Below are 144,179 nucleotides of genomic sequence, written 5' to 3' on the forward strand. Positions count from 1 at the left end.
GCCCTCCTTTAAGCCTTAAACTAGCCTAGACTAAGAAATCCACTGTTTAAACTTCGAAAACCAGAAGAAAACCACTATCTCTTGTTGTGAGGATAAATCACAGGCACCAACTTCATAAACGAGCATATTACTTAAATTGGTACTTAGGTACTGAGTCAATTAAATTCACAGGTGGTAAAATCTGGTACTGTAGACAGAGCAATTTATCTCTAGATGTTCACGTTTTGCCAAAAATAGAATATAGCATCTTCTACTGACGCTCTTCCTGTGTTAGTTCTTATTTTTCTAAAGATTAATTGTTTCATCTAGTAGACATTCATTATCCTTCTCCCCCATCCAGATAAGAAGGACTTTTGAGGGGAGAGCAAGCAGTTCACTTGGATCTCCAGGGGCAGCTGGGGAACTGAATGAGAGACACAGCCGTCCGCCTAAAGTTGACATATCCAGCCAGCATCTCAACTGCCACCATTGTTTCTTTTGCTCATTGTAGATGAATGGGCCTTTCTCCAGGGTCCATAATGAACTCTGGGCAGGTGGAGGTAGAATAAGCCCTGGATGGAACCCATTGCTGCCAAACTCACAGAGGCTTGTATGTGCCAATTGGGATGATACCCATCATAAATTGGAATTGCCCATTATGATGGTCCACCCTTGCCAAAGGAAACTGGCCACAAATCAGCAGCTCCTGGCACCGATGACTTCGGAAAAACTGACCTAGGATCCAAACTTGGATTGCAAAAATGCTCATAATCTTTGACCTAGTAATTCTGCTGCCACACAATATTCCAAGAAAATGGTCTATTTATCTACACACCAAAACCTATACTAATGTAAAGATAAACAAAGATAAGATTGCTCATTAAGGGCTATTTTATACTAACTAAAAATTGGGAAACCCTAAGTGTCATATAATGGAGCATTAATAACATTAATTTTGGGATATCTATAAGAATAATAATTTGCTCAGTCCCCAGAAATCATGTTTCTTATATATAATTAATATACAGTAAATGCTCAAGATAGAAACTAAGTGGAAGAAGGTGGGCATATAATTGTACTTTTAATAGGATGCTAACGTACTTTGTTTATGTGGTTGTGTATTTCTCAGCCAGCTGCCAGAAATATTTAAAGCTGGTAGGATTATAAAAATTCTGTCAAAATGTTCTTCTCTATATTCTTCTGTATTTTTCCATTTTTACAATGAGCATATACTACAGGTAGAAAATAAATATGTCTTTAGAAAAGATTTGTTTTATAGATGAAGACTTGCTTTTATCACTTGGCATCCCTTGAAGACATTCACTCAACTCCTAATTGTATTATTTATTTTAAAAAGTGCAAGCCTCAATGGTAGCAAACTAGCCTTTTGTGAGTCTATCATAAAGATACTTCAAGTTCTATGGAATTTTAAGTTTTACTTTATTAATCCCATAATACTACCTTTAAAACATTTAGCAGTTTCAAATATCCCTCTACCTAGAAGGTCAGCAAATGAAAACAATCTGGTTCTCTCAAGTTCAGAAAGTAAAAGTAGCAGTCTCAATGAGTCAGAGTTCTCAAGTGTTTTACTTATGTCCACTTATCTGTATTCTTCATAAAAATACCTGCAAAGAGAACAAAAGAACATCTTAAAACAGGAGGAGTTGCTTTAAAGTTACACAAAATTGGGAGAAATTCATCTGCAGACTTTTGCAAACATATCCATGGGCCATTGACTATATTTGCAATGATTAGCTGCTGTTCAATTTAATAAATTAATGCATATTTTAAAACTGCCTCTGTGATGTACAACATTAATTAGTTAACTAATAATATGTAAATTGCAGGACAACCCAGTTAGAAAATGGTTAAAAAAAAAAAAAAAACTGTCATTTCTGAAGGAAAAGGCAGTTACCAAATTTATTACCCAAATGTTCTCTGTTTTGGGGTATTTTTTTGTTTTTTTCCCCTTTTCTTGTTTTTACCTCTCAAATATCAGTGTTAAGTTCAATAGTGGATCCAGGAGAAAGTATTCCCTTGGTTAGGAACAAAGCTGCCCTCAACAGAATGGGGAAAGGCCAAACACTTAACCTTCAGAGTTCCGGGTTCTACACCTCCTTCCCTCCCATTAGTCCCTCTGGCCCTGCTTCATTCAAGCTTCTAGCTTTTACCGTTTCTTCCCTCAAAACGGTATCAAACTCTGTTTTCAAAGAAACAAAAGCAAACAAACAAAACCCTGAAACAAATTCACTGTGAGTACAATGGAGGGACAGTTAAATTCAAGAATCAACCAATGAGTAGGAGACAGTTTTGGGGGGTGAGAGAAAGATAGGGGAGTTCGGAGAGAAGGGTAGGCAATGGGGCTGTCTTAACACCTCACTATCTCATGGGGGTAGCCCCCAGGTGATGCCAGCAGAGGCATGATGAGGCGGGGGTGCTTGGGCTCCCATGCCCAGAGCCCTGGTTTGACCCTTCGGGGACTTTGAATAAATTAAACAATTTGAGCCTCTGTTTCCTCATCTGTAAAATGGGAAGATGAAGCAGAATTCTGTACCAAAGGCCCTTGCCCAGGGCCTGGCATGTAAATAAGTGCTCAGAATGGCTAGTGTCACGATGATGCTAATTAGGGTTATTTCATACTTGCAATTACAAAGGGACAAAAGGAATTTTCTCTATTCCTACAGAGAAAGTGGATTCTAAACCCCAGGCCACTACTTTGAAAGTTATGAGAAAATCAAATATTTTTATGTTTGCAAATAAACCTTTCTTGCTACAAGAAAACTTTATTAATAAAATAAAAAGTATTCATATCCATTACCTTCTAAGGGAAAGGCCTACACAAAAGAATGAAAATGAAAACAGGATCATTCCCAAGAAAAGTACTGTGATTCTTCTTTTTTCTTTTGCCCAGTATCTGCCACTGCTAACTAATCTTAGGTTGTTGTGCACCTGGAGCCACTGCCTAATTTTCTGTCATCATATTTTTTAAATTCCACAGAATGTGGCCTTGATCTCTTCCGAACACCCACAGCTTTGTCTTCGTGCATAATTTACGACAATTACCACATTCTGCCTGGACCTGGGGTTGTCGTCTTATGGCTCCGCTCCCAGCCCCTGACCAGGCCACCCTGCCGCCCCGCCTCATGGGCCATAGTCCGAACCAGACTTTGGTCCCCTGAGAATCTTCCATACCTAGACGGGACTTTGGTCCACAAGGTAAGCAGATAAGAAGGTGGTAAGAAGAAGTGATGAAAAGAAAGAACGTAAAGAACAGTTATTTGACATCTAACTTTCCATTTATAGATCTAAAAATCAGCTTTCTGGCTGGTTAGAGCCTACAAAGAGGACACAGTTCCAGACGAACCTGAATTTTATTTGCACTGTAGGTGACACCAGGACTCTACTCATTTCATTCCATTCCCTTCTTTCCTCAGACCCTTTGGAAGCAAAGGAGTGAGGCCTGAAGAGAACACACTGAGAGGACAGGGTCTCTCACTGTCTTTGATACAAGCTGGGAACTCCTCAGCTCAGACACTGCCCAAAGCCCACGACTGATGAGTTCAGGTCCGACAAGCAGTTTACTCTGGGGTTAATACAGCATTTGTAGTGACTCTGAACATTTACAACAGGCTGGAGGCCTTCATATAAAGCACCTTGTCATTTTTATTGCCTCTCTTTAAAAAAATATTTGCACAACAATTTTTATTTTATAAATAGATATATTTTGCTTGTAGCAAGAAATGATTATTTGCAGACACTAAAGTATTTATTTTTCCCATAACCTTCAAAGTGTTGGCCTCGGGTTTGGAATTCACTTTCCCTATCAGGAAAGTGGGATAGAGAAAATTCCTCAGGCTCCACCCGTGAAGATAAACAGGCCAGGTTGGGAGCTTGCTTTTAGCACCACCAGTCATGGTCACGTCCCTGGCTTGCCAGAGTGGAAAGGGCACATTCTTCCTTCTGTACATTACCCTCTCTCATCACCATGCTTCCTTTTTGAAGGAGCCCAGGATGCCCACATACACTGAGAGTCAGAAAAGAATCAGAAAAGGCTAGCTGAAAAATTCTCCTAAGTTGATGAACAAAGATAAGGCAAATCAAAAGGAATCAAAAAGCCAAGCATGCTCCTGTTAAATTAGACTTTTAAATATGCTATTGATATCAGAGGGGTTTTATTGCAATTGTCTCCTTAAACTTGGCAGAGAAAGCATTAATCATTTAATGTTAAATTTATACAGATTGTTGAGTAAATGAGCGACATGAGACCCCCATGGTGGTAAATCAAAAAGGAAAAAGAGAGAGAGAATTGAGGCAAAGGAAAGAGAAGAAAAGGAGAAAAGTCCTCCTCGGAGGCCACTCAAAAAGCAGATCCAGTAGTCCTGGCTATTTCAAGCCTCAATCTTGGGACTCTTGCCTACCTAAACGGCAAGTAGTTTTAAGAGCTTAAAAAAGCTTGTCAGGCCCAAAGATAGAACTTACTCTGGTATCAAGCAGCTTTTAATAGATGTCAACTCAGGGGAGATTGTGAGCGTTGCATAACGTCAGGACTCCCGGTATCCACATGGTTGTCATTTGATGAGCTGCCGCCTTCCCTGTCATCACTGGGCCACAGCGAGCACCGTCCAGATGCGGAATGGCGTGGTTGTGCTTTAATGGGGTTTCATGAGTGCCACTTTACAATTTTCGCCCCATGTGGTTCCCAGGTGAAGTGGTTTCTCTCTGGCCTCCTAACACAGCCATACCAACCCAGCTTCAGAGACACCATGCTCTGCTTTCTCTTGCTGTTAGCCTGAACAGTGGAGTGAGGGAAAGCCAGCCACCCATAGTATAAATACAGACAGGCAGATCGAGTAAGCCAGAGAGAGAGAAGTCTATTGGAGAAAAATATTCCTTGGAACAGGCTGTTTTGCCTATCTTCTAGCATCTGGCCATCTTACAGAGTTAACATTGTCACTTGTCTAAATCTTTTAGAGCAAAATCCTGAACCAGCCATCCTGGGCCGCTTTGCCTTATGATTATATTGTTCAAAGGTTCCCCTGCCCCTCCGTCAATTGCCCACCAAATTTTTTATTGAACATCCATGCACTCAGGTCAAAACACTGTAAAGAATACTAGAGGGCGCACAAGGATGGACGACATATGGTCCCTGCCATCACGGACCATGTCCTTACCAAGCTTACTGTTCATTCTCCAGCAGGAATCCCTAAATCCTCTCTCCCTCCAGCTGAAGACCACCTGCGTTATTTTCTTAGGCATCTGAGACTCTTGCAGGCATCTTACTTGGCATATTAAGCCATCACCAACCTTCTTTATCCCCCCACCACCCCCTAGAGGGGTTTTCCTTCCAGATCTCCAGGCCATCACTCCCAGCCCACACACTCACTGCTTCAATGACAATGGCCTCCTCACCTGTCTCAGGACCTCAGAATCCACCTATCATCCTGCCTCGCCCTAGCAGCTTCATTGTGCAAAAACCCCAGTTCCATCATATCACCCTCCCGAAGGACTCACCAAAGTTCTCCATTGCCTACAAGATCAAATCTATATTCCTCCGTGGACGCTCAGAAGAGAACCCCATCATGGCACTGATGTAAAATTAAGAGATGTGGCGTAACTAAAATAATTTAGCCAGCAGAATTCCCAGCCAGGTCTGAATGTGTTAAGTGAGAATCACATCTGAACTGGCCTCACCTGCGGTATTTGGGGCTGCATTAATTTTTGTGAGTGGCAGCCCACCTTTGTGCATATAAATTGGGTAATTACACTAGTAAATTGGAAGTTTTGCATTTGGAATCAGCACCTGTAAATAACAGAAGGATGGAAAAAGAAGGCCAATTGAATCTTTGGCCCTTAATATTTGAAAACAGCACTTTGTAGACAGCTTCTAGACTGAGAGGTTTGAAGGGACCTCACAGGAAAAGAGGGGGGGAGAAAAGAGAACCTAACCATTTTGTTTGTACATTATTTTCTATTTAAAGATAATAATGTGGTACAGAAAAGTTGAAACAGGAAAATTATATATTTGGTTGTCTCATCTCAACTTCCAGCAGAGTAACAATTGTCACAAAATTACCATACTTGTGTTGGACATAATTTGTTAGAAGTTGACAACCTGAAAGCTCACTTCTACCCCGGGACCCGAGAAGAACGGGAGAATGCATCGTAGAGCAAACCAAGCTTTCTTTCTCTCTGGAAGGAGCATGGATGGCAAATGGACTTTGTTGAGAATCAACTTTGTCAATGAGCCATAATTTGTAAAATGCCGTCAACTGATATATAGAAATATCTTTGTGTTGATCTGGAGTTAATTGCTTAGCCTCCCAGAAACTCCTCCCTGCCATGAAGAAACTGACTATGTGGGTGATGAACTGACAAGGCCAGAGTGTGCCTACCCTGCACCAGCGATTTCCATCACTGGCGTCATCTTGGCCTGATGACATTGCAGGCTAGATATTATTATCCCTGGGCACCTGGGTGGCTCAGTTGGTAAAGTGTCGGCCTTCGGCTCAGGTCATGATCCCAGGGTCCTGGGATCGAGCCCCGCATCGGGCTCCCTGCTCAGTAGGGAGCCGGCTTCTCCCTCTCCCTCTGCCTGCCTGCCTGCCTGTCTGCCTGTCTGCTTACTTGTGATCTCTCTCTCTGTCAAATAAATAAATAAAAACCTTATAAATAAATAAATAGATAGATAGATAGATAGATAGATAGATAGATAGATAGATAGATATTATTATCCCTGTTTCACAGATTCAGGAGCCTAAGAGAGATTAAATTACCTATCCAAACTCCCGCAGCTGGTGAGTGGCTTAACTGGGGCTCAAAGCCAGTTGGTCTAGGTAAATGATCCTTAACCAGAGATGGAGAGCTAGAAGGAGGCCTAGGATGTCTTCAGACTACTTCCCTGGGCTGGATGCCTGGGGGGAGGGGAGGAGGGGGACAGGACAGCACCGCCACCATTGCTTCGAGGAACATTCCTCAGTGATGTCACCATACAAAGAAGACAGGGAGCCCTTCAAATTTCTGACACTATGTGTCTCCCCACCATCTTTGAGGTCTCTTCCAACAATAAATCGTTTTAATCAATAGTCATGAAGCTTAGGTCATTCAGGACCTCTGGACGTGGGCCATGCACCATTGGATCTCTCACAGCAGTATCCCCGGACTGAGAGACAGGAGAAACAACTTCTTGAACAAGTTTCCCCTAGTCGTCTGGACACTGTGCCGCTCCCCATGATTCTCTTTTTGGGATTCAGGCATCACTGACATTTGCTAAAATGTAAATTCAATCTGGGAGCTTAACGAGTTCAACCATTCACATCTTCTGCGACCTCCATGCTTGTGCTTCTACATACACACACACACACAAACAACACATGCACACACACACAATGCATGGCAACTAGATTTAGTTGATTGGATTATTTTTAATGCATGCAGAGTTGTAAGGGGGCAGGCAAGAAAGCAAGTTGGTTTTGATGGAAAATCAGATGAGAAGAGAAGCAGCACCCTGGGCCCTTCCTATGGTGCCATCCGGGTGAGGGCCACCGAGCAGCCGAGAATGGGGGGAGCTGGAGCCAGGAGTCCTGAGGGAGAGAGCAAATCCTCCCGCTTCTCAACCCTCCCCAGAGCTGCCTCTGAGGAAGCTCTGGTCACCTACGTTGTGACCTGACAGACTGAGCTTTCAGGAGTTGGGTTTTTATAATCCATCTTCTCGACAGCTGGTTCTTTGCCCAGAAAGAAGGAATGTGGTCACCATCTCACCTCTGTGAGGCGCAGGTGCACTCTTGGTGGCTTGTGATCCAATTGCTTGAGAGAGTTTACTTAGACACTCTTCCAGCTCTTAGAAGCCATCACCCACATGGGAGTGGGGCTGAGTGTGTTTACACAAATATCCAACTCTGCCTTAGCCATGTTTTATCAGTGAAACTCTTAGTAATGATATTGAAGAGCCAAATTTGGCCCTGGCAGGGGAATTTGACCAACTAGTCATTGGAATAGTGAATGCTACAAATGAACGGCTGTTTGTAGTATCTTGAGGTATCTTTAATTTCAATAGCCACACTTATATTCTTCACGACACACACTCTTAAGGAAAATAAAGCAAGCCATAGGCCAAAAAGCTACTCCAGAGCTCCAGAAAATTACTGGAATAGATGCTGTCAATATAAATTGGTAGTTAAGTGAGACATTAATGATATTTAAAATTATGACAGAGATTGCAGTGAACTCCGCCAAGCGAGTGCCATGCACTTGCTAACTCGTTCAACTCTCCCAACAACCAAAGGGGAGAGGCACCAATATTATCCCTGTCGTATGGCTGAAGACACTGCGGTACAGCAAGAGTAAGTCAGACGTCCACACTCACACAGTGAGTCAGAGGTGGAACCGAAATTCAGACCCAGGCAGCTGGTCTTTACCTTCTTGAGGTCCAAGTGACACATGGCCATTCTGGGCTAAATCATCTCTTTGGGGTCTTGCAGCTCTGAGATTCCACAGGAGAACATCTATTCCAGCGGGGCTGGGGATAGAGGTATAAAATTAGAAGATAACGCAAATGGCCTGAATCTGTGTTATTACACGTCAAATAACGATGTTGAAAACTTCTGGAAGATTTTTCACTTTTCTTCCACTTGTTTGGCATTTTATAGGAAAGGGCTCTCAATAGTGGCTTATAGATAATTGAAGCCCTTTTGTCAAAAAGAGCCTACAGTGCAACAAAAAGGGACAAAAACATAAAGATGAAAACTAATGAATGGTTTTAAGGTTTATCTCTAGGAATGGAATTTTAATATATGCAAGATTTCTGTTATCTCTGGCATATTTTTACAACAACAAGAGATCTTCGTTCTTCTCCCCGGAGATCAGATGAGTACTGGGAGGACCAGCTGTCTTGGGAGAGGTTCAGTTTTACTAAGGATCTGCATTCCTATAAAAGTGAGTTACTGTCACTTTTAAGAACTAGTATTGACCCTGAATGTCCATGACAGGCTTTCGGAGATGGGTCAAGCAGGTAGTCACTTAATACAGACCTCAAGATATGTTATTCATATAGAATTGTAGATAGGGTATGAGTTGGGAAAGAGGAGGAGCCTAAACTGTATCTGAAGACTAATTTAAAATAATAAAAATGCTATCTTCTTTTCTAATCGGGCAGTACTATTTTCTAAAGAGGTTTTGGAATAATGATCTTGTCTTTGATTCTATGTAAAGTTTGTGCTCAAAAATGACCATAACATTTAATTACTGTGTTACTGCTAAACTGAACCCAATTTTGACAATAACACTCACTGGCATAGTGGCCTTTCCATAAACCATTAATGCTGCCCCAGGTTTCCATGGACTAAAAGGCATCATTTGTTCTTTTAAGTACTGGCACTTTGCCATATTTTCTCTCTCAAAGTCCACGTTCACATGCCTGTCTGGTGACGGGCCTTCCTGTTTTCTTCTCCTTGCTTCACACTGATGTGCCTTGTCCTATGGCAAGCTTTTTTTAATTGACTCTCAAATGATCTTTAAGGTAGCTTATAAAATGAGATCCCGGGGCTCTACATGTGACCTCCATCTCTTACAGCTGTGTATGGATTTTTAAACAGCTTTGGAAAAGATGTGTGTAGGGACGTGCGCGTGCGTGCATGTGTGTGTGTGTGTGTGTATAAGCTAATTCAAACATCACCCAGAGACCTTGTATTCCCCAGGCCTCCAGTAGCCTCAAGGTGTGTTTCCTATTAAGGATTTATTTTCCTCTAAGAAGTGATCTTTCTGGCCCCCAAAAGAGGTTTTATTCCCATCAATGCCTGTTAGAAGCTCTCTAAGACTGGGTTGAGCAGGTGGTCTCAGAATACAGGTTTCAGTGCACATTATTCATACTGAAAACAAGATCAGGGCTGAGAAAATCCAGTTTTTAAGATAGGTAAGAAGAAGTCTAGTTGTCATTCTGGTTTGATCTTCGACAATTCACTTACCCTATGTCTTCACCCCTCAAGATAATATAGGGAAATAGTTCCTGACCCCTTCCTACCTCATCAGAACATTGTGTAGGCTTTTGGAGCTTTTCTGTACACTTGCCTTGGAAATGTAAGAATTACTGGTATTATCATGATGCAACATTTACCAGTGGCCCTGTGTGAGATGGGCATTCTCTGGCTCACATGCAAATAATAATGGGTCCAATTTGTTCCACATGCACCAAGTCGCAGCCTGCTGATAAATAGAAATCCAGGAGTCACACACAAGCTAGTCTCAGGTAAACCATGGTTTGAACTCTATTTTCAGCAAATGGAACTCCGCTGAAATATGTCATTGAGTGCAAATCTCTTACAGACTTTCTCACCCGTGGCTCAGTCTTGATCACACACAGTGGGTCACATTGAGCCATGTTGAGTCATAAAAGAAAACTCGAGCCCACGTGCCAATGGCCATACAAATCCAAAAAAGTCATTGTGCCTTTCTGGGCAGTAATCTATCCAACTGTCTCCCGGGCCTTCTCACCAGGAGGCCTCACCAGCTGCCCAAAGCTAACACAGGGAAGCCAGAGCTCATGCTTCTTTCTGCTAAGAACCTCACTTTCCCCACACAGGCACACACTCAATCTGAGGTAATTATTGGCAATTCCACTTTCCTCAGCAAATTGTCTCAATTTGGTTGTTTCATGTTTCCTGCCACAGCCAAGCTCCTGCCTATTGATTCTGATGTGTCTTTCACAGAGCCTCATTTTCATCCCTGCCACTAGAGTCCAAATCCAACAGCCAGATTCCTCTCACGGTGGTGAAGACAGTGTCTCTTCAGCAGTCTCGTCAGGTCTCAATCTCCTGAGAAAACAGCCCCCTCTCTCCAGATTGCATGCTAAGATCACGACCATCCCCTTTGAATCCCTCCACGAGCTCATCCTGTACATCTTTCATATGAGGTCTGAAAGGGCATCTTTCACCTGTTGCCTGCCTGTGTGTCTCTGGGCAGCCTCTCCGTCAGTCGGACAAAGCCTTCTGCCCCTGCAAGCTGTCGCCAAGCTTAATTTTAGTGCTTCACAAATTACAGTAAGTCCCGCAAAACATATCAAAGCGTTCATCCCTGCATGCTGGCCAGACTTGGGATGATTCTTCTTGACATAGCAAAGAACCTCAAAAATTTCTTATGAGTCAGCTAAGGAGCACTCAGGCATGCAAAATCATAGGGCAAGTTCACACATCCAAACATAATGACTTGGGAGGATCATTTAACATGGAAGTCATGCTCATACTTTTGCTGTCACCTCGGGCAGGGCTGAAGGACAGACTTCTGCAGAAATGCCTTTTCAGAGAGTCTCATATTTAGGACATCCCTAAACATTTTCAATTGGGCAAATGTGGCCTTTGTCATGTTAGTAAATTTGATGTCCTTTTGATAAAGAAGCCCAGCTTCTCCAAAGCCCAGAATGCCTGGTCAGTCCCTGTCACCTGTTACTACAGGAATTTCTTTCTCAAGCTCTTGGATTGAAAAACAATCAATTGAATTTTTCTGTAAATATTATAATTTTATTCATGCCCACCAAACTCTTTAGCAAGGAAGTGATTTCTTTGGATCACCTTGTTATTGGCCTATTTTGCTATTTAAAAATGGTTGAGAAGTCTTCTTGCCTCTGCCCAATAGCATTTGGGAAAGTAACGTGAACACACAGTCCACTCCTGGCTCTTCTCTTAGAGTATCTCTGGTATCCCAAGAATTTAAATGTTAGGGATGTTGACAAGAGGGCTGACATTTCCCATCTGAAGTCTGGAAGGAGATCAGTCCTGTGAAATAGACAGGCTGATCTTGAAATAAAGTTCACTGGAGTATGATTAAGGGAAAGACTCAGAAGCCAAGTATTATCAGGTAATAGAGGTGACCCCAAGGCCCACTGTGAGCAGTGAAAAAAATCAGAGAAGTTGGTTTTTGTTCCTTTTTCCACATTCCCTTCCTTCATGTGGAAATGTGATCATTTGCTTTTGCTCCTTCCACTCTATCTTCTACATATTTTATTTATTATCTTCTTATATATTAACTTTATTACAGAAATACTTTAAAGCTCCAAATTAATTAAAATTGGATTAAAGTCATATGAATGATGAAATACACAAGACTATAAGTTCTGAGAAGGCAAAGACCACCGCGTTCCAGCACTTTGCACATTGCTCGGTATGTAGTCACTAAATATTTGTGTAATAAATGAATAAACAAAGGAATGGAAGAAATCCACTTCATAAGCTTGGGGTAAGTATTAAATGGGATGACTGTTCCCAGCACAGAGTAAGTATTCAATATTTTCTCCCTTTTTCTCCACCAAACAGCTGGAGACAATTCTCTCTATTCCATACCACCAAGAAGTTTTGATAGATAGCAGGTCAAAATGTTCAATTCATTACTCTACTGGTCCACCAAAAATATCCGGGTCAGCAAGCAACACCCAAAATGCCCCCGAGGAGAGTCTGAACTCAGATTACAAAAATCAGATAGTGCTCCATCCTTAGCTCTGGAAGCCCCCTGAGAGGTCTTAGCAAATACCTCCCTGTAGGAAGGATGTGTTCAAGAGAGGCCTCCCTCCCTGAAGTGAAGGCACACAGCTCAGCCCTACTCCGTGTCACTGCCCGTGGCTTCTCTTGTCCTCACGGCTTCATGCTCCAGGGGAAACTCTGAGGAAAGAATGCAGTTCTGGTTTACTTGGTCTGCAACAGAAGCTGAGCCACACAAGGATATGGGAGAACTCCAGACTTCACTGTACTTTTTATGTGAACTATAAACTGACATTATTTCTCAGATGGTTTGAGTATAATCCCTTTCAAAGATATAGCAACAAACTTCAGACCTTTTGAGTTCTTTTCATCCCTAGAAATCTTCTAACAACTTTTTTAAATGCTCACGTATTGACCTAAGCGGGGGCGGGGGGTTGGGGAAATGTGTAGAAGGGCCTACTTCATTCCACTGGAAAGCTTTCTCATTTGGTAGGACCCAGATTGTTATCTAGCATGCATGAATACAGTTTGGGCCAAAGGAAACCATTGTTAAACAAACTTTTCCATCGAACTCCTTAAAATAATTCCTACCAACCACTCATCATTTTCCTCAAATAAAATGCCAAGACCAACTGTAAGTTTTACTTAAGTAAATGGCAATTCGTTAAAAAGTAAACATGGAAGATTCAATATTTATACTCTAACCTTGGATCAGTATTTGCACCCAGGAACTAAAAAGAAATGAAACTATTATGTAACAACTTAATTTTTTCCATTTAACATTTCACTGATGGATTATATTTGAGCACACACATATATATAATTCATATCTGTATATATAATACACACAATTCATTTTATATGTACAAATGTGAACATTCATAATTGAAACTTTGTTATGAGATTAAACTTTCATTATAAACTATATGTCACATCTTTCTATGAGTCTATTCTGATACCGATTGCTATATTACAATGCAATTCTGGCACTAACCACCTGGACTTAAAGGGCAAAATACACAAGATTTCCCTCACTTCAGATACCAGCTACAAGTGGTATCCCTGGGCCACCTGCTCTTTTGTCCAACTGACTACAAATCCGGGGAGGGGGGTGTCCTATGACTCCCTCAGGTATGATAAGTTACCAGAACAATTCATAGAACTCAGAAAAGCACAGCATTTACAATTAACAGTTTTATTATAAAGGACACAAATTAGGACCAGCCAGATGAAGAATCACACAGGGAAAGGTCTGAGAGAGTCTTAAATGCAGAACTGCTATGTCCTTTCCCTGTGGAATTTGGGAGTGTTACCAATCTAGCACATTAATGTATTCACCACCCAGGAAGCTCTACTGAGCTTCAGTGTCCAAAGTTTGTACTTAAGGTTTTATTACATAGGTATGATTGAGAACCCGATCTCCTGTCTCTCTTCCTTCCCTGGAGGTCAGGCTGCCTCAAAGCCCCAACCATCTAATCACATGGTTGGTCTTGCTGGTGACAAGCCCTCATCCTGAGCTATCTCATTAGCATAAATTCAGGTGTGATCCAAGGGAGTCATGAATAACAAAGATACTCCTATCTAATGGGAAATTCCAAGAGTTTTAGATGCTCTGTGTCATGATCCATGGACAAAGACCAAACAAATATTTTATCATACAATGCACAAACCAAACACAGTCAAGTAAAGCAATACTTTAAAAAATATATATATATATTATTTATCTATTTGGGGGGAAGGGCAGACAGAGGGAGAAGGAGAGAGAGTCCCAAGCAGACTGTGCTGAGCACAGAGCCCAATGCAAGGCTCAATCCCATGACCCTGAGACCATGACCCGAGCTAAAACAAAGAGTTGGACACTTAACTGACTGCGCCACCCAGGTGCCCCTCAGCTAAAGCAATTCTATACATAGCCAGCCTATCTTGGTCCAGGTACATGATTTTCTTATGGTCTGGCTGGAGAAGTGTCAATTTGAGAGCATCTACAAGGGTGAAATGACTTACTTATCTTTTAAGCTGTCCTTCATAATTATTGACTCCCTCAGCTATATCTTTAAAATTTACATGATCTAATTAAGACCCCTAAAAAGTTACATGTGAAGAGAAACCTGGCCGGCATCAGCAGAACCAAGTCATCCAAGTTACCATCACTACCACTGGGACAACAGACATCATGTGCCTCCTTATACAATGCACTAAGAAGGATATGACATCACTTCTATAGTATTACCACCCAAAATTCATAACTTGAATCTATTCACGAGGAAACAGATAAACATACACTGAGGGATGTTTTACAAAATAACTAGCCTGTACTCCTCAATAATGTCAAGGTCGTGAAAACCAGACAAAAAAAAAAAGACAGGCTGAGGAATGCTTCCAGAAAAAGGAGAGTAGAGAGATAAGACAACTAAAGAAAAAGTTGTCCTGCGACATTATCAGGTCAATTGATACAATTTGTATATGGACTGTGAATCAAATATTATTATGCCGGTGTTGTATTTCCTGGTTTTGATCATTGTATTGTACATTGAGATGTATACACATAAGAGAATTTCCTTGTTCTTATGAAACATACACCGACATATTGAGGAGTTACCATGATACATCTGTACCTCACTCTGAAATGATTCTCCTTGAGAAATAGAAGGGGGGTATGGTGAATGATAAGGCAAAAGGGGTAAAATGTAAGCAATAGTGATATTCTTGGTGTAGGTCATACAGAAGTTCTTTGGATCATATTTATAACATTTTATTAAGCTTAAAATTATATTAAAGTAAAAAGCTAAAAAAATAAAAAGCCATGTATGAAAAGGGAAGAAATATGTAATGTTGCAGAGAAAATACATAACTGGCCTAAAAGAAGTACAGACAGAAATGCTGTGATTTTGGTAACTGCTCTTTATTTTAACTTTGGAGATCTTGATAAAAAGATGTTCTCAGATACTATCTTAATTCTTAAGATTTTTTTGAAACTTTTCTCAACTTGAATCTCTGTTTCCCCCATTCTCACTGAATGGGGAATTTTTTTTTTCTTCTTTATTTTTTCTTTTTTGTTGGTTTGTATTTAGAATCCTGTACTTTGCACTGCAGGAAACACAGCATTGAATAAAGTATGTTTCCTACTCAATGAGCTTATAATTTTATAAAGCAGATAAGCCCTCTCATATTGGGTTGTTTACATGTGGTAAGAATTGAAAAACTAATAGTGATACAAAAGTGCTATAAGAGCACATGAGTCTGAGGTCCTGCTGAGTTTTGAGATGAAAGGAATTGATAAGGGAAGAAGAAGATGGAAAGCCATCCCAAGACATCTGGTCTTCCCCAGCTCTGAGAAGCCCTAACAAACCCTATCACTACCTTTTACTACAAAAGAATGTTTATGTCATTTCCTCCATATTTCTTTCCGAATCAGTTGTTGATGACTTAAAGTTGAAAGAAAGTTTCATAATAATTTCCTCTTCTATTTTCCCTCTTATGCTCTTCTTTCTTCTCTGTCCCCCAGTGCCTTGGCAGAGTAAACTCATGCCTAATTATTCATTCATCAATCAGTGGGCAAGAATTGGAATTTAGCTTTGACCTCCTACGAGCCTGGGCAGTACAATCTAGGCTTCGGTTCGGCTAGAATCATAAGCAAAGATAAGTGAATCCTGACTCAGGTAAGAATGAAATTTGGTTAATGACCTTTTGATGGAATCAAGAGAAGGAGATTCTTGACTGGTTTGGTTGCAGAAATTTTCACACACTAAAAGTGAACACCATCTGCTATCTTTTCTTATATCAAAGCAGAGATACTGGAAATGAACTGAGAAGTCAGAGATGGTCAGAATAATTCTTGACATACATGTTTTAATGCTACTAAAATCTGACCCATTGAAAAATGTTACATTAGTTATATCAAGTTTAAATAGGAGACACCAAATGGATTCCCATAATATATAGTTTACAAATCCACCCTAATCCTCACCCTTCCTGTCTTTGAGAAACTACAGAGAAGCAATAAATGACTGTGACATATCAAAAGAGTCCTTGTTCATCCTATTAGAAGAGCTTGAGCATCCACATTTTTTTCAATAGTAGGTGTGATCTCTAGAAATCATGGCGCCTCTCTATGATTTTTCCACACCCATTGAGATAGCTTTGACCAACTGAAATAGATGACTTCAAAATATATAAAAGAAGTAGAAGTAGTACCTTTATTTTGTCAAGATGGATGAAATCAAACTCCTGATATTTGGTACTATCATGACACAAAAGGAACAATTTCAGCTTCACTATACTGCAGATTTATATCTGGAAAGCATTCTTCCTTCCCTGGGGCAAGAACACTTGGCATTATTAACAACAATGCTGTGACTATTTCTTGGCCAGAAGTTTTTATAACACTATTGGTCTGGTTCAATTGACTAGGTGAAAAAAAAATCACTTTGGTTTAATGATAGATGGATAGATAATAGAGAGATCAATAGATATACAGATACAGATACCAAGGTACTGAGGGAGGGAAGAAGAGAGAGACACATGGATTGGAAGATCAAATATTGTGAAAATGTCTATGCTACCTAGAGCAATCTACACATTTAATGCAATCCCTATCAAAATACCATCGACTTTTTTCAAAGAAATGGAACAAATAATCCTAAATTTTGTATGGAACCAAAAAAGACTGCAAATAGCCAAAGGAATGTTGAAAAAGAAAAGCAAAGCTGGTGGCATCACAATTCCAGACTTCCAGCTCTATTACAAAGCTGTCATCATCAAGACAGTATGGTACTGGCACAAAAACAGACACATAGATCAATGGAACAGAATAGAGAGCCCAGAAATGGACCCTCAACTCTATGGTCAACTAATCTTCAACAAAGTAGGAAAGAATGTCCAATGGAAAAAAGACAGTCTCTTCAACAAATGGTGCTGGGAAAATTGGACAGCCACATGCAGAAGAATGAAACTGGACCATTTCCTTACACCACACACAAAAATAGACTCAAAATGGATGAAAGACCACAATGTGAGACAGGAATCCATCAAAACCCTTGAGGAGAACAGAGGCAGCAACCTCTTTGACCTCAGCTGCAGCAACTTCTTCTAGAAACATCGCCAAAGGCAAGGGAAGTAAGGGCAAAAATGAACTATTGGGACTTCATCAAGATAAAAAGCTTTTGCACAGCAAAGGAAATGGTCAACAAAACCAAAAGACAATCAACAGAATGGGAGAAGATATTTGCAAATGACATATCAGATAAAGGGCTAGTATCCAAAATCTATAAAGAACCTATCAAATTCAACACCCAAAGAACAAATGATCCAATCAAGAAATGGGCAGAAGACATGAACAGACATTTCTGCAAAGAAGACATCCAAATGGCCAACAGACACATGAAAAAGTGCTCAACATCACTTGGCATCAGGGAAATACATATCAAAACCTCAATGAGATACCACCTCACACCAGTCAGAATGGCTAAAATTAACAAGTCAGGAAACGACAGATGTTGGCGGGGATGCGGAGAAAGGGGAACCCTCCTACACTGTTGGTGGGAAGGCAAGCTGGTGCAGCCACTCTGGAAAACAGTATGGAGGTTCCTCAAAAAGTTGAAAATAGAGCTACCCTACGACCCAGCAATTGCACTACTGGGTATTTACCCCAAAGATACAAAAGTAGGGATCCGAAGGGGTACGTGCACCCCGGTGTTTATAGCAGCAATGTCCACAATAGCCAAACTGTGGAAAGAGCCAAGATGTCCATCGACAGATGAATGGATAAAGAAGATGTGGTATATATATACAATGGAATATTATGCAGCCATCAAAAAAATGAAATCTAGCCATTTGCAACGACATGAATGGAACTAGAGGGTATTATGCTAAGTGAAATAAGTCAATCAGAGAAAGACAATTATATGATCTCACTGATATGAGGAATTTGAGAAACAAGACAGGATCATAGGGGAAGGGAGGGAAAAATGAAACAAGACGAAACTGGAGGGGGAGACAAACCATAAGAGACTCTTAATCTCAGGAAACAAACTGAGGGTTGCTGGAGAGGAGGGGGGTGGGAGGGATGGGGTGGCTGGGTGATGGACACTGGGGAGGGTATGTGCTATGGTGAGCGCTGTGAATTGTGTAAGACTGATGAATCACAGACCTATACCCCTGAAACAAATAATACATTAGGTTAAAAATAAATAAATAAATAAATAAATAAATAAATAAATAAATAAATAAAAAGAAGAGAGAGAGACAGAGACAGAGAAGAAGGGAGAGTTTTATAATTTAACCCCAAAAGGGCTTTACATGCACAGTATTGTGCATTTTGTCATTATATAAATTGGACTAAATAAGAACTTGTGCTTCTGGGCTTACATCTTCACCTAAGGAATGCCCATGTAGATCATCAACATCCTGTTGCCTCTTATCTGATTCAAGTGTTCTCTCTATCCCTTTTTTTGTTTTGTTTTTCTTACCTCTTAATGTTTGACTTTTTCAAACCCTTTTTTTAAAAAAATATTTTATTTATTTATTTGACAGAGAGAGTGAGAGAGCACAAGCAGGGGGAGTGGCAGAGGGAGAGGGAGAAGCAAACTCCCCACTGAGCAGGGAGCCCGATGTGGGGCTCGATCCCAGGACCCTGGGACCATGACCTGAGCCGAAGGCAGACGCTGAACTGACTGAGCCACCCAGACGCCCTGTATGAAAAGACATATCTGTATGTTATATGTCTTATATACTGTATTTTTACAATAAAGTAAGACAAAAGAAAATGTTATTAAGAAAATCATAAGGAAAAGAAAACATATTTACAGTACCATACTGTATTTATCAAAAAAGAAAAAAGAAAATCTGGGTCTAACTGAGCCCGCACAGTTCAAACCCACATTATTTTAGGGTCATCTGTACTTGAACCTTCTTAGTTTATTCCCCTGAAAGCCTCACAGTGCTTTTCTTGCCTTTTTGGTTTTGCTTCAACTATCGTTACTTAGCATGTCAGTATTGTCCTCCTCTTATACTATTTTCCATTTCCCTTTTTCTCATCTGCTCTGACTTTTAACTCTGTAACTATATTGCAAACCATGATGCATTTGGATGCAGGTTGTATGAAGAGAGCTGCATAAAAGAAATTGCTTTGGTCAGGGGTTTGGCCTCCATGTTTACTCTTCCCAATGGGCTGGCTTGAAAGAGGTATCTCCTTATTCTACCATTCCCCTCACTTGCTTAGTTTATTCTGAACCCAAAACCACAAAGTTGATCAGACACACTCTGGAGAGAAATTTTATAAATTATTACAATTTTAGAAACCCAAAGTTTCATGTTTGTTTTTTACAGGACAGTGAAAGATAATAAACTTTAAATTAAAGATCATTAAAAAATGATTTCTCTAATTAGGCAAGTTGTGGCTATTCCTGTTAAATACTCTTTGGGTCCCAACTTTAGCAGTATTACATGAGACAGCAAAATGAACGGCTTTTCCACCCGCTTAAGCTGAGAGCAGGAAAAATGCATTTTGTTCGTAGAACTTGCTGTAACTCACTGCGAAAGGGAAAAACTTTGTGGAAGTTTGTCATGGCAAATCAATGTATTTGTCATGGGTTAAATAATGGCAGAAGATACATGAAAACCTGATGCTGATCGCTGAGTTACAAATGACTTGCAGATGTTAAAATGTGTTTCCCAGTAAAAAATAAGACAAAACGCCAGGCTGCCCGGCAAGAAGGGGCCAGACACCTGCCTGAAAACAATGAGAATCAAAATAAGCAGCAACAAGCGAGATATTCCTGAAACTTCCTTCCTAAAAGCTAACAATAGCCCCTTCCATATTCTTTTTTCACATGAACTACAAATTCCTAGACTGAATGAACATAAAGTATGTAATTGTAGTTTCTTTCTCAGCACATAGGAGATGTACTTGTTTGCGCAACTTTTATGACATTGTGATTTATAAGGGGCCTGATTCTAATTCTCTCCTGTCTATACCAGTGGCAAGCCTTCCTTCAGAGCAGCCTTGAAGGGCCTAGCATCAGGCTCCATATGACTAGCGGCTGCCTGTTGGCTCTTCAAGATCATCGTAGAGATTCAGGAGTATTTCTGTAACGTGACAAATGGTATTGTGATTGACCCTCTGGTTCTCTTCCAGTCTGAGATACAGATCAACTTTTAAATGGATTCATTTCTCAAAAACAGGCCAAGCAAATTCTTAGGAGGCATCTAGCTTGAGATTAAGGAGGTACAGGTCATCCACTGCAAAAATTAAGTTTATTTCTCAGGTCAAGAGGCAAATACCAATTACCTTCCAGAATAATCAGACCTCTCTGAGACCCAAGTTTCATACTTAGAAGCAAGCCTAATGAATAGATTAGTAAAAGGATTTGCAGACTCCAGGAGCACACACAGGAGAGAAAATGGATTATGAAAATCCACAAGGATTAATCAAACATTCTGAACTTCTTATTTTACTGGGAATGTTGTAAAGACATCACTATGACATGGTTCAAGATACGTTGTAGTTAGGCTATGTGAATATGTAATTTTGATTCAGAGACCAAAACAAAGAATCTTTTTAAAAATCCTTTTAAAATAAATGTAGGAAAATATCAATGTCAGTCAACTATCCAGAGGAGATTATAGCTAAGAATTACTGTTAAAACAAATAGCCCCTCTCCCCCCCAACACACACAAATAATGGGAAGTGTTGTTTCTTTATTCATATGCTTATACCATATTTGTGTTTTGAGAGGATTTCAATTTCCAGTAGCAATTGGTGGGGGATATCTGTAGTTTGGGCTAATGTTTATTCTTCAAAGATTTATTTTGGTTAAATGTGAGTTAACTGTATTTAAACCTACTTAAAATGTATAATTAAAATAGTTAGGATGTTGAGGCCAAACATTTTTAGAGTCTATTGTTTTGGCCGTTTAATTTTATGCAAAAAACCTCACAAGAAAACAAAAAACAAAAATGAAGCCCACTTAAATAAACACCTGCTCAAAGAATAGCCTTGTTGAAAAGATCATATCTGAAATCAAGTATAAGTTTAAAAAAAACTACATGATAAAATGATACATCATTACTCTTGATATGCCTATAATGAAATAATGAATATTTATACAATACAATGATGAAACAGAATATAGACAACCACGTGGTCATTTTTACTTCCAGTCTCAATTAATCACAATCTTTCTTAGTAAAGCAATTTTCAGGTGAAAATATAAACAGATATAAAAACCATTCAAATGAAGATATTCATAAATTTATTCATATTCTCATATGGTTCACAATGCATAATAAAAGTGCACATGCAAAAATCAAACCAGCAACTGAAAATTTTCTAGAGAACTGCCTTATTGAAATACTCTTCATTTACCACATTTTCAAAGTTCAGTTAAAGGGTAGGCTGTTTATTTTTTATATATCATTTCTAAGGAATTCTGTAAATGTCATTTGCTTTTATCAACTTAAAAAATAAGAAAAGCTATGGCTCATCTGGGATATTAGTTAGACACATTTCCTCAAATCCCATTCTCTAATAGCTATTCAAAACATTTTCATTTTAAGATTATCTATTTTACATTATTTTTGCATAACGTAAGGCTACAAATTATATTTAAGACACTAAGGTAAGAAAAGATTTTACCTTCTCCTTATGTATAATGATTGGACCATACCTGAGACATTTCTCAAAATAGAACCAAAATGTTTTGGACAGAATCCATGCATGAAAATTGGTATTTATTTCATTACAGCAATGTTTTATCTGATGTAGACATGTAAGCAAAATCACTGTTGTATGGCACTTGACTCTATTTTGTTTTTAACTCTTAGCAGAAGATTCCTGAGTTGGCATCCGAGTTAGCAAACACATCACATGAAAACTGTAGAAGCATTCTGACCAACATTTTCAGGAGTCCTATCAACTATGATTTCTACAGAGCGATGTTATTGGGAAATGTGCTCTTGGAACATGCTTATAGTCTTAAAGAGCTGGCATGGCTCCTGAGGTGGCTTCCAGAGTTTATGGCCCAATCTTACAGAAGAGGAAGTCTTGATAAGATTTTGGTATTAGAGGAATAAAGAGCAAAACAGGCTTTTCCTGTGATTAGTCCAATGGAAACATAGGACTATTTTTATTTATTCCATGTTATTAACAAAGACTTTAAAAGGCTTTGTGTACTCGAATTCCCTAGAAACACGGTGAGATTGATAAGAATTTCCATTAGGTTTTATAAATACCGAAACGGAAGTGGAATGTCTGGCCTAGGGGGTCCACTCACATTTAAAGGATCCTCATGAACTAGAACGGCCCCGGAGACACGTGCTAACCCAATGGCCACATTCTCACAGGAACACACTGAACAGAAGGAAGGGCAGCTTGAGAGCCGGAGGCAGCGGCTTCTCCTGCAATCCGTGCAATTCCTTGCTGCTGGAAGGAGGCAAATTTGCCCAGAGAAGGAACTGGCTCCTGAAAAGTTGAAGAAATTGAGAGGGGAAATCCATCATCAGAAAACAGAAGTGCTCCTAGTCCCCACAGCTGGTTAGTTACTAACGACTAATCCTGACCAAGGTGTTAATCAAGGCTCAAACACTGACCTCTCTTAAACCTTTTAATATGACCTTTGTGGGACAAATGGTCTTCAAAGCTCAAGGCAATAAATTAATAACAACAATAACAATACGTGTTGAGCGGCCACCATAGGTCAGAAACTCCACATACTGTCTCCCTTAAATTTCATAATAACCCTACTGTCAGGGAGGAAGACCTTCCTCTGTCCATTCGCCCTTCTAGCTGGACTTAGAATCAAATTGATATGAGACAGATTAATAGGAGAAAATCACATTTAATAGGCAGATGTAGATATGGGGAGTCCACACAGACAAGATTCCAAAGACAATGAGGCCCAGGAGCTAAGGAGAGTGGTAGCGTCTGAGGATACACAGGGGAGGAAGGCCATTAGCAGGAAGGTGAAAGGAGATGTTTGAAAAACAGAGCCTGCCCTATTATGCAGACAGGTTTCTTAGGTACAGGGGAGTCTCTGTTAATAGCTCTTTTCCTGGTACAGGCTCTCCTTTCCAAAGTAAATTTAGGCAGTTGAGGGTTAAGCAGAGAGCTTTTCCTGCATCCACTGGTTTTGGGTTACTTTTAGCTCAAAATAATCTTTATGCCAAAGTGGCCCATCTTGGGACAGCCTGCCCTGGGCTCCTACACTACTAACTAGGAATTATTCACAAATGTTCCAGGTTAAGGTTTAGAGAGGTAAGGAATTTGTCCAAGGTCACACAGCTCATAAGTGGCAAATCTGGGATTTGGATTTAGGTCTGATGCCAAATCCAATGTTCATTCGACTTCACTACACTATTCCATGATGAACTTTCAGAATATATATGACAGAAGATGGGGGAGACATTTTTTATAAAGGGATCCTCTTAGTACCCCTTTGTTCCCCTCATGTAAATGAGAGCCTACCTACACAGTCATGGGGCCCAATTTCTTACAAGTGTTAGTCTATTTTCATATTGCTTTACCAAATCCAAGTACAAGCGGTTAAACCATATGTGACCTGGATCATATCCTTGGATAAAAATGACTTTATAAATCACCACTAGAATAGGGTGAGAGTTTATGTTACTCAAGTTGCCCCAAACAGGGAATTTATTTCATTTTGGGGATCAATTTGGTAATGCAGGGATTTGCTGCACTACAATAGCTTTGTAATTCCTCTGACCTGGATTGGCTATGATCAGAAAGCCATTTATGGCTTTTCCCCTCACAGTAGAGTGTATGAGAGACTTCCCATAGGAGATGAGCTTTGTCTCATTTACTGCATTGTATGAGCTTCTGTTCCCTTGATTGTCTATTCTGCTCCACTATCCCCACAATCTTCTTGTGTACTTGCTGGGTCTGTAATACTCTTGTGTGTCCATTAATTCATCCAATGAATATTTATTTTCTAATAAGTACTTGACACCAGGGATACAGGCAATGATGAAGACTTGGTTCTGCCCTGAGTTTTTATCTTATTCCTGACCAACTTGGATGGTCAAAATCTGACATAGAGCCTGTTACACATAACTAGCTTTAGAGGTCCCCACGAGTCATAGGCTTGGATGTGGGTTTAGATGTGTGAATTGATTAAGGGTTAGTGGTCATTTCCAAAGCTGTAAAGTGCTGTAGGGAAAAACGGTCTTCTTATTGCAAGAAAGGCCAGTCTCTCTTGAAGGTGGTTTCTTCTAAACATCTGGGTTTAGATGATTAAAGAACTTCCCTAATCTTGATAAATTGTTGCTTGGTCCTGGATATTCTGCACATGGGTTTCATAACATCTTTTTATCTGACAGTAGAAGGGCTTCTGATCCAGAATGGCTTCGATTCACATGGTGGATGATTTTCTCTGGAAAATGAAGAAAGGTGGTCTGCTTGGTTTCCTTTGATGCTTTTGGACAAGACAGATGATTATCCTGGGTCCAGTGATTCACATGTGTGAGAGGCTTTCCTCTGTAGTGAGGAGTTTCTTCCAATGTCTTCCCTGAATGAAGTTTTATCTTGTAGTTCCATCTCTAATTTGAAATTCCTTGTGAATGAAGTGAATAAACCCATGGCTCCTGAACTGTATGATCTTCCTGGCTACTTCGATATTGAAATTAATTCTTGAGTAAGATCTCTCAGATGACAATTTGCATTAATTATGATCATATCTGAAATTCTTGTCTTGACCATTCAGTAAAGTCTAATTATTCCCATTTTTGTATTGAACTTAAAACAGAAGGAAATGAGATCGTAGATATAAAGATTTGCATAGTATTTGGACCAGATAAGTGATTTTTGAAATGATGTTCTTTTTTTTTAGCAGTACAATTCTTTCTTCCAATAATATTAAAAATCGGTATATAAAACACATAATAGAAATGTTTTTATTGAAATGGAGAACAGAGGGGTGCCTGGGTGGCTCAGTCAGTTAACGTCTGCCTTTGGCTCAGGTCATGATCCTGGGGTCCTGGGATGGAGCCCCATGTCAGGTTCCCTGCTCAGAGGGAAGCCTGCTTCTCCCTCTCCCTCTGCCCCTTCCCCCTGCTCATGCTCTCTCTCTCTCAAATAAATAAATAAAATCTTTAAAAGAAAAGAAATGGAGCACAGATCTTTCTTCCATTGTCCCTGCTTTCTTTCCCTCATCTGTCTCCTCCCTCATCATGTGAGACACCTAGCAGGGCATGTATAGACATCCACAAGTAGAGTTTGAAAATCACAGCACTAGCCTATCTACCTCTATAACTGGTTTTAGTTCTAACATTAATGCATTGATTCCTAGGTCTGCCACAGCCTTTTTACAATCATGTCTTTCCAATTCTGCTATTTCAAGATATTTGGAATGTGGATTTTTGTACAGATTATAATTACCATTCCCTACACAATGTTAGTTGTTCTTTCGTGGTACCATGTTATATGTCCTGTCCGCTGACCTGTCCCAATAAGATTTTATCTTTCATAGAACCAAGCATAGAATTAGATACATCATATATTTTTTTCAGCTTGATACTTGGACCCCTACAGTTGAAATGCTTGTGAAGTCTATGAAGGCAAAAACCATGTCTGTCTCCCTCACCTTTGGAGTCCCAATGGCATAGTAGGTGCTCAATAAATGTTCATTAAAAGAATAAAATTAGTTTACATTAATGTACCAAAAATGTTCATTGTACCTAGTTATTTCTCTAATATATGTCACTTTACGCTTTGCTATTTTCATCTGCAAAACAGTGTCTAGTCCACGAGTTTACTGGAGGAGATTAAATGTGAGTAATGCATAGCATTTGGCACAAAGTAGGCATTTAGTCAATATTTGTCAATAAGTGAAGAAAGTTAGCTTTAACATAGGCTAAGTGTTTGAATTTACTGATTTAGTCATTTGCTTTGTTATCTTAATGTGGTAGAGTTGTTCTGTTTTGTTTTACCTAGAAACCAAAATAATCAGAAAATAGTAAGAAATTTGCCTTTTACATGATTTTAAGGGTTATGAGGGTTTCTTGGGATAACTTTTATTTGTTGAGCTTTGCAGAGATTATATAATAAAGTATTTTACAATGGAAATAGCCTTTTTGATTTAATTCACCAATAACTCAGAAGCAGCTGCAGGCAATCTTCTTATGTTCCAAAAAGAAAAAAAAAAAAAAATTGGCCTCAAAAGAAGCAAGGAAAATTTTAACCCCAAAGGATAATGTTTTGAAAAGTTTCAATGGAGTGAGACTTGGGGTTACAATAGAAATTCCATAGAAACCTAACTACAGCTTACATTAAAGTGAATAACATAATGCATACCGTGGTACCCAACTTAATTTACTCTGTAATTGTACGAAACAGCGAACAGGATACAAACAAAAAGAACAGTGATGCCTTTTTAAAATGAATAGCTGGTAAGAGAATATTGACAAAGGGTATTTGTCAGCAAAAACTAGAAGTAGGACCTATATGTATCTAGTTCTTTCCTCTTTTCCTTTACAAGGTATTCATTTAAAAGGAATTTGCTATTCTCTCATGTAGTTGACTTGTCAGATGGTACAATTACAGTTATTTCGCAGAGTCGATTTTCTGTTACATAATCACATAGATTTGTGTCTAATGCAACAGAAAATTGCCTGTGTGGAATAACTTTCAGGTGTTGGTTGACTCCAGGGGTTTTGAGTTTGCTTTTCGGTCACAAAGTTTTACTTTGGTTCAAATCTGAACCAGAAGTCTTCGTCCCAGCACCACTCAGGAGAAGCAGTCTACACAGCTGTTCAGAGAGTCGACATTACGGTCAATTATAAAGCTGGGGTGGCATTCCCATTCTGCCACTTACCCGTCATTTATTTGTGGGCACATCTCCAGCTGCTAATGCACGTCGTGAAGAGACAAAGCTGAGTTCATTGTTTATTGAGGTAAGGAAGAACGCCACCTTCGAAGGGCTCTATCTGATAGGGTTTGGGAAGGAAAAGGGCAAGGTTGGATGTTACTGAGAATCTGAAGTTTCGTTTAGGATGCTCTTTTCAAAGCTGGTCCTTGAGAAAAAGCGGGAAAGACCACAACACAACAGTCCAGAATTAGTGAAAACCATGAAATGAACATTTCAAGATCAAGGACTCAAAGGATCTTATGGCACAAACTGTCGATACTTTCCATTGAAGGGGTACTAGATCTTGTTGGTAAATTCCTGAAATGAGCCACCCAACCCCTTACCTGACAGGAGACGCCTGGAAGAGTCAAGTAGTGCTCATTCTACCCTGTTGATAAACTTCTTGAAAATAGGCATCATGCTTCTATAGTGGTGTGTGCCACCGAACCAAACACACGGTGTGAACTCAAGGAGGAGCTGTTGAACAGAAGGGGCTCCCCTCCCTTCCCCCTCCCCCGCTTTATTCGCAGACAGAGGGTAGAGCGGCAGCTTAGAAGATGCCGTGTTTCCAAGGACACGCTGGAGCTGTATCTGCTTGACATTTAAACAATTTAGTCAAATTCAATCTAAAATCGAATCAGTCCAGATGTCTTTAATTGGGGAGACAATGCCTAAGCCTTCTAACAATATGGCTTTGGGAAACATGCCTTCAAGACTTGTTTTCCTTCTCTCAGTCGACTAAAATAGCTGGGAGTTGGGGGAGGGGCGTTAAAGTTAACGCCGAATACGGAAGACTCAGGTTGTCCTGCCCAGAAACGGGCCTCATAGTGGGATCTTGGGAATTTCAGCAAGAGTCGAATTGACTGCCCACTAGACTTATTTTCAAAAGATGTCCTGTCATTGCACATTCTCCTTGAAAGTCACATCCTTGACTGGGCCATGGTGTGAGCAGGATTGAGTTGTTCCCCTCATTAGAATCTCAAATGTCCTGGGAGAAGAAAAGAGCCATTGTGTCCAGCACACCTTGGAGCTATCTGGTCTCTGTTCATGTCTGCCTATTTATTTCTCATGCTTTCTCTTCCTTTTTTTGAGGTTCCTTGGTATTATTCCAGCTCTTAATAGGCTACCTTTTGATGTTTTCCCAAACAAAGCATCCTTTATGGTCAACTGTCAAATACTTACATTTGACTTTGCTTTTTGGACAAATATGAAGAGGCTGTTTGAAATTTTTTTTCATTCTTTTCATTATTTTAAAACAGCAATTAAGACACCAACCAGAACTCTCTCGTGCTTTATTGGAAACAAACCCATCATATTCAGCCTTCCCTATAATTGAATTATTGAAGCTTGATGTCATTTTGGTTTCCATGCAAGTACAACCCCTTAAGAGCAATTTCATCATTTTGTAGGCCTGATAACCAGTTCTAGTGCCAATTCTCCAAGGTACCTGAGATCAAATCTTACAAGGCCTTAATTTCATTTTCCTTATCTGTATTATATCATTTCTTGCCACACAACTGCTCTTAGCATTGTTTGTATTGTCTTTATTATATCTGTGAGTGAAGTTAATAAAACTTATGCATTTAAAATTCTTGGAAGATTTCAAAATCATTTTTATAAAATAATTTTAGCACGCCTGGTGGAGTTGACCTGGCTCTTCCAAATGATACTGTAATCATGCCATTCCAAAGCATAACATTAATTCTTTACATGTTTCTTATTAATTAGTTTGTCTTGTGATCTAATGTGTTCCTTGCTCTATACATTTCTGTACATCTAAGACTACCAACAACCATGTTCTTAACATATTTTCTATATGAACCCTTTGAAAGAGTCCTCAGGGTTGAAAAATCAGTCTGTTTTCTTCTAGATAACCAATTTTCATTATAATGGAAAAATACCAATTATTTTAATTGTACTATTCCTCTGATGGAATCACCAATCAGTGGCTCTGGAAGTGGTCTGACCTTCTTGGCTGCCTGTTGAAATAACAGTCCTATTATTACAGAGAAGAACAGAATCTGGGCTATCATTTTAACTCAATCTAAAAGGCAGAAAAAGGTTCTACAAATTATTGTCACAGAATGGAAGAAGATTGTACTGCCTTGTGACTAGTTTCCAGGAAACCAAGATGCACATCTGTTCCTGAAGACTTGCCCTTTAACTTTCGCTGAGCGCTCAGGAGCCCCTTGGAAGGGACAGGGGCAGGAGCCTCGCATTATGCGCAAGCTGCCTCTGTAATCTGTCACTGTATTAGCATTCAGGGGAGCCAATTAAGTGACGGTTGAGCTATGGCAAATTGTTGAATGAACTCTGCTATAGCCACAAGTGTTTTATGAATTCAATTCAGGCAATATGTTGTGATCTGAGTTTGTGAGGGATGAGCTACACTCCGTCTTCAAACTAATTGTTTAAGTGCAGAATTAATAACTTGTGGGACATTCAGTGCCTTGCAAATCAAATCACGGCATTCCGTCTCTATTTGGGATTTAATGAAAAATTCTATCCCTTTCTGCCAATGCACTCAACTTCCAACAGTTTTCACATATCACAAATTAACCTTTTTTATTTCTGGAACAAATCTGTTTCAAATATTTTTCAGACTTGTCTTCTGACAAAAAGACATTTTTCTGTGATTTTCAGTGGAAGAGTAATATTCCAACTGAGTAGAAGTCATTCTATTATATAAGAAGAGGTCTCTCACCACTTTTTGAAATGCAGAGTCAAGTGCTAGTTCTCCAAATATCACCAATACCATGTTAAAAGGGCAAAGCTGAGTTTGTTGCTGGGGAGAGAGAACACCACCTCCACAGATCTTCGATAGCATCTTGGAGTGGGAGAGACAAGGTTGGATTTTACTCAGATTTTTGAGTTTGGTTTTGTCAGGGAGGAAAAACTTCTCTATGTTCTTCAGTTTAGAAATGGAGGTATGCAAATTAAACTGATAAAAGATAGATTAGCGAGTAAAAAGACAGATTTTTATTCACATAAGTATGTAGGAGTTCAAAAAAATTTGGACCTCAAAAGGTGGTTAGAATTTGGGGCTTATATACCATCTTAATAGGGGACAAGGAAGGAGAGAAAAGGCACTTACAGGAAAACAAATATCTATTAGGAGAGAAAAATGAGCCCTTAGGAGAGTAAATGTGAGATATGATAGTTTTGTGACTGTCTATCTAGGTGATTTCTTATACTACCACTGATTTCTGATTTCTTGTGTCCAGTGATAAGAGTCAATCTCTTAGTTGCAAAACTCCCAGGGAAGGGATTTATGACAGTTGAATTATTTGGGGAAGCTCTGCTTTTAGACAGATAAGGAGAGTTCAGGAAAAACAAAACAAAACTCTCTACAGTGGTATATTCTGGATCCCATCAGGCTTAAGGTAGGTCTTTCTTGGAGGGAGCTGCAAAAGGAGATGCAGGATGATGATTGCCTAAAGCTCGCGATATTTTAGGGTTAGTGGGTAACACAAGGAGAGGAGTTTTAGGCAAAAGGCTTAAACTTGGTGTGAAAACTATACCTTCTGTAGAAGAACTGCCAAGTCCCCTAAATTGTTCCTATAGCAGACAAATGTATTATGTGTCTGGGAAAGGGTCTCCCAGAATAGTGAAGTTATGCTAACGAATACAATGAAATATCAAACTGAGGCTAACGTGGACTGTAGGTTGCAACGGAGTAGGTGGCTTCAGTTCTCACCAGCGGGCACACTGGACTCCTGCTATTTCTTTGGCTTACAAAACAGCTGGTGTAGCCTTTTTGTCTGCCTGCCTTTGGCAAGACCCTTTCAATCGGTATTAGTTGCTTTTGATAATAATTCCATTTATACTTTGAAAAGGTTGACCTTTCGTCTCTTTATCCTGCTTTGGAAATGTTCTGACATCCAGACCACTGAAGCTACTTTTTACACCAAACCTTAATGATTCTATCAAGATGCAGCACATAAAATATAAAAACACCTCAACGTGTGCCATCTCACTGATCTGGGACTCTGTCACTTTCAGCTATGTCACTTGGTGGGTATCCCAGAAATATTTGAATAATTTCCATTTTGTGTATTTCTAAAGCCCAAGAGCCTTTCCCTTTCCAGTTTATAAAACTTCTAACCATATCAACATTCCATCAGAAGAACTCTAATGAGGTACAGCCCTCTGGAAAGAGTAGAGAAGAACAGGCTGGACATGGCTGGCTCACAGGACCCAGGCCAAATTCTGAAAGAAGGAAGTCTGATTCTAGCAAACTAAAGTATGTCCTTCTCCCTCTGACTTCTCCCATCTGCTAGCTTGATCCGTGTTATCCTTCGTCTCCTTAAGCTCTTTCAACCTGAGGCCAGATTCAGATCTGCACTTCTCAGCTTGATTTTACCTCCTTCAGAAGCAAAATTAACTTGTCCCCAACTTCCATAATTCAGGATTTTGCTCGAGGATAACAGTTACTAGTAAATTAGTGGGCTGTCCCTCCAAGAGAACACATTCATACTGTGTTGGGGAGAAAAAAGCCCATTTTCCCTCCTGTGTTTCTCCTTTACTCTCACACGACTACCATACACTTAGAGCGCCTTGACACCATGTCTGGGGCACGTCGCCAAGCAACTCTGTGCCACCAGGGTGTCCTACAGTTTAACTCAGTTCTGACACTAAATGCCTTGAGATAGTATCAGATCCCACAGGTTAAGGGCTCAGGCCCACTTCAGGTGCCAATCGCAAATAGTAGGTCCCCAGATTCCCTGCAACTCTGTCCACTTGGCTACAAATCAGAGATTCCCACAACCCCCGCCTTGAGTTCCAGTAATTTACTAGAGCACCTGACAGAACTCAGGGAACACTCACTTAAGTTTACCAGTTTATTAAAAGGCATGCTAAAGGTTACAGATGAGCAGCCAGATGAAGAGAAACGTAGGGCAGGGTCTGCCGGGCAGGCAAAATGCAGGAGTTTCTGTCCCTGTGGAGTTGGGGTACACCATCCTCCTGGTACATGGATGTATTCACCAACCTGGAAACTCCTAAAACCCCATACCATTCAGATTTCATGGAGGCTTGGTATGATCAATGACTAACTCCTTTCTCCCCTCTCTGGAGAATGGGTAGGGCTGAAAATTCCAAGCTTCTAATCATGGCTTGGCCTCTCTGGTGACCTGCCCCCACCCAGGAGCCATCCAGGATCCCACCCAGAGTTGCCTCATTAGAACAAAAGACAGTCCTATCCCCCAGAGAATGCTGAGGGATTTAGGGGCTCTGTGTCAGGAATTAGCGTCAAAGAGCAAAGAACAGAAGGTGTGCCTAGTGCTCTTATCACTTAGGAAATAGCAGAGGTTTTAGAGCTCTGTGCCAGGAAGCGGGGGCAGAGGTCAATATATATATTTTCTATTATCTCACATATATGAAAACAAACACCCTCAATAACCTCATCCTAAGGGACAGAAGCTCTCAGAGCCCTGAGCTGGAGCTAAGGTAAGTGCAAGCAGGACCGCTGTATACAGGTGTAGACATTCTTCACTGCACAACATAAACTGAGTGGTACCCCACAAGAGTTGCACAGAGACTCTGTCCCAAGCAACCTTTTGGTGGTCCCTCAAATGACATGGTATAGATTCTACCATGTAGCCTTGAATTCACCATAAAAAGAACACATGCTTTGCTTTTCTGCTAGTGATGCTGGATGCAAATCTACTGATTTCCACTCCCTTTGTCACTTTGAAAGATAACTGGCTGGGTTTTAGGGCTCCGAACCAAAATCTTCTGTATGCAATGCTCATATGAGGGAGAAGGAACTTTTCATCTCATATTATCTGTTATCTTCCATTATCAATAATATACTTTATATGTCGCAATTAATATGAATTGTGAGTAGGCAAGAGAGGCTTATCAAAATTCTGTGTAGAATGGGAAATTATGTGTGATTTCAAAAAGCTATAAAATATATAGCTTTTTATATTTGGGGAAAGTTATTTTTGGCAACATAATGTGAAGAGAGCAAAGGTTGACAAAATCTTCCCCGAGGGTGATGGATAGAGGTGATTCTCAGGCAGGTGGGATGTTACTCCTTCGGGGAACATATTGGAAACCCTCACAGGAGAAAAAGACAGCACTTTTTTTTTTTTTTAAACAAAATGGCTTACAGAAGAAACACTCTGTAAACTCTCATGGGTAAATAACCTCCAGTAGGACTAAATCTCATATTTGCAAACATGTCAAGAATCTATCAGAGCATAGTAATAAATAATAGGAAAGAAAGCAGACTTGGAATCAGACAGACGTTTGACCCTACCATTCTTCAGCTGTGTGATCTTGGACAAATAATTTAACCTTTCTGAGACTCAGTTTTATCATATTAAACTGGGATTAATTAGTCTTCATTATCTCAGAGGGAAAATGCTAGAAAACACGATACATGGAAAAAGCAAATCCCAGAAAGCACTCACTAGATGGTAGCTATTATTGTGACAGCCATCCTTTTGATTTCATAACTGTTACCCAAACTGTTCCCATTCTAAAAGAAATCAGAGATGCTGAATCTGTCTTATGTGTTTAAGTATTTTAATTTGAGATGCAAGGGACATTTGCCTATATCCATGGTGAGAGAAAAATGACCAGGGGTTTAGCCTTCCACCAACCCAGCCAAAAGAGACAAGTAAGAATCTCTGGGCCTCCAGGACCCCCTCACGGTCTTTGTAGGCCAGAGAACGAATTTCTGGAAAGAGAAATTACTGCAAACCTTGCAGTAGAGAAAAATCACTGGGCAGAAGAACCAACAGGGTGCAGTTAAGTCCATATTCAAGGTGCTGCTTGCAGAACACAGCTCTGGATTCTTTTCCAAATCCAGATAAAAGGGAGAGATACTAAGCCAGCTCAGGCTCTATCTAGTTGACTCTCAACGCCCACCCATATTCAAAGACAGCCAAAAATCTGGGTATTTTGGCACCATAGAAATAAAATACTCATTTTTAAGTTGAGTATTTCACATTTCTATTTGGATGTGTGACAGCATGTGCTTATTTATTTTTGTATGCCCTACCTAATTCCCCAAAGGGTTTGAGATGGCAGCATCATAAAGACAGCCTTAGGTTATAATTTGCTCTAAAAAACCTCCAGCACAAGCCTTACAAAAACAGGGTTTGGAGAGGAGGAGTTGTGGGCTTATGTAAACATAATGGCATTAATTTAAGTAGTAAACTAAAATAATAAACAATATAGTAGGCATAAAATTGAATCTGCAATTGTATCTTAAAGTACCAGCATAAAAACAATAATTTTAACCAGATGAGAACACTCTTCATTATAATAAAATTAATCTGCAAGCCTATTTGCATGATTCTCCATGTTTGACACCAACACAATTTCCAAAGTGAGCTTCCTAAAAACTGAGGTTATTGCCACACTACTCGGGTCAAATTTGGTCAGAACAAAAACTCAGCGGGTCCTTAGTAGGAAGAGAAAGAACACATTTTATGCCACGATAGGACTAAGGCTTCACTCATTCATACAGGCAGCCATAAAAGGAAATCACTGACTAAGAGACAGCAGCTGCAACAGCAACAGCAACCATGTCCTGCCTGGTCCCCACAGGCCAGGAGCTTTAAATACACGGACTACGGGGGGGCACCTGGGTGGCTCAGTCCATGAAGCGTCTGCCTTCTGTGGAAGCCCTGATCTCAGGGTCCTGGGATTGAATCCCATGTCCGGCTCCCTACTCCGTGGGAAGTCTGCTTCTCCCTCTGCCCTCCCCTCTGTGCTCTCTCTCACTCTGTCTCTCTCTAATAAATAAGTAAAATCTTCTAAAAAAATTAAAATTAAATAAATAAATAGAGACACAGACTACGGGGGCACCAAACGAGGGTCTGCCCCTGAGTTTGGGTCTGGGACTTAGTATCGCCAGATTTTCATGGTCGTTATTATCTTTTATTAATAATAAATTAAAAACAAGGGGGTGGGTGAGGTTGCAAATTACACGAGCATTAAATCCCAGTTGGCAGTGTAAGCAGCACTTTGCCAAGAAGGCATTTTCTGAGGCTGATAGACATAACCCTTCGTCTGAGTGCGTGTGTGTGCGCACGGGGCCAGCCGCCTGGCCGCCATTCCAGCACTCTCCCCACTCACGTATCTCTAGCTGCCTTTCTAGAACGCTTCTCGGGACACACCAGGCACAGGAGGAGCTCTTCTGGTCTTTACCACAAGCCTATGAGGGAGACATTAGTGAGTGTGCTTGCCTTGAAGGGGAAGAAGCTGGGGCTCCGAGAGGAGAGCCAAGTTCTGTCTGCTGGTCCCCAGAGGCCATGCTCATAATCACCCCACTGTCCCACCCTGTCATAACACTCTTATCCTTTCATTCTTATTATCCCTTCACGTGGCTTCTTATTCCCAATACCAAGAGTATATAATGAAGTAAAACTCACTTATCATTTGTCTTATAAGTAAAATGAAAACACTAAAATCTTGGGCCTGATGTTCAGCTCTCTAGTATGCACGCCTGTGGGTCTGACCACACTCAAGAAGGCCAATCCAGTGACTACCAAAATGACTCAGGGAAATCATCTGACACTTGCCATGTCAGTTTTTGGTGACCAGAAGGTGAAACCCCCTTTCCATTCACAGGTAGGTGCCATTATGCTTCTGAGAGATTATCAGTTAATGGAGAATAAAGTCAATATCTTACACTATAATTCTTCCAACAGATGCTAAAACACGCAGCATATCCCTGTGCTTTGATATAGGGGGTTGTATATTATTATGTGGTATGTTTAATAAATATAAGCTGAACTGACTCTATCCTGATTGCATCAAGTCTGTGAGAATCTCGTTCACAGCCTCCCTCTTCATCGCAAGCCAGCTCAGTGCCTCATGAAATGGGGAGTGAATGACAACAGATATAAGCTCCAGAGTCACTTGAATTTAACCTCTATTATACTTCAGAAGCCCATTCTCATCACCACACTCAGTCTTTTTTAATAATCACACAGAACTGCTTCAGTGTTAAACCACCTCCTGATCTTCCCGCTATCTCTCCAAATTCCTCTGTATTAATGCAGTCAATCATTCAGCAGAACTTTAAGGAGCTGCAAATGCTGGGCCACGTGGTAGGGAGAGAGGATATGGACATGAAAAAAGACTGTGCCCACCTTCAGGGGCCACACCATCTGGTGGGGAGAAAGGTGAGAAAAACATCCATCATGATCTGATAAGGAATGAACCAGGTGCTGCGGGGACCACAGTGAGGGGGGCCTTTCTGAGAAAGTCAGCATGGCCCCTCTCCAACCCACCAACAACCTGAGCCAACCCAGCCATCCTGTGTGCCAGCAGCAGCCCCGAGGGGACTGGCGCCCCCACATCAGAGCATCTACGTCCCTGTCTGTCCCCTCACACTTGGCACTTGGCTGAGCCCCCTCAATGCCAGGAAAGAGAGGCCACAAGACACAGATCCCTACACGTCTTACACCTTGCAAATACATTTGTCACAGTGTGTACTCTTCCTCCATGGAGCTCTGGGTGGGCCCACTCTCCTGCCTCCTCAGGGTACTCTCTGCATTCACGATACCCCATCCCAGCCACCCAAGCCAGAAACCAGGCCCTCAAGGCCCTCGCTTTCACAACCTCCCATTGAATCAACTATAGTATTTGGTCAAATTCATCTCTTTCCAGAGATTTTTCTTGAATACCTCTTGAAACTGCCCCCCTTCATCTTCAAAGAAATAACAACATGAAGTCAAATCATGTGACTCTTCTTAACATATTTCAGTGATCCCCATTGTTTTTGCACTGGCATTCAAGGCGTTATATCCCTTAAGTCCTGCCTATTTCCAAGGCTTCAAGGCTACCTAACTTTCATTCAAGGTCTTTCGTTTGACCTGGCCTTCTTTCTCACCACTTCCCTTTCTAAAAGCTATGTTCCAGAAACCCCAAAACTATACTGGTCTCCTCTTATCCGTAGTTTCACATTCCACAGTTTCGGTTACTGTGGCCAACCCTGACAGGAAGCAGAAGATCTTCCTTCTGACGAATCAGGTCAGTAGCCTAATGCTATGTCACTCACCTCACTTCACCTCTTCGTGGGGGCATGTGGTCATCTCACCTTATTGCAAGAAGAAGGATAAGAATAATAAGATATTTTGAGAGAGATAAGAGACCATATTCACATAGCTTTTCTTACAGTATATGGTTATAATTGTTCCATTGTATTAATAGTTGCTGTTAATCTCTTCTCACTGTGCCTAATTTATAAATTAAGCTTTATCATAGGTATGCATGTTAGGGGAAAAACCTAGCATATACAGGGTTCGGTACTGCCTGAGATTTCAGGCACCCATTGGGGGTCTTGGAAGGATCACCCGTGAATAAAAGGGGACCACTGTACTTACAATTCCTTAGATACATCATGCTTTTCCACATCCTTGAATCGTTGTTTGAGATTTTTGTCTGAATTCCCCTTGTCTCCTTCACTTTCATGACCCCTTGGTCACCACATCCTGCTAATTCCATCTCTTAAGTAGTTCCAACCAAGTCCTGTTTGCCTGCAAAATTTCCATTGAAGTACCCACTTGTGTGGGAACCCTTCCCTGGAAGCCATCTTACAAAGGCTGCCTTAGGTGGCTCTCCTTGGTCCTTATTTCACAAAGGATGACCTCAGCCTGGTTAAATCAGGTGGTGGTGGATCTTTTGAAGAAGTGGTGGCCTTTCTGATCTGCAATCTCAGTGTCTACTGTGCTGTCTGGGACATAGTTAACCTTCAGATTGTTGCAGAGTGGCTGGGCGAGGTAGAATAAGGAGAAAGAATGGAATAAAATGAGGGAAATTTGGTTCTGCTGGCTTTCTGTCCACTGCCAGCTAACTTTTGGGGTTTTAGCTTCTGTTCTCGGGCAAGAAACGTAAAAGGCCCACATTCACCCAGGATCTCATCCAATCTTTCCTTGCCTTCTTTAGTAGTTTGTTGTGTGTTGCACACTGACCACAGAAAAACTACTAAACTCAAAAATATTAGATGGGGGGAGGCAGAAAAACCATATATGGTTGAGAGAAACCAACACGGTTTCATGTATTCAGTGTGATAATTTCAGGTTTGAAGTAAGCCAGTTACCTCCTGATGCTGGTTGCCTCTCCTTCCCCTAAGTTCTGGAGGTGTCTGGGCTACTGACAAAATCTCTCCATAGTCTTGTCCATCCTGCAAGCGTGGTTCCTCAGCTTCTCTCCTTTCACTCTGCTCTCCTTCTGGAACTTCTCCACCTCATACCACATCTGTACCTTGCTTGCAACTTTGTAATTCTTTTAATACTGATGCCTTTCTATCATTTTCCCTCCCAGGCCCTGGATATCAAATCATATTCCTGTGCATCATCTCTTCTAGGTCTTCAAAATGCATGTCTCCTTTTAAAACATGACTCACAGCGATATTGTCTATTTCCTTTAAAAAGTTCATGCTCTCCTATTTACATTTTATTTAAGATAATTATGTGTAAGGATGGAGGAGACCACTTCTAAATTCAATCTCCTTTTAAGGAAATGGTTTGAATCATCTCTTCACTCCATTGGTGAGGGTGGGGTTCTCACCCAGGGTCATGGGGATGACCAAGCCCACAACACCTGACACGGGACAGATGCGATCAATAGCAACTTATTGGTTACATATCCTCACATCCCAGAGGAAGAGAACACTGCACGGCACCCGGGAACACACAGGGCTTGTGCTTGGGAACCCAGTGAACCACCAGGGGGCTGTGGGAGATAGGCCTTGAAATATCAAGAGGGTGAAGTGAGCCCTGGTTCCTACAAGAGGATGTGATTGGCTGGCTAGAATATTTCCTCAGGCCACCGGGGAACTGAAACTCACTATTCAGGGATAAGCAGGACCTTGCCTGACCCCATGATGAGGAGAATTATTTGGCTAGGAGACCTTAGTCCCAGGAGCAGAGTGAGGAAAGGACTCTGACATTAGGCAATTTGATGCCCTCTGGGTTTCCCCAGATGACAAGGTAACATAATATCGGGCCTTCATTTTAGGCCTTACACACAGGAATGGACATGCTACCTAAAGAGAAGAGGAAGTTCTCTTTTCTCGCATACCCAATAGAATATAATCACGTATTAAGTGTGAAAAGCTACTCGAGAGCATTGTTTATAACGAGTGGGGGGCAGAGGACCCCTGTGGGGCCTGGAAAGCTGAATCCAAGTGTGTGAAGACAGGGGCTCATCTCCTGGAGTCTCTTAAAGACTGGTGCTATCAGGATCCAGTATCCGCAGAGCTGGCGATAGGAGGGATGCCGACCGTCCCCCGAGAGAGATGGGACCGCATGCAGCCAGGCGCCTTGCCCTCCCCGTCTCCTTTATCTCCAGAAGTGCTGTGAGAACATGATATGGGGGATTCTCTGTGGTGAAGGTGATGTGTCTAATTGTAGCTAGGCACCAATTATTCTGCTCTGTTTGTATGAGAACAGCCAGGGAGGCATTTTTACCACAAGAACCAGACAGAAATGGCAAGTCGGTAATATCTCACTCTCCATGGCCCATGTGTTTTCTCAAACTACTCCAGAATTTATTGTTCAGATATTTCTACTGCCTGGAAGACACAGGTCTTTCATATCGACAGTGAGCGTCCTCATGGCTTTTCTTCCTTCTTTCTCTCCTCCTCGATGTGCTGGCCTTGCCTTTGCCAGCAGCGGGTGAATGTGAGCCAGGGGCTACTATGTGAATTGAGGAGGGAACAGTGGGTTCCACTCAACCGGGCTGATTTGTGTTATCATGTATGGTGGTGTGCATTCCTTTTCCGTTCAAAGAATATCGACTTTTTTAAGCATGAATCTTTTTCCATGGATTTTTCTTTGAGAATCTCGAAGAGACAATGAAAAGCCGCTGCTAGGACACCTGGGTGGCTCATTTGGTTAAGCGACTGCCTTCGGCTCAGGTCATGACCTTGGAGTCCCGGGATCGAGTCCCGCATCGGGCTCCCTGCTCGGCAGGGAGTCTGCTTCTCCCTCTGACCCTCCTCCCTCTTGTGCTCTCTGTCTCTCATTCTCTCTCTCTCAAATAAATAAATAAAATCTTTAAAAAAAAGAAGAGAGAAGAAAAGCCACTGCTAAACTGTGGGAACAGGTAGGTTATCCCATACGAACATGTGCTGTTTCCTTCCTGCCATTCTCCCCTCTTCTAAAGAATAGCAGGTTTTCCCATTGTTATTTTTGAACATGGTTGAAAGGGTTATCTTGAAGTGCCATTTGTGGTGGCCTCCGAGCCGAAGGCTTATAGTAACCACTATTCTTACAGACCATATCCTGTCATTGATTTTTACATAGAACTCCCCATTGATTTCAATAGGGAGTTTTTCCCTGAGATCGATGGCAGGATATAGCTAGTAACATTAAGCATAGATAAAAGACCTTGAGTTAACTGTCAACAGAGTTAAAATTTAGATGTAAACTCATTTAACAAAAACTGGCTTTCAAAGATTCATCAGAAAAGAAAGCGTTTCAAAATGTCTTTTTTTCCCTCCTTGGGCATTGTAAATAAGATTTCTTATTTCCAAATCATTCCATCCTTAGATTTGTGTTTTTGCTTTTCATATTTATCAAAAGCACATTCTCATTAGTACCTGTAATTGATTTAAAAAAATTTTTTTAAGAAATGTTTTGCCTCAAACAATATAAGATGTAGTAAGGAGGAAAGATGGGTATACATATAGCTCTAATACAAAGTGGGAGGAAAAACAAATACAGAGAAGGGAGAGAGTGTTTCAAACCCCAGGCTGTTAAGAACAATTTTATTATGGATACACATTCTCAAATAATGGAAGTTAAAAATTAAAAATTTGACCATCCAAATTTTCTGAAAGTATGTGATACTATCCATTTCTTAGCCCTATTGGTATTACCTATATTGCAAGCCAAAAGTAGGAAATCACCTGAGGCAGAATGGGCCATTAGTAGGGTAACCCTACTCACCCAGAATTCCTGGGACAGCATAGTTGCACCTGAGGTCCCATAGTAATTATCAAGGGCACCGCCTTACACTCTCGGAAGTGACCCTGTTTAGCTGATGAACTCCACGACCACACTCTAAGCAATGCTGATGTCAAGAATTGATCTTAGGGGGCGCCTGGGTGGCTCAGTCATTAAGCATCTGCCCTTGGCTCGGGTCATGATCGCAGGGTCCTGGGATCGAGCCCCGCATCGGGCTCCCCGCTCAGCGAGAAGCCTGCTTCTCCCTCTCTCACTCCCCCATGCTTGTGTTCTCTCTCTCACTATCTCTCTCTCTGTCAAATAAATAAATAAAATCTTAAAAAAAAAAAAGAATCCATGTTAGTTGTGGCAAGTCAACGAATGAGAAGGGAAAAGGGCACTGATGTGCCCATCTTGGGTTCAGAGCCGCAGGGGTGTGAGCAGAGTCCAGGGTTAGGCTGGGCAGGCGGTGCCTGGCAGTGCGACGCCCAATGCCATGGGAGACTGCACACGGGCACTCCGCTGGGCTCCACGATCCTGGGTTCTTTCCATTCCTTTCTCTCCCTTTCTTTCTTTCTTCTTTTATTTTGTCTGTCACGGTCTCTTTCCCCCCATTCTGTTTTTCCTTCTGTCCTAGAGTCATCAGCTGCTGGATGGTTATTCCTTAAGACATCTGCTCTGCTGCCCTGAGGCCCAGGAGCATTCAGAATCTCTTCCTGATTGTTGGAAAGCCTCCTTTCAGATCTGCTAGCTAGTCAGTCAACCCATTTTTACCCAACAACTGTTCTGCGCCAGACAGAGGGCTAAGTACTAGGGTGATAATGGTAAAAAGGTCAACCAGAGCTGTGACCATTTACAGACTGGGATTTTTACATGGGTCACCATGCAGGACAGATACCACATAAATGCGATTTCAAATGCACTGACAAACATCTCATTTTTAGTCCGGCAGGTAACAAGTTTGAGAGTGGCCACTCCAGCCCCGCAACAACTAAAAAGCCGAAGTGAAAAATCAACAGCTCTTCTTAGATCCCTTAGAGGAGTGAGGCCCCGGGACAGAGCCCTGCCCCCCGAGACTGGAGGTACTGACAGGCAAATACAGTGAAGCCCAAGGCCCGGGCGCAGAAAGCCACAATGAGCCAGCCCCGAGGGAACCAGCACCTGCTTAGGAAAACCTGAACTGCAGTTGACTGGCGCTGAACTGAATTGCTGGAGGCTCAGTGTGGACAAGTCTGAATCACGAACTCCAGGGAGGCCCGGCCAGAGAGGGGCCTCCACACTTTTGTGAGTTTTACCTCCTGGAGCTCTCACAGGTTCTCACACTGAAAGGCAGAGTAAAGTCTCCTTGTGCTTCCGCCACGGAGAGGGGGTAAAAGAAAAGAACCGTTTTTGAAATATGCCAGAGCACTCTGTTCTAGTGACAAGCCCTGCCCTCTGGAGAGCCTACCTGCCGGGGCTTTAGCCAAGCCAAACCAACCCCACCCCCACCCCCAGCCTATCCCATCTAAGGGGCGGGTGTGGAGAGTGAGAGGCACCTGTGAAGGTCACAGTCCGGACGCAAAGGTTCACTACAAGACAAGACCTAATCATAGCTTCTAGGACTGCTTCCCCTCCCCACACCTCCCCACCACATGACTAAAGGCCGACTTAGAGCAGTTCCTTCTACTTAGTACCTCCACCTGTCAAGCAACACAGTACACATTTGCTGACAGATTTCTGAAGGTAACCATATAAAATTGTCTTGAAGTCTTCATCAGTCTGAACAACCCAGGTTGTAGCCAACAACTCTGAAACATTTTTCTAATTAGTGGGGGATCATATCAGGTTGACTCATGCATATTTGAAGTTGACATTAATCTCATTCAAACATATTTAATGAACAATCATTAAAATTTGATATAAGTAGACTTCACACATCTATTTCATTTTTTAGAAAGGAATTGTGTGGCTAAAATGTAACTCAATAGAGTAGCTTTGCTCTTTGGACCTAACAACATCTGATTGACAGATTAAAAAGATTCTATCAGCCTGATGTTTAGAATTTTTTTTTTTTTTTTTTTTTTTTTTAGTTTTAGGTTGTTTCTTTATTTTCCCTATGTTCATACATCCGAGTAATGAATCTCAGATTTTACACAAGATAAGCTGCTTATGTTGATACTGTGGAAGTGCAATCTTAAGTTTAAGGAAATGACTATGAACACAGGCAAACTTCTACTTAATATATTTCAGACATTTGGCTTCCAGAAACTTCAGCTAGTAAAGGGAAGTGTATATAGCTTTTGAAGTTATCTGACAAGAAACCGAATTGTATAGCTCTTCCATCTCATTATACTCACCAAGTCTGCCCACTCTTTCGCGCATCCAGCAATTAAGCATCCAGCAATTACGAATGGGCCTGGATCTGGACATTCAGATGCAAGTGTGGCATTTGGATTTAGCCTTATTTGTAAACAGCATGATCCACAAAAACCCATGTGAATAACAAAAGGAAGCAGACAGAGCTGTGTGAAGCTTTAATTAATGTGAAGCTAACCCAAGGATGTGCAAACTGTCAATTTCTTCCCGGCTACATGGGAAGCAGTGGCTGATGTGTCAGCCCTGATTCAAGAACAGTTTGCAATCTCAATAAAGCAATAATCATGCGTAAGATTGGTAGATCTGAGAAGAGGTATCACAAATGATCACTCTCTTCTTAAGGATTACCCTCTGGGTGAAAAGTGAAGAAAACACGCTCATTTCCCCCAATTCCTTCTGTGCCAGATAAAATCATTAGACAAGATTAAAAACCCAGAGGGTGGGAATTGCTTCCCTACAAGAAAAGTCTTTCCATTTCTCTCCAAGCCGCGGTGCTTCCTGCTGGTGTCCTGAGCAGACAGCCGCCTTCCTGCCTCCTGAATAAGACAGTTCGATTCCTCTCTCCTTCTTTCTGGCTCAGAAATCTCTTCAGTCATATCCAATAGCCGCCCCAGCTTGTTTTCAGCCCAGCAGACAGGGGTTCATAGAACATGAATTAAACAATTCTATTACAAGTAAGCCTCTGGATGCATAAGGGCTTTATTTGGGTGCTGGGATGGCGAGGGTATAGGTTCTTACCTTTCCTTAGCGTCGTCTATATTCAGCCTTAGCACCTCACTTTCACATGCACACACACAACACACAAGAAATTAGAAAAGGCTATCTGGAATTTTGTCGTCCCCTCAACTGGTTGCTTATATGCATTACTTCCATCTGTGAAAGTCCTAGGTGCTCCCTAGCGGATCTTCTGGCTTTTCCTCAGAGCGTAAGGTAGGACTGCAATTCCTTGCCCTCCCAGCCAGGTGTGGCCCTGTGATTTGCTGTGGCCGGTTAAGAGAACAGGAGTGCTCTGCATCCCTTCCCGAGAGGAGCTTTAAAAGCCAGTGTGTGAACTGCCATTCTCTCTTTGTTTTTAGCCTGTGCCACACTGACCAGCAATGTTTTAGCTGGTGGTTCTTCTATCAGACAGGGTTCCTGGAGATAGGGCAATGCAGAAGGGAAAATGGACAAGCGCATGGACAGGAAATACACCTTGTTTCTCTAAACTAGTGAGATTTAGGGGTCACTTGTCACCATAGTTTAACCTCACCTCTATGGCTGACAGACAAACCTCAAAAATCCCATGGACTTCTAAGAAAATCTCATGTTTACACAGCCTATCTTGGAACAGACTCCCAGAGACCAACACTTTATCTGTGTTCCCTCTTTGAACGGGATCGATGGAAGTATCCTGTCATGCAAAAGCCAGCACACACTCCCGCTGGTTCCCACACCAGTGAACTGCTTTGCAAAACCTGCCCAAAACTTTTGACATAAGATCTAGGCTGCACCCTCTGCAAAGAAAACAGGTCACTTTAAAAGGCCATGCCTTTTGGTTTTTTTTGAAACCAGCTCTTGGTGTTTACCCTTTTCCTACCTGAACTTATTCCCTCATAAATTCAAACGAGATAACTAGCCCAGCAGACATTAATAAAGATGTAAGGTGGCCTATCCATTTTAGGAAATACCCACTTAGTCATCCATTTCTTCACCTAACTATTCATCTGCCCCCACTTCCAGGAATTATTTCTGTTGAGAACAGCAATTATTCATTCTCCATCTCCCGATCTTCCTTCGCTGAGCCATCTCCCAGCTCATAATAGGGCGACTTGAAACACAAACCCTCTCAGGAAGTGGACGGGCTCGGAGCAGGTGCATGGCTGCTTGGTTTCGGCCACGTGCCCCTCTGCTGGGGCATCAGCTGCTGGCTTAGGATTCTCGCCTTCCATCAGCTCACAAATAATAAGGATAGCATCTCCAAATGCAGCTTCCTGCAAACTTTAGATTTATTAGCTCAAAGTTTAAAAAAAAAAAAAATCCAATTGATGATATCAGAACCTACCCTCTCCCACAGGCTAAAAGAAAAGAAACTTCAGGGTAAAAAAATATAGTGACATGGAAATATTTAAATATGGGATTTGCATGATAATGGGGGAATAGATTACATTTTTCACCATTCTACCTGCAAATGATTACAGAGCAGGATAATCGTTTGCACAGCAAAAGCGAATCATATTTAGATTAAATCCGGAGGTTCAAAAGATTGATGGAAATCTTTTGCTCGTTTCCAAAACAAAGGCAACAAAAGATACCAGAACACGCCCTTAATAACTGGTGTACATTTCCAACCTAAATACCTGAGCTTTTCATCTCATGTCAGGGCCCTCTCTGCTGAAACAATCTGTAAAACAGATTTATGCCACCTTGTTCTGAAGACATTTCTGTTCAGGAAAAGTCACACCTCCCTTCTGGTTAGGCGCCCCTTCTTTAAGCTTCTTTATGCTTTGTAGTAAGTAAAATACTCACTACATGCATCCGTCTCTTGTATGCTGCTCACGCAGCATGGGGCCCGTCTGACACCCTTATCAGACCGCACATTCCTTAAGGGAGGGGGCCACAGAAGATTTCACTGCTGTGTCCTTGGCAGTGAACATCATGCCTGACACAGAGCGGATACTCAATGAATACTGAATGTTTAGGGCTTCTTCATGATCCCCCTTTTGAGCATCTCAGGCTCTCCTGCTATAGGACAAGAATCTGGGGAGGCCCAGAGTCCCCTCACTGAGCTCTCCTCCTGAAAGGAACATGTCAGGAATGGGGAAGAAACCTGCCCCTTGGCTCAGGCTTCTCACCACCATTTAGGGGAAATTCAAGAGAATCCTAGTAATGCCAAAACCACCAGATGATAGTGTATTTGTTCTATATGATACCAAATGTCCAATTGTCATGCGTTTGTTGTTGCTGTTTTTCCATGGAACTCATAGTCTGACCTGGTGTCGTGCAGAGTATATGAGAAATTAAGGTCGTCGCCATGCCTTCTGGCCGTCCCAGGATGGCAGGATGACTGGGATCATCTTTAGTGCAAGCAGACTTTGAGGTTCTCCCTTGATCCTGCTGAGGATGGCAGAAGGCTCACTTTTTCCCCTCCCTGCTCTGACTGCCATGGAAGGGTCATGTGACCAGCACCACGAAGACTGTTCAATTATCAGGGGAGTCGTGGATCTGCTGGAAAATCAAATTCAGCAGAGGGTGTAAAGTCTGTGATTATTAAATGTGAATGTGTTCCATTCCTAAGCAAACTAGCAGCTTGATTTGAGGCTCATGAGAAGTAACTGAGAGGGGACATGCCATCTATCTCTAAGATTCTGTAACTGGAAGACCTTAGGAAGAGAAATGCATTTCATTTGGTTCAAACGTGCATTCTCCAACAATAAAGTGTGCTTCCACATAAGGTAATGGGTGCCTAATCTTTTAAAATATACGAACAGCAACTATCTAGGATACTATAAAATGAATTCCCGTAAAATTGTGGGAGACAATCTCTCATGCTCCTTCCAACTCTAAAAACTGTGTAATGTTGAAGATTTATTTCAGTCCCAGAAGATTTCAGATACACAGATATTTCAAGTTCATTGAAAGAGAGATCAGAAAAGAATAACATTATAAATGATACGGAGGGAATTTAATCATGGATAGAGCACACAAAATGAGCAGCTGATTCTCTGAAGCAAGGGTCTGAGGGAAGAAGGAGTGGTTGTCTTCACCTTCAGAGGCCGATCTGTCCAAGCAGATCAATTTCAGAGGGTTGCCATAGGGTGGTGTATCAGAGAAAGCAAGACATACTTGCCCTCTAAAAGAGCCATAGAAGCTGTCCTTTCTTCAAGAGTTTATATATTATAGCCCTGGTTCTAAAATTGAGGAAGAGGGTGTCAGAATGGGATGGAAAGAGCAAACTGGATTTAACTCAGGAGTCTTTTCAGATGACATGTGCCCATCCCATGGAAGAGGAGGCCAGGATGCAGCTGGTAGGAAGTGGTGATGGGGCAGGAGCGTGTTTGAAAAGGCTCCTCAGGTGACTCTAATTATCTTACCTGGTTCAGAATCATGTCATATGAACTAGAGTAAAAATAATTCTCATTCTTTTCCATCTACTTTGTGAATGATTTTTCCTCCAAATTTGGCTTTACTTTTTATATGGCCTGACTTTTCTTCTGTGTGGTAGGCTATTATGGAAATCACAGCAACAATTTACTCAGTAAAACTGTCTTAGCCAAGTAAAAAGGGTTTTTTTCCCCCCTCAATTTCAAAAACTCTACTAATTTGTGGTGATAACAATCTTTCACATCTTGAGAGTTTGGAGAAGAAATGCAAAAATACATGATTGCCAAAAAACATGGTAAATTCCCTTTTGTGTTGCTGCACAAGTATGAATTTATCCCAACCAGACCTCCCATGTTTAGGGACTTTCCTCAAACCCCTTGACTTTTTAAGATTATGAAATGTGCTCTGGGTACAACTCCCATAAGTATCCACACCCTCCCACTCCATGAAAGAGACAGAACATCTGCTCCTCAGCTCTCTGGGAAAGTATATTTAATTATTGGATACTTTTCTTTTCAAAATGGGGCTTTTTCTTTCTTTCTTTCTTTCTTTCTTTCTTTCTTTCTTTCTTTCTTTCTTCTGGGCAAAAGCAAAATAAAATCAGCCCTTTGATGTTTAAATCAGATAATAGCATCTGTATCAACACAAATAACAGCTAATAGCATAAAAGTATGTCTTCTATACTTGCTGAGAAGGAGAAGTCAGTATCAGGTATTGGTTTTCTCAATATCCATGCAATGACACTACCTTAAGAGACTTGTAGAAGCAAGGGATGCTGAAAATGGGACAGTGGGGGAGCAAAGGAAGATTATGAAATTTTGCAGACTTGATTATGGAAACTTGCAGAATCTTACCCATAATGATCAGCTTTTGTTTCTCAATCCTAGCGGAATCTATCAGAAAATGTGTGTGTGTGTGTGTGTGTGAGAGAGAGAGAGAGAGAGAGAGAGAGGAGACATGATATTGAGGGAGTCAGGGATAGAAAGTAAGCATGTGAGTCTTCTTCCTGAAAAAACTTAATGCCTTCCACATCACGCTGTAAAAGACTGATAAAATGAGAAGCAGAGATTTCACTGGAGTAAATCTTTACCAAAAAAGAAAAAAAAAAAAAAAAAGCCAAGCAAGTGTGGGTCTGGCATCATTCACACTTAAACAACCAAGGAACAATATTACCAGATTTTTGTAAGAAAAAAAATTTTTTTTTTGCAGTTTTGTATTTTCCTAGTGTCTTATTTGTTTTAAATCTTCCTTCTTCAAAAACAAACAAAAACGAGGCAAAAAGTAGTTTGCTTTTGTTTTAGCAGGAGCAGAAGAGGACAAAGGTTTCAACTGAGTTCAATCAAATGAGTATCTTGTGAACCACTTCAAAGCCCGACAGAGTTCCTGCCCTCACGAAGTGGACGTTTCCTGGGGAGACGTACAGTTAAAGACATTGCACTTCAGCTGTCACCGGAACGACTCAGAATCGGAGCGGCAGGTCAGGGAGGCACCCCCGAGAAGGGATGCTCATGCGGGGTTCCCAAACTCCGCTGCCCTGCACATGCCAATTCCAAGGTCGCTCCCTGGACCGGGTGAACTGGAATCTCTAAGAGAGGACTTATGCTCACAAGTATCCCCGGGGGAGAGCGCAGCCAGCGGCGCCCCCCTGCCCCGCCCGCCCGCCCCGCGCGGGCTCCGGCGGGAGGAGGGCCACCCAGCCCGCAGCGCAGCCGGGAGTTGAGAGGGGCACAGGGTTGGAGGAGCCCGAGCCGTGGACCGCGGCGGCCGGCAGGTGACTGGCACTGAGGGAGGGAGATGAGGAGGCAGCCAAAGCAGGAGGGGCGCGCTGCGTTCCCCTGCGGAGGCCGGCCTTTTCCCCCAAGGCCGCTGCGGGGGCAGGAAAGGGAAGGAGCCGCGGGGGCGGTGGGAACACAGCGGGGGAGGGAGGTGTCCCGGGCCCTCCTCCTGGAACCACGCCCCTCTCCAGGGTTCTGACAGCCCGGAACCAGTTCTGTGGCCCTTGCCGCATTTTTTTTTTATCTCCCCCACACTCTTTCCCTTCTATCTGTGCCCCCGCCCCCTCCATTCATCCCTGGGGAAAAGAGATGCGGTGTTAACATGCTTATCGTTGAGGATCAGCTGGGACACTCCCACTTTTTCACCCGCACAAGACATGGACGCAGCTTCACCGAAGAGGAAAGTGATGCAGCCCTAAACTCCTTCCACTGGGCCTCTCTCAGGCTTCCCTGTATGACTCTTCGCTCTACCTAAGGCTACTCTAGATGCTGGCACTTGTAAGTAAATATTATGGTTTGTTTGAGCCCTCTCCCTCTGACAATGGTGGTATCCATGTCCCTAAAACATGCCACATGACAATATACGTACTGTCCTCCCTTGTCATAGGACCATATCCTCAGGCTGCAAATCTCCGTGGCTTTATTAGAGTCAGAAGGTAACAATTTGAGTGCCCAAGACAGTAAAGGACTGTCATACAAGAGAGGAAAGGTAGGGTATTTGGTCTTCGCATTCTAGCCAGCCTCACCTCCCTGCTAAGATTCATGATGCTAGCCCACCTAGCGAAACTGGCAGTCAGGAACAGACGTCAGCGGGAAGATTTAATAAGAACATTTAGTGGTAACAGGTCAAGAGATAGATCTTTTGAAAACCACAAATTTCTCCCCAAGCCTCTGTTTAAGTGAATACACTTGCGCTAATAAGAAGTGAGGTTTCCCTGAGCGGAGGAAGTGAATAAGTGCGAGAAAACCAACCTCTGGATAACAAAGGTTATTGTCTATACCAGTCACCTCATATAAACCAAACTGCACTGGGGGGATGACATAAAGACATTTCCCTCTGTCCAGTAGGTTTTTAAACAGGACCATTGTTAAAAGAATTATTCAGGGTAGAGAATCTCAACTTAAACATACCTATGGACATTGGCCAGAAGGTCACCTCATTGTCCACACAGATTCTTGTAGCTCTATCTGGTGTTCCCGATTTTTTTTAAAGATTTATTTATTTATTTTAGAAAGAGAGAGAGCACAAGTGTAGAGGGGAAGAGCAGAGGGAGGGGGAGAAAGAAACTCAAGCAGACTGCATGCTGGCCACAGAACCCAACGTGGGGCTCGATCCCAGGACCCTGACATCATGACCTGAGCAGAAACCAAGAGTCAGATGCTTAACTGACTGAGCCACCCAGGTGCCCTGGTGTTCCTGATTTTAATAAGCCTCCATACGTTTCTCCAGAGAGAGCTGGGGACCCAAGATGAAGAGGAGAGTGATCAAAGAATGACTGACCCAAAACTTTGTTTTCTACTCTAAGTCTAGCCCAAACAAACAATTTGAACCCAAAATCAAAAGATAGTCTCCTCTACCCAGAAGTATTTTCTCTTAAAGCCATGTCAGTATGTTGGAAAGAGTGTTCATAGTTTGAAAACATTTCATAAAGTTCATTATTAAGATCTAGAAATGTATTTTGGTGAAGGAAAGCTTTCATACAACAACTGATCCCAAGGGGTATGTAGAAGTGTCTTTGCATTAGAATCTTGTTGTGGAAAAAAAAAAAAAAAATCCCTCAGTGTGAATTGAGTTACTGTTCTATGGCTGTAGTTTAATTTGTTGAATGAAGCCCGATCCAGATTAAAAGTAAAGCAATTCAAAATACAAATCTAAAAGATGAGCTCCTGACTGAACCCTCTAAAAAAGAGAAAACCTAACACATAACAAAAGCATCACAGTTTCAAGCTATTCTTCCCAGGAGATGGAAAGAAAAATGGAGCAATAAACAGAAACAGAAATGCAGGAGAGAGTAGGAAGTCAGAATATTCTGTTATCCACCGGCAGAGAGCTTGTCTATGTCTCACACTTCAACTGAATCCGAATTCTGAATGTAAAAGTGAGATAGAATAGTAACTCTTTACTTGGGTGTTTGATATAGTCTAAAGCTGGTGAATATGGATTCAGAAACATCTGTCTTCAACATCATCTGTCTATGGCTTGCCTTAGACTAAAATCTTGGGTGGAACTAACTAGTAGCTCCAGTCATGCAAGCCAATGCCTCCAGGGGTAGGAGGTGAGAACGCAGAAATACTACTACAGCCACCAGAGAAACGACTTGAAGCTAGCAGCTGACACTATTTAGTCTCACTGACTTATGAGGACTGGGTAGAATTATGAAAGTGGTTAAGGGCTAGCTTGAGGAAAATGTTGGCAGGTATCAAAACCAGACTGCTTGTGGCCACTTCTAAGATTTCAGTTGACATGAGTTTGTGGTTGAGAAGTCGAGAGGGCTCCTGAGGAGCGAGAGTTCAGCCTTTTCTAGTCTGGTGCCAAATCCAAGCAAGGCATGAAAACCAATTTTTATACAGTCAAAGACACCGCCAGTATATAAAGTTTTATAATCTGATGTGTACTACATGATCCTTGCTGTTTAAATTTCCATCATGCTGAGAATGCAGAATGGAAGTCACCGAATGAGGGGGGCAAGTCTAGACCTGCTCAGGGCCCAGGGGTTAAAAAGTTTATATGAGTAATTACTTAGGCTTTCAGCCTGAATAATTCAGTATCAGAATCAGGGCTGGTCCTAAAGAGAGAAGCCAGGGCATGAGAAAAGCTGGAGATAGAGGAAGACATGTGGCTGTATATAGATATAATTGCCTCAGCTGAGTTGGCTGGTTGGTTGGTTTGATTTGTTTTCTTTTTTTTTTTTTTTAAGATTTTATTTATTTATTTTGACAGAGAGAGACAGAGAGACAGAGAGAGAGGGAACACAAGCAGGGGGAGTAGGAAGGGGAGAAGCAGGCTTCCCGCGGAGCAGGGAGCCCAGGACCCTTGATCATGGCCTGAACCGAAGGCAGACGCTTAACAACTGAGCCACCCAGGCGCCCCTGGTTTGATTTGTTTTCTATGCCTTATCACTAAATTGTTCTTTGAGAGGAATGGAGGGGAGCATCCTAATACGGCCACCTACATCAAGAATACTAACATATTTTTGAGTCATCTCCCTGTCTCTTCCACACTAATCTGTTTCAGTTTTACTCTATGCACTATTGCAGTTTTGTGCCTTCTCTTCATCAACCTGGGAACTTATTTTTCCTCTTTTTCTGTACCTGATGGAACAGTTTCCTGATCTCCTTTTGCTTTATTTATCTCTGTGTCTTATTAGACCAATCCTTCAGTAACTTTTGTAGAAAAGATGCATGTTTTGAGACTTTAATATGTCTATAAGCATCCTCACTTATGAGGTGCCTGGGTGGCTCAGTTGGTTAAGTGTCTGACTCTTGATTTCGGCTCAGGTCATGATCTCGGGGTCTTGAGATCAAGCTCCAAGTCGGGCTCTGCACTCAACAGGGAATCTGCTTGAGATTCTCTTTTTCCCTATCCCTCTGCCCCTCGCCCACAGCATATGTGTGTGCTCTCTCTCTAAAAAAACAAACAAAAAATCCTCGCTTGAGGATTTGACTTGATAAAGAATTCCAGGTTGGAAAACATTCCTTCAGAATTTTAAAGACATTGTTATATTTTTTCCAGCTTCCACTGTTATAACTAAGAAGTCTGGTTCACTTCTAAAACTCAGTTGTGTGTGTCTATATGTGTATATATGTGTGTGTGTGTGTGCTTGGTTTGGTTTGTTTTTTAATCTATAGAAGCTTCTGGGGTTTTCTTTCCTTCCTCTTGCTCTGAAATTTCATAATAATGAATCTTGGGTGTTTTGTTGTTTGCCTGTGTTTATAATTTATTACTTTGGAACCTCAGTGTAGAAACTCATGTTCTTCAGCTTTGAAACTTTTTCTTGAATTATATCTTTGATAATTTTCTCCTTTTTTCTCTGTCTCTCTGGAATTCTTATTAATTCAATATTTTATTTACTGGATTGAGCCTCTACTTTTCTTATCTTCTTTTATGAGAATAAAAGTTGTCTTTGTTTCTTTCTTGTACATTTTGAACAATTTTCAACCTTATCTTTTTGCCTTTCTATTAAATATCTTATTTTAATTTTGCTGTATTTAATTTCTAGCAGCTCTTTCCTGTTGCAGACTACTCTTATTTGGTAAATGCAGTATCTTCCTTCTCTCGCTGAGGACAGTACTTATTGAGGCATTTGTTTTGCTTTAGTTTGAGTTTCCTTTCTTTGAAACTCTTTCCTTTTTTTCTTTCTTTGGGTTTGTTTTACCTTTCCTGTTGGAGTCTCTTCTAAGGAACTGGTTATGCTTGGCTGTCACTCATATTTAAGGGAGAGGAACTAGAGCACTAATTTTAACCTCCGTGTGCCTCAGTGGGGTTTATGTGTTTTGCATTCGGGAGTGCCAAACAGGGACCAGTGTTTTCACTGGATGGTCCCAAATATCAATATCAACAGGTCTTTTTTTTTTTGTGGGCCAGTTTCTCCAGAGAGAACTCTTCCGATGTCCAGTTACTGCCAGGGTGCTGGGGACCTCATCAGGGAAGTAAGACATACTCACTGAACGCCCTCCTGGGGCTACTGCAACATACCGCACGTTTAGCTGCCCTTGGCGAGCGAGAATCCAGGTTCTCTGTCCAGTTTCTACAAAGATTATGCCGGCCTCTTGCTCAGGTTGCCAGGAATAGTCACCCAGCTGGGTGTGAGAAAGGGGAGACAGGATTCTAACTGCTCCATAAACAGAATTTCCAGCCTGCTGAAATACCTTTCCTGCCAACTCTTGAGCCTGTCCCAGATTCTATGCAATAATAAAAGGACTCCTCATTGTCATTCCTCTCTGATAAGTTTCTTTCTGAGTCCTCTCCGCTTCCCATCCTCCAGAACTTCATTGATACTTCCAGTCCACTCTTCGCCCTCTCTTACTCTGCTTGTCCTTTGGTCTTAAGCCTTTTAAAATTACTCATGGTCAGCTTTGAAAGACTTGGGAGGGAAAAGAGGCAGCCACGTGCATTCAGTCTACCATGGCATTTAATAATGTTACATATTTTACTATCCTTGTTCTTAATACATAATAATATTATTAGCTAACAGTGCTATTATAATAACCATTGCTCACTTCCTCCGGTCACCGTGAATATAAAGAAGTTAAAATAAGGAAGTACTATTGGGGAAAAGTAAAAACATGGGCATGTTTTGTGTATCTCAGCCTGGCTCTGAATAGCTCAGCAATGGAACATTCTTTCTCCTCGCTCTCAACTAAATGATACCTCTTCTGTGGCTTTCCCCAAGCTTTTTGGGTTCCTTTCCTATGGTAACTTTTCAGTAGGGCCCCTGACTACATTTTGACCTCCCGGTGGCCCTCTGGCTCCTTGCAAGTCCTTCTCTCACAACCTATCTCAGCATTTCCACATTTCCTTCACGTCTTACTGTTTCCACGTGCTCTGGTTGGCTTTCCCCATGCTCTGGTTGGCTTTCCCCTTGTCAGGTCATCTGCAGGTCTTGATAATTCGGCTCACTGATCACTGACCCAGCAAGGCAGACTTGAACTTCAAATTAAGTCCTTTAATTGTGGCATGTTCTCCCAAGCTCCCCAGAGAAAAGCCTCCGTGTGGGAGTGAAATAGTAAAAGAAGTAAGAACAAACCGGTGTTTTTCAAAACATTTCCAACAATTCCATAAGCAAGGAAAAATTGGCATGTTAACCCTCGAGGGGTGAGAACCCAGAGTGTTCTACACCCTGAGGTTGTAGATGAAGTCCTACGCGAGGGTGTCATGGAACTCAGTGGAGACCTCGAGTGTCTCCTGGATTGTATGAATGGGGAGGAGTAAGTATGACTTCTCCCCTTCTTAACTTGGAGTTGTTCGATGGGACAGGCCAAAATCCTTTCTTTGCCTGGAATATGAATTACTGGCCATTCCCCCATAAACCTGTGGATACAGGGGCTCAAATTCCTGAAGAAATCTTCAATGTCCATTCCTGTTTCTGTCCGTCTTTCTCTGTAAGTACTGCATAATCATCTTGAGAACTGGAATTCTGACTGCAAGTGAGATCTCTGCTCTGCAGAACATTTCCCTTGACTTAGGATCCATCCACTTATTTGTGTATATACTACCGGGATGGAATTGCCCTGAAAAAAGAATGCTACGCACTAAGACCACTGGTTTTATGCAGAAGCTCTCGGCCCTTGAGTGAAAGGGCAGAGAAAAAAAAATGTAAGGAAATGACAAGGTGACACCACCACCACAAAGCAAAAGCACAGGGCCTTGTGGTGACATGTGCAAAGGGGTAATTGTTTAGCAACTTCCTTTCTACCAAGAAACAATATACTGTAAGATCAAGCTAGGGAAGCTATACAGTTAATCATCCAGCATGTGAATAAGGTTAAATAATGGAATAACTTAGGTAAAGATGCAATAGTTGGCTGAAAGCCTCTGAATGGCAATTGTTTAATATGAAAGAAACACTGGCAAAATCTCAAGTCAGAAATCCCTGGTTGATTGAACTCTCCATTCCCACCGTCCCTTAGCAAACCTCACAGTAAGCGGAGGAGGTTTGCCAGTGCCACAGAATATTTTGGTTTCATGGAAGATTGTTTATCTTGGCTGCTACAGTTCCACATGTCATCCCTTACCTTCTCTTGGGTTGAAAAATACTCAGCTCACAGACGAGATAAGAGAAGTTGCCCTTTGGAATAAAATAAAGAAAATACGTTTTGATTCACCAGATATTTCATGGAACGAGTGAAGTCTTGCATGTTCCTTAAATGTCCCCTCACCATCTGTTGCTTTCCCCAACTTTTACCTCCCCCAAAATAGGCTTTAGTAAGACTGAACGATGGGAATTTATACCAGCCTTGGACCATTCAGGATATGACCACCCCCCCTTTTTTTTTAAATAGAACAGCTTCTTTTCCCAGTCACAATACTGAGTTAATTGTAATTTCCACCATCAATACCCCATTGCGAGTAAAGTAATAAAAATAACAGAGTAGTTTATCACAGAACTGACTTTCGAATAATTCTTTCGTCCACATTTTTTTTCTGGTAAATACAGGACCTTTGTAATTTCTGTAGGAAAATTGAAGTGATTTATATAAAAGATAATGTGAGAGGTTTAATAAGTTAGGGGAAATCATAACCAATGAAACACAAAAAAGGGACAATTTGGGGGGAGATATTTAACTAACTAGCCCTCGTTAAAAATGCCAACATGGCCAAAGGTTCCTTATCTTTCCGTAAGTGGTGATTGTAAGATATTTTAAAGCTTGCACCACCCTCGCAAAGATGCAGCTGCTGTGCTGTTTTTCTTGGCAAAAGTCAGGATCCTTTGTGGGTACTGAATAAACTTGAGCTTCGAAGCTGAGCAACTCTAGAACGAGACTGCTGGATAGTTCTCCCGAGAGTTCAAATATTTGAGTAAAAAAATGTGTGTAAAACTCACTTCTTGTTTGGATGCAAGGAAATATGGACACTTAACCAGGTGTGAAAACATGGCTGAGCTTCTGTAAATGTGGTGTTGGGTATCCCTCGTCTCAAGGGATGATGGGAAATGAGCCTTCCCAGGCCACAGACTCTTGGCAGAAAAGCTCAGCTCCCCAACATGCACTAAGAAGTGTCCATCTCTACTTTGTTGACCCAGTTTCCTTGGGGCTTTCAATTAGGAACACATTCCTTTTCTCCCTTTACTGTTTTCAGGTTTAGTCCAGGTCAATAAGCACCTGAAGCTTTTTGGACAGCAAATAATAAGCTTAATCAGCCTCCTGATGAGTGAAAATGCTCTCGGAGTCTTGCAGCACTTGAGCCTTTGGCATTTTCCTATTCAAGATAAGCCTAGATAATATCTGGGATCAAATGTAGTTGATGAGGTTTGAAGTGCCCAAATGCTTACTCCTTTTTTTTCTTTTAAAGAGAACTTAGCCCTATTACACTAAAAAAAGTAGACTATTAAGTACATGGTTTCCTCACCAAAAACTTCTTTTTTTAAACAAGTGTTCTTTAGAACCAAAATATAAAAGTGGCAAAAAAAATTTCTGCAGTAAAATTAGTTGCTCATGGGATGCAAAGACGCTAGGAAGAGAATATTTTAACCTGGCAAAGAGCCGAAGTACACACTCTTAATATCTGTAGAAGTTACCAAAATCTTTAATTTGAGGAGGACTGATTTAAAAAAAAAGAATAGTTTTATAGAGATAAACAATCAATAAACAATGCAAGGGGGCCCTCTCAGATACACAGCACCCATGACTTTCTTTGGTAAATTAACCTAGTTCGAGTTACTCTTTGTAAATAAAAGAATGCCTTAACCATTTTATTTTTACTTATAGTTGATAAAATTAAATCCATATTTCTAAGTTTTTTTTTTCTATCTATCCTTCTGTATACTAGGTAGTCCCAGGCACTCTGCATGATTCCTCACGCAAATGGCTTGCAGGAGACCATCACTTTTCCTGATTACTACGGCATCGTTCAGTGCACTGAAGTCATCGTCCTTTCGAGATGTATTTTACGCCATCACTCATTGTTAATGGATAGATGAAAACTGCACAAGTCAAATATATTCCTTGTGAAAGGGCTAAGAGCCTCCTTTTTCTAGATAGGGTCTCAAAGGCCTTGGATGGAACAAAAAAGGAAGATCTGAGTCAGCCCATTAAAAGGGGAACTTGTTTCAGTAAACCTGGCAACAAAGCCATCTGCCTAGAAGAAACACTTTCTGGGGCACCTGACTTGCATTGTCCTTGGCTAGCTACCGCTTTCAACTTCTGCAGACTTGCAAGCATGACTTCCTCCCGAGCCGGTTTCCTCTGCCTGCCTCTGATCCCCAGCAGCCCAAGACCCACCGTCTGCTCTGCACATGGCCGAGGCTCACCCAGCGGCATGCCAGAGAATGGTTGCCTCCTCGCTACTTCATAATGATGATGAAAGTGTGTAGCCATAAAGTATGTGTTAATCGGGACTAAGGGGAAATCATCTCTGTGGTACCATGGGGAAACCGAGGAATGATGCATATCCTTGTCAAAATTCACCTGCCAACAGACCTTGGAGATAAATATAAAGCGAGTTGGGGTTTTAGACAAAGCCAGGGAGTGCCGGTTTGAGAAACAAAGCAGTGTCATGAAGGCTGAAGTCCCCACCAAATAATAATGTTTCAATTCAAATAAATTTAACTTATTCAATATTAGGTGTTATAGGAACCCAGAGAGAAAAAGATGACTTCTGATTAGAACGTTGGGAAGACGTATGAAGAAGGTAGCACTAGAGCAAGATTTTGAAGATGAGGCTGAACGTGGGCTCCTCACAAAAGGATGTGAGAAGGAACTCGTGTGGGACAGAAGGAACAGTAGCAGCAAAGTCAGAGGCAGAAACGGGAATTGGTGTGGCACAGAGGGGAGGAGAGAAGCTGGAAAAGCAGTTTGAAGGCCCTACCTTGGTTGGTCTGACTTCCACGCTTCTTCTGTAGACAGAGGAGAGTCTTTGACAGTTTCTGAGCAGGAGATTGTCAGAATCAGAGTAGCATTCTCAAAAAAAGTGAATCTGGCCATGCAGGTGGATTGGAGTGGAGAGAGGAAGGACATAAAGCAGACAGCAGCTAGGTGGCTGGTGCAGTAATCCTCAAGTGAGATGAGGGTCTGAGTCACAGATGATGTGGGGCTGGAAGTGGTGGGCAGATGGGAGAAACAGAACAAAGGATCAGTCACAAAGACCCGGACATGAGCTGACCCTGAGTGGAGAAGAAGGAGGCAACTACAAGGTCACACTGAGGTTGCAAGCCCACGTGACCAGGATGGCTCTATCACTAAGCATGGTCACAAGAACTTGTCTGAGATATATTTCACTTAAAGGAACATCCAGGCATCTAAGTCCAGCCTTGAAAATGGGGGACTGCAGGAGGGAAAAGGGCTAAGAGCCAGAAAAGGTGGTAGGGCAGGGGTCTGCCAGAAGGTGGGACCCCAAGACAACTAACATAGTGTTGTTCACTTAATCAGTATCAATTGATAAGTATTAATTAATTAAATGAAAGAGAGTAGAGAAGGGGAGAAATATATCAATATATATTTATAAGCCCCACTTGTAGCAAAGATTGAACTCAATGAAATGCAGATACAGATAAAGGTTGAAAAGTATAAGAGACCTGAGGAAGTAGGAACTCTAAAAAGCTTAAATTCAGAGTATTTCTGCCATCTAGAATTTACTTAATAAGATAGACATACCATGATGTAATTGTATCACAGAGCATAACTTGCATTAATGAACTATGGCAACCATTCACAAAATCCAAGAATATTTTTTAAAGTACCAAGAGTACTGCTTTGCTCAATAAATTATGTAATCAAAATGAACCTATGGCATTCTTCTAAACTAGTGGAATTTCTGAATCTGAGAATCTGGGCACCCTGCTGCCAGACGTGGCTCATTATACAGGAAGTCCAATAGTTTGAATCTCTCATTGAGAACGATGCTTCTGTTCATCAACTGTTGTAAATAGTTTTGTTTTGTTTTGTTTTTTCTTCCTCCTAAACTAGCAGCATGTTAGAACAGCTAAGTTGGAGACAGTGGTTATTTCTCCAAGCACTTGATTTTTTTTTCTCTCCCATTTCTTAAGAGGTTGGGTGCTAGTGGAAGATAAGCATGTGTACTTCTCCAAAAAATTGTCAGAAGCAGAAAAGAAGTGGGGAATGGTGGTAATATTACCAATTTGTATTTAAATACCATCCTTTCATGTAAGAGCTGAGAATGATCTTAGAACTATTTCATTACACCAGCATACATGGAAAATATTATGGTATTCATGTTATAGATTTTTTAGCTTAGTCAATAAAACTTCCTGTACGCTACCCATAAAGAGCATTACTAGGGTGTCAACTTTTAAACCCAAGCCCTCTTTGGTCAGTTCTTTCTAAACCTCCAGAGTGAATACATCATCTGAAATGATTTTCACCAAAGTTCCCTTGGCTGCAGAACTAAACAGGATTAATAATTTGAAGAATCATGGTCTTTCATTTTCGAAGAAAATAATATCGCTACAGGAGTGACAGTGGGGGATGGAGGTACAAAGGAGGGAGTGAGCTGGGTAAGCAGAGATGGGAGTTGCCATATGCAAAATTTAGTTCTTACCTATAAATGAACAAACAAAAAGAAAAAAGGCATTCCAATTCTGTCAGTGAAGTCCGGAAATTTCTGAGTTACTCCTCACCTTTACTCAAGCCAGCTGCCAAGCATAAGGTAAAATGAGTTCCAACTAATGGAATTCATAAATCATTTGTTAAAGCGTAAGCATCTTTCAATTTCAACATTCTTTTGTGTGGTTCTCAAACAAGCTGGCAGCCAAGGCATTTAAAATACCTCTCAGCCACTGTCACCTCACTGCCACAAATCTTCAAAGGAAGGAGGCGATGGGAGGACTAACCATTCTGCCTTGCCGGGCTACTGAGGGATTTCCCCAAAGGCAGATGGTAGCAGAGTCAGGATAGGTCCCTGTTTTGAAAAAGGAATTAGTAAAGGTGAAAAAGCACAGCTCAGACACCCTTCCATTTAGTCCTCAGATATTCATAGAGAGCTAGTTTTGTGAGGGATTCAAAAATGAGTAAAACAGAACTCCTCCCCTCAGAAGACTAGCTCAAGGGAGGAAGTAGGGAAACTGCCCATTTGTTGCCACCATTGGAAATAGTGGGCCAAGGGACTCTGCTCAAGGCCGCCTGGGCTATTGTAATCCTCCTACTACAGCTTCTTCTCAACCTAGGTGAAGTGACAAGGCAAAAGTATGAATTATTTAGTTCATCTTGGCCCCACTCCTTTCTCTCCTTCCAATGCTGCTTGCTGTCCTTGCCCTAGCCACGTCAGAAGCACTGGCATCTAGCTCACACCTCCCTCTCTCTCTCTCAGGAGAGGGTCTGAAGTCAGTCGTTCAACAAGAACTGCTATGTGGTTCTCTTGTGATTAGCACACAGCAATGCATCTTGAACAAGGGGTAGTCGCTCTAAAGTAAAGAGGCTGATTTTCTTGCATGACTTACGGAAAGCCACATCCTCCATTACTTTAGAGCAACCACTGCCTCCAACCTTAGCAAGAACTTAAGTCCCAGGATGCTTGCACTCAAGACTTTGGTCTTAGTCAGTTTGGGCTGCTATTAACAACTCACCACACTGAGTTGTTTAAACAACAAACATTGATTTCTCACGGTTCTGAAGGTTGGGAAGTCTGAGATCAAGGTGCCTGCATGGTCAGGTTCTGGTGAGGGCCCTTCCTGGTTTGTAATTCCGCCATCTTCGTCCTCCCATGGTAGACAGCAGAGAAAGGAAGCTCTCTCTTGTGTCTTCTTATGAGGGCACTAATCCATTACATGAGGGCTCCACCCTCATGACCTGCTGACCTCCTAAAGGCCCCACCTTCCAGTACCATCACATGGGGGTTAGGATTTTAACTTATGAATTTGGAGAGGATACATTCAGTCTCTAAGCAGCTTTGTTGCCACTGAAGCTATTTCACAGACTGTGAGCTGGTGGGTGGGGCAGCAAGTTTGGAGAGAGGGCCCTTCCTGATCCTTGGAAAATCACTCCATTCATTCGAGCACATCCATTGTTCTACCTCTGAGCCTGCGCTATCCTTCACTATGATTACAGTACCCGGTAGCCACCATGGCTGTTTGTATTAAAATTAATTAATTAAAATTAAATGAAATTTAAAATGTAGAGTTTCAATCACTTTAGCCATATTCCAAGGGCTTGCTGCCTTGGGCAACAAAAAACATTTCCATCTTTGCAGAAATTTCTATTAGACAGCACTGCTCTGAACCCACATTCAAACCATGGCTGAGGATCACTTTCAGATGTGAAGTTCACACAGCAGCAATTTTTTTTTTTAAGATTTTATTTATTTATTTGAGACAGAGAGAATGAGAGAGAGAGAGCACATGAGAGGGGGGAGGGTCAGAGGGAGAAGCAGGCTCTCCGCTGAGCAGGGAGCCCGATGCGGGACTCGATCCAGGGACTCCAGGATCATGACCTGAGCTGAAGGCAGCCGCTTAACCAACTGAGCCACCCAGGTGCCCCACACAGCAGCAATTTAACTATTTATATAAAAAATCATCTACAATAAAAAAATTTAAGCCATAATGATACAAGACAATTTATTCACCCACATATAAAAAGACCAGAGACAACATTTTTCATTATACAACCAAAGAAAGAACATAAAGACTTCCTAGAGACAGTAAGAACTGAGCTGAAATGAGTTAGAAAAGAAAACAGCTTACCATTTCAACAGGCTTAGTCTCTGGAGATCGATGTCAAGAGGTACTTCATAATTATAATAATCCTCACACAATACTCTAAAATGCACATAAATATTTTAATCCATATATTGTTGCTTCAGTGACTAATAAAAACACATATGGGATGCCTGCAGGGTTAAAATTTGATACATCATACATAAAGCACGAGCCAATCCCAACCAATCAGTTAGGGGGCCATGAAGTACAATACCCAGAAGCAAAACGGGTAGCCCTTAGTAAAAAGAAACGTCATGTGACAGCGCTCATAAAGACTCTTCTCGTGTTCTAGCAGTCGGGGGAGCCTTGTCTTGCCTCTTAAAGCCCTGGTTGGTGCTCATTCGTTGGCACAGAGTAGCGGCTCTTCCAGACCCAGGACTCTCTTGGCCTTTTGCTTTCTGTGGGCCTTCTCTGCAGCTTGCCAACAGCCTGGCCAGCGTGGGCTAAAGAGGCTACAAAGGTGGCAGCGAGGTAGAGCTGTGAACTGCAAGCCAGTGAGATTTTGAGAATAACCAGCTTGGAGGTTGAACTTCAGAAAGAAACGTATTTCCATTTCTTAAACTCCTCACCCCAACCCCAGTGTGGATCCCCTCTCTATTTCCAAACCATTGCTGAACAGAATGACAAAATGCAGAAGTGCAGACGGGAGGAAGCCAAGCATGAATTCTATAGGATGTCCCTTTCCCTTCCTCGCTGCTTCACCCGATTCCCAAAGCTAACTCCCCTTTCCCAGGGTAATTCATACCAAGGGCAGCTTACCACTCCTTGGCACACTGAGTCAGTTTCTCCATTTTAGGTATGAGCTAAAATCCACCCCAAAGATCCTTGGTCTGTCCTACCTGCACCCCCACATCACATTAACTCTCCTGGCAGCCCATGATGAGACCTGAAGAGTAAGCATTCACAACTGCAACAATCAGTCAACACATATTTATGGGCACCCCTTATAGATCTAAGCTCCTTGCCTTCATGAAGCCTCCAGACAGAAGAACTCTCTTCTTAAAATGCAAAACTCTGAGAAAGGAGACTGGCATATAGTCACTAAGTCCTTAGTCATTGATGACTGAGTATCTAAAGTTGACAGCGTGAGGAGGGGGTTTGAGGGGCCCAAGGAGGCCATATTCGATTGGAATGGCCGTGGTAAGACACTGAAAGGAGAAGGAGAAGGATCATGAAGGTCCCACTTGGCTTATGTGTGGTTATGCGTGTGGCTTGGGCCCCCCTCCATTTCACCATCAAGAAGCTTCTGGGGGTCAGTTACAAGCATCTTTTCCTTTGTTTTCTCCTTAGTTTTGTTCATGGTTTCCTCAAATTTTTAAACACATTTCTACCTAAAGACTTACACTTAGAGCATCCATTAATTCTCTATAATTCATATTAATACACAGCTGTTATAGATGCAATATTTGTGCCTGTCCAAAATTCATGTTAAAACCTAGCCCCCAATGTGATGGTATTAGGAGGTGGGGTCTCTGAGAGGTGGAGTAGGGCCTGAGGGTGGAGTCATAATGAACCGGAGAAATTGCCTTATAAAAAAGGCCTCAGGGAACAGCTCCCTTGCCCCTCCTGCCATGTGAGGCACCAAGAAAGCAATCGTCTATGAACTAGGAAGCAGACTTTCACCAGAAACCAAATCTGTCAACGCCTTGATCTTGGATTTCCAGCCTCCAAAACTGTGAGAAATAAATTTCTGTTATTTAGAAGCAACCCAGTCTATGGCATTTTACTACAATAACCTGAACAGACTAAGACAAGAGCCCTAAAACAGTAAACCTTCCTCTTTATCATCCTTTACTCACGACAATAAGTAGCATATCATCTGTGGTATCAGCTCTAAGATGGCTCTCGTGCTCAAAGGGAGAGGTGTCAAGACAAAGCCGATTGGTTGGGAGATACCTCCAAGCACTTGCTTGTCTTCCAGGCTGGATAGGAACATTGTACTGAAAAAGATTACACAGGGCTGAGCATGTTTCAAAGCTCGCAGGCAGAGGTAGGTAAGATCAGCTACAGAGCTGTTCTGTGACTCCAATAAGATGACAGTTTTAATTGCACTTGGCGGATGAGCTAATTATGGTCAGAGAAAGTTAGCACTGGGGTTGCAATGAATGACACATTTTTTTCTGGGAAACACAGCACACAGGTGACATCGTTACGCAATTCAAGTGTTTCTTCAAGAGTTTGGAAAGATATTTAAACCAAAAGAATTCAAGATAAAGGGGAAGGGGGAAAAAAAGAATATCTGCGTGCGACTGTGAAGGTTGAGTGGTGAGCAGGAAGTGGAGTTCAAAAGAGGTAGAATAATGGCTCACAAAAGGCAGCAATAAGTGGGAAGAAGCAATTAATTGGATCAGTCTGTTAAGGCTCAAAACAGTCTGATAGAAAGAAGACGTAATATCCTGATTCCCGAGTTAGGATCCCAAATCTCCCATATGACTAATAATTAAAGCCAGCTCTTGGGAAATAAATTCTTGTATTTGTATATTCAAAAGGGGGAATGCAGTTAGCCCTTTGACCTTACTCCAAAGTTTTTTTTAGGGGGTAAATTTTTTAAGATCCTCCAGAAACTGTTTGGAAGCCCTCTATATTACCACGACGAATTTAAGGTCCTCATGAAAGGTCCAGGAAACAGCCTTCACTTCCAAATCCAGCCACATCCTATACAGCCCCCAGAGTTCACTTTTGAAGACTCAACTGCTAGCCTCAGCATGTACATCAGGAAGGCTCACCGACGATATTGTTGGGTTTACTATTTCTTTCTCCATTTTGTGACCCAATATTTATACTTGCAGGCACAGACACACATACACTAAAGCCACGAGGAATGTTGGCAGGAGCGGGAAAACTGGTTCCACCACAGTGAGCAGTGGCGAAGACCAGACCAGTGGTTTGGATCTCAGAATGGAAAATATGCACCTCGTCTAGTTCCCTTCCCCACTCTCACCCGGGCAGAAGCCAGAGGAAGAATGACCCCGGTCTCTGTCAAGAGTTACTAGCACAACTGTGCGCAGTGTAGAAGGTTCTTTTCATGCTGTTTTTAAACTGGAAAATGACCCCGCCTTCACCTTTGGGGAGGCGAGTTACCCAAATCTGTGACTAGGAACAAAATAAATGACAAAAGACCACTTAAGTGGGTGGCACGGACAACTTGAGAAATAAAAAGAAAGAAGTCAAGTGTTCTTCTCGGCCCTCAGTAGCAAAAAGGGAACCATAAAGTGTTCCCAGTGTCAGGGAGAGACAGTGGAGGACACAGTGCACTGTGGGTAGGGTGGGAGAAGTCGGCCAGTGCGAGTCAAAAGCTGAATGACGTCACCAGGGGCGGTCTGTGAAGGAGGGTTCCGTGTGGAGAACAGCTGGAATCAAGGCACTGGCAGAGACCAAACCAAAGGGTTATAGAGCCCAGGGAGTAAAAGGCAGCTTCTGGTCGGTATTCCACATCCTTCGGAATCGCCTGTCGTCACGCATGGGGCAGTGGGGGTGGAGGAGGGCCTCAAGCCCCAGAAACTGATTTAGTAGGTCTGGGCTGGGGCCAGTAAATGTGTATGTCTAACAACCCCCGAGGTGGTGTCCATGCTGCCAGTGCTGGAGATAGACACATTTTTGCAAGAAAGCTTGGTTGATATTAAAGACGGAAATATTAGAGGAAACTCAGCCTCTGTGTCCCTTTACCAGGCAGTGCAATGGCATATTCCATTAAGCCACATGGTAGAAAATAATGTTGACTTGCTCGCAGGTGAGAAGCATCGTTCTGTCCAGTGGAGCCCATGTTCCCAGGAACTAGCGGAGAGGGCTAACTGCCAGGTATTGGCTCTGTGTGATAGAACCATCTCTGTCATAAGGGTCCTATTGGGAAAAGTTTGGTTCAAATATATTCACAGCTTTTTGAACACTTCCCTAAATTAATGGAAACCCATGTTATTCTGTTATTCCACTTCTTCATGTTCTCAGCCTTTAAGACAAATCAAGATATCCCTGCGTATAATAACAGAAATTTTTGTTTCCCCTTCGTTGTAAGCCATGGCTTATAGCTAGGCCTATTAAAAGTCCTTGGAGACTTTTGCACACCTGTCAAGAGAACCAAGAATCACATTAGCTCCGGAAAGAGACCTGAGATTGTTCCACACATTGGCTTTGTTGGGTGTTGAACTTGATTTGGTGGTGATGGGATCAGGCACTCTCAAAGGGAAATTGCAGGGATATAAACAATACTTTCAACTGAAAAAGTCAATGACTCCCAGACAGGTATATTCTGATTGGCCATCAAAAAATTGTGTCTCCAGGTGATCTGAGCGGAACAGCCACTTTAGCTATTGGTTGAAAAGCCTCGCTTCCACTGTAAAACCATTTCAGCACTTGTTCATTAAATGTAAAACATCAAAGAGGATTTGCAAATCTGGAAAACATTTATGAAAAATTTAAATGGGGTGTCACTTTGGCAGTGTAAGTGGCATGAACTGTTTGATTTTCAACTATTTACAGATGTATCTGACTCTGGGATTAATGCCTATATTTTCCAGGAGAAATTGTGTATGCAAAGTTTTGATCAAATTTGCCTATAAGAGGAAAATTAGTTTAAATATATATAATATGGACCTATTCTCCTGGAAGTATAAAGCATGTCTCTCTGTGTGTATGTGAGAAAGGAGACACACCTTTTTTCAAATTTGTATTATTTTATAGCTCTTGATATCAGAAATTCTGCATCAGAAAATTTAAGAACATAATGTCCTATCCTCATTTTTGTTTGGAATTCCTAAGTTCCAAAGTTGCCAAATCCTTTCTTCCCTGGTTGATATTTATGTTTGGGAACCTTCTTTAAATAACTATCTGGAAACTGGTCACATAAGACAATGCCAAGAGACAATATGAGCTTGGAACATAACTGGCTCTCTACAAGTCTAGAAGTTTTCTTAAATATTGTTTTTCTGCTGGATATTCCAGTAAATCAATGATACTATGACTCAGAGCTTCCACCCTTGGGGAAAAAAAGAGAGACAATTCAACTCTTAACCTAGAATCTTTTGAAAGACTAAGTGTTTTCTGTAATCCCTATTTTAGGTATTATTTATGTCACTTCTTACCCCTACCCTACAATGATTTGATGTGACTTACATAAGTATATATAATACTTTTTAAATGAAGCCAAGAAAATGAGGAAAAAGAAAAAATAATTGCCATAAGTATACTTCACTAGAAGTCTGCTGCATATTGGAATCTGCATTTTCTAGCAACCAACCCAGAGAAAGAAACCCTCTCTGAAAGTATTTTTAAAAAAACAATTGCTTGGGGCGCCTGGGTGGCTCAGTTGGTTAAGCGACTGCCTTTGGCTCAGGTCATGATCCTGGAGTCCCTGGATCGAGTCCCGCATTGGGCTCCCTGCTTGGCAGGGAGTCTGCTTCGCCCTCTGACCCTATCCCCTCTCATGTGTTCTTTCTCTCTCATTCTCTCTCTCTCAAATAAATAAAATCTTAAAAAAAAAAAAAATTGCTCCGGAAAAGTGTAGTTGGTCCTGGTATTGGTACTAGTAAGATCTGGTGAAAAAATTTTACATGGGTCAATATAGGGAAAACACTCTATAATTTTCTCAGTAGCTTTCCTACATGATATATTGACTTTTAAAAACTTGAGTTTTATACATTCCTCAGTGTAGGTCAATGGCTGAACCCTAGAGAAGAGCTCAATAGAGAACGGCACAAGGTGGTAGAATAATGCCTTCCAGAAAATCAGGGTACACTAGTCTGGTTTTATCTAAGAAGCAAATTTTGTGTATCTAGCAAAATGAATGGACTGCCTGTCCTTCAGGCAGTCCTCCCAGAAACTATTATCTCAAAAACAAGCCTTTGAAACATGTGGAACGATGTCGCATAATCCTCCTCCTGCATACCACTTGGGGAGCTTTCTAAAAATGCAGTCCTCTTAATGATATTTCTGAAATCTTAATCCCCTTTCTCAGTCTTCATGAAGCTTCTCCCTGCCACGGCCCTCGGTCAGGTCATCGTTGCTTCTCTATCTCCTTCAGTCTGGGAATACCTTGGGAAGACATCTCAGGACAACTTGGAATAGTTTAGATAGAATTAAGATTTAGATTCCTAAAGCACACCTCTGACTTTAAAAGTCTTGCTTTCTTTTACCTACCGGAATAAATTATGACATCTTTGGATCTCAGTCTGCTTTCTCAAACATCCCTGTCCCTCACAAATTCTGCACTTTCCCGTAGCTTTGTCAATGCTCACACTGTTTCCTCTGGGGAAACCTCTCTGGGATCCCACCTCGCGTTCAAGACCAATCCACTGTGTATTCCTCACCTCAATTAGAACAATGTCTTTCCCAAAGTTGGAGATCAATTAATATTGAATGAATGAAAAACAAATGAATGGGTAAATGTTCATCTCAGTATCTTCTCTTGGCTTCATTATGCAGGAAAGTAAGATTTTTTTTCATTATTTCCCATTTGTTTAACTCAATCCTTTCAGAGGAAGACAGACTTTTTGGCCTGCTTTGTCACGCCTTAAAAACCAAAGAGAAAAGCTTTCATATCTGACCCTTCACAGGAAGCAGAAAACCTTTCACGTTGTATTCTCTTAAGGAGACCTTGCTTCACACCATGACTCAGAGCCTCTGCGAGGGCAAGTCTATTCATGACACAGGGAAATCCACAGGATAGGAATTTGCTCAAGATCTCAAGACCAGGCAGCTTCAGCATAAGAGCAATAGCTCAGTGAGGAAAGAGGCATGGGGGTTCAGGAACATCATTCACTCTTCACCTGCCTGCTATTACAGGTGCAGTGACACCACCAGACACTGTGATTTATCAGAGGAAAATAGCCTGGTAATAGGAGTAGAACTAGACCTCATTAAGATGAAGCAGTGTCTGATATCCTTGAGTCAGACAAAAGAGAATATGAAATTGATGTGGTCAGCATTACTGCCAAGCTGCATTTGAAAAGATTCAAATGAAGTGGCAATTGACAGCACTTCAGGAGGAAAATACCCACAAATGAAACAGAAGCTTGTTGAATGTAAACCTCTAGTCTTAAATGCATTAAAATATGACTTTGCATTTGATTTCCTTCCACAGTGAGATCATTTAGAACAAATCTATAAAAGGAACAAGGTGTGTACATTTAATATGCTCTTGTCAAAGCCCTACAGCAAAGGGTGGTGGTAGGATTAATTTAATTACCAAACTCTCATCTTCTTAAATTAAGTATGGGCATGTTTCTGGTGCTGGGAAGACAAAAGTGCTTCGTGAAAGGGGGACAGGGGAGCAAGGCTGGTGACTCCTGATTCAGGGAACGTTTCTGGCACTGGCCATAGCCCTCAAAGATCCTCAGCTATTAAATAAAGGGGATATCGGTTACCCAAAGTTACTTCACTTTCTGCCAGCTCCCAAACGGTAGGTAAGATGGAGGCGTTTGTTTGCAGTGCCCCTTAGCTAGTGAGCTACGTGGTCTGTAAATACGAAAAGCCTTTATTCAGATGAAAGCCTACGTTCTTGAGTTGCTTCAAAAGAAGATGGTCAACATGCTTTTGTCTGAGAAGCAAGTAGCAACTGGTGGCCTTTCTTCCATGTAAGGTTTGGTATTGCTTGCTGTTGTTTAGTGTTATTTACTGATTAACAGGAGAAAACTTGGTGATCATTTTTTTCCAGCAAAAATATCTTTTTTCATGTTTTCCATGCAAATCTTCCAAAGATACTATACCTCATCTCCCACCCAGGGGATCATCTCTAGTCTTTTAAATTCCAGTTTTATTTGTTGTTGTTTTTTTTTTTTTAAGTAGGCTCCACACCCAGCCTGGAGCCCAACTCAGGGCTTGAACTCACGATCCTGAGATAAGGTGGGACACTTAACCAAGTGAGCCACCCAGGTGCTCCTAAATTCCAGTCGTTGATGCCCGCCGCCACAGCTACCATATTTCTAAAATAGCCAAAGAGCAGCATTGGGCTAAGGAAGGCCTTCAAGCTCCTTGGGTTGCCGCAGGGGTCCAATCTATTCCAGAGACCCAAACTTGAGGGGCTGCCACAAGGAAGGGGAGGGCCCACAGCTCCCTCCTGTCTACTATGTTCCTTCTTCCTCCTCCTGGTTGTTAATTTTTTTTTAAGTAAGAAATTTATGGATTTGAAATAAAGTGAGACCATATTTTAAAAAGCATGAACACATAGCCTACTCCTTAAATTTAAAAACCTCAAGTTAGATCTATCTATATGTGATAGATATTATAGTTCTTAAAAATAACTTTCTTAAAAAAATAAAAATGAATTTCTTATTGTTAGACTACTTCTCTAAAACAGAATGTTTTTGTATAAAATAAATCTTCGGAGATCATCATCTTATTGGACATACAGCTCTTCCTCAGCCAACTGTGACAATAATAATAAAGGGTGAAGTTCTGTGCTGTGGGAAAAAGCAGAGTAAACCAAAAAGTGCAATATGTTCCTGGCAGAGATTTGCTTTGAAACATGACCTATAATAATTGCAAAAGAGGGAACTACTTTCCCATAATTCTTTAGAAACCTAGCTCATCTGAACAGTTGATTTAAAATTAAGACACAATGGTTTTTTTCTCATTTTAATCCTACTTCTTAAAATAAATAAATTCTTCTAACAGGGGACAGGGGCAATGTGGTTAAGGACAAAACAATGAACTGGCCATGTACGTGCAGTTTCAGTTCTGTCTCTGGGTGCCCAGAACTCCAGGATCAGTTACTGAATCTTTCTGATCATTGACAAGGTAAGATTCAACAACTGACTTCTCATGGATTGAGAAAATTTCACAATAATAAGAAGAAGAAAAAGAAAATTTCTTTTGAAAGATTCTGAATTTTTGTGAATACTGAATTTAAATCACAGCATTTTTACTGTTTTAAGGAACTTTCTTAAGGGATTTACTTCCTAGGTTTGACTGTCCTGGTAATTTTTTCTAAGGAGAATTATAATAAGCAAGAGGGTTAAAATTTTTTTCCAGATCCTAGAGACAAAATAAATATGGTATATGTGACATACAACAGGATGAGAGGAAAAGAGCAAAGAACCCCATGTTGAACTGCTCCAGACCCCTCTGCAAACGCACCCCTGTAAGATGATATTACCAGGCCAGGCAAAATGGTAGAGTTTACTGCAAAAGCGAAGCTGGGCTTAGAAAACAAGCAAGCACGGCAAAAAATCATAGCCCTTTAATTTTCACTGTGAAATATGAACATTCCTTTTTCTCTATGTTTAGCATGCAGCAAAGACTTATTTGTTAATGAGTTCTGTTTGTGAAGGAGTTTTTGTATGTGATTTAGGGAAAAAAATGTGAAAACCCCACAAATAGAAGAACCATCATTTCAACATTAATATAATTCCCTTTCCCACCCATTTCTCACAATCATGTACTCTTGATATATTTAATCTTTTGCAATGGTTCCCATAGCAACCTCTCCTGGTAGTGGCTGAGCTGAAGGCTACTGGAGTCTTGAAACCCAGCCCTGCCCTGGGCAGGTTTTTTTTTTTTCTTTTCTCTCTCTCTTTTCATTTATTTGTTTATATTAAACCTTGGGTATCGTAGAACTCTCCTTGTGTTGGCCATCAGAATCCTGCCGGAAATAAGAACATGAGATCCTTTTAAGGACAAAAGATGTGTTATTTTTGTTTTGTTTCTTTCTTTCTTTTTTTTTTTTTGGTTTTCAAAGCAGGGGCCCTGATTCCTTTAAATCTGCTCTCCATCACCACTTGCAAATTTCTTAACAGCATTTCCAAACAGGAGGAGGGGCTCCTTAAAGAGGTATTAATTAAAATGTTTCCCTAAAGAGTGAAAACATCAATTCTGCTCTGCCCTCAGTTCTAGGGTGACCAGGAAAACAAGATGCTGAAAATCCTGTGTAAAAATTCATGGGGTGACACAAACAGGGTTTGCAATGGCAGCTCTGGGACCATGTAATGCTTAAGAATTCAAATGGTAGGACATACTTCTCATTTCCTTCCTGCAATTTGTTTCTCTGCCCCCAGATAATACCAGCTCTGAGGAGTGGGCTCAGGGACTTGAAAATCAAATATTATTATTAATCACTGTAATTACTTTTCTTGGCCCAACTGTGGGGCTGGAAAGCAAATGAAATTCTCTTGAGTGCCGTCTTAACTAAAACATGTTGCTGAGCCACGATTACCTCATCCTTAGTCATCTTAAACTAGAAAGAGTATTGCTGCAAAAAAATTTTTCTAAAATATAATTGAGCCTGTTTACTTACATACTCAACTTTCTCCTAAAGATGAAGATAAGTCTTGTCTCTAACTCCCAAACATCCAAAAGAATTCAGTGTAAATAAAATGAGTTTAAAAGGTACTTACACACATCCACAAGAGAATACACTTCTGTTTACCAGTTGAGCAAGATTAAAATTTCAAAGTTAATAATACTGAAACATTTTGCTTGAAATTATAGCAGTTATACATCTAATAACTTTGTGGTAAATTCTCTTTTCTGATAAATGTACATCTGGGCCTCGATCGATCCTTGCAAAACTCTGTAGGGTGCCATTCACGTTGAAAAAGTCTTGGTATTTCTTACGACCATTCTCCAGCAGATGGAATTAAAGTCTTTTGATCTTAAACAAACTAAAAACAGCTTATTGTGACAATTTTCTGCAAGTGGAAAGTAAAGAATCCTGAGGAGAGTATGCCTTTTTCTAATTTACACAGAAGCAAATACTAAATATATTAAACGCATTCCATTTAAAGCCATCAATATGGGCTACAGGATGTACAACAAAATTTTGATTGAGATTTATGGTCAGATGAAACTATTGGTTATTTTGTGCTATACTCAACAATGATTAGAAATTGTTTAAATTTTTCAACCAGTGGGTTTACTACTAGCCAGTCAAGTTTGAGACCACATGAATGCAACATTTTGACCGTTTATTAAAATGTCAGTGTGATTTAGCTTCATGGGTGGCAGGAAACCCAAACTTTCATTTTGTGAGCTAGTTTAGACAGCCTGCATTCTTACATAAGTTGGAGCACATCATTTTACCGATTCAGTCTTGTTTCTTCACCTAAAAAAAAAAAATTATTACAGAATTCCTAAGGTCTCTTTGGTTGTATATTTTATAAGATTATAAATTTGGTCCACTGATACTTTCAGGAATATATAATTGTATTATAGTCAAAGACACACAGCCTTAAAAAAAATGAAAAGTTTTATATGTTGTAGGTCAAATGGCAGCACATGAAACATTCAAATAAGTCAAATCCTATTTTCCTTTTTTAAAAATATATATTGAGGTATAATTGACATATAATAAACTGCATATAATTAAAATGCACAATTTGATAAGTTGTGACTTATGTAATACCCATCATCACCACAATCAAGGTAATGAACATATTCATGACCCTGGATCAATTCCTTATGCTCCTTTGTAATCTCTTCTTCCTACCCCACCCCTCCCCCAATCCCATTCCAATCCCCAGGCAAACACTGATCTGCTTTATTTCACTATAGATTAGTTTGTATTTTCTAGAATCTTATATAAATACAATTATATAATATGAATTCTTTTTTTGTTGAGTTTTTTCCACTCAGCATATTTTTTCTATTTCTGAGAGAAACTCCTTTACTAGAAATGTTGTATTTGAATCCATAAAGACCAACATGGAGCTGTCTTAAGACATCTGAAACATACCTTTATTGATAATTAAAATATATTTTCTTGTTGATCTTGAGAAACATAAAATCAAAATTGTCTGAATTTTAATAAAGAACCATATTATGAAGTGAGAAGACCTCAGCTCCGAAGGTAAGGAATCTTGGATTTCTAGTTCTGTCTCTAATGCCATAGTGTTCATTTTACTTAGCAAGTAACAGTAGCTGTTTGGGGTTTTTTAATTAAATCTTTTAGTTTAATCCCAGCATAGTTAACATACAGTGTTTGGGGTGTACAATATAGTGATCCAACAGTTCTATACATTAGTCAGTGCTCACCATGATAGGTGTCCTCCTTCATCCCCATCACCTGTTTCACCCATCCCCTACCTCCCCTCTGGTAACCATCAGTTTGTTCTCTAGAGTTAAGAGTCTGTTTCTTGATTTGTCTCTTTTTTCCCTTTGCTCATTTGTTTCGTTTTCTTAAATTCCACGAGTGAGTGAAATCATACGGTGTTTGTCTTTCTCTGACTGACTTCTTTCATGTAACATAATACTCTCCAGCTCCATCCATGTCATTGCAAATGGCAAGAGTTCATTCTTTTTATGGCTGAATAATATTCCATTGTATATGTATACCTCATCCTCTTTATCCATTCATCTATCAATGGACACTTGGGCTGCTTCCATAATCTGGCTTTTGTAAATAATGCTGTAATAAACATAGAGGTGCATGTATCTCTTTGAATTAATGCTTTTGTATATTTTAGGTAAATACCTGCTACTGTGATTACTGGATCACAGGGTATTCCATTTTTAACTTTTTGAGGAACCTCCTTACTATTTTCCACAGTGGCTGCAGCAGCTTGCATTCCTACCAACAGTGCATGAGGGTTCATTTTTCTCCACATCCTTGCCAACATTTGTCATTTCTTGTGTTTTTGATTTTACCCATTCTGACAAGTGTGAGGTGGTATCTCATTGTAGTTTTGATTTGCATTTCCATGGTGATGAGTGATGTTGAGCATCTTTTCATGTCTGTTGGCCATCTGGATGTCTTTGGAGAAATGCTGGTGCGTGTCTTCTGCCCATTTTTTAATCGGATTATTTGTTTTTGGGGGTGTTGAGTTATATCACTTCTTTATATATTTTGGATACTAGCCCTTTATTGGCTATGTCATTTGCAAATATCTTCTCTCATTCAGTAGGCTGCCTTTTAGTTTTGTTGATTGTTTCCTTCACTGTGTAGGAGTTTTTATTTTGATGTAGCCCAAATAGTTTATTTTTGCTTTAATTTCCCTTGCCTCAGGAGACATACCTAGGAAAATCTTGCTACTGCCGATGTCAAAGAAGTTACTGCTTATGCTCTCTCCTAGGATTTTTATGGCTTCAGGTGTCACATTTAGGTCTTTAATCCATTTGAATTTATTTTTGTGTATGGTATAACAAAGTGGTTCAGTTTCTTTCTTTTGCATGTAGCTGTCCAGTTTTCCCAGCACCATTTTTTGAAGAGGCTGTCTTTTCCCCATTGGATATTCTTTCCTGTTTTATTGAAAATTAATTGACAATATAATTGGGTTTATTTCTGGATTTTCTATTCTGTTCTATTGATCTATATGTCTATTTTTGTGCCAGTATCATACTATTTTGATTACTACAGCTTTGTAATATAACTTAAAGTCTGGAATTGTGATACCTCCAGTTTTGTTTTTCTTTTTCAAGATTACTTCGGCTATTTGGAATCTTCTGTGGTTTCATACAAATTTTAGGATTGTTTGTTCCAGTTCTGTGAAAAATGATGTTGATATTTTGGTAGGGATTGTATTAAATCTGTAGATTGCTTTGGGTAGTATAGACATTTTAACAACATTTGTTCTTCCAATCCATAAGCATGGAATATTTTTCCATTTCTTTGTTTCATCTTCAATTTCTCTCATCAGTGTTTCATAGTTTGCACAGTACAGGTCTTTCACCTCCTTGGTTAAGTCAATTCCAATTTATTTTTTTATTTTAATGGTGAGTTATAAATGGGATTGGATTCTTAATTTCTCTTCCTGCTGATTCATTATTAGTACATAGAAATGCAACAGATTTCTATACATTGATTGTGTATCCTGTGACTTTACTAAATTCATTTCATCAGTTCTGGCAGGTTCCTGGTGGAGTCTTCAGGGCTTTTATATAAATAGTATCACGTTGTCTACAAATACTGAAAGTTTTACTTCTTTACTAATTTGGATGCCTTTTTTTTTCTTTTTCTTGTCTGATTGCTGTGGCTAGGACTTACAGTAGTATGTTGAATAAAAGTGGTGAGAGTGGACATCCTTGTCTTTTTCCTTAGTATGATGTTTGGTCTTTACTAGGTTAAGGTATGTTCCCTCAAAACCTACTTTGTTGAGGGTTTTTATCATGAATAGATATTGTACTTTGTCAAATGTTTTTCCTGCATCTATTGAAATGATCACATGGTTTTTATCCTTTCTCTTATTGATGTGATGCATCACTGTGATCAATTTGCAAATACTGAATCACCCTTGCATCTGGGGAATAAATCCCACTTGATCATGGTGAATGATTTTTCTTAATGTATTGTTGGATTCAGTTTGCTAGTATTTTGTTGAGGATTTTTACACCTATGTTCATCAGAGATATTGGCTTCTTTTTTGTTGTGTCTTCATCTGGTTTTGGTATCAGTGTAATGCTGACCTCATAGAGTGAATTTGGAAGTTTTCCTTCCTCTTCTATTTTTTGGAATTGTTTGAGAATAGGTATTAACTTTTCTTTAAATGTTTGGTAGAATTTGCCTGTGTAGCCATCTGCCCCTGGACTTTTGTTTGTTGGGAGCTTTTGATACTGATTCAGTTTCATTGGTGGTTATCAGTCTGTTCAAATGTTCTATTTCCTCCTGTTTCAGTTTTGGTAGGCTATTTATTTCTAGGAATTTATCCATTTCTTCTAGGTTGGCCAATTATTGGCATATAATTTTCATAATATTCTTACAATTGTTAGTATTTCTGTGGTGTTTGTTTTTATTTCTCCTCTCTCTTTTGTGATTTTATCTTTTCTAAAAAATTTTATTTATTTATTTGAGAGAGAGAGAGAGAATGAGAGAGCAGGGGGGAGGGGCAGAGGGAGAAGCAGACTTCTCCCTGAGCAGGGAGCCCTACTTGGGGCTTGATCTCAGGACCCAGGATCTCAACCTGAGCTAAAGGCAGACACCCAACCAACTGAGCCATGCAGGCGCCCCCGTGATTTTATTTATTTGGGTCTTTTCTCTTTTTTTCTTGAAGAGTCTAGCTAGAGGCTTATCAATTTTATTGATTTTTTTTTTTAAAGATTTTATTTATTTATTCATGAGAGACAGAGAGAGAGACAGAGGCAGAGGGAGAAGCAGGCTCCCCGTGGAGCAGGGAGCCCGATGCGGGACTCGATCCCAGGACCCTGGGATCATGACCTGAGCCGAAGGCAGACGCTTAACCCACTGAGCCACCCAGGCGTCCCAATTTTATTGATTTTTTCAAAGAACCAGCCCCCAGTTTCATCAATATGATCTGGTTTTTGGGGTTTTTTTGTTTTGTTTTTTTGTGTTTTAGTTTCTGTATCATTTATTTATTTTTTTTTAATTTTCTATTGTTATATAAATCACCATACATTACATCATTAGTTTTTTATGTAACTATATCATTTATTTCTGCTCTAATCTTTATTATTTTTTTCCTTCTACTGGTCTGGGATTTTGTTTGTTCTTCTTTTTCTAGCTCCTTTAGGTGTTAGATTAAGTTGTTTATTTGACATTTTTCTTGCTTCTTCAGGTAGGCCTGTGTTGCTATAAACTTCCCTCTTAGAACAGCTTTTGCTGCATCCCAAAGATTTTGGATCATTGTGTTTTCATTTTCATTTGTTTACATGTAATTTTTTATTTCTTCTTTGATTTCTTGGTTGACCCATTCATTGTTTAGTAGCATGTTATTTGTGCTTTTTCCAGATTTTTTCTTGTGGTTTATTTTTAGTTTCATAGTATTGTGGTCAGAAAAGATGCATGGTATGACTTTGATCTTTTTTAATTTGTTGAGACTAATATGTGATCTTTTCTGGAGAATATTCCGTGTGCACTAGAAAATTATGTGTATTCTGCTGTTTTAGGGTGGGATGTTCTGAATATATGTTAAATCCATCTGGTCCAGTGTGTCACTCAAAGCCACTGTTGCCTTCTTGATTTTCTGTTTGGATGATCTGTCCATTGATATAAATGGGGTATTAAAAGTCCTCTACTATTATTGTATTACTATCAATTAATTCTTTTATGCTTGTTATTAACTTTTATGCATTTAGGTGCTTCCATGTTGGGTGCATAAGTATTTATAATTGTTATATCTTCTTGTTGGATTGCCTCCTTTATTATTAAATAGTGCCTTTTTGTCTCCTGTTACAGTCCTTGTTTTAAAGTCTATTTTGTCCAATATAAGTATTTCAGCATAATTATATTGAGATTTATCCATGTTCTCACAAATATTGATAAAGTATTTTTTTATTGCTGAGCAGCATTCTATTGAATGGAGATATCAGTGTTTATTTACTTATTCACCTGTTGAGGAACACTGCAGTTGTTTCCAGTTTGACATTATTACAAATAAAGCTGCCAGGAACATTTGTGTATAAATCTGTATCTGACATATTTTCATTTCTAGGAGAAGAGTGGCTGGATCATTTAGTAAGTGTGTCTTTAACTTTTTAAGAAACAGACAGATTTTTTCCAAAGGGGTATGCACCTACATTCTCACCTGCAGAATGTGAGCATTCCAACATTGGGCCAACATTGGTATCATCAGTCTCTTTCATTTTGGACATCCTAATCAGTGTGTAGTGATATGTCACTGTGGTTTTAATTTTTATTTCCCTGTGTTCAGTGTATTTCCATGAGCTTATCTACCACCCATTTCCTTTGGTGCAATGTCTATTCACATCTTTTCTTCATTTTGTTTTTGGCTCTTTATCTCCTTATCACTGAGTCTTGAAACTTCTTTATATATTCCAAATATAAGCATCCTAGCTGATAAGTGATTTACAAATGTTTTCCCCATCAATGGCCTTTTCCTTCTCTTTACAGTTCTTTTAAAGAGCAGAGTTCTTAAACTGATGAAATCTAATTTATCAAAATACTTTCTTGTACGGATTGTATTTTTGATGTTATATGTAAGAATTTTTTTTTTCCTTGAGAGGGAGAGGGAAGGCATTGAAACAGAGGGAGAAGGAGAGAAAGAATCTTAAGCAGGCTCCACATTCAGCACAGAGCCCAACATAGAGCTTAATTTCATAACCCTGAGATCATGACCTGAGCCAAAACCAAGAGCTGGACACTTAACTGACTGAGCCACCCAGGTGCCCCAAGAACTCTTTGCCTAATCAAACATCACAAAGATTTTCTTCTATGAAGATAATAATTTTCTTCTAGAAGTTTTATAATTTTATGTTTTATATTTAGGTTATATGATGCATTTAGAGTTGACTTTTGTACATGATGTAAGATGTGAACTAATATTCATTTTTGCACATGTGGTTATCCAATTGTTCCAGTAAAATTAGTTGGAAAGACTATCCTTTTTTTCACTGAATTGTCTTTGCAACCTTGTCAAAACTTCATTGACCATATATGTGTGGGTCTGTTTATGGACACTTCAAAATTTACCTATTTATCCTTGTGTCCTTTAGTTTTTGCTTCCTATATTTTGAAGTTCTGTTATTAAATGGATTAGCACTTACATGGTTATGTTCTATAATAAATTGGCCCTGTTATCATTATGAAATGAACTTCTCTATCACTGCTAATATCCTTTGCTCTAAAATTGCTTTGCCTAATATTAATATAGCCATTGAAACTTTCTTATGATTAGTGTTAGCATGATATATCTTTTTCCATACTTTTACATTTAACCTAATTGTACCTTTATAGTTGAACTGCATTTCTTGCACACAGCATGTAGTGATTCTTATTTTCTGTTTGTTTGTTTTTCCATCCAACAATTTCTATCTTTCAGTTGGAGTGTTAGTCCATTGTGATTTAATGTAATTATAGATATGGTTAACTTATATCTACATCTCATTATTTTTATTTGTCCCATCTATTTTTTCTTCCCTTGTCCCCTTTTCTCTGCTTTCCTTTAGAGTCAGTATTTTTAAAATTTACTCATTTATTTAAGAACAATTAATTGACACCTACTTTGTGTCAGGCATTATGCTAGGCTTTGAAAATACAACAATGAGTAAAACAGAAGAAATCCCTGCCCTCTGAGGCCCCTCTTCCAGGTGGAGAGGTAAAAAGGTGACCAGCGTGGCTAGACAAGATGTGCAGGGAAGAGAGTGGATGAAAGTGAAGTGAAAGTTTCAGTCAAGGGTCAGATCACACTGGGCCTTGTAGATCATGGTAGCATCTTTGGATTCTATTTTTCGGTGTGATGAGAAGCTACTGACAGGTTTTGAGCATTAAAGTAGCATGGTCTGGTTTACATTTTAAGATAATCACTCTGGCTGCCATGTGGCAAAGCTACAGTAGAAGCAGAAAGTGTAATTAGGAGGCTATCGCAGTTTTCTAAGGGAGAGACAAGGGTGGTTTCAAGGAGAATAAAGTGGTTCCGATGGTGAGTGGTTGGATTCTGGCTATGTTTTTAAGGTAGAACTGATAGACCTTACTGAGCAATTGGATTTGGGAAAGTAAGAAGAGAAATCAGGCATGTTTCCGAGAGTTTTATCTCAGCAACTATATGAAAGCTGGTGCCATTTGCTGCAGAAGATTAGGTTTTGTTTTGGACATATTAAGTTTGAGATGTTTATTAGATATTCAGATGGAGAGATCAAGTAGGAAGTTGGATAGGAGCCTGGAAGGGGAGGGGAGAGGTCATGCTGGAGAGGAATTTTTCTGAGTCGCCAGTGGGCTTGTGTAAACTTTTAAGAAAAGATCTCAATTGCGGGGCGGGGCAGGGTGGGGGGGTAATTCATATTCTCGTGTTAGAAATATGGATGTTTCTTTGCACTCAAGTCCAACACACATCTTCTCTTAGTGAAGGTTCTTTTGACCACATGCAACAGAAACTGACTCTGGATAGCTACAGCAAAAAAGAAAGAAATTAATTGAAAGGGATTTTTCAGTACAATCTCAGAATTGAAAGAATATTAAAAACTATGACACGGGAAAGGCAGCAACCAAGGCTAGAGCAGAGATCTCTGTGACAAGTGTTTGAAGGATTTTTATCAATAGAACTCAGGTCCAGTGGCTTCCGGCCTTCTAGAGTCATTGCAATGCTCTAAAAAGTCAGGAGAGAGGCCATCTATTCCTCATGTTAGAAAAAGCGATTGAAACAAATTCTTGCTATTGAAAACATGGTCCTTGGATCAGTAGCTTTTTGGAACACAGAATCTTAGGGTCCATGTAAGACCCAATCAATCAGAATTTGCATTGCAACAAGATCACCAAGTGATTAAAATACATGATAATGGGATGCCTGGGTGGCTCAGTTGGTCGAGCATCTGCCTTTGGCTCAGATCATGATCCCAGGGTCCTGGGATCGAGTCCCACATCGGGCTCCTTGCTCAGCGGAGAGCCTGCTTCTCCCTCTGCCTGCCACTCCCCTGCTTTGTGCTCTCTCCCTGACAAATAAGTAAATATTTAACAAATATTTATTTATTTAATAAATAAATAATAAATAAATAAAATACATGTTAATGATTGGGAAACACTGAACTAAATGATCTTCCAACCATAAAATTCTCTGATTGTCTGAATTGGGCATGTTTTTATATAGCAGCTATATCATGGAAGCTTCTTTTGGATTCTTACCCAAATTAACTTTAGGATTTCTTGTTGATTTATTTATGGTGGTTTTTTTTTTTAAAGATTTTATCTATTCATTAGAGAGAGAGACAGACAGAGGGCAAGTGGGGGTGTGGGGGGAAGGCAGAGGGAGAAGCAGATTCCCCATTGGGCAGGGAGCCTGATGCAGGGCTTGATTATGTTAGATCAAGATCATGATCATGACCTGAGCTGAAGGCAGATGCTTAACCAACTGAGCCACCCAGGTGCCCCTGTTTATAGTGTTTTTGAGTGCTTTCTGTATAGTTGTCTTGTTAGTAGCTCTGTGTGGATATATCTACCTTATTCTCATCTATTCCTGTCAACATTTTTATCCACTTCCAGTGAAATTTAGAAACTTTAGGTCCCTTGACCTTACTGGCTTTTAAGTGTCATTATCTTAAGTATCAGGTGATGTGACAATTTTTGTTTAAGTCATTAAATTTGATTTATAAAAGTCATGAACAGAAAGATGGTCTATTGTATGTCCATCCAGTTCTGCTCTTCGCATTCTTTCATCATTTGAGAATGTGTTTATTGCCCCTTCATTCCTGAAGGATAATTTCACCCACAAAGTATTCATGGTTGACAGTTCTCTTCTTTCAGCACTTGAAAAATATGGGGCTGCTTCTTTTGGGCCTCCATGGTTTCAGATTACAAATCCATTGTCATTCAAATCAGCATTTCCTTGTAGGTAACGTGTTTTTTCTCTCAAGCGGGTTTTCAAAAAAATTTTTTTTGAAATATGTCTTACATGGGGTTTTTTTGTTTGTTTGTTTGTTTTAGTTTATACTATTTACAGTTTGCTCAGCTTCTTCAACCTGTAGGTATTTCTTTTGCCAAAACTTTTAGCCATTATTTTCTCGAATACTCTTTTGGTCACACTCACTTTTTCTTCTCCTTCTGAGTTTCCACTAATATGAATGTTAGATCTTCTTTTATTGTCCCATAAGTCCCTGAAATTCTATTCATTTTGCTTAGTCTATTTTCCCTCTGTTGTTCAAATTCAATAAATTCTATTGACCTGTCCCCAACTTCACTGATCCTACTTTCTGTCATATCCACTCTACTATTGAGCTCATCCAGCTCTTTTTCATTTCTCTTTTTGCATTATGTAGCTCTACATAATGGTTCTTTTTTTGTTTTATCACTTTAATGTTTTTTGCTTAGATTTTCCTATTTTTTTCATTTGGTTCAAGAGAATTTATAATACCTTGGTGAAGCATTTTTATGATGCCTGTCTTAAAATTCCTAACTCTTGGTATACAGGTGATTTTTTATTTTATCTTGGACATTTGGGCTTTTATGTTAGCAGACTCTGGGCCTTATTTAGATCTTTTATGATAGCAGGCAGTCACCATATTTAGGTTTAGCACACAGGTCCTGGTCTGATTTTATAAGCTTTGGTTCCAATGATAACATAATTATCAGAGCCATGGAGTGCTATTTTGTCTGCTGTTTTCTTTCTGCTGGTACTGCTTAGGGTGATGGGGTGTAGTTTACTCAAGCCAGAGTAGCTAGTGTTTCTGGGTGGAGAAAGGGATTATCTGTCCAGGAGGACAAGGAGACTTCCTGAACCAGGTCCCTATTGTGGTGTGTCTCCTTTCTTAGTGCCACCCAGCCACTCAATGTCTTTGGTGAAAGGTGGGAGTCTCAGGTCTAGAGAATGCCTCCTGGGCCAGCCACTTTTTAGAGTGGGATCCCCCTTGCTAATGTCTTCCAGTCTGTTTGGTTAGAGAAAGGAGTCTTGGGTTCCCACTGAGGAGAAGGTGAACACTTTCCCTAAACACTTATCATTAGCAGGGCTCTCAATCAATCCCCTTTGCTGTGTTGCTGAGCTTGCCTGTTGTTGCTGGCAGGATTTTCATTCAATCCAGGAGACAAATGAGCCTACTTAAAGCTACCTATCCGAGGTTGGGGGTCAGAAAAGGCCAAGCCTGAGTCACCATCTTCTGTTAGGCAGGGGGATTATAAAACAACCTGATGCTGTTTTTCCTGTAGTGCTGAGGTCCCTAATCTGTTGCTTTCCTTTTTCTACCATTCAGAGTTCTCCTTTGGTTGCCTCTTGCCTTATCTCCAGGGTTTATAGTTGTACCTAACAGGGACAAATGAGTCTATACCAATTTGCCAAACCAGAAGTCCCTGGATTGAATAACTTTTTATTGATTCTATTTACCCCCTGTGTTTTCTTATTGACTATAACTCTCTGTGGCATTATTTTGTAATTGTTTTAGGGTTCATAGTATAGTATACATCATACATCATTACCTTTTCAGAATCTAATCTACCCTTCCCATATAGTATAAGAACGTTACAACAGTATACTTCCATTTCTCTCTCCCAGCCTTCATGCTATTGCCATCATACATTTTGTTCCTATATATTATGTACCCTCCACAATACACTGTTATTGCTTTAAGCAGTTGATTATCTTTTCAAGATATTTAATTAGAAGAAAAAACTCTTTATAGTATCCACAGAGTTGCCATTTCCTGGACTCTTCATTTCTTTGTGTGGACACAGATCTCCATGTGGAGTCACTTTCCTCTGCTTAAAGAACCTCCTTTATCATTTCTTCCAGTGTAGGTGTGTTGCTAATAAGTGTTTTTAGCTTTGACTGTCTGAATAAGTTTTATGTGCCTTTATCTTTCAAAGATGGTGTTTTCACTGGTAAATACTCCATTTTAGTTTTTGTCTTTGAGAACTTTAAGGATGTTGGCCCTCTGTCTTCTCACTTGTTTTGTTTCTGGGGAGAAAACAGATTTCCTTTGTTCTTCACATTTAATGTGGCCTTTTACTCTGGCTGTTTTTAATATATTCTCTTTTTCACTGGATTTAAACAATTTGATTATGATGGGACTTGTAGTTCTATTCATGTTTCTTGTTTTTAAAGTTGCTTGGATCCATTTGTTTATATTTTTCATCGAATTTGGAAATATTTTGGCCATTATTTCTACAAATAACTTTTCTGTGCTACACCAATTACACAATATTAGGCCTACTAAAATTGTTCCAGAGCTCACTGATGCTCTTTTTTTTTCCTTTCACTGTTTTCTCTTTGTTTCATTTTAAATAATTTCTATTGCCATGTTTCCAAGTTCACTAACCTTTTATTATGCAATGTCTAATCTGCTGCTAGCCACATCCTGCGTATTTTTCATCTCAGACATTGTAGGCTGCATCTCTACAAGTTTGATTTAGTTCTTTTTAAAAATATTTTCTGTATCCCTACATAACACATTTATTTTCTAGCTTTTTGATCACATTAAATAGAGTTATGATAACTATTTTATTACCCTTGCCTACTAACTCTATCATAAGTATCAATTCTGAGTCAGTTTTGATTTTTATCCTCATGTTTTGTACTCCCCTGTTTGGTGGTGGTGGTGGTGGTGTTTTTTTTCCTAATGCCTGGTAATTTGTGATTGGATACCAGACATTGTGATTCTTACATTATCGGCTGCTGAATTTTTCTATAATCTTATATGTTTTCTTGTTTGTTTGTTTGTTCGTTTGTTTTTCCTGGGATGTGATCAAATTACTCAGAAATAGTTTGATTCTCTTGGGTCTTGCTTTTAAACATTGTTAGGCAGGACCAGTTCTTACAAAACCAGAACCATAGGAGCACTATGCCTAGGGAGAATTTTCCTCGCTACTTAGAAAATACCCTTCTGGTACTCTATTCAATGAAGCATAAATTATGAGGTTTTCTACTCTGACTGCAGGGAATGGGCATTATTGTAGGTCCTAATTGAACTCTGGGTATATTTCATTCTCATCCTTTTGACTAGATCTTCCCCAAGCATGGGTAGTTTCCTTACAGACATACACTCATCACTATTCAGCTGAATACTTGGGGAGAACACCCAGCAACTCTCCAGAGCTTTCTCTCTCTGCAGCTCTCTCTTCTGTAACACTGTCGTATGAAATCCAACTCCCTCGATCTTCCTGTGCTCCCAGCTCCCCTTCACTTAATTCAGAAAGACTACAAGGCTCCACGTGGCTTCCCCTGCCTGCATCATGCTAATAAGTTAGGTCATTCTGAGACTCACCTTATTTGTTTCCTGTGTCTCAATTGTATCTATCTATTATTGTCTGGTGGCCCGATGTCCAATTCTTCACAAACTTTTGTTTCATATATTCTTTATGTACAACGGTAACTAGAAATTAACAAGAGTAAAGGAGGGGATAACATTTAGAAGGCTATGTCCAGTAAGACTAAGATAATGCAGTAAAGATGGAAAAAAGTGGATAGATTTGAGAGATTTAAGAAGTAGAACATCAATATTTGGTGACTGATGGGCTGTGCAGGAAAGGCAGAGGAGGGAGAAGAAAGTGTTCTCAGGTGCCACTGGATGCGTGGTGACACTGCTCACTGATGTAGGGAACTCTGGAGAGGAAGCTGGTTGGGGGTGAGACAAGATCAATTTGGGAGATGTCCAACTTCATTGTGATGGCCAGAGTGTTTAGAAAGTGAAGAGGGACTAATTAAATTATAAGGCGAGGAGAAGAAATAGTAAGAAAGAAACCAGGTTATAAAGGACAGAAATAGAAGAAGAAAAGAATCATTATCATGCCTTTTTATGGGATTTTATGGATCATTTCTACTGTCATTTGTAAGGACCACTTATTTGACACTTAGAAACAGAAGTTTCACTGACAATATTGACTACTTCTAATATGTCAGAAAATAAATAAAAATGGCTTCAACTTCTGGTTTTAGAGTTAAGAATGTTAAAGATTTTTATTGATGGAGATATTTTATAATGAATTCTTTGCATGTTGCTACTTTTACGTAATTGGAATTTCTTGATTCACACCCTCAGGTTCTTGTGTTATAAGCTGCTACATTCTATCAAGAACACACTGATTTCAAATGTAGATGGCAGACTGATGTCCAGAGAGGGGAAAGCACTGAGCCAGATCGACAAAGTAAGGTACAAGAATTCACCGCAGCACTCAGAGAAGATGGTGGGCTTGGTTGTAACCCATCAAAGAGAAAAAAGGAACTTTTTCCAAATAGGTAAAAATAATTATGTATACAGAATTCATTATAAAATATTTACTCCATTAATAATAATAGCGAAACTAACATCCCTAATTCTAAAATCAGAAGTTGAAACCATTTTTATTTTTTACTGACATGTTAAAAGCAGACAGAATTGTTTCAGGCTGCGTCTAAATGATCTGATTATGAGTCAACATCAAAAGTGTAGACAGTTCTAGGCAGGAATAGCAAACACCTGCTGAACTCACCATCATGTTTAATATTGTACTGAATTTTAAGATGTAAGATCACAGTTTAAACACTTGTCTCACAAAACATCGGGCTTAAGACACTGACCTTTATTTGTCTAAAACACATAGACTCTCTCCTGTTGATGAGCATAGCTGTCAAATGCTCTGTGTGCACCCACTAAACACTTTCAAGATTGCAAGTTGAGGCATGGATATTAAGTATACACTTAATCAGCTGGAGAAGGTGAGAAGAAGCATTATACTGACTAATTTCAGTAGTAACTGTAATGGGCTCGTAATTATATTTAGTGTCTGGTAGATTCATTTAGTTGCTGATTGCAAGACATAGTGGCAAATATTGAGCAGTTTACCTCTCTTTCTAGACAGTGCACATTTTAAAAAGAAACCCACATTCTCAAATCACGTTTCTGTGGGTGTAACTTGAGGAAACATCTTTGGAGGGCAATTTGGCAACACCTATCAAAACTGAAGCGTGTTTCTATTTCTTTTGACCAAGCGATTTGAATCTGAGACTTTATCCTAGAGATAATTTCACCTATGTGCACAAAGACATATGAACAAAAACATATGAAGATAGTCATTGCAGAATGGAAGACAATAGCAAAATATTAGAAATAGCATCGATGTTCATTAACAGGGAATTGGTTGGCTAAATTATGGTATTTCTATGGAATAAAGTGCAGCTATAAAAATGAGACTGTACTTATTTATATAATGATTTGGAACATCTTCTGAGATATATAGATACGTGAGGAAAACCAAATAGAGAGCAGTGTGGAAAGTACCTACTATTTGTGTGAAGGGGAGGAGCAAGCATCAATACTATGCAAATATACATGTCTGTTTATCTGCAAGGATACACAAGGAGTAAGGAATCCTGGTTCATGGAAAGGAGAACTGGAAACTGAGGGCAAAGGATGGGGAAAGGTTTGTTTTTCATGTATATCCGTATATCCTTTATATGCTTCGAATATTTTACTACATAATATATAAACTATTGAAAAATTAAAAATTAAAAATCCATCAAATATTTAAAATTATATCAAGCTCCATTATAAATTGTGACATAGCTTCAGGAAAAAATGCTTGGTAGAAGATGAAGTAGAGGTACTTAAGAATGTGCCAAATCCTGTTAAAATTACATATTTAAAGGAAATTAGAAGTTTCTGTTAAAACTAATGATCATTAAAAAGAAGTCGGAAATATAGAAACAAAGGAGTTAGGATATTTTCCTTGCTGGGCACATTAACTTCAAATTCTGAAAGAAAAATCTTGACAGCTTCCTGACAAGGAAAGACAAACCTGAAAGTCATGTTTCCTCTCTCGGGTAGCTCAGACCCTGTGGCTACCCAGCATTCAGTAGGCTTTTATCAATAAACATGCTGGCCTAACTAGCAAGGGAAGGAGAATCAGGAAAATGAGAAAAGAAACCATATGAAATGAAATTGTGCATAAACAAAGGAGCACGTTTACTGAGATAAAATGTTTTACTGGAACAAAAATACTAGTATAAAAATAGTTTGTTGAATTTCTATGGAGCAAACTATAAATATCTGTGGATCAAAAATGACCTTCATTTGCATTACTTGTAAGTTTGTGGAAGAACAAAGGCTATATACAAGTGTTTGCAATAAAATAAGTTGTGGGTGTAGTCACCCCCTAAGCAGCCATACAGAACTTTGTAGCCAAGGAGAAGAATAGCTAGGCCACAGTGAGTACTTGTTTGTAAACTCTATTTGAAGATATAAAATCTAAACTTATAATTAGTGTTTTGCACTTATAAATATTAGAAACTCTATTAATATGTCACCTTCTATCTTAGAAAGTGTTTTTTTAATGGTCTTGGTTCAAGGTCTTAATGTATCAAGGAAGCATTTTTTTTTTAATTAGACCCAAAAAATGGTGTTTTGTTTTCCTTTTTTGGCCAGTTTTAACAATTATGGGCTGCTGGGCTACAAGGCCTGAGGAGAGTAGCCATCAGTTAAAGAAGCAAAACACCAGGGGACGCCTGGGTGGCTCAGTCGGTTAAGCATCTGCCTTCAGCTCAGGTCATGATCCCAGGGTCCTGGGATCGAGTGCCACATCAGGTTCCTTGCTCAGTGGGGAGTCTGCTTCTCCATATCCCTCTGACTGCCATTTCCCCTGCTTGTGCTCTCTCTCTCTCTCTGACAAATACTTTAAACTTTAAAAAAAAGAAGAAGAAGAAGAAGCAAATCACCAGGTCGAGGACATGCTTCAAACATCAAATTGGCCTGATCACAAATTGTCAGGGAGAAAAGTCACTTCTCAGTTCAACAACTGTCTTCATCGAAGTTTGATCATATTCCACAAGTTGTTGGACGTTTTCTTGGGCAGATTCCACTCTGGTAGAACTTAACTCATTCTAAATGCAACTTGTGAGAAGTTTAAAAGCATATGCTCCCTAACACTCACAGGTGGCTCCATCTTCAAGAATGGAATGAATGCCAAAGACAAACAGCAATTTCCATGGGAGAAGCACAAAGAGAAAAGAAAAAGAAAAGCAAGAAATAATGAAAAGAGAGCATACATCAGAGGATAAAAAATGTTCATGTCCTCTGGAGGAACCCAGTCCTTTCCTTCCTGCCTGCCTCCCAGCCCCGACCACGACGGCCCCACTGCAGACCACAGACTCCAGTCCCCCTTCCAGTCGCCTAATAAAAACCACTCTTCACCACTTCACTCCCCACTTGAGTATGTCTCAGGCATTCTACCTGATCTTGAGGAATTCTTCTCACCCCACCTGGTAGCCATTTATGGAACATCTCCATACATGTGGTAAGATGGAAGATGAGTAATACATGATTCAACATCAAGCTCACAACTGAGCAAATGTTCGGCAGCTCTTAACTCTGAAGCTTGAACTCAATTAAGTAGAACAGGCTTCAACACAATCATCTTTACACAAAGGTCCTGCCTATTCTACTAACTAGCACCTAGACAGACTGCTGAACTGAAGTATCTCGCCTTACTTTAGTTATTATTATTTCTGTTCACAGATTTTCTGCAGCTCCAAATAGTGGGTATCTGGTATTTGTGCTCCTTTCTGTGATTCAACGAGGAAATGCCTCATCAGTGACATGGGGAGTTAGAAGTGGTCTTGCAAAACTCTCTCAGCCCTCCAGCTGCATACATCTATGATTCTGGCTATTGGGGAACTGTAAGTCAGCATGGAGCATCAGTAAATTAATCATTCATTGATTCTACAACATACTTATTGAATGTTTACTGTATGTCGGATGCTGTACACAGCCCTACAGATAAAAATGTGAATAAAAAATGGATCCTGCATTAAAATTGCAAAGGACATTGAACATGAGTGGAGTGCTGAATGGATCCAAAGGGTAGAGAAAATCAGCAACTCAGTAAAGACTGTTGCTGTGGCTTTCAGGGGTGGATGAGCCCAGTGGAAGGAAACCTAAGACTCAGGGTCAGGGAAGATTTCCTGGAGCAAGTGCATCTCCAGAGAAATCATGTAGGACATATGCAAGTCTTCATGGGAGAAGGGAGAGCAGCTAACAGAGCAATCAGAAGGAGTGTGCCCGTTCTGGAGAGAACAGAACATGACCAGTTTGTTCACTGCTTTGACCCACTTTTAACACATCGTCTGCCATATCCTGTGCCATCAATGAACACTTATCAAATTAATAAGTGTCTGATGAATCATGGAATTTGTTCTGTACCCCTGTAACATAGAGTCAGGGAGCAGGGAGTGTTAAAGGATGAGGTTTTGTAATAGGAAGGTCAGGAAGAGACTTACGTATCTCTTGGAAAGAATTTGTAGTTTCTTCTACAGGCAACACGAAGCTATAAAGAATTATCTGCAGAAAGAGACATAGCAACACGCATCATCCTTTTTCCTAAACGTTAAATGCCACATAGTGCCTGTTCCTGCTTCAGTCCTCAAGAGCGTGTGTGGCAGCACCTGGATAGATAGCCCCTGAGCACACTGCGCTGGCACATCCTTCTTTGATGGAAGCTTTCCAGAAGGAAGCTCAAAAGAATGAGGATCAGATTATATGGGTCGGTACTGAGTGCAGACATATTCTTGATATAATCCTAACACCTTGCAAGACGAGAGGTGTTGGGGGGATCTTACCTTACTTGCATGCCAGTCAATTAGCTTATCACATGGATGTTCCCAGAAAGCACTTCTCTGGGTCAGAGACAACAGACCTTATTACTCACAGCACAGTAAGCAGCATTCATACCATGTGTTTTCATTGGTTCCTTTGCCCTCCTCAGTCTCATGGACCCCCCGATGGCTACTGTTCACACAGCAGGTTTATCACCGCTAAGGAACACCGAGTTTGGAGAACCCACTGCTTTTAAACAGTAAGCCAGCCTGCTCAGTGTCTGGTGACAGATGCGACCTTAGGACTAAGGTTGTCAGCCTCAAACACAACCCTGAGAACTGGCCCAGGTAAGGAGCCACTAGAGTCTTATGTCCAGGATAAGATGTATTAGAGCACAAGAAACCCAAGAAGGGCGGTCTTTCTTGACAGGAGGCATATATTTCGTATGTTGGGGGGAAAATGAAAATGATTTAATTCATATTACTATTTTGGGGTTTTGTTATGCCTTTGGCCTCTGCCATTCCAGTGTGCTCCTCTCTTCAACGACAGGCTCCCTGAGGGAGCAGCATGGCCTGCTGCCGTATTTTATGCTTCGGGACTTGGTAAGAGTAAAGGTATAATAACGTATTATATTTACAGAACACTGTGCTAGTACGCACATGAATTGTCTCATTTACTCTTCACAGTCCCACATGGTAAGTTCTATTGATTGTCATTCTCATTTTACAGATGAGGTAAATTGCTGGGAAAATGTTCTAAAGTACCAAATTGTTATGTCAGGACCTGTAAGCACATGCTTATCGTTCTGTTAATTTTAACACATCTAATGCTCAAAAAAAAAACAAACAAACCAACAACTTTCTTCTGGTAATCAAGGTGGTTCTGAGGATATTCACAGGTTTGCCACAGAGGAATTGCAAGTCAGGTTCTCATGGTGGAGAATGCTGGGCGGTAAGCCGGATAGAGATTTTCAGAATGGAGAGGTGAGAGCCATGAGCAGATGAGAAAGTCTAATAATGAGCGTTATTAGAGGCTATGTTCAAAGAATCAACTGAACATATCTCACAATAAGGATGTGCCTAGACCAAGGATGCGACTCAGCTGTCTAGGCCTACCTGTGAGCGGGGCGTGGCCTGAGTGTCGGGGCTCTTCATGAGAGCGGTTCACAGGTGAGGGCGGCTTGACCAGTACGAGTCAAGAGGCATCCCTCAAATGGTTGTGCATGGAATACCTAGGATGGGAATCGGATTAGAAATCAAAAAATGGGATTGGCAGAAAAGACAAGGAAGTAGCAGGTTGGTGCTTCGCCCTACAGGGGTGAAATGGGAGTGTTATAAAAGGATCTCGGGGACAGCCACAGAGTAAAATGGTACAAAATGTCCGTTGGAGGGGTTCAGCATCTGTGTGTCTAGGTGTGTGTGCAAGGGCAGTCTTGCAAGGGCTGAGCTGCTCTCCTCCCAATGTGGATTCCTAAAACCCAGAAATACCACACTTGGCAAAATAGAAAGACCCAAAGCAGGAAAACACTCAATGATCAGAGAGCCTGAGGGAGATAGACTTTTAAAACACCAAGACTGCTCACCAGCGTTATGAGTTTCCATACCCAATCTGCAGATTTATCATTATTCACATCTTTGTTCAATAACTCTGTCCCACTGCATTTAGGAGGATGCACACAGTGTGTGTGCCCTGGAGGGGGGTAACAGGCACTGTCCACGACAAGTACATAAAGAGGTCATGCTCAGCGACAAGGCTCTGATTCCAACTACAGATGGCTTCTCCAGGAAGGCTGTAATCAAAACCATGAGTACACAGATGGCTGTTTAGGCACGGAGACACATGCAGGTCAGAAACGACACACATGTATCTACTGATGTCCAACCATGTGAAGTCTCTGGAAAGTTCCAGATAAACTTCCTCCTCTCAGGTGAAGCCATCATGCTGTCCTAACACTTCTTCACCACCCCGCCATAACTGTGAAATCTTTCCTGTCTGGATGCTTGATTCAATCGGCATTATAGTTCTCTGGTTTCTTAGGCAGAGGACCTTGACAGTCTCCAGTTACTTTAGAAGTAGTATTACAATATTACAGGGAACAAAGCTAGAGTATGAAGCTACTTAGATCTCCGGGGGGGATTGCTACTTGCTTTCTCTTCTTCCTTTTTATATTTTATAACATTAGCACTAGAATAGTTGCTTTCTCTTCTTCCTTTTTATATTTTATAACATTAGAACTAGATTGGGTTCTTTGTTTCAAGTATTCGGGCCAAAATAGAAGATAGGTATCTTTCCTCACCTTTATTTTGACTCACTGCCACTAGTGGATAGTACGTTAGGGTTAAGAATCAGTAAACTGTATAACCAACACCGTAGGAAAGCACTTTTATGGTTGAGAGGAGTCCCAGTGTATGGAACCCCACATATCTGTAGGGGTTCACATGCACAGGTCAGTTAAACAGAACACTGACTGGGGAACATACCCCAGGACAGCTCAAGGGCAAATCATAAACAGTAACAGAGGCACAGGAATTTATAACCAGGGGCTGTCACCTCATTATTAGTCATACATGTTTCTGCCTACCAGAGGATCCACTTCAAGGACTTTACTCCAAATTCTACAGTATTATTAGCCAATTATTTATCACCTGGTTCAGGGATTATCAGCAAAGAAACTTCGGATAATGAAAAAAACCCAGAACACCTGTCTTAAAATTTTACTTTTTACGATTTAAGAGAAAAAAAATATCTTCAATTATGAAGGGGAGAGAACCCAGAAGATGTTAATGACTAGCTTCCAAGTCAAATCACTTAATTCGGTGTTATGTGCTAAGCTAATTTCGGTTTTCTTGCGGAAGAAGAAGGCTAATTGAAGGTTTATCTGACGTGTCTTCTCTCAGTGCTGTGAGTTCTTTCCCTTGCCATTTCTCTCTGGCAAACTGATGCACACCATCACTTTCTGAGCACACTTGGAGGCAGCTGCTTCAGCACAAGCTATGTTTTGCTGAATTCCACAGACCGAAGCAGCTATCCATTAGAGAAGACAGCTTTGGCCCTGTGATTCGGGGGAGAGGCTTCTAGTCTCGGCTCCTCTAGCAGCTTGCTGTGTGACCTTGAAGAACTCATCCCTTCTCTGGGGCCTGATTCTTCAGATCTAATTGAAGGGGGTTGCCCAGGATGATCTCAACCCCCACCCCCATCCTAATATTCTGTTCTGTGGTTAGAGGAGAGAAACCGCCATGGGGAGAAGAGACAACAAAGATAAGAGGCAGTGGCCAGAAATGAAACACGTTCGAGCTAAAAACCAGGCCAGCAATTTGATCCAAACAAATGGCAGGTGGTAGGATTGCAGGAGCCTGTTTTTTCAGCTTCACAGTTCCCATCCCAGATCTTGAAAAGCCAGCAGCTCTAGTCTTTTCTCCCTGTTGGTGTCCCTGACTCCAAATCAGCCCTGAGACCCACCATTCGCTCCTGTGCCCTTAGTGGGAGGCTCTGCTAGGCCACACTCCATCTTTCTCCCCGCGTTGTTTCTTGCTCATGTTGACATCTCAAGAGCACGATGAGTGACGGAGCCCAGGAAAAAAAATGAAGATAATTTACTCACACACAGCAGTGAAATAATGAGGGGGAAGGAGAACTCGTGTCACAAAGGAATCCAAAGCAGACAGCGTTTAGATGAAGCAGAAATAGAAGATGCCCCCCACCATCTACCTGGTCTGTAAATCTCAGAAAATACCAACAGGAGAATAAGTGAGGGTGCACTAAGCACAGCACCAGTTCAGGCACTTCCAAGAACGATTGGAAAAAATCCAGAAATGGGGGAGGGGGAGGAAATGCCAAATCAAGAAGAGAATGTATTACCAGCTCCCCAGGGAAGACGCTGACGTCCTGGTGCTGGCATCATTCAAATGTAGGCAAGTCAGGGCCTCAGAAAGACACACCAGAGGGAATATCCACCGGGGTCAGATGACCAGGCTGCATGACTCAGCGAGTCTTTCCTTGTTTGTCTCTTTGGTGCATAGATTAAAGCCGGGGCCAGGGTCCTCGAGCTCCAAGAACAAGAACAACGTAGGTGATATCATTTCAGTTGCTAGAGATCGCACCTTGGTTTATGGGGCTGGGGTAACAAATTGCTAGTTTGGGCAAACAGTATCGTCAGATGTGAGTGTATTTTGTCTGCAGGCACTCGAGTTCTTCACTGCTGGAAAAGCAAACGGCATCTTCACAACCAACACAAATTTTGTAAGAACGCTTGGGCCCTTGTGGGTGAGGGGTATGTTTGGAGAAGGAAAGCATTTTACATCCGATCCATCTAGCTAAACATAAACAGCATTTTTCCGAGCTCAATAACATAAGGAGGCTATTCTGACAAAGCCCACAGCTCAGTGCCGCTGTGGGTGGGGAGGGTCTGTGGACGGAGCAGCCTGAGTCCCCTCCACTGCTAACAGCTCCCGAGTGCCCGGCCACTAAAGGACACTGGTAGCCTCATTCATGGTATCGAAGACCAGCAATGTGTGCTGGAGTGCATCCAAATGTAGTCCTGTTTCCCCAGAGGACAGTACTCTATGACAGGAGAGCCTCTGCTTCTAGAGACAGGGAGCTCCCACAGCGCTACAGAACAGGTCTGCCAGTGAACTCTGCTTTGAAACTGAAGCACCAAAGAAAATAGGTACCAGAGCAAAACCACACAGACAGCAACCCTGAGCCCTAGGTCACCTGCTCCCCATTCCCCAGAATGGATTTTTTCTGCAGCTGTTGAGAAACAAGTCAGTTGCTAGCTAACAAGAATTCCAGATTCAGTTTCCTTGCAGCAGGTTCTAACCAAGCTCTAACCAAGCTGGAGTTCTTAAAATCTAACAACTTTTCTCCAGGAATGTGGTGTCCTCCAGGATAAAACCTGACCTCCTTCTTAAACAGCATGGATCCTAATGAAAGCTTATAAGAGACTATAAAAATAAAGTTCCCTCCCTAGAAATCTAAACTTTTTTGCCCGGTAATAAAATCAAAAGGAATCAGACTGGCTATTTAAAGTTTTCCCTGGGTTCATTAGAGCTTCAGTATCATACCTACTGCTGAGCTGATGACAGGTGGGGATTTTACAGAAATCAGTGGATCCAATTAGCACCAGGGGTCCACAAGTCAAGCACTTCCAGGCTACAAATTATTGGTGACATTTCTAAACACAGATTGACAGCTGAAGCCAGGACAGTCTTCTCTACACCTTTGGAACATGATTAGGGAGCAAATACCTTAACCGACTTTTCTAATCTACTATATAAAAAAAGAGCTTCTTTTTTTTTTGATTTTTTATATCTTTTTTATTGTTATGTTAATCACCATACATTACATCATTAGTTTTTGATGGAATGTTCCATGATTCATTGTTTGTGCATAACACCCAGTGCTCCATGCAGAACGTGCCCTCTTTAATACCCACCACCAGGCTAACCCATCCTCCCACCCCTCTCCCCTCTAGAACCCTCAGTTTGTTTTTCAGAGTCCATCGTCTCTCATGGTTCATCTCCCCCTCCGATTTCCGCCCCTTCATTCCACACTGATTCATATGCTCAGAAGACTGGGGTATGCTTACTCTAATGAACCCAAAACAGGTTTGTTAGTGATGTTTACATTTTGCACTTTTGGGAACATACATAGCCAGGCACCCAGACTGTATAAAATGCCTCATCATGATAAAATTATGTAGTTGTTTGTTGATGACAGAGTCGCTTCTCGACTCTTCTCGCCCTGTAAAATTTTAGACATCAGTCTTGCGATAAAGGAGTTAGTTCTGTTTTAGACTTGTCATTCTCAAAGTGTTTCCATAAAATAATAGTGCTCCGTAAGCTGGGGTAAATATCCCACAAGTAATACCCAATAATGCCCTACCCAAACAACCCCTAGAAAAACGTCGTAGGGAATGATTGTCAAGTTAATGATAGTCAAGGTTTTCTCACATATATTTTTCTGAAACGTTTGGTTCTTGCTCCCCACATGTCCATTAAGAAAACATTGGCAGCTGACAAAATGGATGAACAAAGAGCAAATAGACAGAGGGAAACTCAGTAATGGCTGATCCTGCTGGTTCGACACTTTCATTTCACACGTGTATGGGTGTTCATAGTTGTGGCTTTATATCACAAACGTATAACATGCTCCCATGAAGCCTTCCGACTTTCACAAGAGGGGTGACATCACAAGATGTCTCTGCCCACAGCTCAACCATTTAAAAATATATGTCCACCTTAATAGGAAGAAAAACCGCATGGGCATACTCTACATACTCAGCAGGGACTTGAACTTTGAACTTATTGCCTCTCTGAGGTGAGCAAAACTCACCTGAGAAAAACAAGACTGAAAGATATGTAGTCCATCCCTTTCTCAAGAATCTAAAGCAGGGGCAAACTTTATCTGTAAAGACTGGCTAGTAAATATTTTAGGCTTCATGGGCTGTATAGTCTCTGTCACGATGGTGGAACTCTGCTGTTGTAGCACCAAAGGGGCATAGAAAATCCCGTATGTGAATAATGAGTAGGATGTGTTCCAATAAAATCACATTTATGGACATTGAAATTCAAATTTTATATGATTTTCACATGTCATGAAATAGTTTTTCTTCTTTTTCAACCACTTATAAATGCCAAAAAGATTCATCATTTGACTTACTGGCCATAATTTGCCAACCCCATCCTAAAGTCTAGCTGGTTTAAAATGCATTCTTCACCAATGGAGACTTCCTCATTTTGGCCCTTCCATGGATGACATTTACTGCATTGGCTTTGCTGTAGCTCCATGAAACGACACAAAGGAAAGTGTAAGAAACAGCACATGAACTTCATGATTAGATTTACTGAGATGTCATCCAGAGCATCCTACAGTGTCTTGTTACAATGGATACAATTTCTCTGGGGTTCTGATTGTAGAAATAACTCTAGTCTTTTGAAGGGCAAATGGCTTATCAAAAAGAATCATGATGCTAATAATTTTCCTCTTTAGCTGCTAGAAATTTCACAGACCAATTTGCTCAGATTGAGCAAGCATATTGGACTGCACGTCATATATTTTGTGTAAATACATCCCACCTTTATCTTATTTTTCTACCCCATTTTTCCCTTTATATTGCATTCCTCACATTTAAAATACTATTGTATTATACAGGTTTTGATCATTAGCCCAGTATGGCAGGATACAAATAAAATAATACAAATAAAATATACACATTATACCCATATTGCTGTACTTAAAACTGTTGATGATATATTAATCAAGAATAATTTGTCATCATGTTCCCCAAAAGAACGCTACAAAAGGTGTGTAACCAGTGAGAGCAGGGGTATTCTGATTTGTCATGGTTGAAGAATCCTCTCCTTAAAATAAATCTTAGGCAGAAACCCAATAATGAAAACGACAAAACACGGAGTTGTTTTGAGTAAAGTAAGACCAAGCACCCAGAGCAAGGCGGTACAGAAGGAGTGCTTATTCGAATGACAGAGTTCTGGACTCCACTTAGAATCTCTGGATCTTCCTCTTCAGGCATAGAACATGAGAATCCACATTTCAAATGGGATCCTTGGGGAATTCTTTTAAACGCTAAAAGTTGAGTGACATCACCTAAAGCTCTGCTAAGAACAATTTGAAAAATACTGTTCTAGCCAGTAATAAAAATTCCTGGAGAATTCAAAGACGGGGCTAGGGAAAGAGAGCTATCTGGAGAACCTGGGTAGGTTCTTGCTGTAAAGACAGAGGGTCCATGATGAACATGGCCTCCAGGACAAGTTTGGGCCTAAAACCTGCTCACGGTTACTAGCTGTGTAACCTTGGGCATGTGACTTAACCTCCCTATCAGTACCTTCTTCATAATCTATATCCACCCCCCCCTTGTAAAATGAGGGTTTTGACGATAAGCAAGGTTTATTGGGAATATTTTGTGTCTATATGGTTTTTAGAATAATACTCAAACTTTTCCTTTTTCCCATTTACCTCTTATCAGATACTTTACTATGGCTTTCCTAATGTCTCCTCCTATTTCTTCTGCTCTCCTCTCTCCTCTTATATTGCTAATCTTCAGCTTTGCCCTCTTTGACATCAAAACTCAACATTGGAACAGTAGACAAAGGGAAATTGCATCTTTATGGTTGAAGGTGTCAGGATCAAGTTAGAAACATTAGGAGGAGGATCGCGGAGGAGAAAATCTTGAAGCATGGTGGAAAATCACCTTGAACCATGGTGGAAACCCCACAAAATGGAGAGCAATGTGCAGACTAGGATTAGCTGGAGGGACTCTCACTTCCACTGTGGGCTGAGCTAAATTCTGATGACACATCTTAGGCCAAGAGCAATTTTCTGATGTCCAGCCTGAGTCCAGCCATATCCTCACTGCCCCAGAGAGCCCAGCAGCCACGGTACCAACATTACCAGGAGGAGGCACACACTCAGTGTGCATCGTATTTTAATGCAAATACACATTAAGTATAAAAAGCACATTTCAATTAGTAGCTCATTTCACAAGGCTTTACTCACATATAGCACCTTCAGGAAACAAAATGTAATATTTACTTGGTAGTGCATATTTTTGTACATGTTTGGGGGAGTGATATTGCCCCAAGGTGATAAAAATTGGTTTTGGGGAGGCAAGACCACCTTAGTTATTACAATGGTTTGCTGTCAGATGGAGGGCCACAATATAAAAACAGATATACGGTATCTGAGGTATTACAATTTCATGAGGAAAGGGCGCAATTAAGAAGAATATGTCTAAAAAGGCTCAAGGGAAGGAAGAGAGGCTATTAATGAGAAAAAAGTTGAGAAACACTATTTCAGTGGACTAAGCTGATGCTAACTCGGTGGGAGAAAAAGCTCAGGATACGCAGATAAAAGAGATTTTAAGGCAGAGCCATTAGAATAATACTGATGCCCACTAAAGATTCTGGAAAGCCTCAGAGCTTCTGGAAGACATCATAATTGGCAAAAGTTTCGAGATTAGCTGCAGGATGGGCTTAAATTAAATCAGTGCATAGTTAAGTGTACTCCGTTGTGTTCTCTGTTAGATCAAGGCCTTAAAAAGCCTTATCGCTGGAAGTGGAGGGATCATTTTTTAAAAGAGAGAAATCCACTCTGTATTCTTGAATTAAAAATGATGCTCCATGAATTCTAAACTATAACAATAGCTACAATAAAATGATTGAGCTGCCCAAATTCATCTAATCACACATTCTGTCAGGTCTATTCAAGCACACACGCTACACAAAAGAATGAGTCAAAGCCTTACTTCTCTCTGCTATCTGTAAATAGGAAAGAACGTACAAAAGGTTGTGATCGAGTTCTGTCGTGAATTTTTGCCTGTTTCATATTTTCACAAAATGTACATTCCCTTCTGAAGAGATCAGCTTGAAATTTAGTTTATTAAAACAAGGTAAACACACACACACACACACACACACACACACCAGAAGTTTAAAGGAACAATATTAATATTCTGTTCATCTCTTGATTTCTATTTTGAAGGGTACCACAAGATAGCTTGATTTTTATTAAGGTGAGGAAAAATAAAACGACTCCCTCCCATTAATCAAAAAGGAACATAAAAATAGGTTTCACTAAAAGCTACGGGAAAGTTTGATTTTGCGAAAAGATAAAGAATATCTTCAGAAGTCTTACAATCAATTCTGAAAAACTTAATTCTTTTTTCTTCCCTAGCTTTCCAGCTATTGTGATCTTCCATCCCAACTGCTTCTTTGAGTGATTTTACTCCATCCTGGAGAAGAAAATGAACTATTTAGCTCCACACTTAATGGCAAACTCCATTTCAGCATACGCATTAAGTCCAGCAGGCCCTGATCAATACATTTGGTTATGAACCAGAGGCCCTTGTGCAGCCGGAGATCCTCGCTGGAGATAAAGGACTGAGAGCTGTCACTGATTTATGCTCTCTCGGCAGGACACTGACAAGCGATGCCCTAGGAAACAGAGTAGAAAACCATATGAAGCCACTGACGGGTCCTTGGGGAAATGCTGACCAGCACAGACCATGGAGCGCCCGTAAAAGCCAACAGGGCTACGCCCGGATGCAGGGCATGGCGCCCCAGCTGAGTATGCACGCTACATCTGGTCCAAGCTCTCCTGTGAACCGCCGCTTGTCTGGGCCTCAGGCTGAGGAGCTGGCTCCCGAGGCGGGACGGCGGAGGTGCTCATCAAGCAGGCTGCTCGCCTTGCGCCGCGACTCACACCCTCCAGCTTGCTTGGACTGGCCGCTGTGATGCGAAGAGTCACTGCAGCCCCCTCCTCTCAAGTCTTCGGGCACAGCCTAAGACAGCCTGCAGATCAAACCCCTAGCAGGATAGGTGACAACAGAGAATTATCGAAGGCGGCGTCCTTATCATAGGCGGCGCTCCAGTGTGACAATTCTGCTGGTTAAGAAGCAGTTTTATTTCCCCAGACAGGTACGGAATAATGCAGAAACACGTCCTTCTTCCGAACAGCAAAGAGAACAGGCTTTTCACATATTGTGCCGTTTTGCTGGAGAATGGAAAGCCCCTTACAAGTTGTGCGAGGAGCGAGAGCCGATCAACCAGATAGCTAGCAAGCCCTGGGGAAGAAAAGTGAGAGAAAGCAGCAGGCAGTAACATTTTAGCATCTGGACAGGGATGACCCACTCGGGTCCAGAGAGTGAAGGAGTCCGAGTTCCTGAACTTAGACTTTTGTATCTTCTGAAGAGAAACCACAAGTGGTTTTTAAAAATCCCCATATATGCGTAATACTTCAAATCGAGGGTCGGAACAGATAAGTCAAACACCCCAAAGCTTTCAACTAATACCGGGCTGTTAAACAGAAAGAAAATAATTAGGGGGCAAAACATGTCTCCAGGAAGAGCGGACGTGGAAAACCGACATTTTAATTCAGAAGGATCCATTTGGACAGACTCAGACGTGGAGCACCTGAGGTGATCACCACTCTCCAGAGCAGCTACCCATCACAGTGGTTAATGTAAGCACACACATGCCATCTTTCTCTTAGCAACTACACGCAAAATAAACTCTCAGGGGGAAAAAAAAAAATGCTGTCTAAATTAGATAATCCAGGGGCGCCTGGGTGGCTCAGTTATTAGGCATCTGCCTTCAGCTCAGGTCGTCCTGGGATCGAGCCCCGCATCGGGCTCCCTGCTCCGCGGGGAGCCTGCTTGTCCCGCTCCCACTCCCTCTGCTTGTGTTCCCTCTCTCACTGTGTCTCTCTCTGTCAAATAAAGAAATAAAATCTTTAAAACAAAAACAACAACAATGTATATGTATAGTGAAACATTACATTAAAAAAAATCTTTAAAAAAATAAATAAATTAGATAATCCATATGAGAGTGGCTGGCACACAGTAGGCAACTGATCAAAGTTCGTTCCCTTTCTGATCCTGGATAGGTCAGCTTGCTTATTTTAGAATACATCTGCCCAGCACACACAGGCCCTGTTCTACAGGGAAAAAAGATGACCAATAACAACATCTCCCTTCGCTCTCCCAGGAGACCCGTATGTATTTATTCCAACACAGGGGCCCAAAGATTGCCCCTCCAGTTTTGAGGTGAATTCTGAGGAGAAGCATTATCCATTTGCCGCTGTTCCAGATAAGCCATTTGAGATGATATTTCTCAGAGTTTTTCCTGGCCTTGTTGTTCTGGTTTTGTTTTTAATAACAACAGCTGCGCTCTGAATCAGCTTCTTTTTGTTCCTTTTAAAGTGACTGAAATCTGGGGGGTTTGAAAGATTCTTCTTCATACCATTGATCAAAGATTCTTTTCCCTGAGAACTGGTTTACTCCCTCACCGTACATTAATCAAATCCTCCCCTTTTCTCAAGCGCCAAAAGTGTTTTTCTTCCCTCCCTCCAGCTTTAAGTCTGATTCCACATTAGGAAAGTTGATGAAGTGGCTCTGTTGTGAGGGAGACCCAGAGGGGCTTTCATCTCAAAGACCACAGATCCCATGTCCTCAGTCAGACCCGCTTACTAAACATCAGGCTGCGCCTCATCTGCTGCCTTCCAGCCCCTCCACCGTGGGGTTGGAACCAGCACTTGGGACCGGGCAGCGACCAGCCTTGTGTGTCTGTGAAGTGAAGACCTACAGGGGACAGCCTCCTGTGGGACGTGACCCTTGAACACACATCCGGGATCTTTTACCAAATGGCAACCCTTCGCTCTTCTTGGCTGTCAGCCTCTCTGCCATTTGTCTTCAGTGAGTCATTTTATCTTTTGTGATAAATTTTTATTGGTCATCTATAATTCTCTCAGACTTGAAGCTCTAATTAGGAATCATCTTGGCCTCATAAAGCTTTCTCTGTCTGAATAGCCTTAGGTAGCCATTATTCCACCTACACAGCGAATGCCTCATTGTATGCCCAGCATTCGGCTTCCTCATCACACTCGAATTGCCTGCGTTTGTGCTCTTCCTGGCTTAGCCAGTCTCATTCTGAGCGCAGTCATTCTAATTCACAATGAATAAGTAAATAAATAGCTAGTATTTGTCAAACCAAAACAGTGCACCGGTCCTTTAAGAAGTGAGAAGAACTCAGTTCAGAAGTCTGTTGCCTAGCAACACGGAACTAACTTTGCTTTCCATTTTCCAAACCAGTTGATAGCCTCCTGTTGGTTTGTCAGCCTTCCAATGTAAAACTTTCCCTTCCTTTTTAAAATTAGGAAGGAATGTTTGGCTGTTTAGTTTTCAGGGAATTGACTTGCACCATCACGACTTGTTTCTGAATTTCACAGTAATCCTGATTTCCTGGTTCTCAGTAGGTTCCAATTTGTTATCCCTCCCTGATAGGAACTACTTATTCTCCAATTAAGCACTATAGCTAAGAACAATTTGCATATTTCCCATGAAAGAACACAAGCCTCAAATAGAAGTTTAATTGATGTTAATTAATAATAATCACACCAGGCAATTAAATGGCACTTTATGCTCTGCAAAGTCCTTTCATGGCCACCAATTCATTTAATTAAAATGTCAGATGCTTATCCAAACTTCTTTGGCTTATGACAACAACCTCAAAATCTTCCAAACTATGGTCGAGAGGTTTGTGTTGCTGTCTTTTGTTGTTTTGCTTTTAATGAGGAGACAGTATCTGGTGACTAGGCTTTCACGTGGTCATTCTGATTTCTCAATCCGCAGTCTGGTCAAAAATCTAGAGGAAAGCAAAATCAGATCCTTCATCTGTTCCTTTTTTTTTCCCTCCAATGCAGAGCTCCCTTTCGCAGGTGATAAGCCTTGCTCAGAAGACCTGCATTTCTCTCTCTTCTTCCAGCCCCACCCCCTCTGGGTCTTTGCAGGGAAGCCATGTCAGGAGCTGCAGGGAGAGCTGCCCAACTGAGGACCCTCCTGTGCTCACACTTATCTTGATGCCTTTTTCTGGCTATTCAAGGTCTTTGAAATTTTCTCCAAACAGAAAGTAAAGAAATTCTGACAAAGCATCACTCTATATTTTATAGCACAACTGTTTTCAGTGCCACTACCTCGTCAGCTGTGTTAGCAGGTTCACGAGGTTTACTTTTGACTCTGCCCCTTCTCCGCAACACTCACTTCACGTTGGCTTCCACGTCAGCTCCCAAATCAGGGGCTAGTGTTAGGACTTCAAAAGCCCTGTGATTTCCACTGTTTGTTAGATGAGTCAGGAAACGCTTTTCTACAAGGCTGGCCCAGGTAAGGCAAAAGAAATGGCCAGATGTGGTGAAATCACCCGTGTCTCGTCTCTTCAGGAAAAATACTCTCCAGAGTACTTTGCTTTTAGAAATTGGAAACAACTTCAGCATCACCCATCATAAAAACCACTCAAATAGTCAATGTAAAAATGTGAATAAATTAAATTAGATGAGGGAATTTTCACTTCGAAGTACTGTGTTTAGACATCAACAAAATGTAAGAGAAACAAATGTGTCCTAAAATATCTACATCCTTTGGCAGCTGTATTATTTGGTTTGCGTTTAAGGATATGTGAATATGTAATTTTGCGGCTACAAATATGGAATATAAAGAAGTAGAGAAGGAATATACCTAAATATGCATCCTGACTTCCCACAATGCTTTCACTGACCAAGTAAATCTTAAAAGTATATTTCTTTCATTTGCTTTTTTTTAATTCTTTCACACCAGAAAAAGGATTTCCCAAGAGTCTTTCTCATCCTCTTCTCTCTTTTTCACTACAACAGGCTGCTAGTATAGTCTCACCTCTGAGTGGCTCATGTCTTTGGAAATCGAAGGCAGAAAGTGCTCACACACTTATAGAGGACAAGACTACGCCACTGAGGGAATGTTTTCTGGCCAGAATATAATGTGCTGGGGCGGCGGGGCGGGGGGCGGCAAACTAACATGAAACATTAGGTCCCGATTTCAAAAATTATTAAGAATTTCCAGGTGACAATAGTAGAGCATGAAACCCAGCCCAGGGCTCGTGTCAGCACGGGGCCCTGGGTGACTGCTCAGGTCACACACCCGTGAAATGCACCTTGCCTCTGGCAGAAACCCCTGTCATATGGGGCTGGAACCTCAAGAAACACACAGACAAGGCAGCCAAGGAGAGGCTCTTTGGTGGGAACAGAAGTGAGAAAAGTGAGCGACTATTCCCCCTCACCCTCCTCACGTGCTCCTCTTTGTTAGTAGGGAAGACTGGGGCCAAAAGGAAAGGAGAAGAACATTGATCAGCATCAAGCATGGTACAGGGCGGTTGTATTTAGTACCTACCATTGTATTTAACTCTGTAACAACATTCTGAGGAAGATTTATCAATTTAACAGATAGAAGAACCCAAAGAACATTAACAACATTCCCAAATTTTGCAACTTGAAGATGAGAGTGATTGTATTTGAAGCCCAGCCTGACTTCTCCCACAGCTTGCCCCCACTGTTGTCTTCTTTATGCTCAGGAAAGCTCATTCTTAGTGACCCTTCTTAGCACTAGAGACAAACCTATTCAACAGAGTGAAGGAGGGAAACTAATGAGTCAATGAGTATGTTGATTGAAAGTGTGTCCGTGCTGCCCTAATCCCTTGCCTGCATGTTCCTGTCTTGGGCATTCACTCTCTCTCTCCAGGAGCCCAGTATCCTCTCGATCTTCCAGTTCCCCCACACTCTCCCCTGGGTGCATGCCCTTCTAGATAACATCCCAAACCCTGGACCTTTCCCAAACTTTCTTCCCATCAGAATATCACTATCCCACATCCCACTCATGGAAGGAAATATTGTCTGCCAAGTTAACTAATCATATCAACACATTGATGAATCAATTCCTTCACTTGACCCTCCCCCCAAAAAACATGAATAATGTGTGAATTTCAAGGCTTTACAGCTAGGTCAATGAGGTGAACTTTTTCCCCTGAAGGATCATTTTATGAATCCCTCAAATTATATCTCCTAGCCGTAGTGCACCTGTAGTCAACAGCATTTTTATCCATATAATACAAGATAAATGATTTAGCCATGGTTGTCAGGTTTATAGGTTAGGTAACAGGTTGTAGAAAGTAACCTCAGATACCACAGAGCTTTCCCAGGCAGTGGTGATAAAACACTTTACATCTGATCTGTAATATCCTGTATCCTGTTAATGCTAGCCCTGCAGTGAACAAAATTGCCACTTCTGCCAAATTTCATGGTCAGTGATTCTGTGATATAGAGAAATGTTCAGTATAGATTAAAATGAAATCATCAATAGCCTTACACTGATGACCTATGACAGACTTGAACCATCTCTCCCAAAAAGTACATTCATAACTGAAACCACTTCACTATGGAGTCCACTAAAACAGTGTAAAATTACTTGAGAAAATGTTCATATAAAAACATATATAGTATCTTCAAACCCTCAATTTTGTCCTTATTGGATACTAGGTCCTTTTATCACAGGGGTTCCTGATTTTAATATTCAAATGTTCATCTTGGACAAGAAAGAAGCTATACTGTGTATTGAATCTGGTACATGCACAAATTTCCAACCATTTTAAAGAATAAGCCATTCATTTATCATTTGGATTGGGAATTTGGGTTTATACCTCGATTGGGAATATGACCTAATCCTCATATTTAAACATGGTTGTGTGGTGTATTCTAGGAAATGACTTCTAACAAGATGACCAAGTCATACTCTGAAGATCTGATCCAGAGGAATCCGGGAGGAGTTTTCTGGTCATATTCTTTCTGCTCATCCTCTGTGGGATTTGCCATTATTTGCTCTCTTTTGAAACTCTTTTTTTCTGACTTCCATGACACTGTACTTTATAAACAGTAATTAAGTTTTTCGTCCCTTTGTCTCTTTCTCCTTTGCAGTTCCTTTTCCATCCTTCCCTCTTCCAAAGGCCCATCATAGGTCTCTCCCCACCTCTACTCTCCCTTCACAGTGGACTAGCTACTTGTCACAATGTCACCTCATCTCCTTGGCTCCAAATCTTTGTTTCCAACTGTAATCTCTACTGACTTAAAATCCTATACATTTCCGGGTGCCTGGGTGGCTCAGTCAGTTAAGCAACTGCCTTCGGCTCAGGTCATGACCCCAGGGTCCTGGGATCAAGCCCCGCATCAGGCTCCCTGCTCTGCGGGGAGCCTGCTTCTCCCTCTCCCACTCCCCCTGCTTGTGTTCCCTCTCTCGCTGTGTTTCTCTCTGTCAAATAATAAATAAAATCTTTATAAAAAAAATCCTATACATTTCTAATAATCTGAACAGCTTCTCTTCACCATGAACTCAGGAAATCTGAAGCAAAACTCCAAAGGTAGAACACACTGTTTAGGAGATAGAATGTTCCCTATTATTGGAGATGTCTGTCCTCATGTGAACATTCTTTTGGTAAGATGATGTAGAGCGAATTTGAACACTAGCATAAGGTTGGACTAAATAAGCTTTAGTTAAGGTCTCATTAACAATGAGATTCTATAATTTATTACTTTTTTTCTCCAAACCAGTTTATCCTCTTGAAGTTTTTGCTGTTCTCCCATACTCAAAACCATGGGATCACCATTGTACCTTATTTTCCTTTTCCTCCCACGTGGAATTAGTCACCAAGTTCTGTTGATTCTCCTACACAATCTTGTTGGATCCCCCCTGCTCTCCATTCTCCTCAACCCCAGCTTCATATAGCAGCAAACTTAAGCTGATGCTGAATCTGGGATGACACTGGAGTCAGAACCTCTGCAGCAATTTTTTTTTTTTTTTTCCCAGCAGGTAAAGACTCTCAGAGTGAGTTTGGATAAAATGAACATTAAAAAGGAGGAGAAAAGATGGGGAAGGAAAGCAAGGGGAAAGGTGGGCTCATAGCCTCTCCTCAGTTCCCAGCTGGCTGCTCTGTCTTCAGAATAAGGGACTAGACTCTCTGCTGCCTCTGAGTCTACAGAGCCCTCCTCCCCAGTCTCAGAGTGTCTGCTTTGGTAAGTCTATCCCCTAGGAAAACTAAACTCTCCAACTTTCCCTCGCTATCCCAAAACTTCTCACATACTTAACCAGATCGTTACCCTAGTCACCAGGAAGAAAGGGATTATCTTTTCATCATACTTGGGAGCCTCACATGAGACTCTACGTCAGATTCCATTTTCACTCATTATCCCACCAGGCTGTTTATCTCAGTCTTAGGATACTGCAACTGCCTTCCAGTCTCTTGGAATTCGTAGCCATTGTGTATGCTGATACCAGATTAATCTTCACAAAATATTTATTTGTTTGTGCTTATTTTCAACTCAGAAATGCTCATCACACAGAGTCCAAAGTCTTCAACCTCCTAGTTAAAGCCTTCCAGAATATCTTCCACTGCTTTTCCCCAACAAACTCTCTGCCTAGTGTGGTTTCTTTCATGGTCCCTGACTACCATGATATTTCACTCACTCTAACTTGGCCACCATCCATCTCACTGAACTGAAGACCTGCTGCTACCTCCAGTTATCAAGATTCTGTGCATTCTTAAAGACCCAACCAAATATATCCTTCTTTTCTAAGCTTCTTCCCCAGTTTCAATCAGAAATAGTCCCTTCCTCTTTGTTTACCTCCTAAGATTGTTATATCAAGTATGTGATGGTGTTTCACGCCCGCAGTAATGCCCACAGTACTATAATTACCAGATTTGTGTGATTTTTGCACATATCTTAGCTTTTCCAGTAGTTCACTTCCCGGAGCTCTAGCTAGTATTTCTTTGTATACATCACAGTATTAAATAGTATCTCACACGCAGTAGGCATTTGAAAGTTTCTTTGGTGAACAAAATTAATGAATGAATAAATCTTCCCTGGCAGCAACTCTCGCTAAATAATAGACTTTTTTCCTAAATAGCTACAAATTTTGTTCTCTCAATATTCCTAGAGCGGGGCAAGTATTTTGGTTTCAAAAGACTTCTATACATAAACAGAGTTGAGATGTGGTAATTAATTATAATTATAATTAGTACTAGTTACTATCAATGGTGAGTACACAGTTCTTTGGTTTATTAAGTGCTGTACTTACGTAGAGTGGGTAAAAGCAAGGTTTTCCTTAGATAAATTAATTCACAATTATCTAGAGTTACCAGGGTAGCTATATGTGTATACTCCTATCATTTCTAAATGCAATTAGCAAGCTTCTCTGCAACAAAATTATTATACCACCACTAAGTTTAAAATGTCAGCTTAAGTCTAGGCAGAACAAGACACGTGAAAACACATAAAATATAAATGAGGCAAGATCTCCACGATCAACTCTAACAAATGCTCATGTAAGTTCCACACCACTCTCCAAAGATTTACCATTTTTGGTTTTTTGCTCTGGCATAGTTGCCTGCTGAGCAGTTCCTTGTCTCCTCTCTCAAAGACATGGAAGTTTATCTACTGTGTTAATATCAATTGGAAGAGAGATTTTATTAGGTGCTCCTTGTGCTTGATGAGTAAGGAACCACCTATCTGGCATCAAAGCTGGTATGTTCAAAATGCCAAAAAGCTTCTACATATTTAAGACCCAAATGACATCCAGACCAATGATACTGGCTGAGTTTTTAGAACAACACTGTGGGTAATGCCATGCCAGCAGCAATTCAGCCAAAGCTGTAGACTGCTAATGTCTATACACCGATACCAGCTATTTGTCTAAACGGTTGACAACTGCCAGATACTGAGGTAAGTTTTAAGAATAAAAACATGGACAAGACACGGCCCTAGAGTAACTCTCATTCTAGGCTGAGAAAGAGACATCTAAACTAGCTCCTAGCATGAGGGAGGTGCTTAACAGAGGCATGCTCCAGATGTGATGGCAAGACACGGAGGAGGTAACCCCAAACTCTGCCAGGGAAGCAGGGAGAGAGAGAAAAAGAGGAAGAAGGGAGAAGTTACAGGGTGCTTCACCTAAGAGGGAGCACAGAGTTGGGTTGCGAAAATGAGTAGGATTTTGTCAAGTGAAAGGAAAGCTATTACAGGTCAAGTGACTAACATGTCTAAGGCATGGAGAACAAGAGGATGCTTTAGTATGTACTTTCTAAATCATCCAAAGTTAAATCATGTTTAGTATACTGGTAACATCAAATGAGTTGTATTTTAATTATGTAGAATTTTTAAATAGTAGTATTCCCAGATAAAGAGATTTTTTTTTAATTTGTTGTTTTGTTGTTTGTTTAGTTTGTTGTGTTGTTGTTGTCATTGTTGTTTTAACCAGAAAGCTCTAGCAGTTTTCTATGAAGACATAGATTCACTAAGATCTGGCAAGTCACTAGTACAACCTTTACTTATTCATATCTAGAGCAATCATAAGGTTGCTGGGGAAGATATGAGCCAGTGTCCATATACGCCAGAGCATAGGCATTGTGTGTGAGTTAACTGAAGGAGCTCTGTCAGTGGAGATGCCAGGAGGCTGTACTTACTTTACAGGGAGAACTCTGGCTGTGTCTGACCCTGGGGAGAGCACCTCCTGCAGCATTAGTCACTCTGAATACTGCTGCAAAGAATATACCTTGGTACAACCCCTCAGGAAAGAAACTGGCAAGGTGTATCAGAAACCCAAAAAAGAGGGGTTCATTTCCTTTGATCCAGCAATCCAATTTCCATGTCCAAAATGATTCTTGTGGACTAAGATATCAACAAAAAGATTATTAATGAGGAATTATTTATTATAACAAAACAATATAAAAACAATTAGGAGAAACTCTATGGTTCAACTGTTAGGTTATGACTGTATAAATCCTGCAACATCTAGAAAATGAGCCTTATATCACCTCACACCAGTCAGAATGGCTAAAATTAACAAGTCAGGAAACGACAGATGTTGGCGGGGATGCGGAGAAAGGGGAACCCTCCTACACTGTTGGTGGGAATGCAAACTGGTGCAGCCACTCTGGAAAACTGTATGGAGGTTCCTCAAAAAGTTGAAAATAGAGCTACCATATGATCCAGCAATTGCACTACTGGGTATTTACCCCAAAGATACAAAAGTAGGGATCCGAAGGGGTACGTGCACCCCGATGTTTATAGCAGCAATGTCCACAATAGCCAAACTGTGGAAAGAGCCAAGATGTCCATCGGCAGATGAATGGATAAAGAAGATGTGGTATATATATACAATGGAATATTATGCAGCCATCAAAAGGAATGAGATCTTGCCATTTGCAACGACGTGGATGGAACTGGAGGGTATTATGTGGAGTGAAATAAGTCAAACAGAGAAAGACATGTATCATATGATCTCACTGATATGAGGAATTCTTAATCGCAGGAAACAAACTGAGTGTTGTTGGAGTGGGGGGTGGGGTGGGAGGGATGGGGGGACTGGGTGATAGACACTGGGGAGTGTATGTGCTCTGGTAAGCGCTGTGAATTGTGCAAGACTGTTGAATCTCAGATCTGTACCTCTGAAACAAATAATGCAATATATGTTAAGAAAAAAAAAAAAGAAGAAGAAGAAGAAGGTAGCGGGAGGGGAAGAATGAAGCGGGGGAAATCGGAGGGGTAGACAAACCATGAGAGACGATGGACTCTGAAAATCAAACAGGGTTCTAGAGGGGAGGGGGGTGGGAGGATGGGTTAGCCCGGTGGTGGGTATTTAGGAGGGCACATTCGGCATGGAGCACTGGGTGTTGTGCACAAACAATGAATCATGGAACACTTCATCTAAAACTAATGTTGTAATGTAAGGGGATTAACATAAGAATAAAAAAATTAAAAAAAAAAAAAAAGAAAAAAGAAAATGAGCCTTATTTTAAAGGGGTGCCTGGGAAGAGCTTAAGACAAGAGAAAATGTCAGTGATGTCATGCTGAATTAAGAAACAAGAAGCCCCTGATGTGTGTGCAGAGCATGATCTTACCTGGCCAGCGATGGCTCCTGCTGGCTTTGCTATCTCTCCCTTCTCTCATTCCACACCCAGCTCTACGCCATACGGTCTTGTCTGTGTGTCAGTGACAAGTGACTCGTGTGGAGTAAGCACTACATGAGTATTTTTGGATGAACAAATTAACTCTGTAAGCAGTCCATATGTATTCCCTTACTAAGCATTTAACATGTGAATGAATTAAAGGTACAACCCATTAAGAGATAGCTCTGATTATTAGTTTCACAAGCACACAGTAGAGTTCGGAGAATGAGGCACACAGGATTTTTTTCTTTCCCTCACCACCTACAAGTCCTTACAAAGAACTCCTAGGGGCAGGGAGTATGAGCACAAGCCAGGCTTCCCTCTCTTCCCCCACCACACACTCCTGACTCCCTTGGGGAGTCCCGAAACAGGGCACCATTCCCCAGGCTCTCTTCCTTCCACTTGGGTTTTCCCATTCCAGTCAAGCCTGAGAGGAAAATATTTACAAGGTAAAAAACAAACAACAAAAAAACCTTCTATTACGAAGTGGACCATCTTTTACCACAACTCCAATGGGCTGAAGGTCACTGTTTTATTTTTCTCAGCCTTATGAAAGATCTCTTTTTGTGTGTAACTTATAACCTATATGGGCCAGTGCCCATATAAGATTGAGTAGGTGAAGAAGGAAGAAAACCCTTCACTGTCTGGCATGCAAAAGCCTTGTGAAATGACTAGGAGAGTTCTATACCAAAATACCAAGAGTGTTTTTCTCTGGGCAGTAACATTACAAATAATTTTCTATTTTATTTACACATGCACTTTTTTTTTTCCATTTCCTACAGCTGGCATATAAAAACTTTAAAAACAATGAACATTTTAAAGCTATTCGACTACATTCACTAATAGTTTTCAACATCTTTCTTTATCGGTCCACAGGCCATAATTGAAAGAAGAAAATTAAGGAGCAATTAAGACAAGCCCTACAGAGCAGTGTTTTGTTGGAAACCACACCAAACCTGAATGGAATAGCACATCACCCTACTCTGTGTGCTTCAATCATATCAAACCTCCCGGATTATTTGGAGGCAAGACACCATTTGTACACAGTTTATCAAGCTTTCGCTTTCTAAAGATTCTTCCCAAACTTCCTTGATTTCCTGCAAATCAACTCCTCTGAAACAGTGAGTCTGAAAGCATGCCACAGCGCTTCTGCTTGAAATTCTAGTTCATACTTCTTAAGAGATCTGGATCTCCACACGGGGCGAGGAAATCGGAATCTCAGCGTCAGTGATGAAAGTGATAATTACTATGGTAGGCAAGGCTCGATCTTTATGCATTTTGCTCGTTTGACTACTCATTGCATACACACCACTTGTGGAAACCAGAAACACTTGGCGGGGGAGGCATTTATATATTTGTTTATTTACTTTAGTTAGTTATTTATATTACTAAATACAAGTCGGTTAAGCTTCAATCATGCTGCTGACCGTTAGGAGACAACCAACAAATAAATGCAAAAAAGAGTCCCTGCCTACTCCCCCCAGTGTACAGTTCTTTGCATCTTCTGCGAGGCTGTCGCACACTGTCTATCAATCATAACCATCTTCCCTAGCAACTTCCATCCCTTCTGAGACTAACTTCGCCCCAATACCCACATTCTCTGGTTCCTGAGAACAGATTCATTGAGAGAGTGGGTTGTGTTAGAAAGTACGATTTGCCTAAAAATGAGATTGCCATCTCACTCTTTAATTTTACATTACCATACTGTGCTTCTAGTGATGTTATCACAATGCTTTCTAGAGCTACTTACTGTCATTGCAAAAATACACAGATTGTTCTGTCATTAAGAAGAGTAAACGGTTTTTTGAGTGATGCAAGGAAAGGAAAACTTTGAGGATGATTTTCTCTGGCTATAGCAAACTGTTTCACGCGTACAGTATGTGTTTGCATGTAGAGTCGTGTGCAATATACATCGATGTGGTCGAGCTACTTCATTGCCCTTTTACTATCGAACTGTTGAAGATGTCTTCCTGTCGTGCAGAATGTTGGCTTAATGGCACATAAACAAAAGAGGCTATTGACTTTGTTATTAAGAGGTGACTCCGTCTCAATTTGCTCTCTTATTCTTAAATCATTTAAAAATGGATGAGAAAGGATGGCCATGGTATACATACTAGCATAGTTGTTTTCCTGTAGGACTTATTAAATCTGTAAATGTCAATATACAAAAAAAAATCACGATGGAACAAATTTTGGAAACAAAAATACTAATTTTCTGTGGAAAAGCATTGGACTGAAAATCAAAAAAAGGGTCTCAGATCCCAATCTGTCACTTACTTACAAAACTCTACAGGCAAGGATAACATGTTCAGTTTTCAAGAGCCTGGGCTTAATAAATAAGGCAGGCTTTGGTTTGACCAGAGACTCCACCACTTACACCCATGTGACCTTGAGTAAATTACTCCCTCAGTGTACTTTCATCTATAAAAGAGAGACAATAATAGTCTCTCATAGCCACTTACAAGGCAGTTGTAAATATTAATGCAATAATGCATGCAACATGATTAGCGTGGTATCTAGTGAATAATAATATCCACTACAAAATCAGTATCATTATTATTATTATTAATTATTATTATTATTTTAAAGATTGTTTATTTATTTTAGAGATAGTGTGAGTCGGGGGAGGGACAGAGGGCAAGGGAAAGAAAGAATCCTCAAGAAGACTCCCCACTGAGCACAGAGCCTGACACTGGGCTTGATCCCAGGACCCTGAGATCATGACCTGAGCCAAAACCAAGAGTAAGCCGCCCAACAGACAGAGCCACCCAGACACGCCCATTGTTATTATTAAGGCATTATTTCTGGGCAGCAAATTCCTCAGATCTATAAGATAGCTGTATGAGACTATATCTGAGGGTTCATCCACTATAAAACTCTATGATTGAACTAGAGAATGATTATACTTTACAAGAGAATTCCTCACAAAAAAAATTCAAATGATAAAAATAACATCACTTTATTCACTATAATATTAACCTCTATTTTAGAAATTTTATCTGAGGTAAAGATCTTATAGTAGGGATAGTGTGTGGGAATTGAGATCATGCTTCTCTGTATTTATTTGTTACTCTTTTCCAGTAGACTGTAAAGTTTCTGGAAGCAGGGACTGTGTCTTATTCATCTTTGGAATCCCATGTTCAGCTTATTGAGTGATTTAAAACCAATAAGTAAATGAAGGAATGATTTGATGAAAAGAACAAGCAGCCTAACAGCTCTACCTTTGTGGAGAATATAGTGAAATACAGATGCTTTAAAAAAGATATGGAAGAGGTTAAAAAAAAAAAAAACCCTTGGGCTGCAATTTGTAATTTTAGTTAGAATGGCCCAAGAAAGCCTCACTAAAGATACGATAGATGAATAAAGAAAAGAATGCAAGGGAGTGACCCACTTTGATGTCTGAGGGAAGAACTTTACAGAGGGAAAGCAGGTGCAAAGGCTCTGATCCAGGACTCTGGTCAGGGTATTAAAGGAGTGAGAAGTGGGGCGCTTGGGTGGCTCAGTCGTTAAGCGTCTGCCTTCGGCTCAGGTCATGATCTCAGGCTCCTGGGATCGAGCCCCACATCGAGCCCACATCGGGCTCCCTGCTCGGCGGGAAGCCTGCTTCTCCCTCTTCCACTCCCCCTGCTTGTGTTCCCTCTCTCGCTGTACCTCTCTCTGTCAAATAAATAAATAAAATCTTTAAAAATATATAAAATAAAGGAGTGAGAAGAAACTGGTGTGGTTGAAATGGGAAAGCAGCAGGGAGAGAGGCAGGAGAAAAGTCAAAGAGATAACGGGGAGGAGGGGCAGGACATATGGTCTTCCAGGGCCTTTCCAACACTTGGGCTTTTACTCTGCATGAACAGAAAAGATTGGAGAGCTTGAGCAGAGAGGTGGTGTGAGTGGATTTGTTGATTACTTTGGATGCTCTGTTGAGTATAGTTGGGGCGTGCAAGTAGAGGAGGAATATAAAAGGTATCAGTTAGAAAGCTACTGCTTCTTAGATAGAAAAGAGATAATGGTGGCTTGGACCATCATAGTAGAACTGATGAAAACTAGTCACATCCAGGATCAATGGTAAAAATAGAGATGTAAGATTTTCTTGCAGAACTGGTGCAGCCACTTTGGAGAACAGTATGGAGGTTCCCCAAAAAACTAAAAATAGAACTATCATACAAGCCAGCAATTGCACTACTAGGTATTTACCCAAAGGATATAAAAATACAGATTTGAAGGGGTACATGTACCCTGCTGTTTATAGCAACATTATCAACAATAGCCAAACTATAGAGAGAGCCCAAATGTCCATCAACTGATGAATGTAAAAAGAAGATGTGGTATATATGATGGAATATTAGTCATCAAAAAGAATGAAATCTTGCCATTTGCAATGACGTAGATGAAGCTAGAATGTATTATGCTAAGCAAAATAAGTCAATCAGAGGAAGACAAATACCATATGATTTCACTCATATGTGGAATTTAAGAAACAAAACAGAAGAACATATGGGAAGGGGTGGGGGGGAGGAGAGAGGGAAACAAACCATAAGAGACTCTTAAAGATAGAAAACAAACTGAGGGTTGATGGAGAGAAGTGGTTAGGGGATGGGCTAAGTGAGGGCACTTGTAATGAACACTGGGTGCTGTATGTAAGTGATGAATCACTAAATTCTACTCCTGAAACCAATATTGCACTGTATGTTAACTAAAATTTAAATAAAAATTTTTAAAGATTTTCTTACAGATAAAATTTGGAATAAAAGAGGAAGAGAAGAATTAAAGAGGAGCAACTGGAAGGAAGCAGTGTCTATTGGTTGGGATGTGAAGATGGTGAGGAAAACAGATTTGAAGGGACATAGTGAGAACTCTGTTTTTCATTTGCTTGGTTTATGTACAAAGCAGACATCTAAGTAGAGTGCTACAAAGAGAGCCCGATAGAGAGTTTGGAGTTCAGGGTGGGAGTTACAGCCAAAGATATAAATTGGGAATGATCAGTGAATAGATGATGCTTAAAGCTATGGAACTGAATGAGATTAGAAAGGCAATGTACACAGGTAGAAAAAGAATAATCTGGGATCTGAGCCTGGAAATACTTGAACACTTAGACCTAGCAATGTTTGTACCTAAAAAGAAACCAGCCAAAGAGTCCCAAGAAGAATTGGCTAGTAAGGAAGGAGGAAAACCAGTAAAGTGTGGAACATGAAAATCTGGTCACCAAAAACATCAAGGCAAAGAGTGTAGGCAACTGTGTCAAATGCTGCCAGTTGGTCAGGTAAAATGATGACCAAGAAGTGACCATTGGGATTAGCAATGTGGAGGTCTTTGGTGGCCTTGATAATGGAAGCTTTGGTAACATGTTTTGAACAAAAGCCTGATGAAGAGAGTAAAAGAGAGAATGAGTGGAGGGAAGTTGGAATGTGTATGGGAAACTCATGGTTTCTTTTTTAAAGAAAAGGGGAGAAGCAGAGTGGTCCAATAGAGGAAGTGGTCTCTAAAGAAAGGCTTTTTTGTTTGTTTGTTTGTTTGTTTATCTGTTTGTTTTTTGTTTTGTTTTGTTTTGCTTTTTCTAAGATGAGAGAAATAATCACATATTTGTGTGCTGATAAGAATAATCCACTGGACAGGAGAAAATGATGATGGAGGAGAGAAATAAAAATTCTTAATTTCCTAGTTTGAGAGAGGATAAGATCTAGGAGACAAGTGGAGAAGTTGGCTTTAGCTAAAGATCAGGGACAGTTCCTCCATAATCTTCAGCCATAAAGACGAAAGAGAAATGGGCAAGTTTAATCTTGGTTCTATATTTTCATTCTTCTCTAATGATGACAATAGATTGGCTTCTCTCTTAAGTTCACATATGACTACCCCAGAATAGCCCTGGAGTTATTATTCTAAATTGCTGATGTTATGGAAATAATTTTAATTCAACAAATAACACTTTAACCTGACTTTTTGGGACTGCATCTATTGCCTGAAGTAAATTACTCCTAGACAATATAGCTCACTTCTAGAACCAGCCATGGAACAGTGATTTTTGAGAATAGACTTTTAAATATAGATTTAGTATATAGCTTATGCTCTGCTTATAATAGAAATCTGTATTATCTTTCTATATTATGAAACAATAGTCTTTGAAATTCCTTTTAATTACTCTCCATCTTCTCAGAATGCTAATAGTCATTATCATATATGTCATTTATTTCACACTTTAACAACTGGAACCTTATATTGTTTATTTCATTTTTGTGTGATATATCTGAGTGTGTGCACACATATCATGACCATATTATTATAATTAAGTGTGGAATATGGGTCACATTTGCCTATATATCAGCTTTAGTGATAACGACTGAAGCAGTGACCTAAAAATAAGCAAAACCAGAGAAACATCCATTGTCATATAGTTATAAAATCAGAGGTAGGAAATAAATATAAGCATGAGTCCATGGACAAATAAGTCTCCTGGACTCACAGAAACAGATTGTCAGCAGTTTGTCTCATTCTTCAAAAGAGAAGGAAATTTCCCAAAACTAGTATTAGATCATTTTTTAAAAGAGTATCTTTCTTTTAAAAATTGGTCAAAAAATGTTTCCTGGGGAAAAGAGAACTGGAAAATAAAATTTTTAGAACTGTAGGTCTTTCATTATAAACCTCGCATAGAGAAGTTGTCTGCCTGCGTACACCGACAATGAAAGGTTAAATATAATCCCACACCTATAGGTTTTCATTGGTCTACCACTGGAGGTAAAACTTCTGTCAAGTCTTCTTTTCCATGAGGTTGATCTGCCTCTGCATAGTAGATCTTACCTCTGTTGTGGGTTTCTCTAGGGAGTCATATACCATCTTACATCATGATATCAGGCACAAGAAAGCACTTGAAAAATCCTTGTTAAATTCAATCTTCACATAGAAATCTAGGGATAACAAATATTTTTATGGATTGCAATTCCTAATTACTGGAGAGTGCATGTTAAAGCAAAACTGTGACCAGTGCTATTTGTATTAATAAACTATACAGTAAGAACTACTATGTTAATCAATAGCTCCTTAGAATGTACTAAAAGTGGGGGCGCCTGGGTGGCTCAGTGGTTAAGCCTCTGCCTTCGGCTCAGGTCATGATCCCGGGGTCCTGGGATGAAGCCCCACATCGGGCTCCCTGCTCCGCGGGAAGCCTGCTTCTCCCTCTCCCACTCCCCCTGCTTGTGTTCCTTCTCTGGCTGTCTCTCTCTCTCTGTCAAATAAATTTTTTAAAAAAGTACTAAAAGTGATACATTTTATTAACATTTATTAGGCTTTGCTTTGTTGGCAAAAGTTACAATTCATTATAGAACAGTTGAGAAATATAGAAAAACAAAAGAAGAAATTTTATATCATCATCCAAAATCCATAACCCAAAATAAATTCATTATCATTTTAGTTTATCATCAGAATAAATAACTTTCAATCTAGCTGGGATTTTGTAGTACCTCTTTTATAACATAGTTTTTTTGACATAGTTAATAATATAATGAAATGGGCTTCCATGTCATTAAATAGTTTCCTAAAACACCATTTCTAATGGTTGCATCAGTATATAGATAAACCGTTAGTTATTTTTCCAATTCTCTATCATTGGTCATTAATGTTATTTCTAATTTTTCATTATTATAATATGAATGCTGAAATAAACATTTCTATGTTTATGATGCTGAAATAAACATTTCTATGAATAAATTGCCCAAATCTAAGTCTATTACCTCAGGTTAAATTATCACAGTGGAATAAAGAGCCTAGGCATCATTACGTATCTATATATACTGAATATATATACTGCCAAATGGTTCTATAGAGAGATTGAATAATTTACACTCATCACAGAATATGAGAAAAATATTGTTTTCTCTGTCATCTGATTATAGTCAGAAAAAGTTTCCTCTTTTAAAAAACTAGAACAGGGCGCCTGGGTGGCTCAGTTTGTTGAGCAACTGCCTTTGTCTCAGGTCATGATCCTGGAGTCCCTGGATCGAGTCCCGCATCGGGCTCCCTGCTCAGCAGGGAGTCTGCTTCTCCCTCTGACCCTCCCCCCTCTCATGTGCTCTCTCTTTCCTCTCATCCTCTCTCTCAAATAAATAAATAAAATCTTTTTAAAAATTAATTAATTAATTAATTAATTAATAAAAACTAGAACAGTATTAATTTTGAAAAATTTGACAGCTAAAAAATACCTCATTGTTTGAATTCACATTTCTTTGAATGCTGGTGAATTAAACTTTTTTTTTTTTTTCAAATTTTCTGGCTGTTAACTGTTCATATTTTGGAAAAAATTTTTTTGAGAGAGAATGAGCACGTGTGTGAGGGAGGAGTGTGGGGGAGGGGCAAAGGGACAGTGAGAGGAAGAATCCTAAAGAGGTTCCATGGCCACCCTGTGGCCCAGGGTGGGGCTCCTGTGGGGCTGGATCTCACAACCCTGAGATTACAACCTGAGGAGGAATCAAGAGTCAGATGCTTAACCCACTGAGCCACCCAGGTGCACTCATCTTTTGGAAATTCTTGTTTCTATCTTTTGCTTTGGTATGGTTCTTTTTTCTACTAATAGTCTCCTTTTACTTTTCATTTGTGTATTTATATTTTTAGGGTATCAGCCTTTTGCTCTTACACATGTCCTAAATAATTTTTATTTTCTCTTTAATTGTATGAAAAGGTGTTTTTTGATGTTTTGGTTTTTAGATTAGCAAACATTTGTATCTTGACTTCCCAGCATCCATTTCCTTGCTTGGCAACACTCCAATTGCCTTTCTTCTCCCCCAGTGGACATAGTCTAGTGGGACTGTCATTAGAAGCTCACCGCTCTTAGCCAGACGATGGATATGTGATTTAAATTTAAATTTAAATATGTGAATTAAAACTTAAGTTTAGTGTCCTGACTGTACTGCTTTCTGCTACAAAATCATTCCTGTAATATTGATTTCCTAGTCTCCAAAGTTCTTATGATAGCCACCATCTACCGAGCCAGCCTACTTGTAAGCATCCACTCTTGTGAGCTCCTGATACTAACTCAATGACTACCCTTTTCCTTAATGAACCCGTCAGCCTAAGCAGGGCTATGCCAAGGTAACAAAGAAGCCGACAAACCTCAGCCAGTTCACTTCTCACTCAAGTTCTATGCTGGCAAGAAAGTTCTGTTTCTCAGAGCCACTTAGGACCCAGCTGACAGAACTTAAATATTTATCCACACTTCCAGGGATGGGAAAATGATTACTTAAACCCCTCTGAAATATTCTGCCCAGACGTGGCACACCAAAACTTTTTCTTAATTTTCATTGGTCAAAGCAAGTCCCATGGCCAAGCCAGATGTTACAGAGGCAAAGAAGTAAAAACTTTCCCCAAGGAGAGATAGAAAATACTTGGAAACAAAATTGGAGTCTGCTCTACTCAGTTAATCAGAGAGGTTTCCTGTTGTTTATAATCAAAGGACCCTTAATAATACATTTCAAAGTTCTCGCTTTGATAAAATGTTCAGAAAGACCTTCCTACCACCGAAGTTATAAAAATGTTTCTGAAATTGTATTCTAGTTTTTTGAGAAATTTTAATCCAAATTTCCCAAATTGGTGCTTTATTTGAAAATAAAAACAGTTCTGCATAATTGTGCCAAATGTTGCATTATAATACAGCTTGTGAATTCACAGCACACATTAACATCATTTTTAGAATTTTTGCAGTAAAGAAACCAGTTTAATTTCATTTAATTTGACACTTCCCAAACTTATGTAGCCAGAGAACTGGTTTTTTTTTCATGTTAACCTTATAAACAGCCCACAGGTTAGTATAGTGTTTCTTTGAACACATTTAGAAAATGTTATCTTCTCTTATTTGGAATTTATTTTGTTATCCAGAACGTAGAGTCCTACATTTTTAATCCAAAGAGTTAAGCAACTGTTCTAGCATCATATATTAAATAAATTTCTCTTTACCTAGTAGTATGTTAACTTTATCAGACACCTAATTTACCCAATACTAGGGTTTGTTTCTGTGGTTCATACTCTGTTTCAATGATGTTTCTCTCAGTTCTGATTCAAGCATGATAATTGTAATCTTTCCAGTTTTGCTGTGTTTACCTGTTACTGCAGGTCCTCTGCTACTCTAATCATTTTTTTCCCTTATTATCATTCAATATTCCACAAAACTAGAGTACTTGCTAATGTAAGGAATTATGATAAGCAAAATAACATACAGGTAAGACAAGAGTGTCAGCACACTTGAGGCTTATATTCTAGCAGGACGTAGAGTCAATAAATGGTTAATTACACCAAATTATTAACTAGAATTTTAATACATTCCAAAAAGGAGTATGCAGCCATTAAATTAAACAAGAGGAGTGTACTGAAATCTTCCTTGAAATACATGATGTTGAACTGGTTCTTCGAGGAGAAAGAAGACATAACCAAGGTAAAAGGAAGAGAAAGAGAGATTCAAGCAGAAGGAATAGCAAAGACCTTGAGGTGCAAACACACTAGCATTCAGTAAACTAAAACCACCATTGCTGGAGGGTGGAATATGTCAGGGAAAGGAGCCCAGATGCAACTATGATGTCAGACAGAGGGGGCCATGTTCCAGCCCCCTGAGGATGGAGCTTCTGTTTTAATAGTAATAAAAAGCTATGGAAGAATTGTAAGCAACAGAGTTACAAGATCGGATATTTCTCTTATTATTGTTTAAGAAAGAATAAAGAATGGAGGCTGTCGTAGGCAGTAGTCAAAAGGTGGACCATTTGGAAGGAAATCCACGAAATAGCAGTTGCCCTGGTGACTGAGGAGATGTCGTGATGTGGAGAGACCCAGAAAATATTTAGGAGAGAAAATCAATTGGATTTGATAACTTATGGGATTTTCCCAGATCAATTCAGAATCGAAAACCCATTTGGATTTGATTAGGATTGAGTGCAATCTCTAAGTAGATTTGTGGACAGGTCATATTTTATACAAACTCTCTCTCTAACCAGGAATGTGGTTTGTTTTTTCATTGATTCACACCTGCCTTTCTGTTCCCTCAGCAATATTTGCTTGTCTTCTTCACGTAAATCACACATATTTCTTGCAAGGCTAACTTTTAGAAGTTGGGGGTTTTTGTTGCTATTATGAATTAGAATCTTTTTTCCAAATGTGTATTTTTTCACCTGATTGTCACTTTGGTATACAAGGAAGATTTAGACTTTGGTGATTACTTTGTAACTCACCACCTTACAATAGTTTTCACTATTATATCTAATTTTTTTCCAGTTGATTATCTTCGGGTTTCTGCAGATAATGATTATTTAATTTCTCCTTTCCAGTAGCTATACCTCCCTCTGCCAAACTCCTTCTCCAACTTACTGCATAGGGAAGAAGTTCTAGAGATGATAGCAAATATTTTTGTCTTATTCCTGGCGTTAATTGAAATACAAAGTGCAGTCCTTTCCAAAGAATATTCCATAGGATTCTAATATATGGTTACACAAATAAAGGATTCCAGGGTCAAATAAACTTGAAAAATAACATCTTGAGCAAAATAAAACTGATTCCTTGACTGTATTTGATTTCTCAGAAGCTTTCTTATGTTAGTGTTCTTTTTGAGTATAAAAAAAGAACCTAGTAGAGAGCTGTTCCCAAATTTATTTGGACACTGTTACCCCCACTCCTTTTCTCCCCTTTTTAGTATCCTTCAGGCCTCGTAGTTTATAGGACACAGATTTGAAAAATGCTGCCCAAATATTTCACCACTGTTTTTTTCTAGACTGCTCAAAGTAGTTCTTTTCCCAGTCTTGGACCCAAATTCCTGGGATGGGGCCATCTTTTGGCCCAACTAAGGCCAGGGATTCACTTCACCCCCAAGCCTGGGACAGGTCCTATACTCCTGTCCCATAGACCCATCCTGAGATTGAGAAGGGTCAATTCTCAGTCCTCCAAACTCTGTGAAGTCAGGCCACCAGGCAAATCATCAATGTTCTGTCCTCCCGTCATGGACATATGAGGGTTACTCAAGAGATGTCTAGAGAAATCCCCGTTGGATTACCTGCATATGCCCCTGGATACCTCCAAACCATTAGATGTGCTTTAAAACTAAGGATTAAGTAATTTACCCTCCATTTCATCCAGTGATCTATGCCTCTAGCATTACCTAAACACTTGATACATGTCTCGGACCTGAGTGACAATTGCATAAGTGGGAATAATAAATATTAGTCTTTTTAGTGATGGCACAATTCTAGTGTCGTCCTTGTCCACCTATGGCAGTTTTCCAAAAACTCAACCTACTCTTTCAGAATTAAACAGAAACACATTATCATCCTTCAGTTAACATGGCATTAAAAAAAAAAAAAACTATCAAAGCAATCCATTCACAGTACCAAATGTAACACAAGTTGAATGGATGTGTTCAGAGAAAAATGCACACCTCTGCTACTGGCTGATGAGGAAACCTACAGGCAAGTGCTCTGGACCGGTACCACAGTGCTTCAAAATGCAACCTCATCTACAAAGGGGTGTGCTTTTTAAGACATTAGCCATCTGTAGCAGTGTTCCTATAGCAGCCCCGGTCTTTTCTTCCTAGCTCCTAGTGACTTCCCCATGGTGCATGTTCCAGCGATTACGCTCGGAACTCAAATTGTTTCGCATCCAGAAAGCCACAAAATATGAATACACATATATACTATATGAATAACCAAAGACATCGCTTGAATAAAGATATTTTTATTGCCACTCATTAAATTGCTATGTTTGAAATGTCTCAAACAAATGCTTTGGAACAGTGTCACGCCAAACGTTACCCACACAAACAGAAAGGCAACTCAGCTTAAAAAAAACAAAGTGCTAACAGGCACCATGCTCTGATTGGAGGCACGTGGTGCTCTGGGAAGCCTTGTGCTGCCTTTTCCACCCAAATTAACTTGGAACATTTCCTCCTGAGGGCCCCTCGCTCCCATTTCCTTCCCCCTCTGGTTTAGAACACATTCCAAGAAACTTGAATGCTCTTTATCCTTTACCCAAGCATAAAGACAATGCAAAATGATTATGATCAAATATAAAAAGCTGGTTTATTTTGAATCCCTGAGCTGTCAAGACTACATTTTACCTGTTCAAATAAAGATCCACCCAGCTACCAGCCGTCATCAGTATAAAGTTAGTTTTCAGGAGGATTATGTGCCCACCTGAGGGCAGATAGCCTTGGTGGCTGCCTGGAGCCCTGGGTGTGGGGATGCGGTCCTCAGTATGAATGCTCAGGCTGCCTGGGGCTTCCAGGGGCTGCCGCGGCAGGAAGCCTGGGCACACTTCTAACTGGAAACAAGGTTTGGCACAGCACAGCCCCAGCCCCTGGGGAAAAAAGAAATGGAATGATGAAAACACATTTTACAGAGGAAGCAACTGAGATGTGAAGTTGATTAGCTTGTCTGAGATCTCACAGCTCCCAAGAGGTGGAAGGAAGCCTAAGACTGAGGCTTAACTGACCCAGAAGCCCCAACTGTGTCGGCTCGACCACTGGGAATCCTGAGGGCTGCTCACAGTGAGGTTTCACTTGAGCAAAAGAAAATAGTATATTTCAATCACAAAACAATAAACCATTGATTTCACTGGACGTCAAACTTGCAATATTCAATAGTTGAAAAGCAGAGTTTTACTTTAAAAACCTAAACCCCTTTGCTTTCGACCTGACTTGGACAAAGCCTCTGTTTCACTGTACCAGTACCTCCTAAGTGCCACCGCGCGGACCTTCGAGACTTCCCCCGAAGGTATTGTCCCCGTGTAATCGATGAAAACACTGTCTGAGGACAACCAGGACACCCACTTGAATGCCCTGTAGCTTGGTAACATTCACTGCAAATGAGCATCCTGTAAAGATGGTGCCCCGCTCCTGCAGCTCATGCATGCAGATCGCAGAGCCCTGAGACGCAGTAAGTCAGGGCCGTACACTGAGCACTCGCAGGAGCACGCGTGACATTTGCACGTCAATTCTCACCATATTGCCTCCCTGCCCCTTGGCCTCCTGCAAATGCCTGGACCTTTCCTGCACTTCAAGCAAAGTTAGAAGCTGCTCATCTGTTGCAAAAGAGAACTCAAGGATAGCTAGTCCAAGCCAAGAAAACATATGGTCTAATTTCCTGGAAGAAAGAATGGAAGGAAAGGGTTCAAAGGGTTCTCAATTTATTTTTAGAGGAAAAATGTATTGAACAGGGTAGTGAGTTGGCCAAATTGTTTTAAAGAATAATTTTAAAAGACAGGTGTGCTGGACCAGGTGTAATGTTTCCGGAAAACAGATCATATCTAAAAAAAAAAAAAAAAAAAATCTTAAAAAAGAAATGCAGGTCAATGTGTCATTCCCTTGACATTGGAAGCAATAAAGTTAACCAATCACCTCACCACTTTCTGTTCCTTACCCACCCCCATCCCCCACTACTACAACCAGGCAGGAGGTAGGACAGAGGTCTACAAGATGAAGAACACTTCTCCCATCCACCCAAAGGTATGAGCTTTCAAACCCTTCCCATTACCAAAGCTTAACATAAAAACACAAAAGCTGTGGGTAAAAACCTAGAGAATACTCAGAGGGAAAGAGCAAGCTGCAGGATGGAGAAAATAGAGAAAGAAGTTCCCAGGCCATAATCCCATCTCCAGATGGCTGGAGTATGGAGAGTGGATGGGGAAAGCAAAGCCTCCTTGAGAGCATGTTTGTTAAAGATCTGGTCCTTAGGGCGAAATTGGAAAAAGGGCAGAGGCAAAGGATGAAGATTTCCTCCAGCTTGTTCTAAGGACCCCGTTATATGAAGCATGCACCCCAGGGCCAAAAGCAAAATTGTGAGAGACCCACAGAAAAACAAATTGGGGGGGGCTCAAACAGGAGCAATATGGGTTGGATTCTAACAGAACTTGTTCTCATACCCAAACTAGGTTCAGCATTCCCACCAATTCAAGCTAAGAAGAAATTGAATGGGGAGGGGACAAAAATCCTGATAAATGGTAGTATCAGGATTGGAACACAGACTAATCCATTTCTTGCATAATGACACTTGATTAGCTATATAGAAACTGCATAGGATCCTCATTCCATTAGTGGGTTCAGTCATCAATTGTTGCTGCTATTGTTGTCTGGAGTCAAGATAGGTATCTCACTTGGGAGGTCTGGCTCTCACAACAGAGATGCTATGGCCCCAGTGGGAGATACCAGGTGGGTAGCTCTGCAGATAAATGGCCCAGGCTGACTTTAGTCAGCATGCGCTACACCTGACATGTAGACAAATGGGAAATGTGCATTTTTAATAACTACATTACATGTTTATTGCATTTTTAAACACAGTCTTAGATCATGGCCTTTCTATCTCCGTTGTCACCCCACAAGGGCCTGACGCCCTTTGCTATGACCACTACATGCCAAGCACAGTTCTCAGAAAGAGACCTCTCTGGGGGCAGAGACCATGGCTTGTTCATCTTTGTAGCTCATATCCTTCCCCCCCCGCCCCGGGCCACTCCCCCAATTCCCACAACAGTGGCTTCCACAAGGCTGGCGCTCAATAAATATTTATTGAAGTCAATCTGCCATAACCTTCTTCATGCTAGCACTTTGACAGTGCTAAACATCTAAGCCAGTCATCTTGAGAATAACAAAACTGTTTTTCTAAGGAGGAAGCATATTTTCAAATGACACTTGTGAGTTTTTTTTCTGATTATAAAAGCAATACATATTCATTATAGAAATTTGGAAAATTCAGAAAAGCATAAATAAAAAAGTAAAATAATTAATAATCCTGTCATCTACAAAAGAACCACTGTTAACATTTTGGTGCTTATTCTTCTAGGTTTCTTAATATTATGCCTCTATAAATATATATTATAAAACTGAGATCATAAGGATTACTATTTTTAATCTTTTTAACATAACTTATGAGCTTTATCATGCATGTCCTTAAATATTCTTGAAGAACGTGATTTCTAATGTTTGCAATGTGTTCTACCATATGGATGTTCCAGTATTCTGTAATTTAACCAATTTCCTTTGTTAGGTATTTTGGTTGTTTTTAATTTTCCACTATTATAAATAAAGCTTCGGTGAACATCCTAGTACATAAATCTTTGCATCCATTTTAATTATTTCCATACGTGAAATTTCTGCAAGTGGAATTGTTCAGTCAAAGACAAAAAGCAATACTATTTTGGAAGATGAAAAATGATATGCAGCCAGAATCTAACTTCACCCATTTAAGGAGATGAGGACCAGGTAACAACCTCTTGGCCTCATGGTATGACCCCTTTGAACCCTGACATTTTTGGTTTGTGGACCTACCGTCTTCCACTTTATAAAAAAACTGTCTTCTATTGAGAGTCCTTACCACATGACGAAGAGACTTGGCCCTGACGCCAGCCAGGCCTCTGTCTTAATCCTGATATTTCCATTTGTTAGCCACATGACTTTGGCCAATGCACTGAGAATGAAGACTCAAAGAATGCTAGTTATCGTCCCAATATTTGTTTTCTCCTTCATTCTTCTGTCAGAGCCCTGTTTTTTATTTGAGGAGGCATTGCATTGTACTTTAGTGAGTTTATGACAAATTTCCCTTGCCGTGGGGTGTGGCTTTATATATTAGTACTTAATTACAAGATGTAAGGGAAAATTGTTTGGGGACTCCTGAGAAGACTTCTTTTTTTCCAGCTTTATTGATATATAATTGTCCCATAATGATGTATAAGTTTAAGGTGTACAGCTGATGATTTGATACAGGTATCTATTGTAAAATAATTACCACAATAAGAGTAGTTAATCCATTCATCACTTACCTTTCTTTGAATTTGTGGTAAGAAAAACTAAAATCTACTCTCTTAGCAACTTTCAACTCTACACTACAGTATTTTAAAGATTTTATTTATTTATTTGCCACAGAGAGAGAGACAGCTAGAGAGGGAACACAAGCGGGGGAAGTGGGAGAGGGAGAAGCAGGCTTCCCACTGAGCAGGGGCCATAACAGTGAGGGGCTCGATCCCAGGACCCTGGGACCATGACCTGAGCCGAAGGCAGATGCTTAAAGACTGAGCCACCCAGGCGCCCCTACACTACAGTATTTTTACTATAGTCACCATGCTATCTGTGCAACCCCCAGAACTTATTCATCTGATAACTGGGAGTTTGTGCCTTTTGACCAACATCCCTTTTCCCACCCCCATCCTTTACTCCCCACCTCTGGCAACCCCCAACCTGTTCTCTATTTCAATGAGTTTGCAATTGTTAGATTCCACATATAAGTGATATCATACATATTTGTCATTCTGTATCTAACTTATCTTACTTAACATAATGCCTTCAAGTTTCATCCATGATGTTGTACATGGTAGGATTTCTTTTTTTTTATCCATTCATCTGTGGATGTATACTTAGGCTGTTTCCATGTCTTGGCTATTGTAAATAATGCTGCAATATTTTTTAATGGCTGAGTAATATTTCTCTGTGTGTGTATACACAAATGTGGCATTTGTATAAATTATATATATAATTTTCTTTATCCATTCATCCATGGATGTACACTTAGACTGCTTCTGTGTTGTGGCTATCATGAATAACACTGCAATGAACACGAGAATACACATCTCTCTCTCTCTCTCTCTTTCACTTTTTTGGTTGAGGTATAATCAACATACAACATTATATTAGTTTCAGGTATACCACCAAATGATTCAGTATTTGTGTATATTATAAAATGATCACCACAATAAGTCTGGTTAACATCTGTCACCATACAGAATTTTTTTTTCTTGTGATGAGAACTGTGAAGATCTACTCTCTTAGCACCTTTCAGATTTGTAACAATATTACTATTAACTATAGTTACCATGCTGTATGTACATCATATCCCCATGACTTAAATATTTTATAACTAGAAGTTTGTACCTTTTGACTGCCTTCACCCATTTCACCCCCCCCCCACCTCCCAGATACCTCTTTGAGACAGTGATTCCATTTCCTTCAGCTGTATATCCAGAAGTGGGATTGTTGGATTGTATGGTAGTTCCACTTTTAATTTTTTAAGGAAATTCCATACTGTTTTCCATAGTGGCTAAACCAAATTATATTCTGGGAAGATTCTTAAAAGCAGGAATAGTTGGAGAAAACCCCTTTTGCATCCCTTCTTTCTGATGCTTGAAACTCAGGTGTGATGGCTGGAGCTCCAACAGTAACCCTAGAATCTTAAAAATGAAGCCACGCTCTAAAAATATTAGAGAAGAAAAGCTGGTGCCTGACTCACTTGTGATACCAAGGAGTTGCTACACCTGCCCTGGACTGACTCATTCACATGCTTGAACTGAGAGAATAAGCCCTGTTTGGTTAAGTCAGCATTGTTTTGAGCTCTCTCTTACAGGCAACCGAGCCTAATGCTAATTGATGAGAGTACCTCTATTACATAGTCACTGTAAGATTAAAACAAAGTAATTTATTAATATGCCTGACATATAGCAAGCTCTCAGTAAAGGTTAGGCCCCTTTTTATATAGTAATATCCAGTTTCTGTTCCTGGAATATGCTAACCTTCTGCTGACCCTCTCTCCTTTTCCCTCTTCCCTCCCCATGTGAAACCACCAAAGGACCTCCTCCTCTGACTTCCAGTTGAGAATTTCTCCCTGGTAATCTCAGCAGTCTAGCTTCTGACATAAATTTCTCTTTCTCTCACCACTTTCTGCTTCCCTCCTTAAAGCTTAGCTTTCCATTGATTTACTGGGATTTCTGGACTCACTTGCCTCTCTTAGAAATACAGAACCAATTCTGATTTTCCAGCTAGTAACTCAAAAATTTACTTAATATTTCTCATCAAGACATAATCATTTATCAGACATTGCTCCAAAAAGCTATCACATACTCAGATATATTTGTGCCTGAAGTTCTAATTTATAGTTGGGTTACTTCACTGATCATATCTGACCAATTCCCTGTCAGAAGAAAGTCAGAAAATTTTCTCCTCAATTTGGAAACCAGAAAAATAACTAATTGTGCCTTTTTGAAATCCTGACGATCCATCTACCTATCTATCTACAACTTTCTCTTAGTGGACTGGGGATCTGAAACTATAACTCGGGCAGGGCTTAGTTCTTGAATGATTGAAATTAAGTTATTTTAACCAGTCAACAAAGTGATTTGACCAAATTTGACCAGTTGTTAAACAAAAAGCAAAACAATTGTTTGAATTCAAAGACTTCAAATCTGTTTGCAAATGTGTATGCAGTTAGAAAAAGTACTAAATTGTATTTACCATAGCATTAGTTTTAATAGTGAAAAATTGGAAACAATTTAAATGCAGCAAGGGATAAATAAATTATGTTGCAGCCATAGATATCACCACCAGTTATAAAAGTTACGTTTATAGAATAGATAATAACAAGGATAACGTTTGTAATATTAGGAGAAAATGAAATATACAGATGACATAAGCAAGTGACCATTTTGTCCATCCTCATCACTGTTATCTGTTGATTTTTCAGTTAGTCTCACACATTCATGGAGCATGTGGCACCCCTCATTCTACTCAATCTTCCTGGATGGCATGATTGCCCTAGGATAACATACATCCACTAGTCTGGTCTATGGTACTTTGATTTCCAGAATTCCAATGACTCTCTGTCCTACTTAGCAATGTACTTTCATCATCACTCTGGATCGTATTTACAAGAATTTTTTTGTCTTCTAAATATGATATCCCATTTATCAACTAAAATCTCCTATTATTATGATTTTGTTATATTCTTACTACCCACACATCTATTCTTTAAACTGATTTCTCCTCTGATCCCCCTAACCACTCCATTTTAGCCCCTGATCAGTTCTTCTCCATCCTCTCCTTTCTCTCTCCAGCTACTGTACCCATTATTCTCCAGCGATCCTTCAGGTTTCTGATCCCTTGTCCACCATCCCTCCTCTCCTAGGAAACTCCAGCCATGGACTAAGCCAAATATCAGAGTCCTTTGATTCTACCCCTGGCCTGTGAAGCAGTACTGGAGAGATCTGCCCAGTCATACAGACCTGTACTGACTTGTGGTTTCCAAACTCCCCTGAACCCAGTGCTCCCTGTTCATTCCAAAATGCTTCTACTCCTAATTCCCTCAGGAAAAAAAAAAAAGATCCTACATTATTGGTGCTCTCTTTTTCTCCCTCCCTTGGTGGCTTCATTGGAAGAAGAGTCCTTCCTCTGTCTCAAGCTCATCCCTCCCTCCTTTCAGCCATCTTGTTTCACTCCATGGGACACTTGTCTATCAATTACTACCCATCTTTGGAGCTTTTGCCTTTTTTGTCAGCATCAAAACTACTCAGTCTCCTCCATCTCAACAAAGATGTTTTATATTTCATATCCATTGTGGCTGCCATCCTTTGATTCCTTTCAGAGCCAAGCTTTTTAAAAAAATGATCAAAACTTGGCCCCAGTTTTTACTCTTTTTTTGCTTATCAACATCTCAAGTCTGCTTTTTCCTCCCCAAAACTGCTCTTTCCAAGATGACTAAGTAAACACCTTGTTGCTAAACTCAATGGAAAAATTCTCATTTTATTAACTACCATGTAGACATTGATTATTTTTTGGTTGGTTGTTTTCTTGGTTTTTTGTTTGTTTGTTTGTTTGTTTTGGTAAGAGCTTTATTGAGATATAATTCACATATCATATAATTTGCCCATTTAAAGTGTACAATTCAATGGTTTTTGGTTTACTCTGAGTTGTGTAATCCATCACCACAATCAATTTTGGGACATTTTCATTACCCCCAAAAGAAGGCCCAGACCCTGTGGCTGTCACCCCTTTCCCTTTCACCCCTCCTCCTCAGCCCAAGGCAAACATTTATCCACTTTCCATCTCTATAGATTTGCCTTTTCTGGACACTGCACGTACATGAAACAATAAATCATACAATGTGTATTTTTTTGTAACTAGCTACTTTCATTAGCCCAACGTTTCCTATATTCATCCATGTGGTGGTATGAATCAGTATTTCTTTGCTTTTTAATGGCAAGTAATATTTCATTGTGTGAATATCCTATATTCTTGGATAGAATGTGGATTCTATTTATCCATTCATCAGTTGATATACATTTGGGTTGTTTCACTTTTCAACTATTATGAATAATGCTGCTATGAATGTTTGTGTACAAATTTTTGTGTGGACTTAGGTTTTCTTTTATCTCGGGTATATTCCTAGGAGTGTAATTGCTGAGTCATATGGTAACTCTATGTTCAACCTTTGGAGGAACTGACAGACTCTTTTCCAAAGTGGCTGCACCATTTTACATTCTAACTAGAAGCACAGAAGATTCCTGTTTCTCCACATTCTCACCAACACTCACTATTATCTTATTTATTACAGCCATCCTAGTGGGGTTGAAGTGGTATCTCTTTGTGGTTTTGGTTTGCATTTCCTTAATGACTAATGATGCTGAGTACCTTTTTTGGTATATCTTTTTATTATTGAGTTGTAAGATTCTTTATACATTCTAGAACCAAATCGCCTATCAAATATATCATTTGCAATTTTTCTCTCCTGTTCTGTGGGTTCTGTCTTCACTGTTTTCATGATACCATTTTAAGGAAAAAAGTGTCTGATTTTGACAAAGTCCAACATATCTTTTTTTATTTTGTTGTTTGTGCTTTGGTCCTAAGAAACTATTACTTCATCCAATGCTGAAGATTTTCCTCCATATTTTCTTCTTAGAGGTTATACTTTTAGCTCTTACATTTGAGGTTTTGATTCATTTTGAGTTAATTTTTATATATGGTGTGAGGTAGGGGTTGATCTTGACACTCTCAGTCTTGAACTTTCTTTGCTCTTGGCTTTCAACATTAGCTTTCCCCTAGTTTCCACCTTACCTCACACTGAATGTGAATTCATTGTTTCTATAAAAAAAGTTTTCTTTCTTTTCCAGAAGTCTGCATTATAATTATTGATTCAATTTGGACTCCCTTACTTGCTGTAAGTTTGAAACAGAAAATTCCTTATTTGACTTTATATGTACTAAAACTTCTGACAGCACCTGGAACTCTGTGTGTATTGATCCTTGTTTCTGAAAAAAAAACAAAGATGGCATCAGGACAGAGCTGTGAAAGTAAAATAAACATAGAATGTGTGTGTGTGTGTGTGTGTGTGTATCTTGCCTTAGTTTCTATTCCTTGTTTTCTATAAGAAAGAAACATGGAAATAATAGGAAAACATCTGTATTTAAGGAAAAGAGAGAAAGGAGTTAAAACTTTTGACAAGCAAACAAACAAAAATTTAAGTCACTGTACTGACAACCTCACTAGGTTATGAGATCCAATGAAACCATGTCACTGAAAGCAGCTTTTATGAAAAGCATTATGCAAATATAAAGTAAAACTCTGCACAAACCTCATCTATTGAAGCCCTGGTCATTATCTGCCAAGTCTGAATTCCTTTAGGGCAGGATCCATTTCATGCATATCTCCAGCCCTAGCACAATGTCTAGCATCTAGCACATCTAAGTCCCTTTGTTTATTTAACTAATATGTCTTGAATAGCCACCATATGCCACAAACTGTGCGCTGTGCTGGAGAATATAAAAACAAGAGAAGCATAGTCTCTGATGGTGTAGCCTATTGTGCAGTTAAAATAGGGAATAGATTTATATTCAGCAAAATTAAACCTGCTTGTGTTCTTCTCATGTTGTCTTAAAAATTTTAATTACAATGACAACATATTTCAAATAATTTTTAAGAAAGTTGAAGGAAAAACAAGGAAATATTAGTGCACTAAAACTTATTAGGCATTTATAGAGTACCTAATCAAGGTGAACCACCCTAGAGTCGGTGAAGAATAAAAAAACACGAATGAGAGTCAGCTCCTGCCCTGTGAAAGTGCAGTTGAGAGAGGGGTAGACAGATGTATACACAGAGAGCTCTAACCCATGGCCATCTATGAGAAATGCTGTGATGGAGGGCCGAACAAAATATTGCAGTAACTTAGTGTAAGACAGGATTACAAGGAGAACATCATGTTATCTTCAAGAGGTTTCTGCTCATATCTGCCCATCTGACAACTTAGGCTGGAGCAGTTTCACTCACAGATTTGAGTATCTGTGCACCCACAAAGCGTGTTCACCTCCTTGCCCACACTGATGGGAAGATGGCAGCTTTAGGAGTGATTAGAATGCTGGACTCCTGTGAATGTGCAAGGCCTGGGGATGGATGGGCTTCCCATTTCTGGTGAGGGGTGGGTTTTCTAATTCTTCTAGAATATATGAGATCAGCACCATAGGGCAGGAAAAGAAGCTGGAGACCATCTATTCCAAACTTCTCCTCCATGCATCATTATTTGTTTGTTTGTTCAATCTCTGAGCCTGTATCAGTGCTCAAGGACAAGTGTCCTTTCAACTCCTCCTTCCAGGAGATCCTTGGATTTTTGAAGTTACCCACACTTAAAGGAGAGGTAGAAGAAATGAGCATTCAATTAAATATAACTCAAACAATCTGTTTTATCAAAGCAAGTTGCTCATAAATCAGAAGAATAGGTGCAGTCAAAATTACATAAACGAGACAGGAACTTGGCAGTGGCCCCATCTTGGCAAGCTGTCATCCCGGGTCTACACAAGGTCAACATGGTAATTCATTTCCTGAAATTACTTAATTCCGCTGTCTGTAACCAAACTGTTATTTATCTTCAAGTACAGAAGCATGTCATTTCGGGTAAAATTGACACTTGGAAATCCAAGTTTACACTAGGGTGAATTATTACTATACCATAGGACTGACTCCTTTGCAGAGGAACATTTCTTAAACATTCTAAAATAGGATTCCATTTACAAAAGAAAAAAAATTATTTTACACCACCTTTCCTGGAACATAGTAATTACATGGAGATGGATATATCTCCATGGAAAAACTTCCCACTATGGTCGACAGATAATATTTGTGCTGAGGCAAGTTCCAAAATTTTCAGTGGTCAAAGTCTGAGGCTGCCAAGTCACATTGCTGAAGGTCAATTTTAACTTCCTTCCAAATTATAGTAATCAATAACAGATTTTTTTTCCTGTTATTGACCCAGGCATAAATGCAGGCTTGAAAAATAGCCAAAACAGATCTACACGCTGCCCTAAAAGAAAGCTTTCCTCTATGGCACCGATATAAGCCTTATTCCAGATTTCTGGCAAAGCTTGTCTCAGTTGCCTTCCTCCAGCAAAGTGGGCCTACGCATACTATAAAATAAACTCAGAGAATGTTCAGCAATCTGCTGGTGGAGGTGCTTGTGAAGTGAGCATCTCTCCCCTCTGCAAGCTGAAGTGTGATCATTTCTCTGTTCACCTCATTTGCATTATCTAGTGAAACATGCACAACATCGGACTATATTTGAAGCTACAAATTCATTAGACTTTTGCAACAAAAAGCTAGACCCAGTCTGGATGTCTTCAACTGTATACGCGTTAAATGAAACAGTAGAGCATATACATTATTTGAAGATGTTGAAATGCTTTATCTACTTTTAAAAGTCCACGCATTTATTCAATAAACACTTAACAAACACTAAGAAGACAACATAAGGACCTTACACTTTGTAAAAAGGTATAAACTTGGAGTAAAATGGAGGGCCAGACATGCTCTAAGACAAATGGATGCACCCTCAGGAAAGAGATTGATTCTATCTTGGGCCAGAGGCTGGATGGACTCTTCGTACATTTCATATAAAAAGTTGGAAAGATCACCTAACCAGGAGACTCTATGAACGCCATGCCTTCCTTATTCAAACATGAAAGCTTTCAAATGATGGTGTCTGTAGCAGAGATACAAATATGTTTTTTTCCCTAAAATTGAAAGTATGTTTGGAATAACTCAAGTGATAAGTTACACTGAAAAGTCATTTTTCCAAAAAAGAAAAGGAGATCTTATTTTATGCAGATGCATTACATGGGACAGACTTCCTTCCTATCTGCATTGTGCTCACCTTTCTAACGTAAGTTATATGCTGCAGGTGAGCTTACGATACTTTCCCCTTTTCTCTTTTGAGGATGAAAATGACAGCTGTACCTAGCACAAGGCATTGCCATCTGTATGCATTAAACTAAGCCAATTTAATTTTTAGGATAATAGGACTTTCCAAGCCTTCAAAGCTAAAGACAAGAAGAGGAAAAAAGACCATCTCAGGCTTGCTCAGATTCCGGAAGTGATTTTTCTCTCTTGTATGAACTATTAAGGTAATGGAAACTATCAATATCACTGTATTTACTCCATAGATCCTGTCTTGTAATAGTATTTGGATACATATTATAACAAAGGACTACTAAAGGTAAGGTGGGATGATCTGTCAGTGTTGGAGGTAAAGAAAAAACACACTTCACTGCAGAGTGGGCTTCTGTGTGGAGGATTGTGAATGTCAGAACATATCAAAGGGATCAGGAACAGTTAGCAAATCCAACATGTTGCAAATGTGGGAAGTTGTTCTGTGTTTCCTATGGAAAGGCACAAGCAGAATCAATCAAATTGGGCTTTAATTAGGACACGAGTCAATCAGGAGACTAAATTCTAAGGCTAATTCTAGCACGGTCCAAAACAAAAACAACAACAACAAAAAAAGGCTCAATTAGACATTGTCTTCTGGTCCTCAGCTAAAATGAAAGCATCTGCCTAATTAGAAAAAGACATCATTCATCCAACACAAATTAGGAGACTCGTCCATGAAGGTTGCATGCAAAATTATGGGAAGATGGGTAAGAATTTCTGTAACTCCCAAGAACATGTTTACAGAATTACACAGCCTTTGATGAAATTCTCATTGCATCCTGCTTGCAGGGCTGTGTGAAGGCAGTTATCCTTATCTTTAAATGAACAAATGCCAAGAATATCCCACCCCAATAGCCTCTCTCAGCAGAGCAAGAAAATGTGCAATTTTTTTGACTGAATGCACATTTAGCTTCCTTTTTCTGAGTTGATTGTATTTTCAAAATTCATTTTTATTGAATTGGTCCAGCTTAAAATTTAATTGGCTTCATATAAGACAAAAATAGGTCTTAGTTGTGCTGAATTTTAAAAACGCAAAATTAGAAAAATAAAATAATCTGAGCACATTTATGCAAGGGTGCCGGTTCTTCCCCCACATTCTATCCTACATGTATGCGGTTTGGTCCAGACTGCGCATCGATCATTTGAAGGTGCCCAGAAAATTATTACACACATGACCAGATTAAACAATTTACCATTTGCTTTAGAAGGAGTAAGATTATCTACGTTACAACTCTGCATTTTAATATGAAGAAAGTCAGTCAGTGCATACAATTACACATTTGGCAAGAGTTCCTCACCTAAGAACACCTGTGAAGAACCCACCTGCATGGTATGGCTGTCTGGAGTGCCGAACCGAGCTCACCTGTGTCTGAGGAAACTGAAATGTCAGTGCCTGCAAACAATATACCAGGCAAAGATCATATTTTGTTCACATGGAATTCAGTTTTCATGTGCAAACTAAATTTTTAATGAAATATTTTACTTTTCCCTACCAAAATATTATTCCCAGAATATCCTGAAGGGGCAAAAAGGCATATCCTCTTCAGACGCATCCATTTTTTTTTCAGCTCAGATTGCACTCTTCTATTAAGATCTTAGGGCTTTATATTTAATAGAATGACTATGTGAGCAGTTTTGTCTCTAGTTACCTGTGATGGGTTGGTTAAAGTTCTTGTACTCCTTAATTATGAAAGATGTGTCCTCATCTGATAGGAAGTCAGGATAGTTCATGTGAATCACAGCCCCAACCTAGAGAATGGCCCAGTGGGTGAAAGGCCATGGAATGGCTCAATCCCCCCACACAAAGGAAAATGGTAAAAATGGTCCCCCCATAAAATCTCTCCTGCCTCTTGCCCAATTTCCTTTATAGAACAGATGTAAGCTCTCGAGATACTTAGAAGGGAAAACATTCTCTCTCCAATATTTCTGTGGAAGATTGTTACAAGGCAAGAAATTACTGCCCTCAGAGGCGCTCATAGCAGGGAATTTGGTAGAGATCAAATTCTTCATGAGCACACCAAAGAGGGGGTGGCATCCTCCTTTGCTTCTGCTCTCCAAGCCTCCTTCTTGCTCTAAGGGCCTCTCTTTTCTTGGCCTCTAAAACATTCCTCATATCCCCTCCTCCAGCATGGTCTAAATTCCCCTTTCCCTAAGGTAGAATGTGATTCAACCATTCCATCCAACTATCTTTACTTTTTCCAGAATATGCCTCAATAGAATTCCTCACCTCTTTCATTGCCAAAACTTCCAGTGTTTGCTCCTTTGACACAAATACCTCAATGCTTGCATTCTCTCCATTCTTTGGTTTGTGTGATACATTGAACATCCACACTGAACTGGACAGGGTTGAGGTATTGAAAAAGCCAGTCAAGGCTGTATTTCACCTGCAATTAACTGCCCCGCCCTCTGCTACTGCTCAACAGCACAGCACTTGGACTGCTTTTTATCCAGAGATGTCCAGTGATAGGACAAATGGAGATACCCCACAGATACTCCATCCAGAGCTCAGCATGGTGTCATGAATAGCCCTGACCAACAGGGTCTATGGTAAATAAGGTAACCAGACTGGCTTGGGGGATTTGGGCTGGACATATAGGAAATGTTGAATTGGTATGGATAGTAGAATAGAACAGGAAGGAGACACATCATGACAAAAATATTGTGCATACGTCAAGAGAGCACCTCACCTGATCTATCTCCATTTCCATAGCTTCAGTATGGGCCAACATCCATCCAGAGTGAGTCTGTTGCTTAAAATAGAAAATGCCTAATTAAATATGTACTAACCCAACCACTTTGCTTCACACTTTACCTCCTTCTCCCCTCCCCCTACATCTGAAAATCCCAACACTGTTGCTGATGATTCTAGAAACTTCTCCCCCTCACTCTACCCCTGCTCCTTCAGCAATGCTCCCCCCTCACCAATCATGGAGGTTGTCAGAGAAAGCTAAAGGCAACAGTTGTATTCCATCTGCTGAGTACAAGAAATGTTCTAAAGACACTTTAGTTAAAAAGCATTGGCTAGCTGAATATATGTGAGAACAGTTGGGAAAGATGTATATGAAAGATAGCAAAGAAGCAGTTTGGCGGGGGAGGGGAAGCTGTACCTAGGAATGCAGTGAGGACCAGAATGAGCAGACATGTATTAGCTCAACCAGTTTCAGAAGGCAGTCTAAGCAAATGAAGAAGACTGGAGGTAAGAACCAATGATTAAAATCTGGTTCAAAGTAGTCTTTGGAGGCCTTTAAACAGTAATGATCATTTAAGTACCATTTGAGAAATGTGATATGTACTTGAATGAAGATGGCTTTAAATGATGACAACTTTCACCTCACTGAGTATAATTGGCAGATATTTCTTTCCTGGAAATCTTATTTTTATGTTTATTCTTTGTTCCTGATATTGATTAAGAGCAATGGAATCAACCAATCTTAAATTGTGGGAAGGGCTGTTTAGCACTATGCTGGTATGCAATTTGTTATCTGGGCCCTCTTTGCCACACCAGTGACAGAAATGCAGCTTGCTCTGCTGTTCCCACAGTAGTCTAGTCCATTTTGATAAAGGATAGAGCCTGTAATGAACTCAAAAAAGGAATGAAATTTGTGTTTTTATGGTAAAATAAATGCCTGTTTATCTTTTCCAGCCAAAAAGACTCTTTCCTAAAAACCTTTTAATTTGATTCAACTCTGAAAAATTAGCCCATTTCCTTGTTCTCCCTGGAAGATGGTATTTTTTATTTAAAAGCTAATGTAGGCACTTTGATATCTCAACTAAGTCCTTATATCCTGTGTCCCAGCAAGCAATACAGTAGAGTTCCAACAGATTATGGGGCTGCTCTTCTCTTTCTTATCTACTGCAGGACCCATTGTCAGCTCCTCCAAACAGCTCTCGTCAGCAAAATTCATGGATATCAGGAAGAATATAGAATGTAGAATGCAAATATGTGAGCTGAAGGGAACCAATCAAAGCGGATTTGGCATTAAAATCCCCATAAAGGAAAAAACCCTATCTCTTGACATTTACTTTGTGGTTGGAAATTATTCCTTAAAATCAATCAAACAACAACAGTAACTACTTGATGATGCTTGAACTAAATGAAAACATCATTGGCTCTGCTCAAATTTTGTAATTACCTCAACTCTCTCAGGACAAATTAATTTTAATTTATGTGTGTCTGTGTGTATGTGCATGTACAACTATAGGTTTCACAAAGCACCTGCCAATAAACGAGTGGCATGAAAAGCATCACAAAGCCAAAGAATACTAGAAACTTTATTAAAATTTGGAAAAGACTGGACTCAACAATGGGCAAAACTTTTGTCTTTTACTTTTTAAACAAAATGCCACTCTATCCACATAAAACCCAGTTCTCACACTATCACCTCACACTTAACAGAGGACAACTTCAATATGAAATAGAGCAAATCAAGATGCAGATCGTTCTGGCTCTCTTTAAAGACTGCTGCGAGCACCGGACGTTAGGGTCAATGCCTGGCCGGGAAGGAGGAGTCTCGTCAGGCTTAGACATCAGGCCACAGCGGGTGGCCCTGCTGCGTCCCTGGCCACTCTACAATCCCTCTGAAATAGAGTTATCTTGGAGAGTGACAGATTACCAGCCCTAGAGGCTACAGCCCAATGCTGCCTCCAACAGACAGCCGGGACTGCACAGAAGGATGCCACTGCACCTAATCTGTGACCCAGAGAAGCTACTCTAGGGAAAAGGAGTGGTCACATTTCAACGGGATCAATATTTGGTCTTTGTTTTCAAAGGTGCCCTGAGGCTACAACGGTTTCACCCATCCTTACTTTTGTGTGGGCTTTGGTAGAATAAAAAGGGTGGCCATTTCCTACAAATTGGCTTAAAATGATAGGCAGTTTCAAACCATCTCAGCTGACATCAGTTGAATAAATATTTCCCTGATAAGAAACTTGCCTTTGCATTCCAAACCGTGAGTGGGGTTCACTTTAAAATTGAATCCCTTTTAAGGAATACAGTCTCTGTTCTTGGCTCCATTTACCCTAACATAAAAATGACAGAAAAATATTAGTAGAAATATGTTACTTTCTCCAATTGTGTGTTTTGGATCTCTGAAGAATGAAGTGTTCTGCTATCTGATACATTATAATGATTATTTATAAGGAGAAGAGGATCTGGCTCCTGGGTACAAGCAGCACATACAAAATTAGTTGACTTTATCAATTATTTGCATCTAGAATCAACAGCTCTCCCAGTTGGCCCTCCTTCCCAGTCTGGTTACCTGGTCTGTTACTTTACAGACAATGTCAACATCAGCATCTCTATGTTAATATCCTGCTTTCAACATATAAGATGTAACAAGGTGGTCTTTTTTAATTCTTACTGCTCTAAGGCAATCCATGCACTTGTGTCTTAGCTAAAACTGTCTCCCAAAACACCCATTTAAAGAATCTTCTTCCCACTTAGATCCTAATATGTTAAAAAACAAAAACTCAAACCTTTGCATCAAATATTTATCTGAGTTTCACTATGTGAATCACTGAGGCATGACACCATACATTATTCATCAATCGCATGCAACTTGGGGAGACAAAGACACAATTTGTCATGAAGACAAATTGTGAATTTTATTTAGGAAAGAAAAGTGGTATGTACCTAAATATTTAGGACATAAAAAATACCTCGTAAAATGTTCCTTTGTATCCTGATTTCTGTCCTAATTTTACCCAGTAAAGTTGATTTACTAAGTAAAGAACAAAGCAGCTTGCCACTTTCCTCCCACCCAAATGGATAAACAAGCATAGAGACAATTACTTTGTGGTTTTCAAGTTTTGTACATTTTGGCAAATGGATCACAGAAAACCCTTATTTACACCATTTCCATTATCTAGTTAGCTAGTTCCAGGTCTTTTCAGGAAAGGAAATGTTGAGAAAGAAGTCATACATAGAAAATGGGCACTGCCAGGGAGAATATTTGGCTATCTGCCTATTAAATTGCATTTCACGTGAACTTAAAAAAAAAAAAAAAAGAAGGAAGGAAAGAAGGGAGGGAGGGAAGGAGGGAAGGAAAAAAAAAGAGAGAAGGAAAACATGTCCGGTATTTTTGCGGTAGACATCTTTGCCATAGACATTTTCACCGCATAACTAATTGGCCATTTTGCCAATCAGTGAAAGATAAAACATAACTGGTTGTCAGTTCGGTTTGATAGTTTGGTTTCATCAAGCTGGTTGACACTTTGGTTCCATTTGTCCATTGATATGTACTCCCATTCATATTATATAGATCCTAGCCCTCACAATGGTCTATACGGTGGCTCAGAGGTTTGAGCCCACATT

At 40.3% G+C, this 144,179-nt stretch overlaps 1 long non-coding RNA gene across 1 annotated transcript; it reads right to left on the reverse strand.

The window, feature by feature from the left end:
• Nucleotides 1-22,880: 22,880 nt before the first annotated feature.
• On the reverse strand, nt 22,881-73,147 carry LOC118026622. The gene is made up of 3 exons (XR_004683633.1): nt 73,117-73,147; nt 27,266-27,377; nt 22,881-22,899 (listed from the first exon to the last, which is right to left on the reverse strand). It is a non-coding gene; the product is annotated as an uncharacterized LOC118026622 (long non-coding RNA).
• Nucleotides 73,148-144,179: the final 71,032 nt, after the last annotated feature.

This window comes from Mirounga leonina, unplaced genomic scaffold (genome assembly GCF_011800145.1).
Source record: "Mirounga leonina isolate KUSES-001 unplaced genomic scaffold, KU_Mleo_1.0 Mir_260, whole genome shotgun sequence".
Taxonomy (NCBI): domain Eukaryota; kingdom Metazoa; phylum Chordata; class Mammalia; order Carnivora; family Phocidae; genus Mirounga; species Mirounga leonina.